The 144,179-nt window shown below is 40.8% G+C and overlaps 1 non-coding gene across 1 annotated transcript; it reads right to left on the bottom strand.

Moving 5' to 3' along the window:
• Positions 1-32,371: 32,371 nt before the first annotated feature.
• Positions 32,372-32,477, bottom strand: LOC118898637. Its single transcript, XR_005020780.1, has one exon. It is a non-coding gene; the product is annotated as a U6 spliceosomal RNA (small nuclear RNA).
• Between the last annotated feature and the right edge of the window lie 111,702 nt (positions 32,478-144,179).

Raw genomic sequence — 144,179 nt, 5'->3', positions numbered from 1 at the left:
ACCTGATCTTTAAATCTGGGAGTGTGATAGTTCTGCTGCCTTTGCCATCAGACAGCGAGGGGGGCAGTGGAGTGTGGGGAGGTTACGGGGGACAGGCAAGAACAGAGCTACAGATGTGAGCCAGAGGTGCTCGGTCACGTTACAGGTTGAGTCCTTCTGAGAGCTCAGCCCCGCGCTCGCCCTCGTTTTGGCAGTAGCTGTCATCCACCAGCGTGAGATCCCACGTGAAGGATATGAAGTTTGGGCAGGAAATAGCCTCTCTTTATTCCTTTTGACCTTATTCACTGGGACGATTGTGACTTGTCACTCCCCTTGATACACGGGGAAAAAGAAGTCAAGAGGCTCGTGGGAGAACTGAAATCAACACATCGTGGTAAGACAGACCGGGCAGCCTGCTCTGTAGCTATCAGCGTTGCCAACTTAAATTGTCGATTTGAGCAAAGCCGCGATCATCATCCCGGGGAGAGTGTCTTCATCTAGTGTCTGCAGTTCCTATTTTGAATGTCTGATTATTGTATGAAGTGTGCTGCCCTAGAAGGTTTCTTCTTGGTGGCTGGGTTGCAATTACAAATCAGAATCACTTGTTCACTGCTACGCCCATTACCATCATGTGAAACAGCTGTGGGTGGCACTCAGGTTGCCATCTGAGAAGTTGTGCAGATTGGAATTGCAGGGGAGTTAATGCCCATGGAGTTGCTCTAAATCAAGGGGGGGATGGGAGCCTGCAGATAAATGCCCTGGTCTCCATCCTTTGATAGATATTTCTCAGAAGTCCCCAGCCAAATAGAGCCCTATTGCCGACAGCAGCAACCTTGATAACACATCTTTATATAGGCTTTTCCTTTCTCCCTCTCCCTGCTCCCTTGCTCTTACTTCTGTGTTTATGTCCCCAATAAACTACCTTCACCCAAGTCCTTATCTTGGGCTATGCTTTTAGGGCAAAACCAATGCAGACAGCACCAACTGAGCAAGCCTATTTTTTTCCGAGCACTTGTACATTAACGAATTCTTCAATGCCTCCTTTCTCAAATCTAAGGTGCAAGCTGCCAAAGCTGGTGATTGTCTTGCCACCTCTGCCATAGTGGGAGGGAGCTGGCATCGGAGATGGCACAGTAGCCAGCCAACATCCAGGGGTGTGCGGGCATCTGCAGGTGCCTTTTTAAGCATCATGGGAGGGGAGCTGGTTTAGGAACGTGTTGTTAACCCTCCCACGTCCAGGCTGCCGTCACAAAATGGGAATGAATTCATTCAATCATGAATTTATCAAGTATTTCTTGAAACTCCACCAGATGCTCCAGCAGTGTGCTAGAGTCTGAAGACAAAATGGTGAGCGAAACAGATGGCTCTCGCCTGGTGGAACTTAGTGTCTGAAGGGAAAGGCACAAATTCATCAAATAATCATCCACATGGATGTATAACTGTAATCTGTGCTAAGTGAGAGGAGCCATCACAGAGGTCAAATCTCTGCTGCTGGGCCTAGGAAGGCTTTCCTGGAGAAGTGATATTTGAGGCATAAAGGAGAGTTGGCGGAAGTATGGGTATTGGGGAGAAAAATACCCAGAGAGAAGAGCGCATGTAAAAATCCTTAAAACTGGGAGGGGTTGGAGGAATGACTTGTTGAAGGAACAGGACGCCACTGTGGACAAAAAGCAGGGTAAGAAAGCCTGAAGATGTCCGTGGAGACTAGGAAGGCAAGCAGGAACCAGGTCAAGGTCGTTTGTCTTTATCCGAAGAGCAACAGCAATCAACTGAAGGTTGGGTTTTTTTAAAAAAATTTTCTTTAATTATATCAGTAATGACGAATATACTTTTATTGTTAAACATCCAAAAATATATGTAATTCAAAAGTTTGTCTTTATTAGCTTCCCCAATCCAATTATTTTCACAAACATTACCCCTTGTGTCAAAAGAAACTGAATTTAGTGATAGAGCAAACGGATGGCCTGATACTAAGTGTCAATGCTATAAATTAAAAAAATCAGAAGACACATAGTCACATTACTTACGCATATCCAGTACTAGCTCTGAGAGTGCTAAAGGGACATTTTTGGCCTCTAGAAAATAAAATTTATTTGAAAATATTGTTTAATTCATCTTTATCTTTTCCTTTAAACATTTCTATCTTTTATTTGTTTAAAAATGTGTATATAATTTAAAAATTATGTATCTATAAGGGATGTTTGCTCAATCTTTTTCCGGCATGGGATCCATGAATATAAAGCTTGGAGACCACCATCACAGTACTTAAGAGCATGATTTCTTATATCGGTTTCCATGAGTTCAAATCTGAGACTCATCATGTACAAGCCAGGTGTTCTTGGCAATTTACTCTGTCTTGCTGTACTCACCTCTTAACTAGGGAGAATAACAGTACTTACTTCAAGGGTTATTATGAGTAGTAGATTAGATAAAACCTGCAAAGCACTTAAAATGGTGCCCAGCACATTACAAGCCCTCAATAAAGGTTAACAATTACTCTTAATGCTGTTAGTATTGTGTTGAGCTTATATTCAATCACCTTACTGAACTTTCTTTTGGGTTCTAACAGTGTATAAAAGGATTCTTTTGGATTTTCTTGGTCAACAGTCATTTCCTGGCAAACCATGACAATTCCAATATTTATTCCTTATTTCTTTGTCTTATCGTACTGCCCTATTACCTTTCACACTGAAATAGTAGCACTGAGGGCAGGCAACTTTATTTCTGTCTTTAATAGAGATGTCACCACTGTCTCACCACGAAGTATGATATTTGCTAAAGATCTAGCACATTTCTTTCATCAAGCTAAGAAAGATTACTTCTATTTTTAGGTTGCTAAAAGGTGTTATTTGGTATTGTGGATGGAAGGTATCAGTATTCAATAACTGAAATAAAAAGCTGAATTCATTACTTAAGTAAGAAAGGGTATACTAGTTAGTCATAATCTCTCTGAGCCAAACAACCTGCTGATCTTAGTTGGGATTTGGGGTCAAGGATTATTTTGCTCTTAGATGGGGTTTGGGGTCAAAGATTATTTTGAGGCAGTAGTTAGCTGACATCAAATTTAAAATTGTGTTTTGGGGAAGAAAAACGTGTTGATTGGCTAGGTTTCAGATCTGTCACTGAAATGACTCCTAATTGATTGACCTTCGAAAGTGTTGGACTGTCACTGACTTGGCACTCAGATGTGGGCTCAGTGAAGTGGGTGGCTATTGATCAGTTAGGTTGTGGTCAGTTGTCATTGACTGATCTAACAGCATGTAGAACATGGTACCTGGGGGAAAAAAGTGGGTGATTGTCCTGGCAAGCAGTTGTCTTTAAAGAGGTACAGATAAACGTTAGCTAGATGGCACATGTGGGGAGACTCCTGGTCCTAGGAAGCGGATCTAGGGTTTGAAGTCCAGTGAAGAGGACAGAACATGCTATCTGGAGAGTATACAAAACCAACAGGTTGACCTGGCAAGCCACTGTCTTTATGCATATACAATCACTAGTCATAAAACACAGCGGCAGGGAAACAAAAAGCAGGTACTATTTAGACATCTAAATACTGAGAAGGAGAGCATACTGAGAAGAAAAGTTTTCAGCAGGAACTCAGGTGTCAGGATCTGGGGCAGCAGGGTTATCAAGATGAAAGTAGGGTTCAAGATCTAGAAGGTCTGGGATAACAGACAGGGTGTCCAGGCCAGGAACCAGGCCTAAGACCAAAAGACACACATCTAGTTAGTAGGATGAGGCCACAGCATGATCTCAGAGGAATGTGGAAACAATTTATTAGGGCAAAGACGCAAGGACAGACCAGACCCATACCAAGAGTGACTTAATGCAGAGTTCTGAGCATCAAAGCCAGAGTTCCTGAAACAGGGTTGGACCTTTCAGCCCAGACAGGTGGTCTACCTGCATCAGGGGGAAACAATTCACACACAGGTTCAAACGAAGAGCCCTTAATGGAGGGACTATTTGCATAGGTGTGGGCAGAATTAAGGGACAATTAAAGGACAATGAGGCACCCACAGACTAGAGATGAGGCACACCTAGGACTTAAGGTGAAATAGTGGTATAAGAACTAAGTATGAACTGGAGCCTCGGAGGAGGGATTTCCTGGTGTGTACGTATTTTTTTTAATTGGAGTATAGTTGATTTACAATGTTGTGTTAGTTTCTACTATACAGCAAAGGGATTCAGTTATGAGTATGTATACATTCTTTTTCATATTCTTTTCCATTATGGTTTAGCACAGGATATTGAATATAGTTCCCTGTGTTCTACAGTAGGACCTTGTTGTTTATCCACTTTATATATAATAGCTTGCATCTGCTAACCCCAGCCTCCCACTCCATCCCTCCTCCACCCCTTGGCAACCACAAGTCTGTTCTCTATGTCTGTGAGTCTGTTTTTGTTTCACAGATAAGTTTATTTGTGTCATGTTTTAGATTCCACATGTAAGTGGTATCATATGGTATTTGTCTTTCTCTTTCTGACTCACTTCACTTAGTTTGATAATCTCTAGGTCCATCCAGGTTGGTGAAATGGCATTATTTTGTTCTTTTTTAATGGCCGAGTAGTATTCCATTGTATTTATACCACATCTTCTTTATCCATTCATCTGTTGATAGACATTTAGGTTGTTTCCTTGTCTTGGCTATTGTGAATAGTCCTGCAAAGAACATTGGGGTACACGGATCTTTTTGAATTATAATTTTCTCTGGTTATATGTCCAGGAGTGGGATTGCTGGCTTATATGGTAACTCTAGCTTTAGTTTTTTGAGGAACCTCCATACTGTTCTCCATAGTGGCTGCACCAACTTCCATTCCCACCAACAGTGTAGGAGGGTTCCCTTTTCTCCACACCCTGGTGTGTATTTTTAGCTCTGGAGGATGCAGATGCTCCAAGAGACTGAACACTGAAGCTGAGAGGGAGTGAAGGAAGAACTACCCTGACCTCACTCTCCCCCCGCCTCTGACCTCCTGCCAGGGTTCCCTTAAGCAGAAGCCAGTGGGTAAGGTGCCTAGGTGATGCCATCCACAAGGGCTCAGTCTGCTGGCGCACAAGGGAGGACAGACAACAGTGGAGGATGCATTGAGGGAGGTAATTTACAGAAAATAACCACCAGACTCCCCAAGTAGCTAAAAGGGGATCCAGCCATGTCGTGTCAGTGGTGTTTCTGAAATGCTTTTTGTGACTGAGGCACATGACAGAGACTCCCAAAGAAGAATGCATCGGCTCCTGGTTCAGCATGGACACTTGTGCTGGGCTGTAAGCAGAGCCTTCCTGAAGCTTCCGTAATAGGGAGCAATGGTGGGGAGTCAAAATCACAATGGAGATGCCATGTTTTTGTCACTGTGTCAAATTATGATACTCAGGGGAGGCAAGAAAGTGAGCCGACTGGGAAGTTTTGTGGTACGGAGTCTGAGGCCAAGAACCCCAGAACTGGAGGTTCTGAAGAATTGAAGAATTGAAGCACCGGCTTCAAGCACCCACAGCCTCCAATGCACGCGTGAATCAGAAGGAGCCTCATGAAGAGACACAGCAAATGCAGGCGTTTCCCCTTTATGCAGAACTGGCTCGAGTCTCTGCCTCAGATGATAGCCAGCATTTTGTGAGTTAATGGCGTGTGACGCAGAAAAGGAGCTGTGAAGGGAGCAAATCTCTCTTTAAAGTGAACATTTTATAGAAATCCCATTTTCTCTGGGGCTCAAAGCCAGACTGACTTAGTGGATTAAGCTCGGAGGTTTCACTCCGGGGATGGATTTCAGGTCAAGGCCAGCCTGCAAATCTACATGGGGGGATGGGGAGAGACCTCAGATGAAACCAACTGGTAACGCCTAAAACGCTACCTTGGGATGTCCAGAGGCTGTGTCGCAGAGCTGTGGGGAATAAACTTGGGAGGAATGGAGAAGGGGAGGTGCTGTGGAGATGGCACTAACGTTCACTGCCATATCTGTGGAATTTTCCACCTGCGGCCATTGCCCTGTGCCAACTTTGACAAAGGCAGCCTTAATTGCTTTGTGCCATCAAATGCATTTTTTTGTCACTTCCAGACAAACTGACATAATTATTTCTGTCACCTCGGGATGATTTTTCCCTCCAAGTCACTTCAGATGAGGCAAGAAGCAGGTGTTTCTTATCCTAGCCACACCGGCTTCAAGCACCCACAGCCTCCAATGCAAGCAGCTGCCACGGTCCAGATGTACACATATTTGCACTTTCTCTGTGAGTGTATATTAGGGATAGTGCCTGGGGGGTCTTGAGATCGGTGAGATTCAAGTTAAGACTGTACAATAGGCCTGGCGTGATTAAAACGGTCTCACACACTTCCCTGCCCCACTCCCTCACCTCTTAGCTAAGATGTTTCTGGGTCTGATGATGGGGAAATGCTATCAGGAACTACAATCCTCTTTTATACATATGTGTATATACATATATATATATATATATATATTTATCATTATTATTTTAAAATTTCTTTAATTTTTTGGCCACGCCACGTGGCACGTGTGATACCAGTTCCCCGACTCGGGATCAAACCTGCACCCCCTGCAGTGGAAGTGTGGCGTCCTAGCCACTGGACCACCAGGGAAGTCCCTACGGTACTCTTACTACTGGTTCAAAGGGGACAGCAAAAGCATTTGCATTGTCTCTAATTGCTCCTATTTTCGGTCTGGGATCTATAACACCCCCAATCTACAGGTATAGACATTAAAGAAAAGTCTCCAGATTCATTTTTTTCTGACATGGTCAGGGTCAGGGTTGGATTGTGGAGGTCTTCTTAAGTTATTACTACTTTTGTGGTGTTTGTGGCTGAGATACTAGACATTTGGGTTTTTTTCTTACACCTCCTTTGGAGCCTAGAATCTCTGTGTATTTGACTAGAGTAGTAGCTCACAGGTAGAAAAATGGAACGCTCTCTGTTCCCCAGGCTAATCTTCAACTGTGCTGTGCCTGAGCTTGAATAAAATGTCTCATATTCTATCACTCAAGCAGCGAAAGCTGGTAAAATCGTTTGATGTTCAGGGCTTGGAAAAAACTAAGTGATCTTCCTACAGGATTTGGATTTCCATCTCTTTAAGATATTATTATTATTCCCACAGTGATATGCTTATTTATTTTATAACAAATATTTCTTGAGTGCTGGGCTAGAGTTGAAGCAGGAAGACCAATTGGGAGGTTATTGCAAAAGTCCAAAGAAAAGATAATGGTGGCTTGGACCAGGATGGTGACAGTGGAAACAGGAAAGAGAGTGTGCATTTAAGATGTATTTTGGAGGTACAGTTGACCTGACGTATGAGCTGCATACCAGACATTGGGCTTGGCCCTGAGGCTACAGTAGTAAATAAAACAAATGAGATTCCCTAGCTCATGGAGGTTATATTGCAATGAAGAATAAAGACAGTAAATAACTAGTACATACATTTAAGATATGCATAGAAATTGTGATAATCTCTAGGAAAGAAATACACAGGGATGTAGCAGAGAATAATCAGGGGGAAGTAGGTGGCTACTTAAATTGGGTTGTCATGGAGCGGCCTCCCAAGAGGATGAGACAAGGAGCCAGACAGGTAAGGAGCTGGGGACGCACAATCCAGGCAGATGGAAGAGCCTGCGTGATGGTGTCGAGGCAGGAGAAGCTTGGCACATTCTAGGAATTGTCAGAAGGCTGATGTGTCTGGAGTTGTCAATGATGGGGAGAGTGAATGATCTTGGTAGCTTTGCCGAGATCACACAGTGCCTGAGTACAGTGTTCAGATTTTACTCTACAGGAAACTAGAAGCCAGTGAAGAATCTGAAATAGGGGGAAAACAAGATACAGGGTTTGCTTAAAAAGATTACTCTGGGCAGTCTGTGAAGTATGGACTGTAGGTAAGCTAGCGTTGAAGTGGGGGGCCAGTTGGAAAGCTTTTACATTAGTCTTAAGTGATGGATAGTGGTGGTTTGGACCAAGGAGGTGACAGTGGGGACAAGGAAGAGAGAATGTATTCAAGATATATTTTGGAGGTAGGTTGACAGAACTTAGTGGTTTATTGGATATTGTTTCTGGGTGGATGGAGGCAAAGGGAAATGTTTCTGGCTTAAATAATTAAGTGGAGAGAGGTCCGTTTAATAGAACAAAGAAGACTGCAGTGGATCAGAAGTTAAAATATTTCCTTCCTTCCACTCTTCTTGCTCCATCTTCCAATGCCACATTACTTATTCAATAGTGAAATACTGAGAAGAGTATTTACTGTGCTGAGAGTTAGGAGATGTGGATTTTTGTCCAGCAGCTGCCCATAAGCAGTGGAATGACTGCAACTCATTCAGCTAATTCATGACGCCTCAGTTTTTCTCATGGCTACTGTGGATTTCAAAAGACCTACTATGCTTTGAACTGGATTGATTTTGTTCTGCATGAACCTGCAATTTCTTCCCACTTCCAACACCACCTCTAGGGCACCAAATCCAGAGGAAGGGGCATGGATCTTTATGGCCTAACATCAATTTCTGTAGTAAAAATGGCACTTGGAGAGGCAAATTCTTTGGCCTCCAAATTAATAATAGTTGTTGCTCACCTGCAGAAGTGCTAGAAAAGTTATTTACAGTATAGAACTAAGGAAGTTGATAGATTTTATTATTTTGTTAAGCACCTAAAACAGACAACTTGTTATAGGCAATTGTTTAGACATTGTCATCACATAATTTTTTTATTAATTCATCTGCATAAAATAAGGCTATAAAGTATTTGCATTTGTAGAATATGTTTATACATGCCCTTCTGTCTCTGGAACTCCTTTAGAATAACATTTTACAAAGACATTTGAAAAGCTTAAACTGCTATGCAAATACAAGGTGTTATTAATATTGACCTATGAACTAATTAGATAGTGGTGTGAAGAGAACTTCTCTTCCCTGGTAGTAGCCATTTAAAATTCCAGGAATCAGTTAGAGTTTGAATCCTTACACTTTGACACAGAGCATTATATTGTGGACATCGTATACTAGACATGTCACTTTTGGTGCTGACCTCATGCCAGCTCCTGCTGAAGGGACAGCTGTACACTGATGATGGGTGCCAGTGTCCCCTGTTACAGACAATTGGACCAGAAGATGCACCTGACCCAAGGGTACTCATTCATGGTTTGACCAACAACACATCATGCCTGCACATAACTGAGATATACTCCCAGAGCTAGTGAATTCTTTCTTTTGGATATTCGAATTGGAAAATTCTGAGGAAATAAGGAAGCAGTTACCAGAAGAAGCTGAAAAGTTACATAGAGAGAAGCCATGAGATCGAATCAAAGCCATTACAAACTCAAGTTTTGACATAACAGAGATAATGAATAAACAGGGGCAATGAGGTAAGGAAAGCCCACCATCCTCTTGAAGCAGCGCTCCTAAAAGCCCCCAGTGGCTACTGATTACCAGTTCCAGTAACGTCTCAGTTCTCATCCTCTTCATCTTCTTTGTAGCTTTGGATATGTTTGTTTTCTTTGGAAACTCTCTTCCCCTAATGCTTTATTTCTTCCCCCTTTCTGCCTCTATCCTTGTTTTTTGTTTTGTTTTGTTTTGCTAGATCTCATCCACTGCCTTGTGAGTCATTGTATGGAGATGATCTGAGCTAAGTTCTCTCTTAGGGTGAACTCAAGACACCATTCTTTCAATTTCATGATTATCAGTATCTGTACCTGCATTGATCTCCTAGCACCTCAAACTTTTCCCATCCAAAGCAAAACTTATCATTTCACAGCTATCCTTGCCTCACTTAGCAGATGACACTCCATTTTCTCACTAGCACAGGCTTTAAACCATGACATTACTTTTGATTTATCTTTCTCCCTCACTCCCTGTAGCCATTTTAATATATATATATATATTTTTTTTTTTCTTTTGCCTCTGCAACAAGTCTTAAATATCTTCTCCTCTTTCCATTCTCACTGATGAGCAGCCTTCTCCACATCTAAATGACCCACTTCTCATGTAAATAACTTCTATCTTAAATAACTTCTTTGTGTTGCATTACAGTTCATTGACAAATCCTTCTGGTTACACGGTCATTTCCTCAGGAAAGGAAATTGCCTTACTTAGCTTTGTATTCCTGTCCCCACCTACCCCTATAACTGAGCTCAACACAATTTTCTTTCACATAGGAGGTTCTAGATAAGTATTAAGTGATTTGTATTAAGGGACTTTACTGAATGCCTTTCTCAAATAATGGCATCTGAATCTAACTCCATTGGCAATTTCAAGTTAGTGAACTCTTTTTCCTCTGCCGAATACCTTTGTACTTGGCTCATTTTGGAGGCCTGCCCTATTGACACCTACTTGCAGTCCTCACTCCTCTAGGAAAACTTTAAATGTATGTGAGTTTATTCAAGCAGGGAGAATCGCCAATTGTAGTGCAGTAAAAGCAGATCTTGCGAGGGTTGTGCTATCTTGGGCATGTCAGATGGCTAAGAAATAAATAGGTTTAAAGAAAAAAAACATACCCTCCCATTAGAAGAAAAATGTTTGGTAAGGAAAAACATCTTGAAGGCGGAGGAGGGGAAGGAAACAAGGATATTCTTCAGAAAGTAGCTTGATGAGATGAGGTTATAGGTATAAAATGAAGCCTGACCTGACACTTACCCTTCCTCCACAGGTCTTAATTGGGCCTGCAAGCATTCTCAAAAACGGTAAGATGTCAACACTAATGCAAATAGAAACATTTATCCTGAAAACTTCTATATCAGATATTTTTCAACGGTGTTCTTGCCAAGGTTCACAGAGAGAAGAAAGAAGTTACATGTTCCTGTCGAAAGGAACAGCTGAACTTGAGTTATTACTGAATATTCCCAGAACTGAGCAAAAAGGACAGAATCGGTCTGGAGGTTATCTGAAGTCTCTCACAATGTTAATTCTTTGGCGATTCCACTATTTAAGTAATAAAGTTAATATACGGAGGCCCAGTCTGAGTCAGACTGTCCATGGACAAGATAAGAAACTTCTCTGGACCAGAAAGCTGCTTCTGTCCTCTACACCCTTAAGCTTATTCCATGCTTATCTACTACAACTGCTCAGAAATTGTTCCTTAGAAGTGCTCAGGGCCTAGCAGAGGAGGGGGCTGTGAGCGGGAGACACCAGGGGCTGGGGAAGCAGACTGGGGGATGCGGGGGTGGAAGGGTGGCAGTATTTTTTCCCTTCCCCCCACCTCGACCCTGGCAGCTCAACTTGTATCTGTTGGATATAAATTTTTGTTTGAGGAGAGAGCTCTGCTGCTTTTTTAAAAAAAAGACAGAAAAAGGTAAAGGGGAAAAATGAACTTTGAAAATCGTATATCTAGCAGCTTGTGAAGTAACCTGTGCTTTTTCACTTTCCCCCAGCCAGCCTTCCGGGATGAGGTGGAACTATTGAGCGTTGCCCTGGAAATATGACCTAGAGGCTTGCCTTCTGAGCAATCTCTGGTCCCACCAATAAATGAGAATTTTCTAATGCTTTTTTTAGAACCTTGTGATACAGGCAGACACTCTGCCACCAGGGTATTGAAGAGCCGGGAGAGGTTGGGAGTATTTCTCAGTGACTATTGTACTCAGTCCTATGGCCATTTCAGGCATCATCCGTGAAAAAAAGTGTTTGCGTTTACTGGAATAGAGATTTTGTTTACAGTTTTATTTATGGGGGATTGGGGAGAGGATAGGAAGGAATGTAGAGTTGTAGCTTAAGGATATATCTGGATGCTCAACATTGCTAGTTACTAGAGAAATGTAAATGAAAACAATATTGAGGTACCACCTTACTCCAGTCAGAATGGCCATCATCAAAAAGTCTACAAATAATAAATGCTGGAGAGGGTGTGGAGAAAAGGGAACCCTCCTACACTGTTGGTGGGAATGTGCAGCCATTATGGAGAACAATATGGAGATTCCTTAAAAAACTAAAAATAGAGTTACCATATGATCCATCAATCCCACTCCTGGGCATATATCTGGAGAAAACTCTAATTTGAAAAGATACACGCACCCCAATGTTCATAGCAACACTATTTACAATAGCCAGGACATGGAAGCAACCTAAATGTCCATCGACAGATGAATGGATAAAGACAATGTGGTACATATATACAATGGAATATTATTGAGCCATAAAAAAGAATGAAATAATGCCATTTGCAGCAACATGGATGGACCTAGAGATTATCATTCACTTATTAAGTGAAGTAAGTCAGAAAGAGAAAGACAAACACTATATGACACCACTTATATGTGGAATCTAAACTGTGGCACAAATGAACTTGTCTATGAAACAGAAACAGACTCACAGATATAGGGAACAGACTTGTGGTTGCCAAAGGAGCAGGGAGGGATGGAGTGGGAGGTTGGGGTTAGCAGATGCAAACTATTATGTAGAGGATGGATAAACAAGATCCTACTGTATAGTACAGGGAACTATATTCAATATCCTGTGATAAACCATAATGGAAAAAATGTGGAAAGGAATGTATATATATGTATAACTGAATCACTTTGCTGTATGGTAGAAATTAACACAACATTGTAAATCAACTACACTTCAATAAAATAAATTAAAGATTAAAGAATATGGGATATAAGAATAAGGTACAGGGAGAAGTGAGGGGAACAAATAAAAATTATACCTCCTTATTTTGTTAAATGCTTTCCAGTTTACAAGATGATTTAACATGTACTATTTCACTACAATAAACAGACATCTCATATTCTGCAGCTGGAAGGAGGAAAGGGCAGATCTTTCATCTCCTTAACCTTCTGTTAAGCCCACCTATAAACACCCTATTCCAGGTTACCCCTTCTGTTTGCTTGCTCTGCTCCTGCTTCCTGGCTGCCAAAAGCTGCTGGAGAATCATGCAGTCTTGACCTATGAAAATTCATGTGTCCAAATCCGACTTGGCCACCGTCTCTTCAATAATCATATTTGTGGGCTTCCCTGGTGGCGCAGTGGTTGAGAATCTGCCTGCTAATGCAGGGGACACGGGTTCGAGCCCTGGTCTGGGGGGATCCCACATGCCGTGAAGCAACTGGGCCCGTGAGCCACAACTGCTGAGCCTGCGCGTCTGGAGCCTGTGCCCCGCAACGGGAGGGGCCGTGATAGTGAGAGGCCCGCGCACCGCGATGAAGAGTGGCCCCCACACCACGATGAAGAGTGGCCCCCACTTGCCGCAACTAGAGAAAGCCCTCGCACGAAACGAAGACCCAACACTAAAATAAAATAAATACATAGAGTAGCTATTAATTTAAAATAATAATAATCATAATCATAATCATATTTGTTCGTCTATTCCATGCCCCAAGGCTGCCTTTCTATATCAGTTAATCCAGACCTTTTCCACTCCCCATATAATGGGTTGAACGGCGGTCCTCAGAAAGATACGTACACCTCTAAGCCCTGAGTCTGTGAATGTTACGTTCCACGGGGAAATGGTGTGATTAAATTAAGGACCCTGAGTTGAGATCATCCTGGAGTATCTGGTGGGCCCTAAATCCAATGACAAGCGAGACAGAGGGAGATCTTGCACATACACACAGAAGGCCTTGTGAAGACAGGGGCAGAGATTGGACTAATGCAACCAGAAGCAAGGAATGCCAACAATACCAGCAGCTAAAAGAGGTGAGGATGGATCCTCCCCTGGAGACTTCAGAGGGGATGCAGATCTGACAACACTTTGATTTCAGACTTCCAGCATCTAGATCCATGAGAGAATAAATTTACGTTGTTTTAAGCTACCTGGCTTGTAGTCATTTGCTGTGGCAGCCCTAGGGAACTAACACACTCATTACACTCCTACACTTTCCATCCTTCTTAGCAGTAGGTGGTCCTGACTTGTTGAAACCATCTCCCCCAAACCCCTTATTCACTCTTTCCTTTAACCTGTTTCTTTATCTCCCGATATCGGTCTCTGTAGAAGTATATCCATTATATCTTCCTTCTGTTTGGTCTAGGAGAAAGATTCCCACTCTCTCTTCTTTGCAAATGCTGATTTCTCCATCTGTGCTCCTGATTCTATCCCTTCCCGGGACTTGAGAGACCCAGCTGTCTTCTGCCCAGCATTCTCAGTGTCCAGCTGGGATGGAGGAAGCTTCCAAGGCACTTGGCATTTCCCAGATGTGCAGAGCCATTATGGAAGGAGAAGTCTGAATTAAGGGCTGGATCGGAAGGGGGAAAGGTAAACAAACTCTGAATTAAAGAGTGAAGCAGGAGGACTAGCCAATGGGATCACTAAACTAGAGGAGTGGGAGATTGGAGAAATCAAGAAAGGACTGAAACTAAGTAGAAAGAGGACTACTCGAAACCCCCTGCATGTAAAGCCTCATTCTGGTTCATTTCTCACTTCGTGGGCATAGGCTTGGTGTTCTCACCTTCCTCCATCTCTCTCTCCTTCATTTTTGTCTCTTCTCCATCTCAACTTCATCTTTTCTTCTGCCTTTAGACATGCTCTTCTTTTGTTCAATCTCAAAGGCATGTACATTTCCTAACTGCTTGCCGTGGACACAACGTTTGGTCTGTCCCAAGCTCTTCTTCTGTATTCTGGGACTCAGTAATCTCCTTTCCTCTGGAGACTGCCTTGTTCTCTTGTACCTTCTTACACGGTCCATCCCATTGGCAATAGTGACTGGCCAGTTATTCCTGCCCTGGGATTTTTCACATTGGAATTAAGGAAACTTCTTTGGTGGCAAAGCTGAGGGTGTAAGAGCTACCAGCCACAATTCCCAGTGCCAAGTATAAGAAGCTAGTCTACAGTAGGTGAAAATGAAGCCAAAACTCAAAGAGAAGCAGAGATGGAGTAAGAAAATACAGTTCCAGCAGCATTCCAGCCCCTGGTTATAGCCATCCCTGAAGCTACCACACCCAGGCGCCATCTGAGGTTTGAACAGGTGAGGCAGTAAATTCACCCCATTGCCTATGTTTGCTCAAGTTCAGTTACTGTCACCAAGAAACTAAAAAGTTCTGACCAAGAGGCCTCTCCTTCAAGCTCGTAGAATTCTTTTGTTCACAATGACCACCTCCTTCTATGGTGTCCCAAGACCATTGCTTCCATTTCAAAGTTGGCCTTCTAGACACACTCAAGAGCCTTCTTTTTGTTCTTGACATTTTCTCCCAACAGCATCTGATTGTCTGCTTTCAAACATGCTCCACTCCTCAGACCTCATATTGTACCATTCTGGTCTCTTGTTTCTTTGCTCCTCTCTGCCTCTTTTCCCAGTGGTTTGTCATCTTCCCATACCCCAAATATTGAGAGTCACTAAAGGTTAGCCCATGATATCTTGTTACTCGCTATTTCTGCTCCCATTCTCAGTAATATACACTTTCTCTTTGTCAGCACTCTGGAGTCGACTTCAGTCTAAATTTGTAGCTCAAATTCTTATTGAATATGTCTAAGACCCAGAGGAACTGAGTGACTTTTCCAAGGCTGGCCAGCTGGTTAGTGGCTGCCCTGCTTTCTGAGGGGACTCTCCTGACAATTTATAATGATATTGTTTTATTCTTAGCAAACTGTACACTGGTCTATTTTATGGTTCTTTGTGATTCACAATTTAGTGGTTTATTATTTATATTGCTCTAAAGCTGTGTATAGGGACAGATTGTAGGAGTTGTTATCCCACCATTTTGACCATAAGAATATATTGATTCCATATTTATGAACACAATCATTTTAATCAGAATTATATCACCATTGCCAAGAAAGACTTTTTTGAATCAAACTACATTAAGCCAATTTCATTATTTGATCAATTTTTCTATATAAACCATTTAAACAGTTTTCATTTTTTCTATTTTCATTTAACTGGAATTATTTTTCTCAAAATCAATTCCTTCTCATGAATTTTGTGATGAGGATTTGATTTATCCATCAGTTTTTTTCCCCAAACATATCAAATGTTACATATTATATCTTCTGCTATTACAGGTTTTCTTTTAAGACCCTTACTTTCACCAAGTATAATTGTCCAGGGTCAGATTTTGCAGATATAAATTTTGTTTAGAAGATTTGTTTCTTCTAACACTTTTTAGTCAAGGGTAAAATTTCCCATATGCCATTGTCTGTTTTATTTGTGTCAATTATTTCAAGCAAGTGTATTTTTTCTCAGATCAATGTTTGAATTTTCAATGTTACCAACAAGATTGATTCTTTAGTCAATTTTTCATTTATAGTAAGTTTTTCTGTGTGCAAGTTTTAGTCATTGTCAATTTTGTTTTGTGTTTTCTTCCATAAGTAATATTAATTATGAATTAGACAAAAGATTGACAGTTTGTATTCTATTAATTCAGTCCCAAGTATCAGAGGGGGTCCCACTACACTGTAGGTGCTGTTCTAGGCACTTGGGATGTAGCTGTGACCGCAGACAATGTAGTAACCTTTCTAATATGGGCTAGAAGAGAACACACAAGCAAACACATAAATGGGAAAAAGAATTTTATATTGAAAAAAAGACCATAGAGAAAATTAAACAGTATAATGTGACCATGACAGGTTAGAGTACTACATTAGATTCGTTTGTCAAGAAAGGTCTTCCTGAAAAGGCACATTTGAGCTGAGACTTGGATGACAAAGTGACAAGCATAGAAAGATAGGGGAATAAGTTTCTTAACTGTTATACTAGGAAAAGTATAAAAATGTGTTCTTAAACTTCCAAACATATTGTGTACCACTTTCTCACACCATGTGAGGAATGAAAAACAAACTGTGGGGTGATAATGTTGGAGCTGATACATACTGTTATTCCATATTGCTTTCGTGCTCATGGCCACATATGGTAAGTAAGAAATATGTAAAGGAAAATGGTTGTGCCGTGGGGGAGGGTAGAAGAATAAATATATTTTTGTTCCCCAGATTATTTGTTTCGGTGTATCTTTTCAATAAAAATATGTAGTACATGTGCCTTGGACACTAATTTTTCACTAGGCTGGGCGATTTCGTATCCCCTCAGTGACATTGAAAGTTCAATCATGCAAACATACTGCATTTTATTCTTCTTTTGTCTCACCTTTGAGGACTAGGCATTCAAACAGTACTTGTGGATTGATGGTTCCTAAATTTTCTAGCTGCAAATATAAATGAAATTCTAAATATAGATTTTCTGATGAAAAGCAGAATTTAAACTTCTAAAATGAAATAGTAAGTTCTTCAAACAGTCATGGCAGGATCCAGCCATTTGAATTACGGTGCAGCGGACATCTGTAGACTTTTCTCTCTCAGGGAAACTAGCTTGAAATTAGTCAAACTCTTCTTACAAAATGCCATTAGGCCAACTTCTCTCCTTTTCAAATAGGAATAACTTTTGGGCAAAGGAACTTGCCAAACAACAGAACAAACTCTCCTTGAAGAGCGAGAGGACGACAGGCAGCTGTTCACACAAAGACTGAGACAACGCTGACCACCTGCGGTTTAAATGGCAGTCACGTTTGCTCTTTCTTCCAAGGACTGGTGCTCAAAAATGTGCTCTTGTTCCCCTCATGGCCTGGATGGAACCATAATGAGGAGCCGGGGAGGTTCAGCTGTACTTTTACTCACGCAGGGATGGGGGTGGTCTTTTCTGCCTCCCCCTCCCCCATCCAATCCCCTTTCCATTCTGCGAGGTGTAAATACACACATTCACACCCACTGACACTGGTAACTTTCAGCAAAGTGTAGGTTTTGCTTAGAGAGCCCCTTTTTAACAAACAGATGATGTGCACATAATATTTTTACTACTCAAAATCTGGACAACTTAGCATTAAGTTGAATCATTGAAAGAGCTCCAAGGAAAACTGTATAATATAATGTGCTCTGCCAATGCTTGAATCTTTTTTATTTTTCCTATAGAATCACAAGAATTATCCCTGAAATAAATAAATAAAAGCCAGTCTCTACCCAGGAATCTAGATTTGCGCAGCATGGTTTCATATGAAGTGATGGCGGCGACAATACTTAAACGTTTTTGGTGTTGTACTCTCTGAAGATATTAATCCCAAAAAACATCACATCCCAGAGTAAGCACAGCATTTGGGCAGCATTTCTATTACTGCGAAGCCTTGGGGAAGTCATTTATCCCCTAAATTCTGACATTATCTTTGTAAAACAAAACTTATTCATCTATCCATTCATTTTACAAATATCTTTTGAGTATTGACTATACGCCAAGGACCTAAGAACTGAGAATATAAAGACAAAAAATATGGTCCTTGCCCTCAAGAAGTTCATTGACTAGCAAGAAGACAATCATTTATACAAATAAATGTTATAATATGGTATGCTATCTCATATATAACAGTCTCTGTGGTGATTTTCAATTGCTGCTGTAACAAATTACCACAAACTTAATGACTTAAAATACACACATTTATTCTCCTACAGTTCTGGAAGTCAGAAGTCTAAAACTAAGGTGTTGACAGAGTAGCTGTGTTCTTTCCGGGGGCATCAAAGGAGAATCTGTTTCTTTCTTTCTTTTTTTTTTTTCTTTTTTTTTTTCTTTATTTTTTGTTTTTATGTTTCTTTCTTTCTTTCATTTTTTGTTTTTACCTTTCCCAGCTCTTATAGAAGCCTACATTCCTTGGCTTGTGGCCCCTTCTACATCTTCAAATTGCATCATTCCAATGTTACATCTCCTTTTTCTAACCTTGACCCTCTTGCCTCCCTCTTATAAAAACCTTTTATGATTACATTGACCTCCCACCCCCACCTAAATCACCCAGAATAATATCCCTATCTCAAGATCCTTAACTTAATCATATCTGCAAAGTCCCTTTTGCCATGGAAAATAACGTATTCACAGGGTCTAGGATTAGAACGTGGATGTTTTTGGAGGGACGTTATTCTGTCTACCATAGTATTTATTATAGTAAAAAAGAGACCTCTTTATAAAGTAAAATGTAAGCTTAGGAGAAGGCATCTTTAGTCTAATGAGAACCAAAGAAGGGGCAATGTTTGAGCTGGGATCTGAAGGCTGAATAGGAGTTTGACTGAAAGAGATGTTGGAAGAAAGCTGTGCAGGGAGAACAATGATATCCTATCTGTTTGAAGAAAGGGAATCATTCTAGAAGAACAGAACATTACAATATAAGAGAGTACCTTAGAGAAACTCTGGCTCCAACCACAATGCTTAACATTCAAGGAAACCAGAAGCCCAAAGATGTGTGATGACTTGACCAAAGGCTGACAACTAGAGAGGGTGAGGCCACGAAGAAACTAGAACCCTGGTCCCTTTCTCCCACCCAATCCCTTATGAAGCCTTCCAATCCTAAGATATATACTTAGGTCCAGATGGCAGGGACCTCTGTCTTCTTTCTAATTTCAATAAAATTAATGAGAGCTGATTGCAAAAATCAACGCATTCTTAACTGGCAAAGTACAGTGTTTGATTCTGACTGAAAAACATTTTTTCCCCAAAAAGCTTCAGAGGTCTTCTGGATTGATAGTTTAGAGCCATCTGAAAGATATAAAGATAATAAGCCATATTCATTTAAAAAAATGACAGCTCTATAAGCTCAGTGATTTCTTCTTAGACAATGCCTTGGCAGGTGCCAGTGGCAAAAACTGTCTGACTACAAAATGGATGTTTGTTGAATAAAACCCATTAATGCTTATAGAATTCACTGTCTCGGGGATGAGTTCATGACAATGTGACGTTCACAGAGATGTTCTAAATGGGCTTTTGTGCATTATCTTAGTCACCGGTGGGAAAAAAGCCCAGAATTGGCTGGTAATCTGCAGTCTGAGCTTTCATAAATACTAATCTCAGTGATAGGCCGTAAGGGGACCTAACTGTATCCTAGCACAATGACAGCCCTTAAGTGTGACTGTGCAGATGCCCTGCACAGACGTCATGATCACCAGTGTCCTTTCATGGGAATTCAGAGAATTAATCCTGGTCTCCTTTCCAGATGTTCCTTTGGGAAAATTCCACATTCATCTACAGGGTTTTGTTTTGCTGTTTTGTTTTTAACTTATGACAAGGAAGCAGTGGATAGTTCTGCCTGATTCTGTATTATTGAAGGCCCACTGACTCCCCTTCAAACTGCTAGGTATACTCCTGCGTTTGGTGTCTCGTTTGGGGGAATCCCACAATGATCAGTTTCTCTTTAATTTCATATTTTCCATTTTGGAGTGTATATTTGGCATAAATGCATGGGGATTTAGAGTAAGAGACACGGAGTCAAAGATTTCATTTCAAATCAGTCAAAGATTTCATTTCAAAGATAAGTTAGACATTTGAGAAGAAATAATCTCCTTCACCAAATGCTTCACGAAATGAAATTTAAGTCCTATTTCACCAGAAACTTAGAAGATGATCACTGATACTTTTTGAGAATGCTAATATTGCAAAGAGATAAGAATGATGTGGCAGTCTTTCATAAGTACAGAAAATGATTAGATCTAGATTGGGGAACCTGTAGTTTAGTCTGAAGGGAGCACTCTGGCTGACAAATTAGTTAGAAATGGGGACCAACAGTTCAGGAAATCTGTCAAGGCAGAGAGAAATTGGCTAGAGAATTTGAGGAGCTGAGAATGAGGGATTGTGGGACCTGAATTGGCCGTGGACCCAATAGCAAAATTGATTAAGCTAAGAAAGACAATATCCCAGACAGGGTGTTGAAGGAAAAGACTGTCACATTCCAATGGTGGCCAGGCAAGGGGTATAAGAATCCAGGGACAGGGAAATTCGGGTGCTGGGGGCACTGGGAGGCATGCATTTTGCTCCTGCAACCCTGATGTGGTTAAAGCCAAGAACCCAGGCCAGACATGGCAGAATCTTGCTTTCTCTATGTTGGAGGATGGATGGGGGAGACTGGTATTTTGAGTGCATCTGGAAAGGATTATCTCTAAGTAATATTTATACTACTATTTAATAGTAATAACAGAATAATTTGGGCTAGATTGTACAGCTGGACAGATAGGGTTCAAAGCTTTTCTAGCCAGGAATGTGTGGCTCTACTTAATCTCTCTGGAATTCAGTTTCATTGTCAATAAAAGGGAAATTATATCATCCTGTGGTTTGTTGGTGATGATGGAATGAAGTAACGAAGGTAAAGTGCTTGATCCCACAGTTGGACTCAGTGAACATTGGTTTCCTTTGAGGTTGTGATCTCTATGATTCTCTGGGTACAACACCAAGGAGGGCTCCCATGTTCATTGTCTCCCTATTCTTGGTTCTTTTATGTCTTCTTAGACATCTCCTACCTCCATTTCTTATGTTATAAAGAAGCCCACATAAAGCTAATTGATGAACATGGGTCTTAGCCACAAACTCAGTGGAAAAAAGAAAAATATAACTTTCTTAATTTTTCCATAGCTAAGCCTAATTTCTATCACAAGGCCCTATATGCCAATAACAAATTATTCCTGAAATCTTAGTGATGTAACACAGCAAAGGTTGGCAGGGGGCTCTTTTCTGCATGATGTAAGTGACCCAGGCAGATAAGGGCTCTGTCATCTTCTAGCCACACGATCTTGTAGACATGGCCTCTAAGTCTCTGCAAAAATGTAAAAGAGAGCTGGACGAGGTGTACTATCTCTTGAATGCCTCAGCTTTTGATCGCTTCTCTTCACAGTCTTTTGGCAGGAACAAGTCACGTGGCCCCAACCTAGGCTACAAAGAAGGCTGGCAAATATAAACGATATATATTGTCTTCTTATAAACTTTAAGTGTATTAGGGCTTTGGGGGGTGGTATGTAATAGAAGAAACCCAACTGAAATTACACTAAGCAAAAAAGGAAGTTTATTAGCTCACAGAACTGAAAAGGGGTGTTGTTACTGGAATGAAGCATGGCTGGATCCAGAGACTCAAATTAGGTAATGAGTTTTGGTTTCTCTCCATCTCTGAGCTCAGCTTGGCTTGGCTTCTGTCTTTAGGATGTTTTTCTCCATGTGGTGCTTAATAAAAATGGCTGCCAGCAGCCCTCAGCCCATATCCCCCCAGCTTAGTAAGACTATTGGAATAATCCAGTCTTCCCTTAAAGTGCTCATGGAAGAGTCCTGAGAAGGACTCTGATTGGCCCAGCTTTGGTTCATGACATCCCTGTGATAAGGATTGGAGGGAGAACAGATTAATCTCCACTCAAACCACATGACGCAAGTTTCCCACTGGAATGCCGAGTTCCACTGGGGCAAAGGGCAAGAGCTGCAGGACAGTCAACAACGCCAGCTGCCCCTCACAGCAAGGAGCACTCTTTAATGCTCCCCCTTCCCACACATCACTTGGGGCCCGTAAGTGGCTTCTATCATGCCCGCCCAAGGGAGTTATATTGGACGTGATAGGTGCCCATGGGCCAACGGCCACCCAATATTCCTATGAAATACTGGTTATTTTTTTGTAAATTTGACACAGAACACAGCTGGGAGATATTTGAAATAGAAAAGCACTATGATCAATGATCTATGCCAAATCATAAAATCGTTCTTTTAAAAGTGAAAAAAATAAGGATGCGTCACACGGGCAGGAGGAATTTCTCATACTGTCTTTATGGAGTGCGTTATGGCCAGCCTGGATTACTGTGTTGCTGTATCTCAATCCTTTCCAGGAAGCCATCACTCCATCTCCCATGCCCATCAGCCCCAATTCAATCCTGTGCCTGCCAGGCCTCCATCTGAGTGGCCATCTAGCAAAATAAACAATGACATTAGTGACTGTGGCCTCCTGACGACTTCCCCAGTTCTGTTTCTAAAGCCCATTTAAAATACATTTCTCATTTTACTACACATTCAAATTTTATTCCTCTGGTTATAGAACTATAAATGTCTGCATTTCATAGAGACTCAAAATGAAGGGTATATAAGCATATATAAATCACACTGCAAAAGTTTTATTTTCTTCATTGTTCTTGATATTTGGCTGGGTGAAAATTATATTATCTGGCAACTGCTCACATTCTTCCACATCTAAATATGCAAAAGAGGCCCACACACAATGCATTTTTTTCACAATTAGGCTACTATAGATCGTATTTTAAGGTGAAATAAAATTTTCTTCCTGAAATCTAACAACGCTCTGGTGGGTATGCATATTTTTATGCCCATATGATTGGAGTTAAGTTTCATCGTATAAAAATTTGGGAAGTTCAATTGTTGGGAATTGAAAATTGATCTACTGTGTAAAATGTGCAAAATGGGAATAATAAGATTGACCCTTCCTCAGGAGGTAACTTAGAAAACAAGGACACAGCCTCTGATGATGTACTGGGAGGCTCTTCAAACTTGGGATTTGATAGCTCTATAGAGGAGGGAAGGCCTCTGGAGCTTTGTGAAAATAGGAAAGGAATGCCTTTCCCTACTGCCTGGGAGTAGAGAGCCTGTTTCTCTGTTCCTTTAAACAAATAAACAAATAATGACCAGGTGTGGAGGCTGCATCGTGAGCTGTGGACGACTCCATCCTCTACAGCTGAGAGTACTGCAAAGCAGAGGTGCCCTAACGATCTGTTTATTCTTCAGCAAAGAAAAAAGTCTCATTCTGAATTTTTTGGAGGAAGTAGACTTAGGATCCCTGAATTTAACCTTCTGCCCACCCAACCACGACATCTATTTGAGAAGTCCTTAAATCACTCCCATATTCATAATTTCCCAAGACCATGTCAATGCACCAAGGTTTTTGCACAAACTAGCAGGATCACCTCGAATAAAGATGTATAAGCACCCCAACACAGTGAGTACCTGAAAAGACAAGACATCATCTTTAAAGTTCTCACTCTTTTCCGGTAACCTTTTCCATGAACTTCAGCTTCTGGAAAAGATAGAACTTCCCAACCCACAGGGGCACAGCTTCTGGCAGAAACCAGAAGGCCAGACCTGGAATCTATAAATCCCCATTTCCTGAATAAGCCACATCTTTAAGGATCCCATTTTTATGTGTTTTATTCAATACAATTAATACAGTTGAGTACTCAAGAAATATGATGAACACACGTGAAGAAAAACAAATTAAGGGATGACTGGAATATCTCTTCAGTTGTCCTGCAGCTGGCAAGATTGTACAAGTTTCTAATTCTTGCTTCCTTTCCTCAAACCCTGAAAGCCAAATAGATTTTCAGCAAATTATAGAGTTTTAATCATTTAAAGAGGGGTTTTATGTTTCCAAGAAAAGAGAGACTCTGAAGTTAAGCACTTCCAAAATCGACATGGCAAAACATTCCATAAACAACGGATAAACATAGATTGTATAGACATAGAATATGCACTTGGCAATTCAACACAACTCTTACTTGAGAATGGGTAAGACTTGGTCATGTGCCCGTTCCCTAGTTTGGAGTTAAAGTTCCCCAATGAGAAATCAAAGGAATTGGTGCTGGGTATGGGAAACCCACAGACACAGCATCACACGTCCATACTAGTCACACAACCTAAAAACGCACCGTGGTGTCATAGAAAGAATAATATCCAGTCATACGAAGACTTGGGTTGGAATTCTGGGTTTGACATTTTTGGAAGTGTGACTTTAGGCAAATTATTTAACTTCTCTAAAACCCGGTTTTCTCTCCTGTAAAGTGGGCATAAACATACCTACCTGCATTGCTCACATACCAACAGTACAAGTAGAAAGCTGCATTCCTATAAGGGAATCTCTAAATTCAATGATAAATCTTTAAAATAAGCAAACTAGTGTACAGCACCGGTGAAGAAATCTCAAGCTAGAATTGTGTTTGGATTAAAATTCATCAAGAGCCTGAGTGAATTACAAAATCATGGTTATTTCCCTTGATTTTAGAGTAATTAGGAGTACTGCAGACTTGAACCACTATCCCTCTTAAACCCCATACCCTACTTTGAAAGACCTCGGCTCCCCCTCCCCCGAGAATTCCCCAATCTTTGTATCATTGGCAGTGCTCTAATCCCATGTAATTGTATTAGTCTCAATAGCAGATTAGCTCTAAATGCCCCCACAGAAAGGGAGCTGTCAGCCCTGCTATTGTTTTCCACTTAATGTGATTCCCGGCAGCAAAGAAGAAAGGCAGCCAGAGCCTTCCGTCTCACATTACAGACCACAGTTTCTAAACCAATTAAGGAAAAGGGATTTACAGTCCTCAGGATTAGCGACTCTGTTTATATTATCCTATATTTCTTCTCATAATACCCTCCATTTCATGTCTCCTAACAGCCTTCTCTCCATCTCTGGAAATCTCCCTTCCACTTACCCATACATTTCCCTATTTACTTCTCTGCCTTTGCTATTTGAGTGCAGTCACCGAGCTAGCTAATTCTTACTGATTGTTTTAATTATGTTTCCAAATCCTCATGCGTTTGCTGTCAGGAGAACTCCGGAACGAAAATGCTGGGGCTCAGCCCGAGCCTGATATTCAAGCAGACCTTGATAAAGCGGTACATTTCTGTGCAAGCAATCATTCCAATTAATTGAATAAAAACATCCTGCAGGATGTTTATCAGAGAAATAAAGCTTGGCTCTCAGGAGGCAGATTGGTCAGTATCCTGATATTGCAGCAAAAGGTGCCAATTGTTTTCCTTTTTTTAGAATTACATCTGATGTGGAAGGTGAAATGAGGTTTCGCTGAAGCAAGGGAACAAATGAGAAGATGATACTTCAGAAAGAGATCCAGACCATTTTTTAAAAATCATGGCCTGATGTGAGTGTTGGTCTGAGTCTCCTCTTTTCTCTTACTTTTCTAAGGAAAGCTCATGCCACAAGAAGTCCAACTGATTTTCTTCTACCCAAACGTATGTATAATTTTGCCCTTGGCTGGTGCCTGAACAATGAACACCTCGCTCGATGAGTTTCTATTAGAACCAAATGGGTTTGGAGAAGCATTTTTACTCTTAATGGAGCTTTTCTATTGAATTCCATTTTTCAGAACTTTATTTTAGTTTCAGTTGAATATTTAAACAGGTTTAAATTTTAAATATCTCTGCTGAACAAGCCCAGATATATATCTTTTAAATTGCTGTAATACTTCACTGGGTTTCCTTTTCAACCTGATACAATATGCATAATCCATTATGTTAGCATTACATAAGTTGAGTATGCTCAGACACCAGGCTAAGGCACCCTTTTTACAGTTAAGTCACACCATTACGATGGACTGTCTTATCAAATTATTTTTATAACAGCTTTGTTACTAACAAAGCATAAAGAGGGTTCTAAAATTCAACCCAGGGCTCATTATTGTAGGAATACTCATTCTGATTAATGAAACTTTTATTTAAGGTTGTCCTTAAACTAAATTATCATATTCTAGGCTTTTAACATCATCAGGAAGAAAAGCAGGGTCTCCTTTGGGGGAATCGTATTTCTAGGTCTACTGGTTTTATAGGTTCTTGTTGTTATCCTGGTTTTTCCTAGGATTGCTTTGGCCCTTTGAAATGAACAAATATTTGAGTGTTCTAGGTGCAAGGGGGAAAACAAAGACACAGAACTAATACCCCGCTCTCAGAGAGCTATGTCCAATCTAAAAGCCCAGATATTAACATGAAAGTTCTGAACAGATTTAGTCTGTCTGATGGGATCTCAGCTCTAGCCCTTACTAGTTCTATGACTTTGGGCAAGTTATTTCACTTCAGCTTTGGTTTCCTCATCTATAAAATGGGGATAATAATTGTGCCTATCTCAGAGAAGTATAAATATTAAACAAGACAGTCCATGTAAAGCACTGACCGTAGCGCCTAGCACGAGAAAGAGCTCAATACTTATTATGGAGATGGAGGATCTCACGGAAGCAGAAAATATTTCCAAATACAGGACATGAGATGTGGCTAAATGTGCCGCCAGAAATATATCGAGTAGAAGGCTAGGTAGTGCATTTGAAGGTGGAGATGGGGTTTCAAGGAGCAGAGAGATAAGGGGAGAGTTTTTGCCCTGGTGTTTGGGGACAAGCTCTGGCCACTTCCCCCACCAGTATGAAGCTGAATCCAGGTGCGAGATTGCAAGGCAGCCTTTGTCCAAGAAGATTGAAACTGACACATGTAAGGAGGGCAGTGAGTGAAACAGCTGTGGCTTTTTACTCCTTCATGATATTTAAACCGAAGACTCAGAGTACATTAACAGAGCTTTATAGAAACAACCCCTGGTCCATCCAGCCAGCACAAAACCCACACTCACAATTCATTCACTAGGCTTATAAGGTTCTCAGGCTATAGCAAATTGGAGAAATTGATGTTTACCCTGAAAGCTTGTACCTTCCACGATTTGCAGCTGCTGTTGCCTCAGTGCACGTCTTCCAGCATGCCTGAACTTAAATCCCTGCGTGATCACCTTTAACTCTTTGCTAGGAGGCAAAATCAATCCAAGGTAGAACTAAGTGGGAGGATGGAGGAGAAGAAAGGTGCTGCAGAAACTCGGGGGACACGCACCCCATCTATCTATAGACTTGAACATATTCTGGGCACAGGTGAGAGAAACCAGTTGTGTTAAATAGCTACACTCTCTGAAGTTCTTCCTGTGCTGACACTTCTAAAGAGTTTCTGGTCAGTGTAAGAGAAAAAGCATTTCTGGGAAATAGGACTGATCACACTTTTCATCCCTTGGGAAGGGATGAAAAAGCTGAAGTAAGTGTTATTTCTGACAAATGCAGAAAGCACTAGTCCTATGTGAACACTGCAGGATACACAACTGTGGTTATAAGAGGCCACCATCGCTGTCATGTTCTCTCTCTTTCCCCCTTAGAAAGGCTCCATTAATTAATGCCTCTGAGAGCTTGCTCGTATTTGCTGCAGGTGCTTCACAGGCTGTAAGGACAGTGTGAGACGTTTTGATGTATGTAAATCATGTTCCTACTTTGAACCTAATCATTATTGTAAAATTTATAGATGATAAAACACAGGCAGCCATAAAAATAGAATATTTACTTTGAGCATGCAAAGTTATAGGTTCCCTCGGTGATTCATCTTTTATGGGTCTTAAAGATCACTGCCAATGTGAAGACTTACAGTTTTCCTAGTTCTACCCAAAGCTCCTCAAACAATAGCAGAGTAAACGAAAGCCACCCAGGATACCAATGATAGGAACAAACATATACCTGCTGAGTGGTTTCAGGCCCAACATTAAGGAAGGAATATAACAAATGTACTTGTCATACAGTCAACAGTGATAAAATTAAAAATTGGAGATGATTTGGCTAGTGGAGAGTAGAGAGGAGAGAGTGGAAAGCATTTCCTATAGTTCTACCACAAGCTCCCTGGGGAACCTTGGGCATATCGTTGACTCTCCTTATACCTGTTTCTTCAACCATAAAATGTGGAGATTGGCTTTAAAAATTGCCAGGGTCCATTCCATTTCCACCATTCTATATAGTATTGTAATATATTTTCCATCATTTTAGATGTGTATATGAAAAAATAAAAAAAGGATCAGAGATGACCGAACCTTGAAGGTAGAGGGAGGTAGGCAACCTGGGTAGAGGGCTGAGCAAGGGCCGTGGCTGTGTTTCCCAAGAAAGCTCTGGAAAGTTAGGGCTCTCTGCTCCAGTAAGCTGGGGAAGCTTGCGTACCTTCTCGTCTTGGACAGTCACAATTTACACTAGCCTCTTAAAGGCTTTGAGCATCCCTGCAGCAAAAAGACAATAACAACAGTCACTTCTATTTACTCCTATTGTCCCCAAATTTATTTGTGCCCCCAATTCTTTCACTAACATTTGTTAACGTACTTCAGCACCAGAGTTTTAGAGAACACAGCTAGGGAGGGATGAGCTAAGAGCTTGCACAGCTTCACTCTGTCTCTTACTTTGGACTCCAGACCAGGGCCATGTAACCCTTCCGCTACTCAGCTTCCTCTTCAGTGAAGCCGTTGTCTTCACAGGACCACTGTGAGGATTAAAGAAGTTCATTTAAAGTTCCCCTTCTTGGGCTTCCCTGGTGGCGCAGGGGTTAAGAATCTGCCTGCCAATGCAGGGGACATGGGTTTGAGCCCTGGTCCGGGAAGATCCCACATGCCACGGAGCAACTAAGCCCGTGAGCCACAGCTACTGAGCCCGTGTGCCACAACTACTGAAGCCCACACGCCTAGAGCCCGTGCTCCGTAACAAGAGAAGCCTGCGCACTGCAACAAAACGGTAGCCCCCGCTCACTGCAACTAGAGAAAGCCCGCACGCAGCAACGAAAATCCAGTGCAGCCAAAAATAAATAAATAAAATAAATAAATTTAAAAAAATAAAATAAAGTTCCCCTTCTTAAGTCGTTGCTGCAGAAGATTTCCCTGGAAACCTGAACAAGTCCCACCCTAAACGCCCACCTCTCCAAACACAAGAGTCATTTACACATACATTCACTTTTCTACCATCTTTTCAAACTTTGGGAAAATCACCTTGCTTAGGCTACCATCTCCCTGTCCCTTCCATTTATCTATACAACAAATATGTATTGAGTCCCTACCATGTGACAATGAGCACAGTGCTGGAGCTATGGTTGTGAACAAGACAGACAGAAGATGGCTGCCCTCATGGAACTTTCTGTCCAGATGGGGAGACAGACAATTAAATATGCCATTATAGTTTGGTATGATACATACTATAATAATATAGTACAGGGCTTCCCTGGTGGCGCAGTGGTTGAGAATCTGCCTGCTAATGCAGGGGACACGGGTTCGAGCCCTGGTCTGGGAAGATCCCACATGCCGCGGAGCAACTGGGCCCGTGAGCCACAGCTACTGAGCCTGCGCGTCTGGAGCCTGTGCTCCGCAACAAGAGAGGCCGCGATAGTGAGAGGCCCGCGCACCGCGATGAAGAGTGGCCCCCGCTTGCCACAACTGGAGAAAGCCCTCGCACAGAAACGAAGACCCAACACAGCCAAAAATAAATATAAAAATAAATAAATAAATAAGACCTGGTGCAACCAAATAAATATTAAAAAAAAAAAATAATATAGTACATATAATAATATAATAATTTATTGAATGCTTGCTAAGTGCTTTGCATATAGTAACTCTTTTCATCCTCACAACCATCATACAAGGTGGACACTGTTATCACATTCAATTTATAGCTGTGGAAACTGAGACGAAGGGCGGTTACAGAAGTATGTGGCACTGGGCCTGAAGTTGGGTAAGTGTCGGCCAGGTAAAGAAGTACAGGATGAGTGTCCCAGACTGGGGGAGATAGAGATGGAGAGAGAGAGAGAGATAGAGAGAGAGAGGGAGAGAGGGAGAGGTGCGTTGCAGGACCTGAGAGAAGCCCCACAGCCAGAGTAGGGTGTTTGAGGTCTGTGTGTGGGTGTGTGGTTGGTGGGGACTTGGAGAGGGCGGTAATGACAGATTATGAGGCAGAGAGATAAATACAATAGCTAGATCAAGAAGGGCATTTCAACCACTTTAAAGGTTTAACTTTGTACTTAAAGCAAACAGAAACCAACAAAGGACTCTGCAAAATAGTGTTTAGATCAGTTGCTCTTGCTGCATTTTAGAGAGATCTCCTGGCTTCAGTGTGGAGAAGGGATTAGAGGCAAACAACGCTGGAGAATTAGCTTGAGGACTGCCAAGGTAATCAAAGTAAGTGAAGATGGCCTCCAGAGATAAAATAGAGGTGGTGGTAATAAAGAGACATAGATGAGTTTGAAAAGCATTTGAAAGGAAAAAGACAATTGAGTCTTGGTGGTGAAAGCAAAACATCAAGGACGATGCCTGGCCTCTGGCTTGGGTGGCTGGGTAGACAGTACTGCCATTCACATACCAGTGGAGAGGGAGCAGGTCTGGGAAGTAGGTCATAGCTTCAGTTTGGGACATGATGGATTTGAGGAATCTACAGGACAGCCAGCTGGACATACTTAGTAGACACTTATGTGAAGCTCAGGGAGCAATCTAAGCTTAATATAGCCTTGCACTTGGTATAGAAGACCATGGACACCTTTTAGAATGCAGAAGAGCATTCTACCCACATGGACACTTCTGGATCCAGATACAGTTGGCGTTCAAAGTGTAGAGACCGTGGGTCAAGAAACAAGAAAAGGAACAGAACATTTATAGTCAAGGAGCCACCAACTTGACTTTCCCAGTATAGTAGATGCTCTCAATACCTTGCCCCCATCTCCTTGGCTCATCTGTAACCTTCGCCCACTGATAACTTCCTACCTTGAGCACCTGCGTTCTGCTTTTCCACCTCAGGGTTTTCTCTAGCTCAAGAGTTAATGCTCCTAGGGTAACCCTTAACCAAGGAGAAAATGCAATTGATAAATATCTCAGCTTCCTTTTCCTCAGTGGACGTTTCTGAGGAAATGAATGTTCCGTTCTACACGGAAAGCTGCCAGGGGGACACGGCTGTTGCCCACAGTGATATCTAGGTCACTAACACACATGCTTTTTACTTTTTTCCCTTTTGTGTCTCAATTTCCCCATCCCCTCACTTTGGCTTCCTGGGATCAATTCCTAAATAATTTACCTGTACTGAAGTCATTGATTCAGGATTTGCTTTTGGAAAAAGGCAAACTAAAATCAAGACAGCAGGTTACAATCACATATTTGCTTCTCTATTTCACGTTTCTTGGTTAATATAAAGATGAAAAAGGGTTGTAGGAAAATTTAATAACCAAACTGATGTTAAACAGGTGAAGCTGGGACATCTTATTGTGTGAGGAAGCAAGGAAACAGGGAAAGAGTAATGAGGTCATATCAAAAGGACAGAGAAGACAGCTTGAAAGAGCTCCTACTGGCAATATCTGTGACAATTTGAGCACAAAAAAGAAAGTAAACTAAAATTGAAATAAAAATGTATGTGTCTATGATGATACCAAAATATCAGGGAAAATAATGGCATTCGCCACCACTGGAAGTGATTTACATCAACTTCTTGATATGAAAATGGTTAACAAAAGACAGAGAATAGAGCATGTGTTTGGGCATTTTTGATAACAAATTAATTAAAGAAAATTCTTTAAACAGAATTTTGAGCCAATAAATGCAGAATCAAAGTTAAAATTTTAAAAATTCCATTTTGCATCCCCTAATGAAATAGGTAAATTCAATCAAATCACCAGTAGAAACTGAACACATTAGGGGAAAAAATGTTCACTAAGCAACTAGACATTCACATGACACCAGCAAATCAGGTCCCAAATTACCTGCTAATTGCAAAGGACTTCAGAGATACAACAGTCAAAGGCAGTGCCTGGTACTTGATTGGATCTTGGTTTAAAGAAAACAGCTATAAAGGATATTTGGGAGAAAATTATAGAAATTTGAATGTGAGCTGGCTACTCAATGATATCAAGGAGACTATGACTAATTTTGTTAAGGTGTGATAATCCTTCAGTAATGTATTTTGGAGAGAATCCTTATTTGGGAAGATGCATATGGTAGTATCTAGCAATGAAGTAGAAACGTTCAAATTATTGAGAAAAAATTATATATATCCTTATAGATAAAGCAAATATGTTAACAACATACCTGTGTTGTGGGTAAATAAAAGTATTCACTGTAGAACTCTTGTTCTCTGTATGCTTGAACATGCTCATGGTAAGGTTTTTTTTTAAAATAAATTCTAGTTTAATTAAGGTCTCTGCTAAAAATATGGAACGCTTCACGAATTTGTGTCATCCTTGCGCAGGGGCCATTCTAATCTTCTTTGCATTGTTCCAATTTTTAGTATATGTGCTGCCGAAGCAAGCACCATAGTAAGGTTTTTAAACTGTGTTGCTTTACCGTTAAGAAATTACTTTTGTGAAATATGAATTTTCATTTTCACTTTCTCTTTCAATTTTGGTTTGCTTAATTTTATTTATTTATTTTGTTTTAGGATATTTTTTTCCTATGGGTGCAGGGTATTAGGCTGACTCTGTGTTTACATGATTGTTTTAATTTTTGCCACCTAGATTTCCAATGCCTCTTCTGTTTTGGACTGCCATGGTCCAGGTGTTTTCTGTAACTTCACTTTCATTTCAGTTGCTGAGGTCTACACAAGTAAATAGGATGCTTATTGATATAACTCTTCTCACTGGCATTGGGTAGGCCAACATGTATTTTTTCCCAACTTGCCCTCCTGTGATATTACCTTTCAAGAGGACAACTTTGTGTGTATGTCGGGGGAAGGGGAGGTGAAGACGCAGGAATGGTGGAGAGTAACGAGGCTTCAGTAATATCTAAAATGACTATTTCTTGCAAAAAACTGAAACTGAAATAAGTCTTATACGGCTAGTGGACATGTAAACTGGTATAACCTTTCTGGAGGGCAATATGGCAATATGTCTTAAAAGCTTTAATATTATACATACACTTTGATATTTCAATTTATACGATTTGCACTAAGGAAATAGTAACGGATAGTGTTCATTGAGGCATGAACATCTTTATGGTAAGAACTAGAAATCAACCTAAATATCTAACAATAACTAAATTAGCATACATCTCCTGTTACAGACTGAGTTGTGTCCCCCCAAAACTCATAGGTGGAAGCTCTCAGCCCCAATGTGACTGTATTTGGAGATGGGGCCTTTAAGGAGATAATTAAGGCTAAATGAGGTCCTAAGAGTGGGGCCCGAATCCAATAGGACTGGTGTCCTTATAAGAAGTAGCAATACCAGGGGTGTGCACACCAGAGAAAAGGCCACGTGAAGACACAAGAAGGCAGCTGTCTGCAAGCCAAGGAGAAAGTCCTCACAAGAAACCATCCTTGCTGGCACCTTGATCCTGGACTTCTACCTTCAGAACTGCAAGAAAATAAATTTCTGTTGTTTAAACCATGCAGTCTGTGGTATTCTGTTACAGCAGACCTAGTATTCTAATACATCCCCAAAAGGAATAATAATGATGATGGCAATACAAATAGATGCCTATATAGTACTTACTATGTATCAGGCAGAGTTCTACCTGCTATGCAAATATTAATTGATTTAATCTACACAGGAACATTATAGGGGGTTCTTTTATTATTTCTATTTTATACATGAGAAAATTGAATTACATAGAGGTTATGCAATTTACCCATAGCCATACAGCTGGTAAGTAGGACTTGAACTTAGGCAGTCCTCCAGAGACCTTGCTCTAAAACACAAATTCTACATCTTTAAGAAAACATTAAAAAATATGGTATAAATGGGTATTTAACTGAATATAAAGATGATATTAGGTATTTTTTAAAGTAGTTTAAAATATACACAGTGATATGTATAACTTCTTATCAGTACATACATGTAACTAATGTTCCACATATATATGTATATCTTCCAAAAATTATCTGTGGCCATCTCTGAGTGATAGAAATAACAACTCTTTTTTTTTCTCTTTTCCTTTTCTGTCTATTATATATTTTATACAATATATCTATGTTTAGTTCCATTTTAAATGTATTATAACACATTTGCTTAGAGTGGGATGTTCAAGTAATTAAGTAAAGAAGCAGGGTAAGGAATGATGTGAAAGAAATTAATCCCCCTAGATGGAAGGGCGTAAATATCAAAAACAACGTTTTGAGGAGTGGGGTAGAATCTGAATGACGGCCAGGAAGGCTTAGTCAGAGACACCATATTTTGGTTTGTTGAGCATCCAAGGTGGGAACTGAAATCAGCAATCTGCGGATCTTGGATTTAAACCGATATGGTCAATTAATTAATTTGTCACCATTTCTATTGACTAGTTTAGGATTTGTGATTTGACTAAATCCCTTCAATAAAATCACAAATGCTGTGTGAATTAATGACAAAGGAGACAAGTAGGAATATCGTAGCTGTTACAATTGTTACTACATGCCCGTACTCCCAGATATGGAAAGTAGCGTGACATTTATATGTGACCTGGATAAGACACCATTTAGAGACGTTTGATCATAGCTCAGGAGCTGGCAAACAAATGGAGGGCACAGGAAGCCTTGGGGCCCAGGGAACCCTTATGGGGTGCAGGGGGAGTTTGGTAGTGGGAGGGAAGGTTGGCTTGCCTGGGGGCATTTAAGAAATAGAAAATGAAAGTAATTTCAACTGGCAAGGATCTGATAATCAGAGAAAACTAGTCCTGCTGTGCAAGTCACATATCCCCTTGGTGCTAAATTATGGCTACCTATAAAAATATTATGGGTCATATCCCTTCATGAGGAACTTGAAGGAAGGTACAAGATCTTTCAGTGGGCTGGAATTTACTGTAATCAACATCGTTTGAAATCTCATTGCCAGTACTTCTAGGTCATTTCCCTAGGGTCAAGGGCTGGACATAAAACAAAGCTGGAGCCAAATTCCCTCAAAGATGAGGAAGTTCATTAAAGTTGCCCAAGCACGCAGACCAAGGCAGAAATGCACTCTTGCAGAAGCCAATCCTCTTTCCCCTTTGACATTTCCCTTTTGGTTTTTCTTACCCTCCGGAGAATTGGGCCGATTACAATCTCTTGTAATTTTTTTTTCTTAGGAGAATCATATTTTACTCCTTATTTGTGCTACACTAGCTAGTGCCACTGTGTTATATTTCTTTTCCAGTTCGCATTATGTCATACAGCCAGGTGTTAGATGTTTTCATTATCACAAGACTGGTAAAAGAACACTGACTGTACTGATGTTATATATATATGGCACACATATATAACATATATGAGAAAATTTCAGTATAACAAGACAAGCAAAGTACTATTACCGTGGGCCATTGGTCAGAGCATAGAGATATTTTCATTGGACTACATTTTGGGTTTCAGTGTTATTCATAATAATAGTATTTGTCTTATAATAATAATGTATAACCCCCCTACAGTATCATAAAAAGCAACATTTTCCAGTGAAGGAACTGAATTGAAAATATAAATGTGAGTCTGAAGCTTCTATAGTACCAAAAGCTGCTTGTGTGTATGTTACTCAACTACAAAAGTTAGTTCTCAATGGTGAATGTTTAACAGAATTCCAGAGAATATCAAGGGAGCTTCACCTATTTATTCATTAAACACATTAGCACTTACTATGTGTAGGGTGTCATTCTAGGGTATCATAAGAATGAATAAAAAAAGAGACAAATTTCTGCGTTTATGAAGATAACATTCTAGTAAATAACTGGTAAATAAATCTGGAAAATAAATAAGATAAATAAGAAACTATATTCTATGTTAGAGAGAGACATATAATAAGGGAAGTAATACTAGAAGGATTTTCTTAGTGAGGGAGGGAGTTGTAATTTTAGAGAGAGTATAGCGCTTCCCTGGTGGCGCAGTGGTTGGGAATCCGCCTGCCAATGCAGGGGACACGGGTTCGTGCCCCGGTCCGGGAAGATCACACATGCCGCGGAGCGGCTAGGCCCGTGAGCCACAACTACTGAGCCTGCACGTCTGGAGCCTGTGCTCCGCAACAAGAGAGGCCGCGACGGTGACAGGCCCGCGCACCGCGATGAAGAGTGGCCCCCGCTTGCCACAGCTAGAGAAAGCTCTCACACAGAAACGAAGACCCAACACAGCCAAAAATAATAAATAAATAAATAAATTTAGAGAGAGTATAAACAGCCTTTGGCAGGAAAGAGCTCTCTACAGCAGCCCCTTTTGTCTTGTCACTAACCTTAAACCGGGCACCCCCATGCTGTACTCAGCTCCAGCCCAAGCACACCTTTTAAATCGTTTGATCACACCTTGCCTAATCTCTTGGTTCTTTCCATAGATCAAAGAAGTAGAAATAAGCTAGAAATAACCCTAGCTTCCCCTTCAGTAATCTTGTGAACAAACTATGCGAACAAGATAACATCTAAAGAAAAATCACGAGTCGACAAGCCTGCACACAGTGGGGGATTACGACGACCCTGACCCCCATGTCATTGACTGAAATTACTTCCCCTTTTCCCTCTAAAAACTTTCATGGCCGAGCAGAATCTTCGGACGTGGTTTTGGGGGGACTCTGAGACCACCATCTCCCCAGATTGCTAGCATTCTGATTAAAAGCAATTTTCCTTTCTACCAACATTTGCTCTCTTGAGATTGATTTTTGAGCGGCGAACAGCTGGACCTGAGTTTAGTAACAAGAGTAGAATTGGAAGGCTGCTCTAAGAATGGCACTTCTGAACAAATACCTGAAAAAAAGAGGGAACTAGTGATGAGACTCTGTAGGGGAAGAGAATTCCAGGCAGAGGGAACAGCTCTGAGGTCTGAGTGTGCCTGGTGTGTTTAAAGAAAAGTCAGGAGACCAGCGTGGCTGGAGTGGAGTGACCAAAGGAGAGAGTTGTAGAAGGGAAGTCAGAGACATAATAGGGGCCAGATCAGGTAGGGTTCTTGTAGGTCATGGTTAGAGCTTGAAGCCTCTAAAGGCTTTGTGCAAAAGAAGCGTGAGGAGTCACACTCACGTCCAAGTAATATCATGGGCAATGTCACATATAAATAGTACAACACTAACCAAGTGTATTTTCTTTTTTTTAAAAATAAATTTACTTATTTTATTTATTTATTTTTGGCTGCATTGGGTCTTTGTTGCTGGGCGTGGGCTTTCTCTAGTTGTGGCGAGCGGGGGCTAATCTTCGTTTTGTTGTGCGGGCTTCTCATTGCAGTGGCTTCTCTTGTTGCAGAGCACGGGCTCTAGGCTCATGGGCTCAGTAGTTGTGGCACGCAGGCTTCAGTAGTTGTGGCTCAGGGGCTCTAGAGCGCAGGCTCAGTAGTTGTGGCTCACGGGCTTAGTTGCTCCGCAGCATGTGGGATCTTCCTGGACGAGGGCTCGAACCCGTGTCCTCTGCATTGGCAGGTGGATTCTTAACCACTGCGCCACCAGGGAAGCCCTACTTTTCTGATAATAGTGTGATGAGGTATATAAAAATTACTTTAAAATAATAAAATAGCAAGCTTTCATTAAAGAATTGAGGAGAATGTGTGTCCTCTTTCTATCTAAGGCTGAGAATATCATCTACTATAAGCTGCAAGTTTCTTTAAATTGTTGTTAAACCCCGATTAGTCAGATAATCCCAGATATTAAATGGAAACCATAGGCTGCATAGTAATAATTTATAGTGTATTTATGGTATGGCTTCTTTCCTTTCAAGAAAGTATCTTATTTTCAAATTATCAGCAAGTGAACTGAGTGATGGTGGAGTCATTTGGTCCAACTAACTCTCAGAGAAAAGAGTTTTAAAATCTGGGAAACAATATTTAAACACAAACACACCCACAAGCATATGAAGGCTCAGAAGAATGAATGATCAACAGCAAGCAGGAACCAGAGGGGAGTCTTCCCTTGAAAGAGGAACTGTGAAGCATGGGATTTGCAAGTTTGTGAGGGTCAGGTGACAGAAAGCCGCAACCTTACAGGTCTGTGGGTGGCAGAATAACCCAACAGGGGCAAGTCATGGAAGGGAGGGAGCCATACACAGAGACCCCAAATTTACATGGAAAACCTAAACCAACCCTAAGCTATAGATTAAAGCTCTTGTTTTTAGGGGAAACCCTTGGGGAGTCCAGAGGATGAGAAAGTGAGCAGAGATTTCAGCTGCTATTCTACACAGAGAAGATAGAATTTGGAGTTTGAGTCTGGCCAAATTAACTGTCTTATGGAACAACTTTTGCCTTTAAGAGGAACAAAATAGAATCCAGGTTCTCTACAACATATCTTTTATAATGTCTGGTATCACTAAACATGTGAAGTCACTAAAAACGTGAAGAAGCAGGAAAATATGACTCTTGGGTTCTTTCAGACACCACTTCTGACACCAAATGAGGGTTCCTCCCACCCTGTCGCAACACGAAACATGTGGTGTCTTTGCCAACACCAACTCTCCAATTCTCAGACACTAACTCTCTGGAGTTAGAGGAGACAACCACAAGTTAAGGGGCTTAGTCTCTCAAGCCTGCCCCAACTTCAGATGCCATTTGGAAGTCCCAGGGGGTACCCATAGTTCTGACTGACCAGCTATAAATCAGTTTGATAATTCACCAGAATGACTCAAGGAACTCAGGGAAGTGCTTTACTTACCAACACCAGTTTATTGTAAAGGATGCAATCAGGAACAGCCAAATGGAAGAGATGCCCAGGGCAAATTACTGGCGGGAAGGAGGAGGGAACAGAGTTTCCATGTTCTCTTTGGGTGTGCCACCCTCTCAGCACTTCGTGTATTCACCAACCTGGGAGTTTTCCAAACCCTGATGTTTAGGGGTTTTTGTGGAGTTTTCATTAGAAAGGTGTGGTTGATTACAAAGGTGGCCATTGGTAATTGAACTCAATCTCCAGCCTCTCTCCCCTCCCCAGAGGTCAGAGGTTGGGGATGAAAGTCCCAACCTTCTAATCATTGGCTTGGTCTTTCTGGTGACAGGTCCTATCCTGAAGCTGTCTAGGAGGGTCCTCAGCCAAAGCCATCTCATTAGCATATCAAACACATCACTCAGGGGATGTCAAGGGCTTTAGGAGCTCTGTGCCAGGAACTGGGGTCAAAGATCAAATATTTTTTATTATATCACAGTGATCCATACCAAGGTTTGTAACACATACAATTAATATAAATAATAATACAAAGAATGAGAGGGTAGTTAAATCTATGCTGTTTCAAGGTAATTATGTTTTATATTAAGCAACATGCCATTAACTCTAAGTAGATTATGAAACTTAACAATGCATATTATAATCCCTAGAGCAATCATCAAAAATATAATGCCAAAATTTTAATTACCAAATTTATATATTTTATATAAATATGAAGTATAGCTAAAAAGTCAATAGAGGAAACAAAATAGAATGCTAAAGTATTCTATTATGCTCTCAAAATACAGAGAAGGAGCAATAAAAACAGATTGAAATTATGTATACGTATAGCTGGTTCACTTTGTTATACAGCAGAAAACTAACACAACATTGTAAAGCAATGATACTCAATAAAGATGTTAAAAAAACAAAACAGAATGAAGTAGAAATAAACAGCAAAATAGCAGACCTAGAGACCAACCACATTAACAATTACATTAATTTAAATGACTAAGCACGTCAATAAACGCCAGAGATTGACAAGATCAATTTAAAAAATTTTCAGAAAGGATGTCCTACCTCTATACTGTCTGCAAAAGATTGCACTTTAATGCAAAAATACAAATCAGTTGAATGTAAAGTGATGAAAAATTTCTTATCAGGCAAATATTACTCATATGACAGCCAGAGTACCTATATTAATATCAGACAAAATAAACTTTGAGACAAGGAGTTTTATTAGAGATAAAACATAATATTTCACAATAATAAAAGGGCCAATTCATCAGAAAGACATAATTTTAAATGTATATGGGCTTAATTTTACTTCAGAATACATGAAGTCAAAACTTACAGAACTGAAGGGAGAAATAGACAAATGCACAGTCATAGTTGGGGATTTAGAACAACAGGACAAAAGATCAGTAAGAATGAAGAAGATTGGATCAATGTTTAACCATCATGACTACGTTACATTTGTAGAACACTGCCCCCAGTGCAGAATATACATTCATTCTCAGGAAACATGAGACATTCACTAGAACAGATCATAGGCTGGGCTTATGAAAGGTTTCAGAATACTTCAAAGGATTGAAATCTTATAGATTATGTTCTCTGATCACAAAGAATTTGAATGAGAAATCAAGAACAATAAGCTATCTAAAGAAGCCATAAATATTTGGAAATAAAACATTAAATTTCTACACAACCCATGGATCAAAGAAGAAATCACAAGAGAAGTACAAATATTCTTATTTGAATGATAATGAAAATACAACAAACACACCAAAAAGTCATGTGATGTAGCTAAAGCACTGCTTTAAGTGATATGTAAGATTTTAAATGCTTATGTTAGAAGAAAGATTTGATTTCATTGATCTTTATGATGCTAGAAAAAGATATGTAAAATAAATCTTAATAAGTAAAACAAAGAAAATAATAAAGACCAGAAATCAATAAAATAGAAAGAAGAGAAATAGAGAAAACATTAAAAACTAAACACCGTTCTTTGAAAATATTAATAAAATCAATACTCCCATGATAAAACTGGTTAAGGGGAAAAAAAGAAAACACAAATTACCAATATCAGGAATAAGTAAGGTCTCATGATACAAGGTCCATATGTAAAAATCAGTTATCTTTCTGTATACTAGAAGCAAAAAAATGGACATTTAAAACTTAATTCCATTTATAATAGCATCAGAAAACACAAAATACTTTGGAATAAACAGAACACAAGGTGAGCAAAATCTCTGCACTGAAAACTGCTAAATCACTGAGAGAAATTAGAGAATACCTAAATAAATGGATAGATATACCAATTTGTAGGTTGGAAAACTCAATATTGTTAAGATACCACTTCTCCTCAAATTAATCTGCAGATCCAATGCAACCAAAATCAAAATATTGCCAGGATTTTTTAAAATAGAAATTGAAAAGCTGATCCCAAAATTTTTATGGAATGCAACTGACTTGGAATAACAAAATAATTTTGAAGAAAAGGAGCCAAGTTCAAGGACTTACTATCTGCCTTCAAAAGTTAATACAAAGCTACAAGAATCAATGCAATGAGGTACTGGCATAAGGATAGACAAATAGATCAATAGATCAGAATGGAGAATCCAGAAATAGACCCACAATTATGCAGTCAATTGATTTTTGACAAAAATGTCGAATCAATTCAGTGTGGGAATGGAAAGTGATTTTTAACCAACGGTGCTAGAATAAATGGACATCCACATGGAAAGGAAAAAAGAATCTCAATCCCTTCCTTATACCATACAAAAAAATTAATTTTAGATGACGTTAGATTCAAGCATGAAAAATTGTAGCTTGTAGAAGAAAAGCTTTTTGAAAAAAAAAAAGAACATAGGACAGCTTCATAACTGGGGATAAGTAAATATTTCTTAAGCAGAGAAAGCAATAACAAAAAAAGAAAAATGATAAATTATACATTATCAAAATCAAAAACTCCTGCTCATGAAAAGATACTGTTAAGACAATGAATTGACAATCCACAGACTAAGGAGAAAATATTCACAAAACATGTATCTGACAAAGGGCTTGTATGCAAAATAAAGAATCCAATTTTTAAAATTGGTCAAAGTGCAGTCACTTCACAAAAGAAGATATACAAATGACCAAAAAGCTCATGAAAAAGTATTCATCATTATTAGTCATAGAGGAAATGTTAATTAAAACCACAATGAGATACTTCCACATACCCATCGCAATGGCTGAAATAAAAAAGTTAGGCAAATACCAAATGTGAACAAGGATGTGGAGTAGTCAGAACTCTCGTACATTGCTGGTGGGAATGTAGAACTGTATAACCACTTTGGAAAACTGCCTGGTAGTTTTTATGAAGTTATATGTACACCTATTCTTCAATTCCCTAGTATTATTATTATTATTATTATTATTATTACAATCCTCATTATTTGTCCAGCTGAAATTAAAACAAATGTCCCCCAAAAGACATGTATAAGAATGTTTATTGCAGCTTTTTTCCCAATAGCTGACAACTGGAAACAGTCCAAGTGCCCATCAAGAAAAGAATGGATAAACCAGCTGTGGTATATTCATACAATGAAATAGTACTCAGCAAAAAAAGTAATGAACTACATATATATGCAAGAATACAGGTATATCCTATAGACATTAGGCAAAGTGAAGAAAAAAGATACACAAAATACACATTGTATGATTCCATTTATATGATGTTTTAAAACAGGCAAAAATCATCGAAGATGACTTAGAAGTGTCACAAGGGAACTTTCAGAAGAGATCAAAATATTAGATAATAGGGGTAAGGGTTGCACAGATATATCCACTTACTAAAACTGTACAGCTAAGATTTGCACATGTCATTGTACATACATTTTAGCGAAATGACAAATAATAATAATAAAGTGAGGGGTAGGGAGTAGGTACAGGTATAGATGGTACAAAAATAGCAGAAAGTTGATTGTTTCAGCAGGGTAATGGGTATACAGAGGTTCAATACTTGATTCTATTTATTTTTAATACATTTGAAATTTTCTGTAGAATTGTTTTTAAAATATTTAAAAGCCAGGAAGTCCAAAGTTAGGGCAGAGACACTAAAACTCCGGGCACTGGCCTCCATTTGAGACACTTTTTCTAGAAACAATTTTTTTAATTTAAGCTTTTTTTTTTTTTTAATGCTTTTAAGGAAAAGTCTCTGAGTTGAAATGTACTTTGTGGTCTTACCATTAGCATTCTGACAACAAATACCTGAGTGCCCACCATGCCCATGTTCTCTGCTGCACAGCTCTTAGGAAAACCCCCAGGGTTGTGGGTGTCCCTGGGAATGGGGAGCTGGGAGAGTTTTCTTGGGAGAGACATTAAAGTGTTGGGAGCAGGTCACATAGGGAACGGGTTACCTGGAGACCTGACTTGCCCCAGCTGTAATCTTCCTTGAAGCTGCCACCACAACCTACTCAGGGTATGTGGTTGTAGGTTGTTTTTGTTGTTGTTGTTGTTCTTCTTCTTCTCCTTCTCCTTCTCCTTCTTCTTCTTCGTCTTCTTCTTTTTCTTCTTGTTGGACCTGCAGAGACTCCTGTGCTCTTTACCAAAATCTTGTAAGGATATAAAGGGATTTTTGTCTTGTCAAAGCAACTTTTTAACATTCTTAGGGCTTCCCCTAAGATATTTTTCTGAAAAGTAAGGGATGGGGCCTCTTCTGTTGATATGACATGAGCAGCGTATGGTCAGCAGATGGTTCTGAGCTCTTGTTTCATTCCTGTCCATCAACCCCAGACCCCAGACCTGCTCCTGCCAGAAATGGGATGCAATCAGCAAGCCCCACCCTTCCAGCTTTCCATCTAGTCTTTGCATGGTGCTAATGTGAATGGAAGTAGATAAGGGGACATAGATGGCTAATGTCCCCAAACTGTGCATCACACAATGTGACAAAATCAGCTCTTGCCAAAGCCCCTTCCCTTAAGGTCCCTGGAGATAGTGAGGGAGAGATGAAGGGAAAGAGAAAGATTGGATTAAAAAAGGAGAGAGACTTAATCCAGCAGTCTGACAGTGAGTCTTAATCACATTCCTTCACAGTACAAAGGATTTATACACACTCAGATGTAGAAGAGCAGTGAAACTCGCCCTCCCTCCCCAGTAGAAAGGATATTTAGCTTTCCAGGAGCCTTTGCCTCTCCCTGAAACCATATGGTAAGAGCAGTCTGAGATGAAGGAGAGGGGAGCCGAAAAGCACTTCTTCCACTGACACGTTCCTAGCAATGCCCAGGAATCCCCCCCAAAACAAGGAAGCCTCATCAGTTACCCAGAGATGTACCTTTCTCTTAACACGCTTCACCTTTTCGCATTGTATCAGCGATCATGTCTAGTATAGTTTCATTTGGTTTGAAACAATTCACTTTTTAAAGCAAGATGTCTTTGCATTTGTCCCTTTTCTATCTCTGCTCCTCCCCTTCCCCCATGACACCCCCAAATACTTTAGTTAAATTAACTTATCTTTTCTAAGAAGGTTGAGGAAATCAGAGGAAACAAGGATCTGGGAGGAGGGTCTAGACAGCAGAGAGCACAGACAATTGTTTAAAACCAGATCGAAAACTGTCTCTCTGGCTTCCCCTTTCTCTGTTCTTCCCTCTGCCAAGTAAACCTTTTCCTGATTACAGTAAACACCTTCTTAACAGATCAAAATGAACGATTTTAAAGGGAGTTGCTTACTCACAAAATTCATTATGGTAATGCCTCGTCTTACTCAGCGGAGCCTGTTCCCTCCCTGCCTCACTTTGATCTGCCACTGTGGCCGTGTCTGTTCCCGCAGCTCATCTACATTTTGTTGGCGTCAGACTTTTTCAGTACATATGCCTCAGGTTGTGAACAGCCCAGTAGCATTAAAGGAGCTAGGCTAGAGACAGACTTTCCTCCCCATACCTTGAAGATATATATTTTTTGAAATGTCAGCGACAACACGTGTTAGATGTTTAACTCTTCCTTCCCACCCCTGCCCCCCTGAATTCATCTCTTTACTACCTTCCATGAAATTCACCCCATGGTAGATCGCTTTTTCACTGGATCTCTCATGTCTGCAATGCAGGTTTCTTGCAGAGCATGATTTATTATTAAAGACGGAACAATTTATAGTGCGCCAGCCTCCTAAACCTCAAAGTACCTTACAGATGCATAATGAAGAGAGTCAGGCCACCTGACTCTGCACCCAACAAAGCTATCTGGATGTGTAAGAAGCCACTTCCAAAATGAGAGTTGTTTTGCCTGTGTGGTCTCCCAGGACTGCTCAGGCTGGCATCAGTATCTGGAGACAGCAGACAAGTAACTGGGTCTCTAATTTGTGATGAAATAACTTGACCTTTGGGAAGGCAGAGTGTTTTGATCTGATTTCTGCAAATGACTTACCTGGGGGGAAACTCTCTGTTGCTCAGTGTCCTGCTCAATAAAACTGATGGAAAATAACCTGTTTTGTTGTAGCATCTGCCTGCATCCCCTGAATCACCAATGGCCCAACTCAGCCTCCTAAATGCCTTTTCTCAATCCTTACTCTCTTTGGTCTCTCTGCAGCATTTAGAACAAATGACCAGGCTCTCCTGAAATTTTTTTTTTTTAATAAATTTACTTATTTTTTATTTATTTATTCTTGGCTGTGTTGGGTCTTCATTGCTGCGCCCAGGCTTTCTCTAGTTGCGGCAAGCGGGGGCTACTCTTCATTGCAGTGCATGGGCTTCTCATTGTGGCGGCTTCTCTTTGTTGTGGAGCATGGGCTCTAGGCGCATGGATTTCAGTAGTTGTGGCACACGGGCTCAGTAGTTGTGGCTCGTGGGCGCTAGAGCACAGGCTCAGTTGCTGTAGCACACGGGCTTAGCTGCTCCGCGGCATGTGGGATCTTCCTGGACCAGGGATTAAACCCGTGTCCCCTGCATTGGCAGGCGGATTCTTAACCACTGTGCCACCTGGGAAGTCCTCTCCTGAAATTTTTAAAAAACTCTTTCCTCTCCTGGCTTTTATCACGCTAGATTCCCAATCTCCTTGCCTCTTGGACATTCATTTATTTTGTCAACACTCTCTGGATAGGCTGTCCATTTTCTTGTCCATCTTTCTTGTTTCCTGCATGATCGTTAATGGAATTTTCTCCCTTGCTAATAACAAGGATGACGACGACCAAGTAAATTCCAACATGCCTGCTATGTTTTGTAATTCCAGTGTTTCCATGCTATTGCCTCATACCTCACAGATACCCTACGAACAAAGGCGGGGCACCTCACCGCATTTTACTATTATCATTTCTTTCACATTCTGCTTGCCTAGATTGTTGCTCTGTGAAAGCAGGGACCATGTCCAGCTTAGGTCCCTTTGGTGACCACCTGGCCCATGGGAAGAGCTACAGGCATAGGTGGGCATTATTAGCCTTCTTTTACAGATAACACTGTATTTTACAGATATCCCTGATGTTTGGAGAGATTTGCCCACAGTCACAAAGTGTAAGAATGTCAAATATCATCTAGGTTTCTGACTCCAAGTGCATTTATCTTTTTACTACTTTAAGTTGCAAAATACACTGAAACCTGTATTTCTCTCTGTCACACTACATAACTGGCAGCCAGTCTTCATAAAATCATGGGAGGGGAACTAAAGCTTATCTACTAGTGTTTCCCAGATTTACCTGATCATCAGAATCTCTTGAGGTACTTGAGTGCAATGCTGGTTTCTGGACCTCACTCTAGTTCTACGGCATACGAATATCCAGAGGAAGGGCCTGGGAAATTGGATAGTTAAACAGCTTCTTCCTCTCTGCCATTGTAAACACATCGCTTCTCTGGGGCTGCTGGACTTGGCTTCAACTCCAAAGGGGGAAATGAAAGCTGTGGACCAAAAGGGACTCGACTTTGCCCGCAGAGATAAAGGAAGAGAGCCGAGCTCCACATTTGTAATTCTTAACAATAGGGAAATCAAGCAAACACATTCAAACCAGTGGCTCTTAAAATGTGACCTCAAGACCATCAGCATCACCTGGGAACTTGTTAGAAATGCGAATTATCAGGCCCATCCCCAGACCTATTGAATCCAAAATTGAATCAGCATTGACTCTGAAGATGAGGGGGGCGTGTTTTAACAAGCCCTCAGGGTGATTCTGATACACACTGAAATGTGCAAAGGAAGGCCACCTTAGGATACCATTCAAAACAGGTGAGGCTATTTCTCATTTGCAGAGGAGATAACACCTGCTCTTCTGTAAGTCTTTCCAGTGTTTATCAGCCATTGTCATAAGGAAACTAAATACCTTCTGTACTTCTTGAAGCTCATTTTTTCTTTTCCTGAACCCAGCACTTCACAGATTTGAGTTTTATGTCTCTTGGTGAATCAGATAGTTGATGTCAATATTTCTTCGAAGGTATTTTTAATACTTGGTTATATTAGGGCTTTAGTGAGTGCCTTCTCCACATTGTAAAATCCAATCAAGCAATTACGCAAATGCTTTAGCTGTTTGGTCACCATTTTACGCAAACATTTCTCAGCACTGAGCTTGGTATAGACAAACAGCTCAATAACTAATTGTTAAATTTTAAAAAAATAATTCTTTGGTTGTGGTCACGGTATTCTGATCAGAGGTCGTCAGTGGAGGAGAACAGAAATCTTCCATCTCTCTCCTTGCTCTGCAGTCAGTGTTACTGACTCGGTTCCCCTCGCTCTCCAGTGAGCCTTCTTCCTACATATTGCCCTACTGTGTACCTTTTGCCTGCCCTTCTCACCTGCTGCCCAGATTTTGAGACACTGCCCTTCCTGTCTTTCATTTCATTTGGGTCCAATCACTTCAACTCATTCAGATTTCTGATTCTGTTTCCCAAAGTGTTGGTGACCCCATTTTCTCCAGTTCACTGTCACCGACAAGTGCAGAGAGTTGGGTGTCTCATCCTTTAACCTCGTTCCAAAGTAGAGTCCTCTGGGTCATCATTTTCCATCTCCCTGATTAGAGCTGAAGTCAGGTTCAGCGGACCCAGAGAACTCATGTGGATAAAATGGCAGAGAAGGAGAAAGGGGGGTACATGCCAAGTTAAATCACATGTATGGGGGGTAGTCTGTTATTAACATGCATTAGGCACTTGGGCATGCTAAGTGCTTAATACATGTCAATAACTATAATAATAAGACACATCTTGAGGAAATGGCATTGTGTTTACACCCTCCCTGCCTAGGTAGCTATTTAACATGGTCAGTGGGACATTTGGACTCAGGCCAGTTGGTACCCAGTGTGATCTTTGCTAAGAGATGACTGCAGCTGCTACAGCTCAGGAAGTTCTTGTAATTCTGCCCAGTGCCCAGCAGGGAGATGCAATTGTCCAGCGAATAGATTGAAGGAAAGGACTAGGAATAGAGTTTCTCAGGCAGCATTTGAAAAGCTAATCCATCCGTTTCTAACAACAACTACAAATGAAAATGAAGAAAAATGCAGTGCACTGTGAGAATCAATTGAGATGGGAAATATTCAATAATTTATAACACTTCTACAATGTGTTTCCTATAAAATTTAACCAAATTGAATTTTCATTTTTATACCAGAGAATCTTCCTACCTCATAACTGCATGGCTGTTAGGTATGTGCTTAGTTAGGAAGACTGTAAGAGAAAACAATTATTGATGGGTTAGAGGTTTCCCATAGAGAGGGGCATTATTGAGGCAATATATGAGATGGAAAAAGTACTGCTCCTGGCATCAGGTCATCTGGGTTTGACCATAGCCTCCCAAAATGACTAGTTTCATAATATTTGATGAGTCTCAAAACCTTTCTAAGCTTCAGTGGCTTCCTATGTAAAATAGGAATAATGATCACTCTCCTACCCATTTATAGAGCTGTTTTGAGAAAAATAAGAGATAATGCAGACACATAGAAATGGATATTCAGGTTTTGCTATCATAATGCTGCATAACAAACAATTCTACAATTTTAGTGGTTTATAACAACACTATTGCTCCTTTGGGGATTTTTAGATCAGCTGTGGCTCAGCTGAACTTGGCTGGGTTTGGGTTCAAGTCGGCTTAGGTGCCTCTCATTCTATGACCCAGGCTGAAAGTGTCATGGCCATTTAGGTTATACTCTTCACATGACCACTGGCTGTGATGCAAGAGAGCAAGTGGAACCTAACTGTGGCTGTTAAAGCCTAAACTTGACAGTGACACTCACTTCGGCCCACATTCCACTGATCAAAGAAAGTCACGATGTCAGGCCCAGAGTCAATGGGACAATGAAGTGTTCTCAGTCCATAGAAAAGCCATGGCCTGGGTGGGAGGGAAGGAAGAATTCTGAACAAATACAACCTATCACAGTGCATGGAATTGTTCTGAAAACCATAAAGTAACATTTCAATGTTAGAATGGTAATGATGATTACTTGGTTGGTTCATAGTCAGAAATTGTCTACAAAAGATGGATTTGGAGCTTTGTAGGGAAAAAAACACTCAAGCACTTACTTCCTCCTGTAAATGTTAACAGTTCTTGATCATAATCTCAAAGGATGCATCTCCAGCTAACTAAGCATGCCTTTAATAGCTAAACAGATACAGGTTGGGAGATACTAAGACAGGGTCTGATCAGGGAGCACAGCTTCTTGATTCTTCTGTCACTCCCAGGAGGGGTGTTGGAGTCGGGAGGCTCTGCCAGCTCCAAAGGAGGAAACGTCAGGACACAGGCAGCTCAGAGGGAGGGCTCACCAAGCCTCTTCTACTGCAAGCAGCGTCACATGAAAAGCCAGCACGGGTTCCTCATATAGTTTCACTAGCCATGTCCCCTGGCTGTTCTATTTCTACAGCAGATAATGTAATAACCAGTCATCCTGCTTATGCAGTACACTCACTGCTACTACATGACCAGACTGAGGGCACGTGTGATCAGACACCTCTTGTGTTACCAGGCCCAGGAGGGATAGAGAACAAAGGGTTGGCCAGGGCTCATACCCCCGTCACAAATGCTCCTTAAACTTGCAAGGGTTTGCAAACTGGAAGAAGTGACGGTATTAAGGACCAAAATTGTATATCTACTTGGCAAATCAGGGGAGTGGCTGGAAATAAAAAGGAGCCATTTTAATAGTGACATAGTTTAGTAAACACACAGGGATGAAAACACAAATGAAAATTTCATAGACAAGGGTGGGCCAACAATGTACAAATGTGATTCGGAAAGATAGGGAGTCCCCATGGCGAAGCAAATGCTTATTGTGAGTTTTCCAAATGACCATGAGCCCAGCCCCCCAGAGCAGCATACACATCCCAGCCCAGACTGACAATAGTAAGCACAGAGAGAATTCACTTTTATTTAGGGGGACAGAGTACAGAAGAAAAAAGAAATTTAAATAGAGCATTCTGCAGTATAGACATCATTTATTCAAAATACCTTTTGTCTAGCATTTATTATGTTTTTGCACTGTGCTGGGTGCTGAAGATACAAGCGTGAAGGACAAGGTCCCTACTCACAGGAATGTATAGTCCAGTCTGTGTGTGTAATCCCTGTGTTCTGCATGTACATGAAACGTCAGAGATGGACGTGAAAACAATAATTGCAAAACACAGTGGTAAGTGCTTGAATCAAGTTTACCAAAGCCATATCTGTTTTCTCTCTGTCATCATTAGCCAAGAGAAAACTGGAAAATTGTGGGAAGAGGGCCAGTTAGAGCCAACCCAGAGATTCAGATATTCTTCAGATTAGATCGAGTGTTAGACCAGACTGGATTACTCTGGTTAGTGGACCTAGAAGTCCAAACAAGATTAAAGTGAGCTAAATGGCTGGAAGAATCCAGGGGAGAATGATTGTCAATACAGGAGTCTCTCTGACTTTGGGGCAGGAGGCACGGTCTGTCCTTGCAGAGGATGTGGAGATGAGTATGACATGCTCCTGTCCTCAAGATGCATATGGTCCAGGAGGGTTTTTGTATGTATCTCATCTCCCTAACAATCTGTAATGAGATTTGAGAGCCTGAGCTGTGTTTCATTCCTTTTTGTACTACTCCCAGCCTCTAGCAGAGTACCTAGCCTGGAAAGAAACAATTAACATGAGAGATCTAGGAATAAAAAGAATTGGGGATGAAAAGAATATAGATGGATCTGAAAAGTCTGAAATTTAGCTACAATCCTGGGCCATGGATGGTTTCCAGAAATATACGGCCCCTGGCTTTTGTTTCTTATCCTTCCCTTTAGTGTCTCTATTACCTGCTGAAACCATGACTTGGCTACCATACTCTCTATAGGGCCAGAAATGGAGAAGAGGCATTGAAATGGTATCATGTTACTATCGACTTAATCCTCTGTTCTCATTGTCCTTTCTGTCTATCACTCTGGGTTTAGGACCAAGGGGGAGGAAAGGAGAGGAAAGAGGAAAAGTATGTCAGGGTAAAGGAGAAATGATCTGGCAGGATTTGACTCTGCTCAAGAGAAAAAGTAAAAAATTGTATCATGGAGAAAAGCATGAAGCTTAGATTTAAACAGAGCTGGACTTGACTCCTGACTCAACATCTTACCCACTGAGCGATCTTTGCCAAGATAAGCTCTCTGAACCTCCATTTTCTTGTCTGTAAAATGAATAGAATATTATCTGTTCTGTAGAATTTTTTTTTTATATAAATTTATTTATTTATTTTTAGCTGTGTTGGGTCTTCGTTTCTGTGCGAGGGCCTTCTCTAGTTGCGGCGAGTGGGGGCCACTCCTCATTGCAGTGCGCGGGCCTCTCACTATCGCGGCCTCTCTTGTTGCGGAGCACAGGCTCCAGACGCGCAGGCTCAGTAGTTGTGGCTCACGGGCCCAGTTGCTCCACAGCATGTGGGATCTTCCCAGACCAGGGCTCGAACCCATGTCCCCTGCATTGGCAGGCAGATTCTCAACCACTGCGCCACCAGGGAAGCCCTGTTCTGTAGAATTTAATGAGATGTGTATGGAAGTATTTAGCTCTGTGTCTGGTGGGTAGTGAAAGATCGACTAATGAGACCCATCTCCTTCCACCATAATAGGGCTGTTCTTCAAGTCTTGAATTAAAAAAAAAAAAGAGAAATAAAACTGATCAAATAGAATGTGTTTCATAAGAAACCTTGCTCTCAGAAAAATTCATTTAGTTACCATGGACTATTTCTGCCCAAACCTACAAAGCCAGAAGGCAAAAATATCAGCAGGAGAGGGATGTGTGTGTGTATCTACAAACCATCAAGAGGATTACATGAGTTAATGCACGGAAATGGTTTGAATACTGCCTAGTACAGAGTAAGAGCTCAATTAACATTGTTGCTGTTGTTGTCGTTATTATTATTATTATCATTTGTAACAGTATCCTCATTATTGGCTAAATTGGCCGCACACATTTCTTCCAAATAGCTGACCAAGCTCATTAGAGATGATGGATCCCAAGCTTTATAATTCAAAGGCTCAGATGGAGTGAGGGTGTCCAGGAGGGAGAAACAGAAAAATGCGTGGTTTGGCTCTGAACACCAGTGTTTCTGGTAGTAGGACACTGATCCTCTTTATGGCTACCGGGAAAACTGAACTAACGTGACAGTCATTTGTGGACCATTTCCAGAGGGCCTGCACTTGCCTTGGACAGAGGCACTCTGGCCAGTTTCCAGGAGGATTGACAGAAAATCCCAGTGAGTGGTTCAGGTCTGGGATTTAACCCTCCAACCTCTCTAGGAAGGAGGTCCCCCCCTTTTTAATATAGGGGCAGGAGAGCTGTAGAAATAAGGCACAGAAGAACATTAGAAAGCAATATAATTATCAGTGTTTTAAAACACCGTAGTTGCTATTTTACTTGTTTGACTATGACTCTTTCACTATCAAATGTGGATCCCCTGTTTCTCCATGTACATGAAATGTGGGAGAAGGTCATTACAAGACTCATTTCCTCACAACTGGAGATGGAAGAGTGTAGATTTCCCATCTCTTTGTTGATGCTAGAATCAGCCTCAGAGCTACGCCTCTCGGTAATACTACATAGGCCCAGCAGCTTTTCTCTCTACCTATTTGACAATAATGGCACATGAACTCAGACATGATTTCAAAGGAATTTTAGCTGTAAGGAAAAAGGAAAGGAAGTAGGCTGACAGATTACGTTTTTTGTGACCAGTTCTCCACAGATGCAGCAAAAATAAACAGGATTCAGATACCGTAGCTCAGATTCCCTCATATCCTGGGAAAGCAGTAAGGAACGAAGATAATGGATCTTGCCCATCTACCCTCCCCGTCTTAGCTCTACTCCTTCTCCAGCAGAGGTGTGTCTGTAGCTAGAACTCTTTACCTGGCCTCCTAAGTCTCCTTAAGGTAAGAACTTGAAATCAGAGCTTCCTCTGCAGGCTTCATGTGGGAGCAAAGGACTCTCAGACAGAGACACAAACCCAAAAGCCTCTCTCAAAATACCTTATCATGTAAGACCTCACAGCAGCTTAATTAAGTGTAGGGAAAACTCAGGTTGGACATCAAAAGAGGTTGATGGTTTGAGTTGATAGAAAGGAGTTCTCAAAGCTCTAAGGTAGCCACCCCATATAGTCCATGGACGGCAGCTGTCCAAGCCCTTAGTAGAGACATGCTTTTTGTTGTGGCATTAACAGTGCCTTGGCCAAGGCCATATGGCCATGCAGGAACCATGTCCTTGGGGAATTGGTGCCTGAAGGGATTGCTGGATGTGATACCATTTCCACTGAAACAAATTTTCCAATCTGCTTCTTCAGCTATTTGTTCTCTGTCCGCCACTTCACAGGTGACCTTGGCTCCTAAAAGCCAGTCATCAAAAGATCATGATCAAAGAGAACCCTTTGCACAGAGTACAGACCACCCGCCTAGAAAATGCCTCCGTCGGCATCCTCCCCCTTCTGTTTTCTAGGTCCAGAGTTTCACATGATTTTCTATTCTTTTCCCTGATGCAAGCTCCAGGTATCAGTCTGTGTTCTTAGATTCAAGTATCCAGGTCAACAGCATACAACGCCCGCCCACCTCACAGCTGGGAGGGCTGTAGTGGACACTCTTCTACACTTGATGTTTCATTTCAGCTCATGCCTTCCTCCCTCCAGTGGTAGCGGCAATAAGGATCATTAGGGTAAGGCAGCTGCAAACATGAAGCAGGGTTTATCATGAAACCAAAGACTAAATCTTCACACTCACCAGACCTGGCACGGACTCGGCTACCTCTGGGCCTCTATGTGTCTGCAAAGTATGATTCCTGCTTTAAAGCAGTCGTTCCCCAGTGGCAAGGGCCAGGGGGTTTGCTAAGATCAGATGTGCCCTGGTGTTAATGCTTTGAATTTACAAAAGGTTGTTTGTGAAATGCCCCGAAGCTTTATTTCTCTCTCCTGGATGCATGAAATCCTGGATGGTCTAAGGATGGGGCTGGTATTAATAGAATGAAACCTCAATTTCAGGGCATGCCTTGCAATATCCTCTTTGATACAGAAACTATGTTAGCAGAAGTAGAAATCATAGACACATGGAGCCATTTAGGATGTCAGAAAGAGGCAGCTTTAAAAATAAATGAGCTAAGCTAGCAACAAATGAGCTGGAAATGTAAAACATGCATCTGAATCTCTTGGGTCAAAGGTAGGGAAGGGAAGGGGGATTGATTCAAGTTGGGAGAGGGGAGAGCTCAGCATGGAAAGAAAAGGAGAGGGGAAGTGGCTGGAGGGTTTGGAAAGCAGAGACCTCGCCAAAGGAGGGGAAACACTTGAGAACACAGAGAAAGGCCGGAACCAAATTGTGCCAGCGGGCATCAAACAGACACATGTGCAAAGCGCCCACATGTGGAAAGAGGCTTCCAGCAGCCACAGCTCACCCAAACACTGGCCCATCTTCCCCAGGGAAGCGGGAAGAGCTGAGAAAATCTATTCTGAGCCCCTTGCAAAAAACCCCTTCAGGGTCAGCTTTGCTAACAGGGGCTCTCTCTTCCTTTGCTGTTCTCATTCCTATTATAGAAAATTTAAATGACAAACACACATGCGCACGCACACACAGACAATACCCATCTCCCCATTCAAAAAAAAATAATTTGGGGCAGGGGAAAGTGCAGTTTACTGGGATGCATAATAGTAGTAGGCTTTTTTTAAGAGATGGCTTTCATGGGTAGTCTTAGTTTTTCTTTTCTATCTTAAAAAAAAGAAGCATGTGATTTAATTTTTAAATTTTTGACTGTAGTAAAACAATTGTACTTTTGGTTTATTATTTCTGTATCTGAAATTATTTACTTTTTGTAGTAAATACATCAGTAGCGATAGATCCCATTATTTAGAAGTTTTCTACCACACTGGGAAATCTGAGGGGAGGGTCTGATTCACCCCAATACCCTCCCTAAGCTTTTCCTCCCCCTCCTGCTTGCTGAGATCTGAGCTTTCTTTCTGGAGCTTTTGTGCCACAATTGTAGAGGAAGACAGGCCTGGTTAAGTGACGCAGTGACTGAAAGTCGTTCACCCTAGTTAGTCTATCAGTCAGCAAGGTTAAGTGATGGAGAGAAAATTCTTTTCAGCTGTGGGAAGCTTGTTTGGAGTGCAAGGGTTTTGAATAGAATTCCTAAAGGAGGGATGGAAGGTGATATCAAGTGAGAAAAAAAAGGCGAAGAAAGATGTATAGAAGATACTAAGATTTTATCATTTATGCTCTTTGTCCAGGAAGCAGACAGATAGAAACTGTGGCGAGTAGCATCTCATTCACATACTCCAATACTGCATTATTCATAAAGCTCTGTGTTTTGTTCTCAGTTGTTTGGTATTACAAGCCAAGTTCATTCATTCAACAAATCCTTGTTGAGTGCCTATGTATGAGCCATGGTAACAAGGTAGGTCTTGTATTATGCACTTCTTGACAAATAAATAATTCTCCTTCTCAGTGATTTTTTTGGTAAGAGCAATACTGTGATTGAAAGTAGATGTTTAGATGAATACATACAGAGGATAATTTTCCAGGCCCATTGTATGTAAACTCATAAAATCCCCAAGTTATCAAGGACATCAACAGTCATTTGTCCTGTTTCCCTGATACGTGATCTCATACTTTTCACCCCCATTAAATATGCTCCCTGAATGCTTTCAGTGGCAAAGAGACCACTCTGTCTCAAGACCACCAAATTCCTCTTTACCGTAGCTCTGATTGTTACAGAATTCCTTCTTATATTGAGCTAGAAGTTCTCTCTCTATGACTCCCTTCACTGATTCCATTTTTGCCCAGCAGGGAATGTTTTTCCCACATGGCAGCTGTTCCTTTACTGGAAGATAATCCTTATGTATTTCCCACCATTGATGCTTTTCTAGACTCAACATGCCACATCCATTCACACGTTCCTTGCATATCATGGTTTTCAACTCCCTTCACCAATCTTGATGATCTATAATTTATCAATGGTCTTCTGAAAGTGTGGCAAAAAATATTCCAAGCATAATTTCTGACCATCCTAGGCTATAGTGAGGCTCAGTCCCCTTTTTTGAAATATTCCTCCTTCATTAATGCAGACTGAGTGTGTATTAGATTTTATGAATGCCTCCTCACATCGTTGGCTTGTACTAAGCTTATAGGAAATGATGGTTCCCAAGTTGATCATGTCCTTACCCACTGCCCTTCCAGTCACATCTCTGCCATTTGTACACATTCGCTTAACTTCTGGACTCAAACACAGGTTCTTTTCACTATTACATTTCATTCTTTTAGAACATACACATGATTACAGCTGGATGAGATTATTTGGGAGTCTTTTTTGTCATCTAGCACAATAAATCTCTCTCCTAGCTTCATCTACTGGTCTGCCACTACCAGCATGTCACCTACATCTTTGGCCAATTTATGATAACTATTGAATAGAACAAGATATCAAGAGAGTCTTCTCTATGAGGAAACCAAACCATCATTGAAAACAACCTAAAGACCACTCTTCACTCTGGACCTTGACCAGTACCAGACTGAGTACTAAACATGTAAATCAGTGTTGACTTGATGACCAAGTAATCTGACAGTCAAAGACCAGTGCAACTATTTTATTTTGGCAACCCAGTTTCTGGTCAATTGTACCTTAATCTAATCCTCATGGTTTGTATCAGATTCTTTTTAAAAAATTGATTCGTGTTCCTTGTTCCTTGAAAAGTATTCGTGAATTTACCCAAGATTTCTAAAAATACGGTTGGTTGCAATGATTTCAAAGTTATTTTTGGGTATGACCTCTTCCCAATTTTAACTTAACATTTCTAACTGACTTCTAGATATCATAGAATTTTCTATTTTGTATTATATTTATTTATGAATATAATACCTCCCTTATGAGAGTATAAGCTCCTTGAAGGCAGGCACTGTATGTGATTCATCTTTGCACTGCATGTGCAATCTAATACAGTACTTTAAACTGAATCACTGAGCTGGTATAAGTAGAGAATAATACTATTGGCTTCAAAGAAGGAATTTAGGACAGTATTTTGAGGTTGAGGTTATGAGACAAAACACAATCGCACAAGTATTATTTTTCTTCCAGATTTAAAGCAAGCGTGTGTCCCTCAGCTTCATGATCTCTGAATAAGAAATATTTGCCTAGCCTGAGGCTTCTCATTCAACACAGCAAACTTGTTTCTTAGTCTAATCTCCCCAGAATCAGTGAGTTTTCCATCTAACCTGCCAGAGAGTCAGTGTCTCCCAATCTGCAGTAATTATCTTGACAAGGTCAATTACATGTTAAAAAATGATGCAGTCACTCCACTGTTGGTTTTCCTTTTACTCCTGTTTCTCAGCAGAATGCTCCCGGCATCAATTGACGTGGAAGCTGCATTGCACCAGAGGGAAAAAATTGTCTTTGTCGATGCCAAAGGGAGGTGTCCTTCAGGCAGAGAGGGAGGGAGGAGTTTACAGGCACTCTGGGAGGACACAACGTGCTGAGACGCCTGGGATTTTCCCCTTTGCACTTTAAGTGCCTGAGGAGGTTGCTCCAGTGCCAAGCTGGAAGTTTAGAGTCAAGAGAAATCAGTGCAAATGGAAAAAGAAACATCCTCTCCTTGGAAGACTTTTAGAAAACCAGCACCAAAAAAATACCTCTCTGGCTGACCGGTGTAGAGGATGGAAATGAGATCAAGCTCAGTCAAACTCTAAACCCTTGTCGAGCTTGGTTTTGTTTTTCTCATGCACAAAATTCCTAAGGGTTTGCCAAGTTTGTGTACAAAAGTCTCCGTGTCTCCCACTGCCTTTTATTGGGGGTAAATTCTACTTTAGACAGTTTTTAAGTACTCTTTTACCTTTTGTGTTATTTTTTTCTCGATAACATCTAGAATAAGTTGTGTGATTTTTAGGACCAGGTTTCAGTTACGGTTAGTGGCACATTTTTATTCCTGTGAGATGGTCAAGGTTGCCCTTCGCATCTACATTTAAGGATAGGAATCAAAGAGAAGAAGGATTCTTCAGGGTTATAAAATTGGCCATTGTAAAGTGGGGGTGGGTTCTTATGAGAGAAAATTAAAGGGATGGCAAAAAAAATCAGATTGGGACTCTTCTCTTTCCTGGAACACTTCTGTTCCATGTGGTATATTCTCATCATGTAGATCTTCTCTTCTTTAAGACAGAGCTGGTCCAGAATGGAGCTTAGGGAAAAGGGATTATCAGAGAATCTCTTCTCTGATATGCGAGTCCCACTATGGATGGCCTATAAGCCAGCTCTGCTCTGAGCGCTGCTGGTGTGCCTGTTTCCTCCTTCCTGTGAAGATCCAGATGGCCAATGGACAGGACAGAAGGACAGTCAGAATCACCTGTCTCTGGTTCAGGCCTCAAGCTTAAGGGCCAATGGGGCTTTCATTCCATAGGCCTTAGCCGAGGTGGAAGTGGCCACGTGAAGCAGCTTTCACAGGATATGGACCTGGGACACCAGCCACATAACATGAATAACACACATCAGAGACCTATCAGGAGAAAGATTAAACTTCTCTTAACTCTGGGAAACAGCACAGGAAAAAAGTAGGTCCTCAAGATAGCTTTCAATACCAATCGAAAGGCTGACCTGACAAAGAACCGCCTAGAATCTTGTTTGCTCTTGCTTCTCTCCAGGGTCCTGGGATAATTTGTAATTTAAACTTGGAAAGAATCCTAAGCTATTTCCTTTAGATTTATTCTTTCCACATGTGAAACGAAATAATTAAAACACCTCATCAGCTTTTAGAGCTTGCATTAAAAAAAAAACAAAAAAAGGCAAGGAATTGCTGATTGAATCCATATTCCTCCCAATCTTCGACTAATTTAATTTAACGTCAAAAAATTATTTACTATAATGAACAATGATTTTACATACAAATGGATATTTGTAAGTGGAGTTTTAAGTTATATTTGTTAGTAAATCATAATAAACCTATCACCCTCATACTTATTACTCAAGATCAATTTCACAGTACTTGAGGGTAAGAAGTCTCACGCATATTTTAGTTCACTTGAGGGATAATATTTCTGTTATTCTGTTAGGAAATAGTTGTGGGGTGTAGTATTCAAATGCTTTCATGTGCACACTTGCAATGGTCATTTGGCTAAATTAACAAACCTTATAATTATGGCTGTTTGGGACAATTCCAGTTAGCTCAAGTTTCTTATATGGCATATGCCACATTTATCAAAGTAAAATGATCCGAACATAAGAAATTCCATGCTAGGATGTATCTAACAGTCAATTCAACCAAGAGTCCTATCTTTGATATATGCAACGGGCAATGTCTTCTGGGAGACCACGGTTGACCTCCATGATACCAAATATAAAAAGTTTATTTTAAGCATACGAAATGTCTCTAACTTCTCTTTAACAACCCAAGAATATCCCCACACTACACTTGTCCAAATTCTCTTGAATTTGTGTATATTTTCAACCTGCTTCACTTCTTGAAATTTTTCTTTCAAAGACGTTTTTGGAAAATCCACCACCTGTAACCCTACCCTCTGGACAGTAAGAAACAGGACAGCAGAGTCTGTATCTGTCTTATCCACCTCTGTTTACCCAGTGCCTCATTCAGTGTCTGCAGGTTCTCTAAAAAATGCTTGTTGCTTTAATAAATTGTAGTTACTGGACGATAATCCCAAGGCAACAAACAATAAAGTGTATGAGTTATTTGTTTTTATCTTCTTGTACAAGATCTCACCAGAAGGATTGTGAGAACTTACTCACAGGCTTCTTTCTGTATATCACCAGGCTCACTCATTGTAGAGATCTTCTTTCCCAGACCTTCCTCCTCTCCCTGCCCACCCGCCCTCATAGCAGCTGGGATTTGTGCAAAACTGTTGGTGGATACTTGTTGCCTCTAGAGAGAGTTATCTCCTCAGTCTGGCACGCAATCGTTTTCACCTGACCCCTCCCTGCACCCTCCCCTCCACCTCTAGCCTCATCTTTCACTGAGCTCTGACCCACTCAGTTCTTCAGCCACTCCCCAAAAGTCACCTTCCCTGTTGCGCGTTGGAGTCTGGTCCATGCTCTTCCACTTTCCCACCATGCCCTTCCCTCAGCTCTGCCTTGGAATGCCTCACACGTTTCATCAATACTTCCAGATCTAACCCAAATGTTACCTCTTCAGAAGCTTCTAGATCGTCTCCCCTGGACATCCGTATACATGCCTCAATTCTAGTGATTGTGAATACTGGCTGTAGTTTAGAATCATTCGTAAAGCTTATAAAAATGACTGGGTCCCCCCAAGATCAATTAAACCAGACATTGTATTTTTAAAAAATTCTCCATATGATTCTAATAGGCAGCCAGAGTCCCTCCTTTTTCATAATCTTTTTATCTCTCCTCATTTCTCACAGGCAAAGACAATGCCTTATTCATCTTATCCAGTCTTCCCAGCAAGTGGAATACTTCCTGGCATATAGTGGATGTTCAAGCATTCTTTGTAAATTCAAGATGAAATACTCATGAAGGCAGAGCTACCTTGACAGAGCTTAGCAAGTCCATAAATTCAATTTATAGTAAGTCCTATAGGTAAAAACATTTCATAGACATATTCTTCAAGGTTCCAATCCAAAGCTCAGGAAGTGCTTGATTTTATTTCTAACCTGGGTCATAATTCTAACTGAAAGCTGAAGTGGTGGTGAGATGAGCAATCATTTCTCTTACATATGTTCTCTAAAGATAATTGTTATTTTTCAAATAAAAATAGTAAAGCTAGTATGTTGACATGACAACGTTAAGACTATGATTAAAGAAAAAAAAAAACTTCAGGGAAAACAGTGGGAAGCAACTCCCACAGACAGATCGAGGAGTCTAAGGGTAGAGCCTTTGTAATGATTGCTCTCCATTCGAGTCACAATACCGGCTCCCCCGTTCCCTTATTCCTGCGCCCACCCCACATTCGGATCTGGCTGGTGATCCCCGCACCTTGCCCCCAATTGGCGAGGGTTACAGGTGGAAGGTGGTTACTGGGCGGTGAGTCACTGCCTCTGTAGTGTGATTCTGTAGACCCATTAGGTGACCTCACTAAACCTCAGCTTGCTCCTTGGTTAAACATCAGCAGCTTCCGTGATGAACTGTTAAAAGGATTTAAACTGTTTTATACATACAAAGGATTTAACTTGTGCCTGAGACGTAATAAATGCTCGGACAGTGGTAACTGCTGTTATTGTTTGGTTGTTCACAGCAAACACTGTTTCATCACATGGCAAACTGGGCCAATGCCGCAAACTGAAGCAGAATGAAACTGCTGGCATGTCGTTTGATCAGAAAACATTTCCTTATATAAAAACACAATTTTGCTTAAGTCCAGACATTATGACCTTTTGAAATGCATTACTGACAACCTACTTAACATACAAATTTAATTTCTGATCTCCAGACATAAGAAAGGAAGCCGTGCTCATTTCCATTGTAAAGATTTTAGGCGTAGTATTCGAATAATTTAATCTGTTAGAAAAATAGAGATGTTTTCTGGGGGAAAAAGTTTTAAAAATTATTTTTGTAAAGCAACAAATGCACTAATATTTAAATAATATTTCCGTTTCTTAAATACCTGTCAAGGCCAAAGCAGGCAATGACTGAGTTAAACATTTTCTTCTGAGGAAGAAGTTCTCTCCATGTGGACCTTTGCCTGCCTTTCTCATCAGGTTCGTCTGTTCCTGGAAAGGACTCGTTTGTCTTCCGTTCCTGGGCCTGAAGCAGAGGTGGGTGCTCCTGCCCGTTCTTGAGTCTCTACATCTTTGCTCTGTGAGGGAAATTCTCCCTGTGGGATGGCATCGGGCTGTGATGGCAGATTATTCAGACACCTCCTTTCTAGTTTAATATGCAGATTCTAATCTCTCTATAAATCCCCCTTCCTTTATTTTGACTACAACATGGGCCGCCTTTATTTTGACTACAACATGGAGTGATGCTTTTGCCTTCTGCGGTGGTTCGCTTGGATCCAATGTGAAGTTTCCCTGGATTGGTTTTGTGATTCTTTATGCACCTCAGTTCCTGTTTAAGAGTTCTCCCCCAAATGGGCACCCCCCACAGACACCGTTATTCGGCCTGTGGGGTTTGCTGCCCCCTGGAGTTTTCTGAGGTCAGCAGGTCCGGAAGGTGTGTGCATGTTTCTGTTAACCCTGAACTTCCTTGGTGCAGGTATTACTTGTCCGTTAGGCAGCTTCTTCATCACCTTAATATCACCAGAATTAATACACAGCAAAAGCCTTATAGTCAGCATACCATTGACATGCCAATTATATGTCTAGGGATTTATTGTAAGAAAATAATGAAGGATGTTGTCCAAGATTTGCTTCAGATGGAAGTTAAAGACAATTACAAAAGTTTTATAGCAACATTGGAAATAACATAAAAAATCTGCCTTTTTATTAGCTAAATACTAATTATGCTAAATTAACATAATTTAACTAATTTAACATAATAACAATTAGTTAAATGAGGGTCCAAACATATAATGGAGACTTTGTAGTGTATACAATATTGTAGAATAGAATTTTCTGGCATAAAAGATGTTTGTTAAATTAAGTGATAAACTAGGCTATAAAATAGTGTGAGTTAAAAAAAGCAAGTCATAGATGATTGGCTACTTCCAATCTGATGTGAGATAAGTAGATAGATAGATAGATAGAATGTCAAGGCAATAATAAACACAAAATTCAACACAGCGCTTTCCTCCTCTGGGAAAAAGACCAGGATCGGGAGAGTGAAGACCATAGAGGTAGACTCAATGGGATTGGTAATGATTCTGTTCTTCAGTTGGTTGGTAGGTCCATTTTTTTCAAATTTTTACCCCATAACCTGAATTTTTATTACATGTATCGTTTTGTATGTATCAAATATCACATAATAAAACACTGAAAACTGTAGGCGTAATATAGCTTCATCTTCAGGGCCACTGCATGCAGGTGTACCAGTTGTCCCCTGGCAGGGGCACAGAGGGACATCCTGGTAAGAGAATGTTTTAGGTCAGAGGAGAAGGTGTCCTTTTTCTAATTTGCATGGATGTACTCTCTACCTGCCAAAACATGCACCTGCAGGGGCTGCATTTGCCCAGTGGGGTCATCTTTTCAAAATTTGATTCCCAAAGAGGAATGTCTTTTTCTATTTCACACACAGGCACTATGTATGCTGATGGGGACATGTGTGTGTGTGTGTGTCTTCTACATTTTTTAAAACTTACTACTTTCAACATGAAAAAAAATTTTAATACATATATACTGGTAAGTTGTTTCCTTTCTCAGAGAGCAGCTACCTCAAAAATGTACATTCAAATATGACACGTCCATCAGACAATTTCACATCTGACCTAAACCTTTGGGTTTTGACTTTGCTATCTCCCTCCCTCCCCCAAATCCTACTTCTGACAGAACTCCTGCATCACTGTGTTGAGACAGCAAATCTTTCCACAGAAGGAGCCCATCTTTTGAAACATGCCATGCATCACCCTTTGCACTGTGGACATTTAAGAAACGCTGCTTTTCTTAAATGTTTGTCAGCATATTGTGGCTCTGGCACTGAAAAATGTCAGGGAAGCCAACACAAATTTTGCACATGGAAAAATGTGGAGAGGAAGGAGAGGACTAGGAGAGAATTTTTTCAAAATGAGTTGCATGGATAATTTAATCTACAGTGTCTGGCTTATTCATATGTGTGTACAAGTATCAAGGGGATACAGAATCTAATAAGTCTTGTTGTTCTTTCCCCAAATAGAAATGGCTTTATTGTTTCTTTTCCTGATTTAAAAGTAATATATGTGTGGTTAAAATTTTTATGAAATATAGCAATAAATTTAAAAGGAAGTAAAAACCACCTATAATAATTAACCCCCATAAGAAATGAATACTGTTAATATTCTGGGACTTATCCTTCCTGAACTCTTATTCATTTATATCATAATTACTATTTATGAAGAACTTTCTACGAGTCAGGCACTCTGCTAAGCACTGTTTGTATGTTATCTCTTAATCTCCTTATAATAACCCTGTGAAGTATTACCACTCACCTAGGGTATTAATAAGAATTATCCCACATAAAAAAACTAAGGCCTCAAGAGTTAAGGTAATGTGCTTGTGGCCATATAGTTAGTCAGAGATGGAACCAGGATCAAAAGTCCATTTGTCTGACTCCAAAGACCAGTATAGCTATAGTAAACTCATATACATACATATATATACAGTATATATATGTATAAATACATATTTTTAATAAAACAAAAATAGAGCCATATGTAATGGCTTGGACTGTGGCTACCAAGCTTTGTCTACCTGGAACTTCAGAATGTGACCTTATGTGGAATAAGAATCTTTGCAGATGTAATTAAAGTAAGGAATATTGAGAAAAGATCATCCTGGAATCGGCTGGGCCCTAAATCCAATGATGAAAGGGGAAAGACACAGAGACACAGGGGAGAAGGCCATGGAAGGATGGAGGTAGAGATTGGAGTGATGCATCTACAAACCAAGGAACGCCAAGGATGGCTGGCGTCCACCAGAAGCTAGGAGAAAGGCACGGAACAGAGTCTCCTGAGGGAACCAACCTTTGATTGCAGACTTCTGGCCTCCAAAACTGTGAGCGAATAAAGTTGTTTTAGGCCACCCAATATGAGGTACTTCATTACAGCAGCCCTGGGAAATCAGTACACCATACTGTCCAGATCATTCGATGATTGCTTTTTTCACTTATCAATATATTACAAGCGTCTTTAATGTACCAGCATATCACAAACATAAATGTAGATCTACATTTCCATTTGAAACGGTGAAGTACAATTCTATAGTAAGGATTTAGCAAAATATATTTAATCAATCCCATACTGATGGACTTTAGGGTATGTTCAACTCTTCACTTTCACAGACAATAGTGTGACTAAATTCTTGCTTGATCCCATCATTGCGTGTTTTTCCCCCAATGTTATTTCCTTAGGATAAATTTGCCAAAGTGAATTCCAGGGTCAAATACATATCCCCAGTTAAGGTTTTGATACATTATTATCAAGCCATCTTCCAGACTATTTATAATCCTACAAGCTGTGTGTACAAAACACAGGGATGATTGAATGTTTGCTGCTTGGAAACCTGGGTTTTCATAAAATACTCCTTGAGAATGTGGTCTGTGTGGGCCTGGTTAGTATCCCCAACTCCCTCCTGGGCCTGTCGCTATCCAACACCAAAGGTGGGGTTCTGAGACATGAAAAACAATAATGTCATAACTTACAAGTTCAAAAACTCTCAGCCGGATGAGTAGAGTCTTAAATTGAAAATCTGGAGGATCCCGCTAGCTGGCTAGTTTATTAGCGTGCCATAGCTTCTCTGTCTCTGTTGCCCTGTCCGCATTATGGAGAATCTCACAGGAATGGTGTGAACTCTGGAATTGTATTACCTGGGTCTGACTCTTATTTTCACTGCTTCTTAGCTACGTGCCGTTAGGAAAGTTACATAGACTCTCTAAGCTTCTATTCCCTTGCATGAAAAGTGGAAATGACGAAAGACATCCTTACTTCATAAGGAATTGAGAGACTCCAAGGAGATAATCCCCTTAAAGGCATTCAGCAAGAGCCTACACATAGTAAGTACTTTACAGATGCAAGTATGTATGTATGTATTATTAACACTCTTGCCATATATGTGGCCATTTAGTACAATTGATTAGAGTTAATTCCCAGGAGGCCAAGGTCATGGATTCAACCCCGGTTTACTTGGCTTAGTTCCATAGCCACAGATTGCATCCTAGCCCTAGCCAGCTGTCTCCCAGGCAGCCTGGAAAACACATAATTAAATCATCAAGCTCTATTGTCATAGCCATCCAGGAGGGGCTTGGAGAATCCTCTCCCATTGAAGACATTGTCTGTGAAGACAGAAGCTGGGAGTAAAAGGCGTATGAATGGAGACCAGGGTCCTCTGAGCCAAGCAGAATTAGGACAGAGCTGAGCCTATTGCGTCGTGGAAATAAGTTAGAAGGGGTCTTATTTCTGAGAGGGGAAAGCAACAATAATAACAATACGGTGGGCCTTTCTGTTTTTTCCCATCATCTTCTCTGGTAGCTCTTTGAACAAGTGTAGGACAGCCAAGTCCCATCAAACTGACTTTCTGGACAGGCCAAGTCCCATCAAACTGACTTCTTCCATGTCAAGGTTAAGAAACAAAATGTAATGTGTTCATTGTTGCAGTTGCAGCCAATAGATAGTTTTGTGGAGGAAAGTTGTCTGCACTCTTTCTGAGAGAACGTGCAGTGGAAACTTGTCTTATAAAATATGTTGTCTTTATCCTTCAGGGTAAGTGGTTAATGGCAGAGCATAGATTTCTTTGGTATTGAGTTTTGTCTTATGTACACACCCCAAGAGGGAGCTAGTCAAGGCTAGCTTTGAAAAATTGGAGCGAAGTTTCCACAGATTTTCCCAAGGGGAGAAACTTCACTGGCCTCCCATGTTCCTACTGCAGTAGGCAGAAATTTCCCTTTTTCCAAAACAGTCTTAAGAGATTGTTTTCTTACATACTCATCTTTGAAAAAGAACACATCAGCACACCCATTGCTGAAAATGTCACAAATGAGCAAGATTATTAAAAGAGGGTTAATTTTTCCTTTTCATATTCAATGAGAGCATTTATTGGTATAAGAAATAATTGTACATCCCTATTTCTGCCCTCTTGGTAGCAGAAATGTTTGAGAAATTTATAAACCACATCACTCAATGTCTTCAACATGAAGGACCTACAAGAGAAAATTCTCTCATATCCGAGTGCCAAAAAAAGTTTTGCTTTCTTTGAGATATAACACGTCTTTTCCTTATGGGCAATATGAATCTTATTTGCCTCTTTTGCCTAGACTGCCTGGGAGCTCAGAGCTCAATTTGCAGATTAATTTCAGTTACTATGTAGAAATCTATGGCTATTTAGTGTTTTAACTTTTCTTCTGCCTTGTTTTCCTAGTCTATTTATTCCCTTGTCTGCATGTTGTTTTTTGTTCTATTGTAAGTATTTTTAAAGAGACTTAAGCCCAAAGTGGAATGAATTAGAATATAAATAAACAGTTTTATAGACAGCATTCTCTAATGATGGTATGATGGTTAATTTAATGCATCAACTTGACTGGGCTCTGGGATGCCCGGATAGTCGGTAAAAAATTATTTCTGGGTGTGTCTGGGTGTCTCTTCCAGAAGAGATTAGCATTTGATTCAGTACACTGAGTAAAGAAGATCCGCTGTCACCAGTGTGGGTGGGCATTAGCCATTCTGTGGACTGGAGAGTTTGAACAGAACAAATAGGCTAAGGAAGGGCTAATTCTCTCTCTTGAGTTAGGATGTCCATCTTCTCCTGCCCTTGGACATCAAAACTCCTGGTTTTCGGGCTTTCAGACTCAGACTGAAATTTACCCCCAGCTTTCCTGGTTTTCCAGATTCCATGGAGAAGATCACGGCTTCCATAACCACGTGAGCCAATTCCTATAATAAATCTCCCCTTAAATACGTCTCTGTATATCCTATTATCTCTGTTTCCCTAAAAATCCCCGGCTAATACACATGGCAAACATTGCATTTGCAATCAAAAAGACCTGTTTTCAAGTTTCTGCTTGAAACTAGTTCTTTTACTTATTTGTGACCTTGGGACATAACATTTAACCAATTTTTCTCAGTTTCGTTCTCCATTGAGTGGGAGTAGGTAATATTAACTACTACTACAATAGTAGTACAGTGGTACAGTAGTTACTGCTGTAGTAGTAGTTAATATTATCACAATATCACTATAAGGATTATATGAGCTAATAGATATTAAACTACTTTGCAAACAATAAAAAAATATGGAAATTAAAGTCTTCTTGGTCTAACATTACATATTGCTGGACAAGGCTCTTTTGAAATTAAGAGACTCCATGGGACTCATTTAAAACCAATGAGAGTAGAGGATGGCTTTTAGCAGTGGCTCCAACGTTACCTGCACTCAGGTTAAATAACCTACAGATCTACTCCATCAGAAGTTGAGATGTTCGAGGACAGGCAGTCTTTCTTCAGGATCGAGACCTCTACCCTTGTTCCAGCATGCTACACTTATCTCCCTAGAGTGCTAAGTAGGACCAGGTGGTCCAAGCAGCAAAGGATTCAGACAAAGAGGACAAAGCAGAGCCATTTTTTTCTACACAATCTTGGCATACCCTCTCCCTGTCCAGCACCTCTAAGATAAGGTCCAAATTCCTTATCAAACCCCTTCAGGACCTTGCTCTTCTCTCTACCTCTCCAGCCTTATCTCCCATCTCCCCTGCTTTAACTACGTAGCCTGAGCTTCTACCACACAGCTTTGTGTACCTCTGGGTCTTTGCACATGCTGTTCTCTCTCCCTAGGATGACCTGTCATTTCCTCACTGAGTTCACTTATATTCATCTTTCACTGGGACCTCCCAGGACTCCCTCAGGCATAATGACATCATCCCTTCTCTATACAACCTGTGCAAGCAAACCTCTGTTACAGCAGATCTCTCACTAGACTGAGCTCTTGAGAGCAGGGTTTGAAGTTTCTTCAGCACCTAGTTTTTGCTCAGCTAAAACCTGTTAAATGAAAATATTGCAAATGTGCTCATGGACCAGGAAAAGAGGTCAGTCATTAGCCAGCCAGGAAGTAAAGACAGGATTGAGGAGCTGGCAGTTGGGTGAGAGGACCTCAGATGGCTGCAAGGCAGGAAGGAAACAGGGTTCACCCTGTGGAAGAATCAGAGGGAGGGGTTCTCAGGCACACGGCACAGCTTACGATGGGCACTCTGGCCCTGGACGTTCCCGGGACTTGTTTCCATGTTAAGAGTCTGGGGGTTTCTGTTGGCTTCTAAGCCTGACAGATCACAGGGCCCTAAGCAGAGTCACTAGGTATAGTTGTGCCCTACATATCTTGATGGAGGGGATGAACAGAAGTTGAAACTCAGCCTGCCCTCTGCTTGCCCAAGCCATTCACCCTGGAGCTTCTGCATCTGCCCCCAGAGGGTACCTTTATCCAGTTCACATGGGGCATAGGCTGGGTAATGCCCAACCTGCCTCATTTGATTTGAAGGACTAGTCTACATTTCTGCTGGAGCCTGTCACCCTCCAGTGTTCGAAGGCCAGGGAACTCATTTTAGGAGGGGTTCAGGGTGCAATGGGAGCCTAAAAAGGACAAGAGATTGAGCCAAAGGCTTAGGGCTTAGCCTTGTGATACGGGTTTGTCTCCAAAATCTACTTCAGGCAGGAATTAGAGGGATCCTGTGTAAATGACAAGCTCCTCTGTGAAGCCCTCCCACCCTCATTTCCTGTTTCAGGAACAGGCTCTGGCCTTGGTTTCTCCATCAGTAGGCAGCCTGAGGGAGGAGTTTCCTCACTTTTAAGCCTTTGGTTTGGGGGCATGATGTACACTTTTGTCCTCTGGTCATTTTGATCTGACGTCTGAAAACCACTCACTGTGTGCTCCCAATAAGCTCAGGAGGCGGTATGTGTATTGACTAGTTTAAAGATAGGCTGTGCACTCAATTTCATCTAAGCCATATATCAGCTATCAAATTTGGACATATATCTTAACCTTGTTTCTTAAAAATAAGAGAGAGAAAGGAAAAAAGAAATACCTCTCATGGCAGACACAAAAATGTGCCTTTCAGATCTCCAGCTGCAGGGACTACAATTGACCTATGGCCCCAGCTGCTGCTCTCTGAAGTCACCACCTTCACATCGAAGCCACACTTCACATGGGCTTCTCCCAGCCAGTGACCGAGCACAGCAAGACATGGCTGATGTAGGTCAAATGCAAGACGTGGAAGGTGTGGGTCTCCTTTGATGGGCAAATTCGGTACAGGGACTCCCCGACAGACTTTCCAAACTCTCCCTAGAGCTGCACTGCAGTCTAAAGTGCTTTGACCCAACCAATCTTTCCTTCCTTCTCTTCTTCACTCAGTGTCAGATGTGCTCTCCCAGCCTCCACTTATGCCCTTCTCATTTTCTCTCACAGATATTTCCCCTAATAAATGTCTTCCATGTTTAATTCTGTCTTGGTATCTTCTTCTTGGAGGCTCTGAACTAACACACAATTTCATAGAGTTGCTGTGACACTTAAATGATCTGATATACACAAAGAAGCCTGCAGTTTCTAGGACACAGTATAACCTTTGGTCCTACTCACGTGCATTGACCAGACACCATCCTTTCTTAGCTGCGAACTTCCTCGTAGTTCCTTACTCATAATGGTAATTGCCCAATTTTTATTTCTGGCTTTATAGCTTCTGGAACAGTAACATCTGTGGCAGAGACTAGAGCTTCAGTACCCATTCTTCCATTCTTCGTTTTGGAAGTAAAACTTGCCACCCCACTGGGTTTTTGCAGAACACATGGCCAATTGAAGACTACATTTTCCAGCCTCCCTTACAGTTAGTGGTGATGAAATAACTAAGTTCACACCAGTGGAATTGTAAACAGAAGTGATATATACATTTTTACCATTAATTCCTTAAAATAAAATTGCTTGCTCTCCTCTTTTTCTCTTTTCCCCACATAGCTGCACTGGAATGTAGTTGCATTGGTGAGATAGCTTCAACCATGTAGGTGAGGAAAATACCATAACAGATGTCAGAGCAATGAGACAGAAGGAATATGGGTCTCTGGTTGATCTTAAGAAATAAGCTGCCTATCTTGGACCACCCACCCACCTCTGATTTTTGCCTCAAAGGGAAATGGATTATCTTTTTTGAGTCATTGTACTTTAGGGATTCTTTGTTACAGAAGCTAAGCCAGTACCTTGCCTGATACACCACCTTTCTGATCTATTCCTACATTTCCTCTGCTTTGGTTGACTCAGGACTGTTTGATAGTGCTGTCTGCTTAATCCATTAAAGCCTACTCCTCAATATGGCATTTAATTACATTTGATGACTTTGAAGGACAGCAAAACTAGTTCCCTTTGGGCAAAGGATTATCTCAAGTCAGAGCTAATAGCCTTAATGGTTTAAAATGGCACTAAATGGTTCTCTACATTTGGGCAAAGCCATCTGGTCATTTGCAGATAAGCATAATAATAAGCACCCGGGCAGATCTCCACATATGGGCTGAACACAGACGTGTTCCACATATGGGCTGAACACAGACATGTTCCAAATTACATATGCTATAAAATTTACTGTCCTTCACTAAAACCCAAGCCGCAAACTATCCCTTACTTGAATTGCAATAATGAGTTGCCACTTATATAATATGACTGAAATGAATCTGACTACAAACAAAGCTGCAAAACCACTGTACCCAGATTCTAGTCAAGGTCAACATGCAGTTTTAGTTCTGGGGAGATCCTTTGAGCGTGCACATCAGTAACAGCCCTGGAACTCTGCCCAAACTTGTCCATGGCCAATGGGTTTGTTTCATTTTGAGCCCTGACAATTGGGTAAAATCATCTGCTTTTGCTCTAGGAACATTTACATCCTCTGAGCGTGATCGATAAGTCATGAAAGTAAATTAAGGAAATAATGAACTAATTTCCTTTGCAATTGCAGTGTTTACTTCCATTTCCTGTCTTTCTTTCTGTCAAGGTTTTTAGCTAAACTTGATATCGACCTTAAGACATCTTTAACACTGAAATTATTGTGATCATTTCCTACCTATATTTCCTTTTATAAGTCAAAGTAGATTAATAATGAAGCTTAAACTAAGGAGTGTCCAAAGTTCTGAATTTTACTGTGAAGACTGTTTGAAATTTATGTATCAATTAATTTAAAAAATTTAGTACCTTAAACCACATACTTCACCTGCTCATTGAGTCATCCAATAATGCCCACTTAGGGCTGTGGTGGCATGGATGACAACTTTCTAGTTCCATATCAAGCCTCTCAAACCCTAAATTATTTAGAAAGAACATGTCCCTGTAATGGACAAAACACCAGACGGAGAGACCAATAACTGACATTCTCGAACGCCCTTGGCAACCATGCCTCAGCTGCTTAATATGTAAAACAGAGATGGACGATATGAGTGGCCAGCCGCTTACCTGAAAGGCCATTACAAAGAGACAATAATGGAGAATAATGAAAGAATACTGGCAACATATCATGAGTTACTATAAATGAAGCTCCTATATGCAAATTACCATGGCTTTATCTCTTTAACTGAAGAGCACTGGCCATGAACTTGAGATAATGGTAGAGGCTTTATAGTTCTAGTAGATGACTTTTGCTTTATCTCAGTAGCTAAAACCAAAGCAGTGAATGGCCTGAATTTTCTTTGTGAACGGCCTGCATACATGGAAGGCTAAGGCAGAACAGTCCTTTATCAGTTTTCTTGATCAGATGAGACAGGCCAGGAACAAATGGGCTTTGGGCTGCCATAGCGTATTTTAAACCCTCACCTCATCTGCCGTCCGGTGTATACCCGGGTCTCCTTTGGCACCAGTGTGGTCCAGATTTCTTTGGCCCAATGAATATCTGCTTTTTGAATTATCTTTCCCCAGATGTAGTTTCCATGCAGCCAAATTTAACCTTGTTTCATTATTTCCTGCCCCTCCTTTCTAACCTCTTTAGGGACATTGTGATCTGCTGGGTGTTGACAATGTTGCCTAATTTAGAAGCATCTGTGATTTGCATCAATAAGAGAATCCCTCTTTCCAATTTATTAATAAAGACACTAAGAAATAATATTTCTATCAGAGACTATGCTTAGAATTTGGAAACACTAGTGTTTCTCACAGCCTGTTGCATTTATTAAATCTCAGCCTATTTCCAAATCACATTCTTCTCTAGTCCAATGTGATTTGGGTGCCGAGCAAAATATTGCAACACTGGTTTTGTGGGAAACGATTTGCTCATCACCAACACATGCAACTTTGCCTTCATTGGCTGGTGGTTGAGAGAGCAACCTGCCTAAAGTGACTCTGAGTCAAGATGGCATGGCCAGGCCTCCACATGTGGCCTGCGACTCCATTTTCCCCTTGAATTTTGCATAGATTTTCCTTTTATATTCTGGAACTATTCTACCAGTAGAATATAAACTTAACATGTCTATTGTTTTCTTGTCTCCTGGAGTTGTCCCACTCACAGAACCCACTGGTAAGAGCAAATGTTCACTTACATTTTTGGTTAACGATTTATTGGGCATCTAAGAAGTGTTGGGCTCTTCCTGGAGCCCATTTAGAAGGTATACATTCTCTAGATAAATTCTCAATGGACACAGTTCCTCCCTGAGACTCACCATGGCTTCCTCCCTCTCCTCCACCCCATCCCCATGGCCCACACCTGAGATCAGGCCACCTGCTCTGATTAGGGCAGTCCTTTCTTAAGTGGTCCCTGCTTCTAGTGTTGTCCTTTTCCAACCCATTCCCTACACTGTCAGCCCTGATCATACCACTAGTCTATTTAAATCCATCTGTGGCTCTGTAATTGCTCTCAGAATTAAGTCCAAATCCTTTAACATTTTCCACAGGGTCCTGATTTGACTCCCGGTCTCATGGCTTGTCACTGTCTTCCTCACACACTAAGCTCTGGTCATGTTTAGTAGTTTATTGCCCTGATGTCTCACCTCCAGGCCTGTGTGATGATGGTCCTTCAGTCTAGAATGATCTTCTGTTTTCCCCACCCACGCTCCTACCTCTCTTCCATCTGCTTTTTTTGTAACAAGGCAAACTCCTATCCATTTTTCCAGTTTCAGTTCATGCATCATTTCTTCCAGGAACCCTAAGAAAGAGTCACCAAGACTCAGACTGGTGACTAGGTTAAATTCCCATCTCATCCTGAGCTGAAAACCTTCCTATAGAATTTTGGTCCTGTATTCTAATGGTCTCTTCCCTTGCAAGCTACAAATTTGTTGAGTGCAAGATCTGTGCCTTGATCACTGTGGAACATCCAGCCCCAAGCAAAAAACTAACATTTAGGTAGGTGCTTAAAATATATTAGATTCTTTATATCTAACTTACATAGAAATACTACATATGTCAGAACTAATTAGTTTTTATTAAAATTTTTTGTAATTGACTTATTTTCTGTTCTTAGTTTCATTTTAGCAGTTTTTACACTTGTGGCCTTTCTTTTGTCCTTCGCCAAATCTGGTTATCTCTCTCAGATGTCTGTAGGTATCCTTTGGAACAGACAAGCAGGAAAGCTAACATTAGTCAGAGACATGAGAGCTACGTCTGGCTGTCTTAAAACTTACACTAGGGGTTTCCCTGGTGGCACAGTGGTTAAGAATCCGTCTGCCAATGCAGGGGACACGGGTTCGAGCCCTGGCCTGGGAAGATCCCACATGCCACAGAGCAACTAAGCCCGTGCGCCACAACTACTGAGCCTGCGTTCTAGAGCTCGTGTGCCACAACTACTGAAGCCTACGCACCTAGAGCCTGAGAAGCCCGCGCACTGCAACGAAGAGTAGCCCCTGCTCGCTGCAACCAGAGAAAACCCTCACGCAGCAACGAAGACCCAACTCAGCCAAAAATAAAAATAAAAAATAAATAAATTTAAAAACAAAAACAAAAGAACAAAAAAAAAACTTACACTGCCACTCTCCCTAAGGCAGAAGGGCCACTGGGTTTTAAACCACTGATGAACTTTTCCACTTATTTGTTTTGGGCTTGGGTACATTGCAAATCAATTTCACAGGAAACGGAATTTGCTGCAGCATCCCAGGTGACTTCCTGCTTCAGATAGAACTTGCTGAAATGAAGAGTGTGTGACTTTGTGGACCAGGGTTTCTTCCAAACATATGAGGCAATAGGAAAGACAATGTGGCATCTTAGGCTGAGGACAGGCATGCTTGCTTTCTCTTGGGCAGAAGAGAAGAGGGAAAAAAAGCTTTTCTGACAATTTTCTGACAAACTATCTTTCCTCATTTTACTGACCAAAACTCCCCTTGGGAATGAGTTCGGTACCCATATTTTTCACATCATCCTCCTCGTTTGCAGGTAGAAGAAGGTTTTCTCTCTAGAGTCTTTGCCTATCCCCTGGGCTTATCTTCACCTACCTTCCCCCCACCGCAGTGCCTCTGAATATTAGATAAATGCCTTCTTATTCTTCTAATTCCTTTGGTTGGCATGCACGTGGTCATCCATTACATCTGCCTGGACTGCTTCAATCAAAGCAGCACATTCTTGTTTGGCTCTATTTCCAGGAGGTTTCTGTCTGGTTACTTTTTTTTTTGCATTTTCTTCTTTCCCTTTACCCATAAACTTTTATTAGACCTTTGTGAAGCCAATCAAGATAGCAGGGAATATACATTATAATTCATTCGAAAAAAAAAAATCAGCTGCATTTTGATGAGCAGGATCATTTCGCAAGGCTTGCGGGAAGCGAGGTTATGGATGCCTTCTCCGTCTGCAGGGTTGGAAAGCCCCTGCTAGCACTTGTCTGTTCTCACCTCGCCTTAGCAGTCCGGTCACATCGGCGGCCTGGCACCGATTGCTATCCATATCTCACCCTCAGTATGGCAGGAGGCGATCAATAAATGGATTAATCACACTTTGGGGAGCTCACACCCCGGGAAGGAGAGAAAATGAGGATTGGAAGAGGAGGCTGCTTGCCAATGTGTTCTGCCTGGAGTTCGCAGACTGGTGCCCACAACACAGGACCACAAAGAAACCCGCTTTGCCCAGAAGGATGACCAAGACCAGTTGCATAATGAGACCTTCTAGAAGCTGACCACTAGCTTGACCTCAGCTGATCAACAACGCTTAAAAAAATGATATGGGCCAAAGTTATAGCCTTAAAAAAGTGTAATGAGACATAAGGGATCTAGTGAATAAGATCATGCTTTTTCATGGGGCCAGTCTACAAATATGCATACTTTTCAATATGAAAGAAACCCTGTGTGTGTATGTGTGTTTTAAATGTATTTCTATAGACCCAGAAACTGGAGAAATTTTTTGTTTGTTTTTATAGTTTACTTATGTGTAACTGGGAGGTTTGCAAGGAAGAACCCTAGCCATCAAAAGTCAGCTCCTGGAAAAGGAAACCCTCTTGCACTGTTGGTGGGAATGTAAATTGACACAGCCACTATGGAGAACAGTATGGAGGTTCCCTAAAAAACTAAAAATAGAACTACCATACGACCCAGCAATCCCAGTACTGGGCATATAACCTGAGAAAATCACAATTCAAAAAGAGTCATGTACCAAAATGTTCATTGCAGCTCTATTTACAATAGCCAGGACATGGAAGCAACCTGAGTGTCCATCAACAGATGAATGGATAAAGAAGATGTGGCACATATATACAATGGAATATTACTCAGCCATAAAAAGAAATGAAATGGAGGTATTTGTAGTGAGATGGATGGACCTAGAGTCTGTCATACAGAGTGAAGTAAGTCAGAAAGAGAAAAACAAATACCGTATGCTAACACATATATGTGGAATCTAAAAAAAGAAAAAAATGGTTCTGAAGAACCTAAGGGCAGGACAGGAATAAAGACATAGACGTAGAGAATGGACTTGAGGACACGGGAAGGAGGAAGGGTAAGCTGGGACGAAGTGAGAGAGTGGCATGGACATATATACACTACCAAATGTAAAACCGATAGCTAGTGGGAAGCAGCCGCATAGCACAGGGAGATCAGCTCCGTGCTTTGTGCCCACATAGAGGGGTGGGATAGGGAGGGTGGGAGGGAGGGAGACGCAAGAGGGAAGAGATATGGGGACATATGTATATGTATAACTGATTCACTTTGTTATAAAGCAGAAACTAACACACCATTGTAAAGCAATTATACTCCAATAAAGATGTTAAAAAAAAAGGGTAGATATCATGTTAAGTGTTCTTACATAAATAAATAAATAAATGAATAAATGAATTAAAAAAAAAAAGTCAGCTCCTGAATTCTTATTTGGGGGACAGTCCGGAGGAACACTGGTTACTGAATAAGGGGCCCAGATGGCTCAGGAATCCAAGAATCCAAGATCTCCTCTAACAGAAGCTATGTGTGCACAAAAAGCACTGCATTTTGGAACAAAAGATTTAGGTTTGCGTCTTCCCTCTGCTACTGCGCCAGCTAAAGGAAAGCAACTGAATCTCTGAGTCTCAGTTTTCTCACCTCTGTAACGGATTAAGCCTGGCTTTGAGGTTGCTGCAAAGAGTGAACAAGACAATGCAGATGGATGGGTTCCATAAACTGAAGTGGGCTTTGAAAATCTAAGCACTATTAGAAAGGATAATGGGGGCGGGGGAGAGGAGGGATGTCTGCATATTTGGACTCTCATTCTTTAACTGGTCCTCTGACATGGTTATTCAAGGTAAAAAGACATAGAAGATATGATTGTTTTGAACTTAAAAACAGTAACGACAGCAACAAAAAAACCCCTGCTACTGATTTGTTCTCTTCCTGAGTAAAGCTATTTGCTTTTACCAACACTTATCCTCAAAATCCATTCTGGTTCAAGAGGACTCAGGGCTCAGCCCCTGACTGATCTACCTCCCACCCTGGATGGAATCATCATCATTTACAAAATGGTTTGATTAACGTTTGATTAAGGAGGTCTGACCTTTGGGGAATTAGCATCATAATTACAGGGCTGTGCATTGTCCCTCCCCCGTTGAGGTCTCTTTCCAGCGGTGAGTGACAGGCATTGAGGAGCAAATCTCCCCTAATACTGTAATCACCAGGTACCATGTAAGTGCAGCTCACATTTTCGCTCCAGAGTAGAGAGCAAAGGAAGTTGCCTCTTAGGGCTCTGAGTCGCTTTCCGTGCGCTCCATTTCTGCTTTTAACTGCTTTGGTAATTCAATCGCCACCTCCATCCAAACAAGAGCCAAAGGGCTTGGGAGGAGGGTAGGAGGCGGTTTGGGGGCTGAGGCCAATCTTCATCACACTCCCCTGAGCAGTTCGTGTGCTGGGAGTGGGGGACCAGCTGGGTGAGTTGGCGGAGCCGCAGGGCCGCGGGAAGGGAAGCAGGTGCTCCCTGTAAAGGCGACACGCTTGCACCAGGCTTCACATGAAACGTGGAGAAGGGCCCCTTCCTCTGCTTTGTAAGCGCGGCTCCTTTTGGCTTCCGGAGTTTTCAAAAGCGTAAGGGAAATGAGTCAGAACGGGAATGTTGGCCTGTGTGGTGAGAATTGTCGTGTTTCGCTGCTCTGTTTTATCCCATTGGTGAGACTTGACGAAGGAGAGAAAACACAGCCACCAGAGCGCAGCTGGGCCCCTCGGCCACTTCTAGGAACCCACTGAAGAATGAAGCTTGGATCCTACTCTCAGAAGCAACCCGAGGAGAATTACTGTTCAATTAGCAGAAGTATAGTCCACCATTTCACCGAGTGTAGGGGGTGAGATAGAGGTCACCTGAGAAAATGGTTTTGGGCATAAATAAGTCTTGGAAATCCTGGATCAAATAAATTGAAACAGGTTGCTTCATGGCAGTACTTGTCAGAGCCTTCAATTCCTGAATTCGCCTAATCAATCTCTAAAAGAAAGATAAAGACAGCAGCATGTCCTAAACTTGGCCAACCCACAAAACTCTTTTACATAAAATACCGCTGGGGAAATGGTCTCGTCCAGTCCGAACTTTTTTTCCTTAAGAATTCAGGTTTTCTTCAACTTCTTGTCTGCACTTCAAACTTTGTTGCTTCCTTGTGCATGTGTTTTTTATTTAAAAAAAATTTTTTAAGCATCTGTATTGGAGTATAATTGCTTTACAATGGCTCAAGTCCATTCTCTACGTCTGCATCTTTATTCCTGTCCTGCCCGTAGGTTCTTCAGAACCTTTTTTTTTTTTTTAGATTCCGTATATATGTGTTAGCATACGGTATTTGTTTTTCTCTTTCTGACTTACTTCACTCTGTATGACAGACTCTAGGTCCATCCACCTCACTACAAATGACTCAGTTTCGTTTCTTTTTATGGCTGAGTAATATTCCATTGTATATGTATGTGTCACAACTTCTTTATCCATTCATCTGTCGATAGACACTTAGGTTGCTTCCATGTCCTGTATGTGTTTTTTAAAATGTACGTACATTTCAAAACATGACAAATAATTGTTAGCGGCAGAACATCCCAGTGACTCGGAATTGTTTAAGCCACTCTAGGAAGCCGAACCCAATGGTGTAGTGAATGCCAACCCCCTCCCCTATTAGCAGCTGGAGTCCTGGAGCTGACCATTCCTCTCTTACTCCTCCAGAGAACTGCTCTTGGAACGTAAACACAGGCAGGAAAGAGACCCTCTGGAACACAAGATGTAGTGGACCTTTCCTTCCTGTAACCACAAGCTCTCTTGCGGGAATAATGTAGTGTAAGGGGTAATGGCTCTGGACCACACAGGTTCAAATCCTGGCTCTGCCTCTTATGGGCTCTGCCTCTTATGGGCTACATGGCTTTGACAAGTCAGCTCATCTCTCTGTGCCTCTACTTCCTCAGCTATAAGGTGGGGTTAATAATATTGCGAGCATTTTGGGTTGGTGTGAGGATGAACTGAGACCATCTCTGACAACACTGGGAAGACCTAGCTCCTCATTAGAAACCAGTTGGGAGAAACCAGGTGCTGTTAGGATACATAACATCCCAACACCCAGCACAGCGCTGGGTGCAATAGGCAACCAATATTTGCTTAACTGAATTGGATACTCAAAATCTGAACCTCAAACTGCATTTCTTTTGAACTCTTTCTTTCTATGCCTAGTCGAGGAATCAGCAGATGGTAGGCGTCCAGTGTTCCTAGACTCAGGGGGAAAAGAGAGAAAATTAAATAAATGTTTCCCAGGGTCATTCAAAATGTTTCTCTTTATAATTTTTTTTTCTTAAGTTTCAAAAGTTTTCATGTGATTTTGTTATTGGGAACATAAAGAAAAAATTTGATTTAAAAAAATTTTTATGAAGGAAGATGTTTACCATAGCATTACTTTTACTGGTGGTGAAACAGAAACAAAGCAATTCTCGGGAATAAAGAAATGACCAAGTAAATTATGTTAGAGCTATAGGGTAGACTATCATGCAGCCATTGAAACAATTTTTATGAAGAGTTTTACAAGGAGAAAATGATTGTGATAGAATATTAATGCAAAACATGAGATACAATATAATATGGAGGACGTGATCACAATTATTTAGAAATAAGGATGGAAAAAAATAGGATGAAAATAACCCAAATGCAAAGAGTAATTTTATTTGGGTAAAGGATTTTTTTAAACTCTAAATTTCCAGAATTTCTATAATAACCGTGAATTACTTTTATATTTTGAAAAGATAAATTCCATGAAAAAACTTAAAACAAACTTGTTTTAATTCTTCCAAATTTATTGGTTCTTCCTGATTCTCAGGCAAGTGAGTATTTAGCCATAAGCAACGATAACTACCCAGACCCAGGTGTCCTCTGTTGGCTGGAGGTGACAGCCAAGGAGGAGCAAGCAGCTGAGGGTCTGGGGTCAGCGACACAGAGAAGTCTAAGGGGGGACTTAACATGTGCCTTATATATCCTTGAAGAGCAGACTTCTTACCCATCACGCAGTAATTTCCATAGGCCTTATATTCCCAAACTTCTGTCTTTGGAAGCCACTTGCTTAATAGGAGTAAGAAGCATTTATTCTTTCCCAAGTATCTTTAATTCTCACTCATTACTAGGAAAAAGTTATTTCCTTAGTTTGGCACTCAGCACTCTCCACAAACTGGCTCCAAACTATCTTTGCAGGATCTTCTCCCAGTACTCCACAAGTCTTTTGCAACAATTAAACTGGTCTATTTACCGGATCCGAGAAGTGCTGTGTAGAATCTTACATTACGAGCAAGGCAGCAATGTAGCTGCGACATCTCTTACATGTGAACTTAGTAAATGGTGGGCACTTGTGGAAGAGGCAAATAAAATAGAGATGATATTTCAGCTGTGAAATATCCACAAAAGAGAACAAATGGAGTCAAAAGGCAGGGTAGCTTGCCCATACTTTCCCTCTATCTAGAATGTTCTTCTTTGTGTCTCCAAACACCTAAACCATCTCACAATGTTAAAATCTTAGGTATTTCCCCAAAAGAAATGAAAGCTTACATTCACACAAAGACTTTTATGTGAATGTTTATATATAATTGCCCAAAGCTGTAAACAACCCTAACATCCTTAACTGGTGAATGGATAAACAAATTGTTGTCCATGCAATGAACTACTACTCAGCAATAAAAAGGAATAACCCACAAAACCCACAACGTGAATGAATTTGAAATGCATTATGCCAGGTGAAAGAAACCAGACTCAAAATGTTATGTACTGTATGATTCCATTTATTTGACAGTATGGAAAAGATACAACTACAGGCATACCTTGTTTTATTGTGCTTCGCTTTACCACGCTTCACAGATACTGAATTTTTTACAAACTGTAGGTTTGTGGCAACCCTGCATCGAGCAAGTCTATCAGTGCCATTTTTTCCAACAAGCATTTACTCATTTTATGTTTTTGTCATATTTTGGTGATTCTCACAATATTTCAACCTTTTTATTATTGTTATATTTATTATGGTGATCTGTGATCAATGATCTTTGACGTCACTACTACAACTCACTGAAGGCTCAGATAATGGCTAGCGTTTTTCAGCAATAAGTATTTTAATTAGGTAAGTACTTTGTTTTTAAAGACATAATGCTATTGCACACTTAGTAGACTACAGTATAGTGTAAGCGTAACTTTTATATGCCCCTGGGAAACCAAAAAAATTCATGTGACTTGCTTTATTGTGGTGGTCTAGAACAAAATCCACAATATCTCCGAGGTCTCCTTGTATACAAACAGAAAACAGTTTGGTGGTTGCCAAGGACTGGAGTCGGGGCATAAAAATGGGCACGAGGGAACTTTTTGAGATGATGGAAATGTTCTAGGACTTGAATATCGTGGTGGACCCATGACTCTACACTGCATTTGTGAAGACTCATAACTGTACACAAAAATGGGTGCATTTTACTCTATGTAAGTTATACCTCATTAAACCTAACTTAAAAGAAAAGGAAGACAACATGAAATACACACACGTATATATAAGCCTGTGGTTCTCAAAGGGTTTGGTTTCAGTATTCCTTTACACTCTCAAAAATTACCAAGGAACCCAAAGAGTTCATTTTTATATGGGTTGTATCTATTAATATTTATCGTATTAGAAGCTAATGGTGAGTTTTTGTCTTCAAGGAATTTGCCCATTTCAAGAAAGTAATCAAACTTTATGCTAAAAAGTTGTTTATTATATTCTCTTAATCCTTCTAATGATGTAGATCTCTAGTGATATTCTTTTTTCATTCCTTATACATAATGTATATATTCCAAAACTCACTCAAGAAGAAGGAGATTACTTGAATTAGCTCTATGTGTATTAAATAAATTAAATTAATTAGTTTAAAAAAAAAGAAGCTAATGGTGAGAAAGCCATCTTTAATTCATATTTACAAATTCAACTAAAATAGTAAATAGTAACCTCATTACACATTAACATAACCAATATACTTTTATGAAAAATAACTATTTTCAAAAACAAAAAAGTTAGTGAAAGTAGTGGCATTGGTTTACACTTTTGCAAATATCTCTGATGTCTGGCTTCATAGAAGACATTGTGATGTTCCTGCCTGCTTCTGCATTCAATCTATTGCTTTATTTGTTTTGGTTGGAGTATATGAAGAAAATCCTACTTCATTGCAAATATGTATTTCGAGAAGGAAAAAGTATTTTGATATTTCTCAGATAATTGTAGCTATTTGTCTTTGATGCTGCACCAAAATTCTTCAAGCAGTAGTTTTTGTTTTTTTTTTAAAGATAGCTGCAATGTGAAATCGAAAATCATACCATGAAGCTTTCCATACTGTTACATTAAAAATTGTTGGTCTATCTTGCACATCGAATGCATTTCAGAGATACTGAGTTATGCAAATCTTTCAAATTTTGGCCCATTTCATCATTTTATTTATATATAATATATATCATATATGATGTATATATATATATTGCATTCATTAATATCATCACCTATCTCATCAGAAAACTCATCAAGTATTGGGAAGCTGTCAAGCTTATGGTGGTGGATATGTTTTGCCAAAATCCTAATTTTTCACTTGAAATCTCAAATTTTATTTTTGCCAACAAATACTGCCAGTTGTTTTCTTTGAAGTGACAGGCTGACTTCCTTCAGTTTCAAGAAAATGTCTGCCAAATATCTAGGCCTGAACAGCCACACTTTGTCTGTTTGTCATTCTTTCAAGAAAAAATGTTGTCCTGTGAAGAAAAAGCAGCTATTTCAAGTTGCAGCTCAATCACAAAGTACTTTTTTTGAAGACAGTCATCCTTCAAAACACAGCAAAAGTGCTTTTTGTATACTTCCCACTTTATCACACAGCCTATTAAAAAGACCTGTACTCTAGAGTTGAGAGTTAATAAAATTATTTTGTTGTTTCATCGAGAATATTCTTAAGTGAAATTGGCAATTTGTTTAAACCATGAGTGTGAACAGTGAAGAATAGCTATATACTACGACCTATACAGTTTGGTGCCACTGAAGTTTTACCAGCATTTTTTTTGCATTATCAATACTACGGTCAACTCAGCAAAGAAGGCAAAGTATATTGTTATAAAAATACTTCTGAGTTTGCAGACTTTTTGAAAGGCTGTCTGGGACCCCCAGGGGTCTTCTGACCATACTTTGAGAACCACTGATTTAAACCTTTCTCATTGTTATGTCCTCTCTTAAATCTCACTATCTCCTTGAAATTTTCCCTTCCTAAACCCCTCGGTAGTTATCATTCTTGCATCTGTATTCTGATAACACTTGGCGGTTCTACCCTTATGTCTTGTATTGTCCACTTTTTATCTGTCCTGTCTTTCTAGTTACTTTGCAAACTTCTTGAGAGTGAGGAATGTTTCTTTGAATCCTTACCCCACCCCAGCCCAGTAACTAGTAGAGTATTCCTATACATAACATACACTGTAAAAGTTTTTGATGATTGGTAAATGTTAAAAATTATGCCCAGGTAGACAGCTCCAGGTACATACAGTAGACACAATGGCAATGTTAGTCTAATTTAGTAAATAAACATTACCTAAGGCATCATCACTTCCCATTACCTGAGACCAGCCCATTTGAACTCAAATCTTTCTTCTCTGGATACTAACATTTTATATTTTCTCCTTGGTCTGCCTTCACTCTCAGCTTAAGCTAAAGAACGGACTGTGATATTATGGACATAGCCCCTGCTTTGGAGGTCAAAAAAAAAAAATGTGAGTTCATATTTTACTTCTACCATTGACCTGACCTTAGCAAGATCCTTCAGATCTCTGAGCCTTCAGCTATCCCATCTGAAATGAAGACAGGAATAGCTGCCTCGGCCACCTCATAAGGTTGTAAGGATTAAAGAAGATAACAACTGAAAAGCACTTAGCTCATAGATTTTCTCAAAAATGCTACTTCCATCGGCCCGAGTTCCATTTGACCTTCTATCCTGGGAAGGAGCAGCTACCTTCTCCTAGCCAAGGTTGAATGCCCAGGCCAACTCCCCTCTTGTTCAATAGCTCTCACAGAACTCTTCCAATCCTTGTTTGCTCATGACTCTTCCCGTATTCCCTCATCATTTTGTCCTTGAGTTAGCTGAGATCTCTTATTCAGTCTAACAATTCTAGCCCTTGCACTTAAGCTTAAGCCATCATCTTATGTATTACCAGTCACTAAACAAGGAGATGGATGGACCCCATAGGGCCAAAGAGAGTTTTCTTAATCTAAGAAAGGGAGGGTTTGTTCGTTAAATATATTTTTCAAGTTTTCCAAGGTTTGCAATTATTGTATGCTTTAGTGGTAAAAATTTTTAAATCTCATTTGAGGCAAGGGCCTGATTTGTTTTGCTTTTACTTACTCATTCAACTAGTATTTTTCAATATTTGAAAAAATATCTAATGTATGCCTAGCGCCATGCTAGAATCATTAGGAATAAAAAGAAATTCTCATTTAGTGTGATACAAGTCTGAGCTGGTTACTAAGGGAATAAATAGCTTCGGCATCTCATCCACAGCAGTGTTCGGTATGATCCTATTGCATTTAAATGCTAATCCACATCCTGTAGAATTCTGATTCACCGGAGGACTAATGTTGCTGATAGCCAAGCGGATAGCCTGGTCAGACATGACATTCTGAGCAACAGCTGAGCAAAACCCTCACAACCTTCAATTCCTCCAAAATGCCCATAAACACAGCTTTCTGACTGAACTAGGAAATATCCACAAAAGAAGAGAAATTCTGTAAGTACATACAAGGATGATGAATTTTAAATAACAAATGCACATTTTATGAACACTGCTAATCTCATTATTTTAAAATTTGGCTAAAAGTTTATCGTTACTTTTTTTTTTTTAAACCTGGGATGCACAAAATTTATTCCACTCTTAGGTTCACAGAATATTGCCATCAGCTGATGAAAGACTCTTTAACAAATTTTATTGTAGTACTTTCACTCCCCCTCCTCTTCCTAAATGTCCATGCTTCTATTTTCCTCCCTCCACCCTACAAGTACCCAATCAAATGTATCTGATATATATCCTTACATATATATTTATTCTTATAAAAGTTTAATGTTATTTTCTATGTGTATATTTTTGAGGTTTTTTGGTTTGGTTTTTGTTTTGTTTTGTTTTTTGTTATATTTAAAATTAATTTTTATTGGAGTATAGTCGATCTACAACGTTGTCTTAGTTTCTGCTGTACAGCAAAGTGAATCAGTTATACATATACATACATCCACTCTTTTTTAGATTTTTTTCCCATATAGGTCATTACAGAGTATTTAGTAGAGTTCCCTGTGCTATACAGTAGGTTTTTATTAGTTATCTATTTTATATATCGTAGTGTGTATATGTCAATCCCAATCCATATATTTTTAATTTATAGAAATGGTATTATGTAATAAATCATATTATGTTCTCAATATTCTTTTGTTTGGCTGTGTCACGCATCACATGGGATCTTAGTTCCCCGACCAAGGATCAAACCCGTGCCCCCTGAGTTGGAAGCACGGAGTCTTAACCACTGGACCACCAGGGATGTCCTGTTCCCAATAGTTCTTACTTAATGCTATGTTTTGGTATCCATACATGCTGCTGTATACACATTGAGTGTATTGCTTCTGCATTTTGCAGAGAGTTGCAGAGCATGTACATTTGCTTTATACATTCTACTGAGAGACCACTAGGTTACCTCCAACTTCTCAGAGTAAACAATGCATCTATGAACATCCCTGCACATGTTTCTTTACAGATCTTTGCAAGAAGTCTCTGAGGTAAAGAGTAGATTGGAGTCACTAGATTGTAGGATATATACATATTTTAATTCACTGGATACTACCTGTTGCTGACAGAGTGGCCATACCACTTTATAGTTCCATAGCAGTTCCCCTGTTTCTACATCTTCACCAACGCTTTATTTTTATTCTTAAAAATAAGAATAATATTTTAACTTTGCCATGATTGTTGTTGTGAAGTGGTATATATTATCTTAAATGAAGTTCTCTGACTACTAAGGTAATTTAAGCATCTCCTTACATACTAGTTATTTGTTGGAGACCTCCCCTTCTATGAATTGCCTATTTATTTTCTTTGTCCCTTTTTCCATTTGGTTTGCTTGCTTGCTTACTTTATAAGAGTTATTTGTAAATTCTAGATATTTTCCCTTGTTGTTTTGAGGTTGCAAATAACTTCTCTCAGCCTGTTATCTGTTACATTTTTAAGTGGTGTCTTCCATTGAACAAAAATATACCATTTGATGTAACCAAACCCATTAAATCTTTACTTTGTACTTGGTGCCTTTCAGGTTTGGTTTAAGAAAACTTTCTCTGCCCCAGAGGTCATGAAGCTATTCTTACAGGTTTTAGCATTAGGTTTTTAGTTTTACCTTTTACATTTATATTTTTAACCCATCTGAAATTCACCTTTGTATATGGTATAAGGTAGAAATCCAACTTTATTTCTCCACATATGCTGAGCAAATTGTTCCAATGCCATTTTCTAAACAATTTTTCCTTTTCCTCTCGCTTTGTGGTGCAAAACTATCAAGTTTACATACACACGCACACACACACACACACACACACAAAAGTACGTGTTTATGATATTTCTGAACCTTCTAGTATATACCACTAGTCTATTTGTTCCTGCGTTCATTACATATTATTTTTATTTTATGGTTTTTACTATGTCAATAACATCTGGTAATTTGTCTCCCTTCTTTGTTTCTTTTTACCTTTAGGTATTCGTGGTCATTTATTCCTTTATCATAAATTTAAACTGAATTTTTCAAGTTCCTCAAAATTCAGACAGGAATTTGATTATAATTGCATTGAATGTATAGATTCATTAGGGAAGAAGTAACAACGATAAATCATCCCATCCTATACATGATATATCTTTTACTCAAATGTTTTTTAATGGAGTTTAACAAACTTCTTCATAAGGTGTTATGCATACTTTTATGTTGATTTCTAAATATCTTATAGGATAGGTTGGCAACCTTTTTCTGTAAAGATAGTAAACATTGTAGGATTTGTGAGCCATACAATCTCTGTTGTAACTATTCAACTCTGCAGTTGAAATGTGAAATCAGTCATAGACAATATGTAAACAGATGGACATGACCATGTTCCAATAAAACTTTACTTACAAAAATAGGTAGTAGGCTAGATTTATCCCATGGACCATGGTTTACCAACTCCTTTTGCTATTATAAATGGTATTTTAGTGTCTATGATATTTTCTAGCTTGTTGTTGCTGATAGAGAGAAACATTATTGGTTTTATTAGATAATTTTGTATCCATCAGGTTTGCTGAGCTCTTAACACTTCTAATAGTTTGTTGATTTGATTCCATTGAATTTTTGAAGGAAACAATCATATCATCAGTAAAACATTAGAGTCTGAGCTCTTCTTTTCCCAAACTTTTTTTTGTGTCTCATATAATAGGCCAGGGCAGCCAGTGCTATATTACCAGTTGTGACTGTAATAGTTTTTTGCCTGATACTAATTGGGATAAATCTAGAGTTTTTCTGTTAATATAATCTTTGCTCCAGGTTTTAGGCATATAGACTTTATCAAATTAAGGATCTTTCCTTTTATTCCTCATTTACTTATAGGTTTTATTATAAATAAGTCTGATTAATATATAATGCATATATATATATATATATATATATCTCATAACAATCCAGCCTGATTTCTCTGGCCTGAATTGATCACTGTAATCTGACTTTATCACTGTATCTAACTGTATAAAATGCTTTTTCTGCCTCTGTTGAGATAGTCAATGATTTTTTCTTCCTTAGTCTATTAATGTAGTGAATTTCTGCTGTTAAATTTTTCTTTCGTTCTTGGAATAAATACTTCTTGATTATAATATATTTTGGGTATTTGACTAGATTTGGTTAATTAATATTTTATTTAAGATTTTTGCATCTATTTTATGAGTGCAGTGATTCTGATTTTTTCTTTTCTTGTTCTGTTCTTTTGTTCTTATCTAATTTTTGAACCATAATTATGTAAGACCCATAAGATTATTAAAATAGCTTTTTTTTTCTTTCTGAAACAACACATATAAGCCAAAGATGATGTGTCCCTTGAAATGTTGATAACTCTCACCTGTAAAACCATCTGGATCAAGGACTTTGGGCATAAACATAGATCATAAATTATCAATTCAGTTTCTTCACTGGGTATTATCTATGTCACAATTTACATGTATATATATACATACACACATAATGCACACTCACACACGTATTTCAGACATGTATCCTCTTTTACCTTACAGCTATGTGAGTAAAAAATCACTCACATTTTTATGTTTTCCCCCATAGGATTCCAGTGGTTGAATACATGAGTATATGTATTAACACTAAAACGAAAGATCCCTAGTTCTTAAACTGATAAATAACAAATTAGTGATTATTTAAATTGTTTTTGCTGTATAATTTACCTGAGGCTCAAAAATAAAATTAAAGCATTCTGGATGAATTCTATTTTGCTTTAGAGCAGTGACCCTCAGAACTTAGTGTATAAAATCATCCATATTCTTGACTAAAATGCAGAATCTGAGGATGCAGATTCTGAGGCCCTAACCTTAGAAATTCTAATGCGGATAATTCTGAGATGGGAATTAGGAATGTTCTGATGCAGTTGATTTATGAATTAAACCTTGAGGGACATGGTTCTAGACTATTCTCTATTAAATGGTCTTTTACCCACAAAGATACTGGAAAGAAGTGGACCAAATCCTTGGCTAGTTTAAATATTAGCTGCAAGATCAGGATCTCAGCAAATCAGGACTGAAGTTTAAACAATGTATTTTTTTATTGTTGTACAGAAGGCAGGGTCTGAGAGAGCAGACTCCCACCATTTCCCACATGTGACCTTGAGCACGTCCCTTGTTTCCTCGGGACCCGCAGTTCTCTTACTTATAATGAGAAGAATGAATTTAAAAATTTAAAATTTTGTTTCAAGTTTTACATTCTGCTGTATGATTCTATGATTCTATGTTGTGATAGATAGCATGACTCTATCAAGGAATTAGATGAAGGCGAGGTTTGAAACTGCACTAAAAAAAAATAAATCTTAATGTTGATTCTTCCTAGGTAACATTTTATCTTTTTTATATAGGCTTTGTCCCTTTTAGGGTGGGCATCCAGCCACAAGTTCCCTGCTCCTTCAGTCTTTTGCTAACAAGAGCTTTCACATCTCACATCAAGGCCTGTTTGAGGTAACTAGCTCTACAGCTTTTCCACTTCTAATAAGATATTCCACCCCAGTGACAGAAGACTGCTTTCTAATTCCTGAACACACTGGGCCCATCCTCAACACCAAATCTTCACTCATTACAAGAGTCACTCATTATAGTCTTCACTAGTCTTCCTTCGATAGAAGCTCTTCATCTCTCTGCTTTTCTTGACTGAAGTCCACTCATTAATCACATCCATGTCTGAGGTCACCCTGTCCTGAATGCTTTTTCTGAGCCTCTTTTCTCTTACCTGGATCAATCACTGTGCTCTGACTTCCTATAGCATGTAATTTATATAATGCACATTTTAACATTCAATCATATCCTTCCTTATTCCACTTAGCTAACAGGTTCCGTGCAGGAATAAGATTATAAGGCCCTTTAGTCCAGGGCTCAAATAGCCCAAGGATCCTGGAAAAGTCCTAAGCACGAAACATACCCAATCAATTCAAATTCAAATTCCTCATTCTCTTTAGCTCTTCTTTCAAATAGGTCCAGGAGAAAACCAGATATGTGTGGACAATAGAGCAACCTAGCATTTAAAGCACGCAAATGTTTCCATGGTTCTGAAATCCATTTCACCTCCAACTCATAGCACTAGACTAGCTTCCATTTCCTCCTGATTCTATTTTCAGGTTTATTTGATCCCATTCTAATAGCTAGATGGAAGCAGATTGCAAATGGATAATATTTTCCACATTCTTTTTAAAATCTAATGTCAAGGTTTCTGTTAGCATTTTGGACTTCTCAAAAATGTCTCATTCCAAATCCCATTGGGTTCCAAGGAAGAATTTCACCCCACTGCCTAACAACCATCTGTTTTGCATTTTTTAACCATGACTTTTATCTATAAGTACAGTTCACCCACCAAATAATTACTACGACCACTCTCTTAAGTACATACATTAGTTTCTGAATCTTTCCTTCTTTGACCTGTTTCTTATGTTTCCAGACTTTTCAGCCTCCAAGGGATGAGTTAAGACTTACTTGGCAAAGGTTACTTCATCAAATAAGAATGGCATCTTGACCAGGGAAAGGGGCTTAAGTTAGCATTCCTGGGTTCCCATTCCATCTCAGTTAACAACCAGCTATGTTCGAAGCACAGAATGTTAAAGGTGAAAGAAAAGTTTGAGAAAAATTAGTCCAACTCCTTTATTTTAAAGCTACTTTTAAAAACCTTGTGTAGTTAACTTCTATGCCACTCATTTGGAAACATCAAGCTCCATTTGGGAGAAGGTTCAAATAAAGTTAAATTAATTAACTTTTGTGAAGAATTCTATTTGGTTTGTCCTTAATATCAGATGAAAGAAAGTTAAAAAAATAAATCCAAAGTGTTAATATCAATTAAAAATAATGAGGAAGAAGGAACAGTTATAGAAATAGTTCCCTAGTATAGTTTAAACTTCTTGATCACATACTTGCAGACCAAAGAAAATGAAAGAGGCATCACAGTGGTTCCTTAAAAACTTTGGAAATCTCAGAATTTTCTGATTGACCTAGTGCAGAGTATACCCTAAAGAGCTATCAAATATAGCATTTGGTGGAGCTGGCCTTAGAGCAAGTCATAAGACATGGCAAAAATTTCATTATTATGGGCAAAGGATCTCAACAGACATTTCTCCAAAGAAGGTAAGTAGTCAATAAACATAGAAAAAGATGCTCAACAACATTAGCCACTAAGGAAATACAACTCAAAACCATAATAAGGTACCACTTCATACCCACTAAGATGGCTATAAAGACAAAAAAACCAAAAACTTACAAGTGTTGGTGGAATGTGAACTAACTGGAACCTTTATACATTGCGGGTAGAAATGTAAAATGATGTAGCTACTGTGAAAAACAGTTTGGCAGTTGCTCAGATGGTTAAACATAGCTGCCATATGGTCCAGCAATTTCACTCCAAGGTATATACACAAGAGAATTAAAGCCATATGAACAAAACTTGTACGTATACAGAAACTTGTGAGTAATACTGCAATGAGCATTTGCGTACAACTGTCAAAAATGGGAACCCAGATTAACTGATGAATGCATGAATAAGATGTGGTATATCCATACGATGAAATATTATTCAACCACAAAAAGGAATGAAATAATGCAATATGGATAAACCTTGAAAACATTCTGCTAAATTAAAGATGCCAGGCACAAAAGGCCACATATTGTATGATTCCATTTATATGAAATGTCCAGAATAGGCAAATCTATAGAGATACATAGTAGATTAGTGGTTGTCAGGGGCTGCAGGGGTAGGTATGAGATTTCTTTTTGGCATGATGAAAATGTTCTGGAATTAGATAATAGTGATTGTTGCACAACCTTGTGAATATACTAAAAACAACTGAATGGTATATTTTAAAATGGCAAGGTGTATGGTATGCTTAAGGGTTAATTCTACATGTCAGCTTGACTGGGCCATGGAGTGCCCAGATTAAACATTTCTGAATGTGTCTGTGTGGATGTTTCCAGATGACATTAGCATTTGAATCAGTGAACTCAGTTTAGTAGACTGCTCTCCCCAATATGGGTGAACATCATCCAATCCTTTAAGGGCTTGAATAGAACAAAAAGTGGTGGAAGGAAAGATTCATTCCTTTCCTACTTGCCTGCCTGAGCTGGGATATCAGTCTTCTCCTACCCTTTGGACAGACAGGGATTTATACCATCACTTTTCTGAGTCTCCAGCTTACAGATGACAGGTGGTAGAACTTCTCAGCCTCTACAACCACGTGAGCCAATCAATCATAATCAATCAATAAATCAATCCTATTGGTTCTGTTTCTTTGTAGAACCCTGACTAATGCAGTATGTGAATTATATGTCAATAAAAAGAAGCAATTATTTATCCTATCCTAGCTTTATAAATTCAGTCCCTTTCCAAACGCAGCAGTGACCCTGCACTGTTCTCTATCCTTGCATCTAAAGAGTCATCCATGTACAATGCTTGGTGTCAGTCTATTTATGTCTTGTAAAAATAAAATACAGTGTGTGTGTGTGTGAATAAAAAAAAAAAAAAAAGTTCAAAAAAAAAAAAAAAAAAAAAAATAAAGAGTCACTGAGCCCACTGTGTTCTTCAGAAGGGTTTCTTCCCTAGGATTCTGATTCCACAGCCATCATCACAGTCCAGATTTTCATCACCCTATACTGGATTTACAGCAATTGCTTTCTAACTGGACTCCATTTCCATCATAAACTATCTCACACATAACCCCCCAAATATTTTTAAGACATATGTAACCTCTCCTTCTACACATACATGTATTCTCCATCAGCCTAAAAGTCTGTAAGGGCTCCCTATTACCAAGCCATCACATTTAAACCTTGTCTACGATTCAAGGACTCTATCAAGAATCAGATCCTCTCTTGCTTTATAACTTTCTTTTCCTTCCCATGCAGATATACCCCCTCTAAATAGCCATGAAAGTCTCCTCCGTATCTCTCACATACATCTTGTCAAGTCTTGCCCCTGTACTTTGACTCTTACATATAATTCTTTCTGGAATGTTCTTTTATTTCCCTTTATCAGTCCATGCCACCAATTTTCTTTAAGACTTTCCTCAAAGCTCCCTTCCTTCAGAAAGCTTACGCCACTCTGAATAACACCTTGTCATAGTAAAAGTAATAACTACATACTAGCTATTAAATGTCTACTGCATACTAGATACTGTGCTAGGAGATTTAAACATTTATTATTGTTTTACCCTTGCAAAGACATATTGAGGTAAGTAGTATTGTTCCTATTTAGAGATGAGGAAACCAAAGCTTAGAGAAGTTACGTCATATACACAAGGTCACACAGCAAGGAAGTGCCAGAGTTGAGATTTGAAATCATTGCTATTCAGCCCTAAATTTCATACTCTTGCTTCCTAGAATATCATATGATACATGTGCAATTTTGTTCAAGAGTTTTCTTTGAGAATGTTGTTTCCTCAAACTACAGAATATTTATTGTGCCTAGTGGTACCAGTTAGCAAACAACCAAAACTATCCCTAGCTATCAAAGAGAAAGCTGTTAGCTGGATCAATATCAGAGTCATCTGAAAGCCTGTAGAACCAGGCTCAGAAAACCAGAAGGACCCAAGGAAGGTTAGACAAAGGAGACATATAGCCCAGGTCCTTGCCCCAGGAATAATCTGCTGAGAAAGCTACTGAGGACATGACTGTTGCTTGATGGCACCACTGCTGAGTGAGTGATCTCTCCCACTGTTCCTCCTCTTTTAAGTCATTCCCTCTGGATTATCTCGTGGCTGAGCCAGGGCAGGAATCAGAGAAGGGAATGGAAAAGGGAATGTCTTACCTCTTTAAGCTTCTGCAGTGGGAGGTGGAGGGGCCTGCATCCACCAAGGCTTACTCTAGGAGGGTTGTGATGGTTTATATTTTTGTTCTACAAATATTCAATTTTCTTTCCTTCCCGTGGGCTTGGCCATGCAACTTGCTTTGGCCAGTGGGATATTACCAGGAGTGATATGAGCAAAGACCTGAAATAATCTACATCATGGGCCTTGCCCTCTATGCTGCTGCCATTGCCATGAGAAGAACATGCCATGAGAAGTGGCCTGGATCCCAGAATGAGCACCTGTGGAGCTGAGCCCCTGCAGTTGACTCTCCATCCCACAGTCAAGACAGAGCTGCCCCAGCTGGGCCACAGAATGATGACAATGATGATAAATGCATATGACTGTATGCCACTGAGTGGTTTGAAGCAATGGACTTCTCCCACATAGGAAGGGTTATAAGATGCTCCAAAATGTCAGATATTCAATGTGCTTCATCTCCTATTTTAGTGTATTCCTTACTTTTCAATTCCTTGCATAGAACCAGTGTAGCATTCAACACAAAGTATTCACTCAATATATTTTTTTAGCTAATGATAGTACAGAGTTTCTGATCGCAATTTATACAGAGAAAGATAAAAAATAGAAAATCTATTTTGAAAGTTTCTTGAGTCAACAGGATTCCTAGGTTCATGAAAGGAGAATGTAAAATAATTAGTAATGCTCAAGTAAGTAATTTACTTCTTAGAGTGGCAAGCAGAATTCCATAGGATCAGCAATGAGACCCAACTAGACAAGTTTGACATGGAGGATTTAATTATATGCCTTTTTTCTAGTGTGAATTAGACGTTATGTGCAGTCTCACACCAACAGGTTGCACCTGTCCATACCAGTCAGGGTCATGGAATCCAAACGTCCCTCCATGAGACTGAAGCATGGGGTTTAAGGAAATTTAAAATTCTTAAACATCATTTGAAAAAAAGTCCTCTTGCCCTTGTTCCAGTTCTATACCAATCAGTCAACAAGTATTCGGTAATCTTCATTTAGGTTCCCAGCACTAGATCCGGCCTTAAATCCTACAGAGCCTGTGTCAAGAGTAGAAATGGAGGTCCATATATGATATGACTCAATATTCAAAAGTTATAAATCAAGATAACAAACTACAAAATAACATAAGCTCTTATCCTCCTCCCTTGACAAATATATTTCCATAAAAGCATATAGAACAAAGACAACAAAATGGAGAGATGCATATAAATCTATGAGTTTTATATGACTGAATTTTAAATGACAGAATTTAAATATTTTGCTCATGCTTATATGTTCTGTTGATGGGTTGGCAATTTTGGGTGAGTAATAAGATCCATATAAAATTCAAAAATAATGATACATTTATTCCATATAATATTGCCCTTTTTTCTGCAAAGTCACTAATTATGGTGATATAATCAAGATTTTCACATAACTTATAGTCTACTAACAGTAATGATCTAAAGGATTAAAAAAGTATACTGGAGTCAAAGCAAACACAAGTTAAATATATTTTCATTAAAAAGCAAATTAAAATAAAAACTATACTTATTCTTCGTATTTCCAAAATGTTATTTTTTACAAGATACTTTACATTATCTATTAAGAACAAAAGATAACTTCAAATTACAATGAATGAATATCAAAAATTTAAGTTAAATTATTTTAATAAAACTAACATTTTTATTTTAAATTTTTGAAAATTTAATTAAATCTTACTGACAATTCTACTCCTAGGTACACACACAAGAGAAATGAAAACATATCCACAAAAGAACTTGTACATGAATGTTTATAGCAGCATTATTCATAATAGCCAAAAAGTGTAAGCATCTTATATGTCTACCAACTGATGAACGGAAAAACAAAATATCTTTGGTATAGCCATACAATGGAATATTACTAGGCAATAAAAACGAATCAAGTACTGATACATGCTACATTATGGATGAACCTTGAAACCATTATACTTAGTGAAAAAAGCTAGTCACAAAAGACCATATGATGTATGATTACATTTATATAAAATGTCAAAAATTGGCAAATCTATAAGAGACAGAAAGTAGGTTTGTAGTTGCCAAGGACTCAGGGGCAGGGATGAAAGGATTGGGGATGACAGTTAAGGGGAATATGGTTTCTTTCGGTGCTGATGAAAATGTTCTAAGATTGTGGTGATAAATGCACAACTCTGTGAATATACTAAAACCACTGAATTATACCCATTAGATGAGTGAATTGTGTGGTATGTGAATTATACCTTCAAAAAGCTGTTAAAATCTTATTAAATACCTACTAATCTTATTAAATATTCTTACTTTTGTTCTAGCAATGATGTCTATGGAGTTACCCAGGTAAAGAATTGCTATCATTCTTTTATGCACACTATGTTTAGACTTACAAATAAGCAAAGTAAGAGGAATATGAACTGTTTAACACTGCAAACTGGTCCTCAGCTACCATACACATTGCTGTTAACACCGCCTAATTTGTGAGGACCTCTGAAACCACAAATTGGAACAGGAGAGGAAGATAGTGCTCAAAACTATTAAAAACAAATACTTTATTACATAAGAATCTATTTCAATGATACTGAGAGGGAAACTTTGACAATTTTTTTACTCTTATTTAAGTGCTTTCATGGATCAAATCCTCCCCAGAGTTTAAAGCAAAGTCCATCTTTGATGTCAGCAGAATAACCCACAAACCTTCACAGCATTTGGATGCAGTTGCCTTTTGATTCAAGGATGCAAGGCAAGAGATTTGGAGAAATATTTCTCTGGGACCTAAGTGATATTAATCACTGGAGCAGATGTTTGGAGGCACAGGTCACATTGGGCCAGAACTGAACACGGGATCCTGAGTAACAGAAAGGTCCTTGTGTTCTTTATTAAATGTGTTTGGGAAAAGTAGAGTAATTCATTTTGCTGCCTGTAGAGGTACAGAAAGTAATTTGTAAGCCCTATGAATCCAAGTTTGGAATGAATGAAGGACAGAGAGGCAAGGGCTATGGAAGCCCCAACACCAAACTGGATTGATCTGAACCTGGTTGCTTCCCATGGACTTTCAGGGTTATATCTGCGATTCTCCCTGCCCATTCCATTCCTTATTAAGCTTGAATCAGCTTGATGCTGATATGGATGGACAAAATCCATTTCCTTTTCTCACTGGGTACAAGCTAACCTTTATATCCCAACTTCTCTTGCAATTAGATGGGCCCATATAACTGAGTTATGGCCAATAGAAACTAAATGAAAGTGATATACATCACTTTCCTGCCTGCCCTAAAGCCACTCACACAAACCTATACTTTGTGTTTTTGTCTTATCTGCCAGCCAGACTCACAGGAGCCAGTGGAGGACCCCAAATCCCTAGAAGATGGTGGAACCACATCTTCTAGGAAAGAGCCTGGATCCCCGAATGACTATGTGGAACAAAGTCTCTGCTCCAATCTGCAGTTGACTGTGATACTAGCAAGAAATAAACTTGTATTAAGTTACAGTAGCTAGTATTACTTGCCCTAATATATTGTCAAAAAATCATTAGGTAGGAAATAATTATGTAGTTATTCTCTAATTATGTGAATTAGACCTTCATCTTTTTCAGTTTTGGTATTTGGGATCTTTTTGTCTTCCCAGTTCTGAAACCACTCTTAGTTATGAATAATGATTCTGGCTAAGGGTGGGGCCAGTGGAAAATATAGGCATCAGGGTTAGATGAAGCTCTCAGACCCAGTTCTGTATAAGAGCTATGCATCTTGTTCTTTGCCTTCTCTTGCCTGTTATCTGATGAACATCTTAGAAAGCAGAGCCACAATAAAAGTTGACAAGCAGAAAAAAAACTGTGGTAATGACACCTAGACTGATTTTTCCTTGGATTAACTAGGAATTGTTGGAACAAGGGAAGCTAAGCTGCTGCTGAGACCAGCAGTTCTGTAACATCCAGAATCTTGCCATCTCCACACCCCTAACACCAAAGCTGGCCAGCCCCAGGCTGCAGATGGGTCATGTTAAGGACAAGACTTTACAGAATTCCCGCCAGTGAAGAATAAGCTGTCATTGAGGAAGGAACATAGATAGTGGCAGGACATTCTCTGCTCTGGAAGAGGAAGAGCCGCACTCCATGTAGCATAAGGACTGTTCCAGGAGGGGCTGAGACATCACAGTGACAGCCAAGAGTTACCAAAAGGGCTGGCAGACATCAGTTTGTAAATGATTCTTGAGCAAGGATTGCAAACTCAAACGCCTCCCTGAGGCTGAGCCTGGGCAGGCAATGCAAATGTGTAAAGCAGGGTAGGTGTTTTCCTTACTACTTGTGGTAGTCTTGGTTTAACTTTTACTTCCCCACTTTCCACAGAAATATGGATGTAAGAAATATTTCACCTTCCCCCTTTTTATAAGGAAAACAAGGCAACACAAGAAAGATGAAAATGGCAATGACTTGCCCATTTCCAGAGGGAGGCATTAAGGAGTGGCAGGGACTGTGGCAAACTGAAGAGCACACATCCTGCTCCTGATGAAGCAGGTGCTGCCTGGGGCCAGCAGCGTTTTTCCATTTGGGATGGTGAGCCTAGAGTTTCTGGATCTTTAGTTTTTTCAATAGATGCTGGACATAAGAATACATACTAAACTATTTTTTATGTCCATGACATTATATTTTTAGAAAACATTGTGTGGGCCAGTATTTTGTAGGTGAAACAGAACATATCTGTGTATTTGATGGAGCTGAAAAGCTGCCTGTTTTCAACCTCTGCTATAAAAGCCAGACCAGCTTCAATTACCTCCATTTCTCTATAAGGGTATAGATAAGATGAAAGAGAATAAAACTGGAAATGCTCCTTCTCTGCAAAGTTTCTATGACTTGCTCAATCATCTGGAACTTGTGTGTCTGGAGCAGCTCGAAAAATAGAGTGTAAGTCACACATATAACTTCAGATCTTCTAGTAGCCACATTAAAAAAGTAAAAAGAAACAGGTAAAATTAACTTTAGTAATATATTTTAAATATTAAGCACAGCATAGTCAAAATATTATTTCAACATATCATCAGTATAAAATTTTTTAATGAGATGTTTTACACTCATCTGTTTTTACTATATATACTGTTTTGAGTACATATGCTCTTTTTTGAAATCCAGTGTATTTTATCCTCAGAGCACGTCTCGGTTTGGACTAACCACATACCTAGGGCTCAGTGGTCATGTGTGTTTGGTGGCTTCCATAGTAGACACTGATGGTCTAATCTGTCCCTACTGCTGCTTTTGGAGGACCTGGGGTTTGAAGTAACAACTCACAGGCATCACTGAATGCAGTGCTTCTCAAAGTGTGGCTGGTCACAATAAAGACTGCTGGAACCTCACCTTCAAAGACTATGATCTGAATCTCAGAGATGAAGGCTGAGGAATCTGCATTTTTAATGGGCAGCCCCGTTGACAGCAAAGCACAGTGAAAGTTGAGAAGCACTGCCTTCCAGCCATGGAATAGATATTCTTCATTTTGTTTTGTTTTTAATAATGTCTTTGTGGCCTGAATAATTTTATCAACTCAGAATAAACCAGAAGTTGATTGTTGCTATGGAATCAGAGCCACGGTTGCTGTCAGCCAGTAATTATTAAAACTCTGCTGCACCTGTGCAGTCTGAAGCTGATCATGGCAGCCCTCCCTTCTGGCATAATCTCTCCATCTGAAACGAGAGCAGTGGTCCTCTGCTCCTCTCGGGGATAAACCGTTCATAAACGGAAGTTTTGAGGCTTCCCTTCCTCTCTTGGATTCATCACTGTGGTTTCTCAGCTCCAAATCTTGGCCATTGTTTCTTTAGGATTGAAGATGGTCAGGGTTGCATTTTAGTTACCGTGCCTAGATTCCTGATGTATTTCTCCAACTGGGTGTTTTTGACTTTGCACAACATGCAGAAAGGACATTGGATGACTCTGTGCGCGCCTGTGTGCCCAAACTGCGGAGGTAGAGTCCCAAAGTCACTCTGCCCCATTCCCCACTCAAGTTCCTGCCAGAAGCTTAGGGCCAAATTTCCAAACCTGCCGACACAGTCCTTCCTCCCAGCGTGGAGGATTCCCATATCTCCTTTATCCTGGGATGTTCAGAAGCTTTACAAACTATATTTGAGGTGGAGTCCTCATAATTTTAGAGCATTATAGCACGGTATCTTAAGCAATTTTTTTTTTTTTAGTCCTATTTCATAACTGCCACGTTTTACATTTGAGTATTTGTTTGTTTTGTTTTTATTTGTTTATTATTTATTTATTTTTTGGCTGCATTGGTCTTCGTTGCTGTGCATGGGCTCTCTCCAGTTGCGACGAGCGGGGGCCACTCTTCATTGCATTGCGGTGACTTGTTGCAGAGCACGGGCTCCAGGCGCGTGGGCTTCAGTAGTTGTGGCGCACAGGCTCAGCCGCTCCGCGGCATGTTGGATCCTCCCGGACCAGGGCTCGAACCCATGTCCCCCGCATTGGCAGGCGGACTCTCAACCACCGCGCCACCAGGGAAGCCCCAGCAATTTTTTAAAGTGCCTTATTTGTGACTAATTCTCCATGAAGAGGTGGCAGGTGATTTAAAATATTTGACCCACAGAGGGAAAAGAATCCTGCCTGAGTCCTGGCTGATCGTGAAGCAGAGGGTGGAAGCAGGGGCGGTTGCTAAGGGACCGTTTCTAGGGGTGCTGTCGGGCGGGAGTGGGAGTCCCCCGGGGATGTTGGCCTGTTCCTTCCACTCTCCTCCTCTTTCCCCTCCTCCTCTTCCTGTTGCTACTCCTACTTCCTGTTATTATGTATCTTCCTGGTTTCCTCATGGCGCCCACTCCCCCTGCCCCAGTCAGGTCATGGGAATTCTAAGCTCCTTAAAGACAATTCTGTGATACTAACTACATGTCTGGAAAATGAAGCCCAGCCTGCAGGGGTTACCCGCTAACAGCTATCACTATTACTGTTATTATTGTTACTGTTAAATTAAAACTGTAGCTTTCCAGGACTGAATTATCTTCCTTTGGCTTTGTTGCCAGGCTTTGTGTGCCTTCATTTTCTTTTTGATAAGACATTTTTCTTATTCCTTTCTGCATCCTTTTTTTCTTTACCCAGAGTTAAATGCAGCCAAAAAGAATGCTCAGATAGATTAAGATGCTAAGAAAATAAAAGGTTGCTTTCAATCCAAGCAATGTTGAGTGACAGAATATTAATGAGAGGTGTGACATTTTAATGATGTTCACACAAATATTTGAGAGCCTATTAGGTGCTAGGTAGTGCTCTAGGCTCTGCAGATACACCAGTGAACAGGACTGAAAAAACTCTCTGTCCTTCTACTGCAGGAGGCAGACAATAAATAAATTATAAGCAAAACATGTGTCTGGGGTGATAAACGCTATGGGAAAATAAAGCAGGGAGGGACAGAGAAAGGGCTGGTGAGTGGCTGCAATTTTAATTAAGATGGTTGGGAAGATCTCACTAAGAAAGTGACTTCTGAGCAAAGACCCCAAGACAGGCAGCCTCACAGACTACCTGGAATATTCTTTCCACAGATGAGCGTAGAGCATGTGCAACAACCCTGGGACAGGAATGTGCCTAGTAGGCTTCCCAGAACTTCATCAATTTGGATTCCTAGTGGCTTATGGCAGAGATGAGGGACGTAGCATTGGCAAGAACACATTTTGTTTGAACTGACACCTTGGGGAATATTGGCCCCTTGGGAATTTTTTTTTAACGCTTTACTTTTGCTTAGTAAAGTTTATAAAGAAATGATAGTAGACAGACCTATAGTCTTAAAACTTCACTGATAAATTAGGTTAAGTTCCCCAAATACAAGCTTTCTAGAGAAGAGAAGGGAATAGAAGGAAATTAACAGCTATTCAGCATTTAGTCTGCACTTGTGTTTAAAAGCTTACTAGGAGCCTCCCAAACCTAGAAGTTTTTTTTTTTTTTGAAGTTCCCATCTATTCTTTTTTTTTTTTTTTAAGCCAAGCCTAGAAGTTTTGGAATACTAATCGGATCCCACTGACCAGACCGCTCTCAGCCCTCTGGCTCCTTGCCCCTACCTGCACATGTAGGATTACCAGCTCACCTCCAAAGTCTCCTCCTCCTGCTAGGTGTTGGGGGGTGGGGTGCAGGGCGGGGGGGAGGGCAGGAGGTGTCACCCATGCACTTAGGCATCAGCCCTGCTGGGCTACCAGCTTCCCTCGGCTGCCTGAGCGCCCGCCCCAAGCCGATGTGGCCCGCACCCTGGCTTCTGCCTTGCCAGTCACTCGTCACCAGCGCTGCTTCCACTGGCTCACGGGCTGCTGGGCACACGGGGGACGTAAGGTAGCCGAAGCAGCATCACTCGGTCCTCAGGAGTCCCCAGTGTCTGCAGTCCAGCATGACCAGAGGTGGAGCACAGCCCCTTCCTCTCTGCCGGAGCCTGACTGGAGGGTCCTCAGCGGAATGACTGCGCTCACATCTCCTGAGTTTCCCGACACCTCTCCTCTTTCTCACCTGTACCCTTTCCTCCTAAGGATGTCCATATTTCTCTAGAGCGACTGGGTCAGAGTCAGAATTCAGATGCAGAAACATCCACAGTGTTGCCGTTCTTGAAATCAGCACGTCCCTCCGACCCTCAGGCCCACTTCAGATTTTAGACATTTTCTTCCCTTAGAATAAATTCGATCTCAGGAGCCCCCAGGGCCCTTCATCCCACACCCCATCCCCAGCTTACAGATTGCTATCCATGAGCCTCCCGTCCCTACCCCATGCCTACCCGTCAATCAGACTCCCTCCCATATGTTAGTATCCTTGTCACAGAAGCCACTCCAGCTACTTCTCCTGAGAGGCTCCAGGTAAGTCAGGAGACCATGCACCGTAGTTCACTAATTAAGATATTTTTTCTTTTTTGAAAATTTTATTTTATTATGCTAAGAACACAAACATTTAAGAGGGTAGATTTTCTCTTAAGTGTAAAGTACAGTATCTTTGACTATAGGTACAATGTTGAACAGCAGGTCTCTAGAACGTATTCATCTTCGCTGAGACTTTGACTACTAACTCTTCGTTCCCTCTCCCCCAAGCCCCTGGCAGCCACCACTCTACTCTTGGATTCTATGACTTTGACTATTTTAGATATCTCATGTAAGTGGCGTCATTTGTTTTTTGTTTTTCTGTATTTGTTTTTCTGTGACTGGTTTATTTTCCTCAGCATAATGCCCTCCACTTCTATGCATGTCACAAATGACAGAATTTCCATCTTTTTAAGGCTGAGTAATATTCCATTGTATGTGTCTACCACAGTTTCTTATTCATTCATCCACTGATGGACATTTAGGTTGTTTCCACATCTTGGCTATTGCGAATAATGCTGCAATGAATGTGTGAGTGCTAACATCTCTTTGAAATCCTGTCTTCAATACTTTTGGATACACACCCAGAAGTGGAATTGCTGGATCACATGGTAGTTCTATTTTCAAATTTTTAAGGAACCGTCATACCGTTTTCCATAGCAGCTGCACTATTTTGCATTCCTGCCAACAGTGTACAAGGGTTCCCTTTTCTCCACATCCTCACGAACACTTGTCCTTTTTTTTTGTAATAGGCATCCTTACAGGTATGAAATGATATCTCATCATGGTTTTGCTTTGCATTTCCCTGATGCTTAGTGACACCAAACATTTTTTTCATATACTGTCAGCCATTTGTATATCTTCCTAGAAGAAATGTTTATTCAAATTCTTAGCGCATTTTAAAATCAGGTTATTAGGTTTTTTAGTTATTGAGTTATAAGCATTTCTTATTTATCTTAGAGATTAACCCCTTATCAGATGTATGATTTGCAAATATTTTCTCCCATTCTGCAGGTTGTCTTTTTCACGGTTGATTGCTTCTGTTGCCGTAATAAATTTAAGATTAATTATCCCATTTTAACATTGCTAATATTGAGATAGATCTTATAATCAATGAAAAGTAAAGTTTCATTGGCAGTGTTTTTTTTCATTCTTGGCAATACACAGTCATTCTACATCTTACAGCTTTACAGGTGTCTTAGATGAGATAAGATATAGTAAATACCTTGTGGGTCCGTATGGTTGAGGGGTAATCTACATGCCAGTCTTGCTAAATCCTAGCTCCAGTGTTTTCCTGGATTTGTATTGCTCATGCTTTATTTGATTTAATGCTCACGATGACTTTAAGGAGTAGGTACTATCATTCCCATTCTATATGTGACAAATTTGATTAAGACAAATACAGTCACAGGCCCAAGGTCACAGAGGAGGTAAGAGGTAGAGCAGGAATTAAGCCTCTCTGTTTCTCTGTCCTCAAAGCTCAGCACTTCTCCTTCTCCATCCTGAGCTTTTCATACAAAAATGGCACAAAGGGCCAGAGATGTGTGTCAAAGCTGGTCAGGGCGCTGTGATCGTCCAGACCTTGGAACACTCCCTTAAAGTTGGGCATTAGCCTTAAGTCACCGTAACACTCAAAATCCCAAGATGTGTGAGATGTTTCCTTTTTTGTTTCTTTAGTCCCCACATGTGGTAAAATTCTGAGTTCTTAAAACCACCCTATAGGGACCATGATCATTTCCTTATTGGTTCCATATGTTTTACTAATGTAGTCTCAGAGGTTAGAAATCAACATTCCTCTGTCCCCAATTTCCCTCCCTGTAGGTCAGAGTCCCCCAGAGATGAGAACTAGCCTCCTGGTTTGTAGGTTCTCCTGGGTCTTTAGAGACCACCAACTTGCTGACTTCATTCGGTGGCTTTATCTTAACTTGCTTGGGTGGTTTTTGTAGTGGTCCAGCGAGCTGAGAGTTCTGGGAGGTGCCAGATGTGTGTATAAAGCTCTTGTCGCTTTATGGATGCCACTTTATGACTCACTTGCCAATCCCAATCAACAGATAAAAAGAATTCTCCTTCCATTTTCAACACACACTTTGACTCAGTCCCCTTCATCTACCATATTCTGTTCCCAAACATATTGGATATGGCACACACCTAAAGGGCTTTAGGACCTATTGATAGCTGCCTATCCCTAGCCAGTCTATTTTTTTCCACTGCCAAGAAAGCAGTCCATTTTCTTCCTCCTGACTAATCTTCCTCCAATATTTGGGGTGGGGGGGTAGATTTGGGGTCTGAAAACACTCTAAGATAAAACCAAATCTATCCAAATTGAACAGCATAAAGGGGAAAGAAGACAATAAATGCCAAGAATAGGACATTGAGCCAGGAGTTAGAGACCTGGGTTCACACTGGTCTCCAGTTACCCCACTACACTCATAGCTGATTGGACCCCATAAAAGGGGCTCTGGCTCTGCTGTTCATGATAAATCTCTGGAGTAACATAAGGTTCTCCTTCCCTTGGACGGAAAGGCCCAGCAAGGAAGCAGCAACAGCTCAGATTCAAGGAAATGGGACTGTAATAAACAATATTTAGTGAGTACCTGTTAAGCGTATGGCGGACAGAGTCCTGTCCACGGAGCCTGAGAAGTTCGCTAATATTCAGCAGGTTACTTAATTTTTTAAATAGGGATAATTCCAACTTGCTTACCAAGACATAGGGCTAGCTCATACAGATCTTAAGTATCTTGTGTGTGTATGTGCGTATATGCGTGTGTGTGTGTGTGTGTGTGTCTACCACTATGCTTAGTGCTGAAAATGTGGACGAGTGAGATGCTCATTTCAGTTGACCATCAAGGTGGGTTCAGAATGATGCAGTAACAAGAAGGAATACCTGTGTCTGAATCCTCCCTCTTATTTCTAGTCTAACCTTGTATAAGTGATTTAACCTCTGACTCAGTTTCCTCATCTGTAAAATGAAACCCATTGCATCTAAGCCAGAGGGTTGTTAAAAGGATTAAAGGAAATTGCATGTCAAACCCTTAGCAGAGAGCCTGAGACAAAGTAAGCACTCCAAAAAAAAATGTTATTTCTTTTTCCTTAGGGAGAAAAAAGTGCACGTATGAAGCAATTAGAGAACAAGACAATAGCTACAAAATGCTAAATCCCGGGTAGAGTCAGTAATTGCGCAAGGAGCCAGAGGAAGGAGAGATCAAAGAGGCTGAGGTCTGCGGGGAACTGCGGAGGATGCCTGATCTGGGAGCCTGGGAGCCGAGCCGGGCTGGGGGCGGGGCGGGGTGCTGGAACGCACGCCTTTTACCTCTGGGTTTGAAATGGACACCGCGACTCTTTGAGGACAGAAGTGCTTCGCCCCCTTTGGACTTCACAAAAAAAAAGTACTACTAAAAGTAGTGGGGGATACTAACCAAACCACCTCAATAAAAACATATTTTAAAACCGACAATAAGGCTATGATGGAATTTGAAGCAGAAAGTGAAACTGTGCGTCCGGCTCTGCTTGCAGGAATCCTGTTTTACATTTTCCTCTTCTCGGATGTGTGGCTTTCGGGAGGGTAGGGTGGCAGGAGGAAATACAAAATTCTCAGCTGCTGATATCAGCGCAAGTGATTAGAAAGGGGGTGGGGCGAGGTCGAAATCATCTTTGAGTTTAAATTATTGTAAATCAGACCCGAAAACTAGGTTATACATTATGCTTTTGTTACTCTGAGAGTTAAATTACAAGGAAATGAACTGTGCATAATAATTCCCCACGTCACCGATTTCTCTGCTTTTCAGCTTAATGTTCTCGCCTTAGAAGCAAGGCTGCCGCTTAGAGCGATCGCTGGGTGGCAGGCGCCCTCTAATGGCGACTTCTGCAAGGACGCTGGAGGGGGGGTCAGAGATTCAAGCGCTGCCCACCCAAACCCAGAGGAGCCTTCTAGCCCTTTCCTGGTTTTGGAGACAGTGGGCCATGAAGGCTAAAGGCAGTGGCTCCAGGGAGTTGCCTATTTTCGGTAGACTCTCCAAGGTGTTAATAAAGGACTGTAAGTTATCTTATGCCTGTGTCAATATCATCTCCATCCAAGCAGGGAAAAAATAGTTAATAACTAGACCATTTAAGGAGTAAATTGAGAGCATTTCATCAGATATTTGGTAAGAGCTGATGAGACGATGTCTGCCCACCCTGCACCCCTACCCACCCAGGCAGCCCCTCGCCCCATGGCCCCGTTCTCAGTTCTCGCTGAGCTCGGTTTTCTAAGAGAGAACGTCCTCATGTTATTAAAGAAGACTGTCTAGCCGAATTCCTGCGGAACAGAGTGAAAGGTTCAGATTGTTCTGGGGCCCTGCAAAGCCTTTGACTGGAATGTATTATTTTTTCCTCAGACCAAAGCAATTAAAAAAAAAAAAATCAGAGTTTCAACTAGAGAGCTCATGAAGAGGCTTCCAACTGACTGGGTTTAAACAACAACTAAAAAAAAGGTCTCTTGGAAGCAGAGTCTCTCCCCTGGTTTTCGTCTCTCTTCAGGTGACTTAAGGAGGCCGGCCAGAAAGAGTTCACCCTCTGGTCCCTGCCCTTTGATTATGAGTAATGACATTGAGAGTTATCGGAACCTTGAACACTCCCTGGCACATACCTCCCCCCTTCTGCTTTTTAAGTGGACAGAGTAAGGAGGTCATGGTACCACACGGCCTGAAATTGCTATAGCCACACTCTTTTCTTCCCCTTTCTCTCCCCACCAGATCATCAAGACCCGGAACAAGTGGTTGTGTCACGTTTGATTCTGTCGCATTCTAAAACATAATGTCTTGCTGGAAACACACACACACACACACACACGCATCCTCTGTGAGAATGGGAGGTCTCCCTTTCTGGGCACGTACAGCATCTGAGGTCCTGGGTTCTTGATTGGTCTGGGGCGTGTGTGCACATGCACCCAGGGCTTGGGATGCAGACACCAGCAGGCAGATGCAGGTGCTGTATTTAAGCATTACACATGGGCTTAGCCACTGACAGGCTCACACAGAATTTACGGAGAGCCTTATTCAGTGTAACAGCAGCAGGCTCCATTTTAATAAATCCCCTTGGTAGTACAGTCATCACTCAGACACGAACAACTGCTCTGTGGGGCTCTGCACCCTCTGGCTGACCTTTGTACCTTCCCGCTGAAAACGAATCCTTACCATCTTTTTTTTTTACCCCCGTTGCACCAAAAATTTCATCTTTAAAATGAATCAGTATGTGCCTGACGAGTGCAGTCGGGGTGCGGGAAACAGAAGAACAGCGTGAGTCCCTCCGCCAGTGAGGAAGGTAAGCTGGCTTACTTGAAGGCATGATTTGCCTCCATAAATACCATGAAGTAGAATTTCATGTTACAAATTAACGTGTGCGTGTGTGATTTTTTTCCAAGCAAATGCTTTGTTTCTGAGAGAGCGCGTAGGCACCACATACTGCGGTTGCTATGGTAATTACTAGCCTCTGCTGAATGGGGACACAAGGGGTTACTTAGAAATGAACCAACTGGCGAAAGTGCACGTTCGAATGAATAAACCCACTTATTTGTAAAAGGTTGCAAGAGGCACTCAAATCAGAAACTAAAGGAGGTGGAAGTAGGGGCACATTTTAACAAAGATGCAACAAAACTACTCCAGGCACCCCTCGGTATCCATGGGGGATTGGTTCCTGGACCCCCCCCACAACAGTATAACAAATCTGCAGATACCCAAGTCCCTTATATAAACTGTGTAGTATTTGCATATAATATAACCTAGGCACACCCTGCCTTATACTTTAAATCGTCTCTGTACTTACAGTAACTAGTACAAAGCAAATGCTATGTAATAGTTGTAAATATAATATAAATGCTATGTAAATACTTGCCGGGTATGCTGGCAAATTCAAGTTTTGATTTTTGGAACTTTCTAGAATTTTTTTCCCAAATATTTTTCAGCCCTGGTTGGTTGAATCTGCCCATGGGGAGCCCATGAATATAAAAGGGTCACCTGTACTATAGCAGTTTTCATCACATTTCTGGAGTTAGAAATGTCAAAAGCCTTTGAGACACTTGCACGTGGGTTTCCATAGACAAAGGACAAAATCATTTCTAAAAGCAGGACAATTCCATGCAGTAGTAGCAGTACAGCAATAATAATAATAATAATAATAAGGATTCCCATTTATTGAGTGCACGTGATGTTCCCAGGGCCTTTCCAATTTTATCTCATTTAATCTACATAACCCTAAAACATATTCATTAGCTTATGTTTTCATTAATTTCATGTTTATTAAGCATCTTCTATGAGGCACAGAGTTGTTGCCCTGAAGATATGAAGATGGGGAAAGGTGGTCTCTTCACTCCTGGAGCTCCTGGCTAGTGAGAGAGATGGAAAGGAAACAGGGTCATGACAGTACCGGGTGCCGAGGAAGCTCACAGAGGGGAAATCTTCTCCTTGGGCTTTGGGGCAGTGCTGGGCTTAGGGGTGGGGAAACGGAGGGGAGTTCTACAGAAGAAAGCGACATTCAGGCAGTGCCTGGGAATAGCGAGATGTCAGCAGAGGCCAGGGAGAAGGGGTGTTCTAAGCAGAGAGAGAAATCTGTGCAAGTCTTGGTGAGGACACGGAGACTCCTAGTCCGGTTCCCAGAATAGGAGCTGGTTCACTGTGGCTGGATTGGGGAGTGAGTTGGGATGAGTGGGAGAGGCAAGAGAGAGTAGGCAGGGCCAGATTGAGAAGGGCCTTGAGATCCATGTGAAGGGGTTTGAACCTTGTCCCGGACAAAGTCCAGTCAAGTAGGTCAAGGATATCTGGTAATAACACAATTCGGTTTGTGTTTTAGCAAGTTCACTTTGAGAACGGAGTGGAGAAGTGTGAGAATAGAGGCAGGGGGGAGCAGAGAGAAGGCTTGTGGACTTGAGAGAGAGACAATGGTGGGCAGAATTAAGGCAGAGGTGGGGAGGAATGGCAGGGGGGAGGGCAAATCTGAGGCTCCTGAGGGGACCCGATCAATAGGACTTGGTGGGATGGCTGAGGGACAGGAGGTAACAAAGTGTCCAGGAAGCGACCTGATCCCTGTTTTACTGGAGACAGAACTGAAGCAAAGAGAAGCTAAGTAACTTGCCCAAGTTCCTGCTACTAAGTGGCGGAGCAGGCTTTGAGCCCACACCCATCTGATTCTAGAGCTTACATTCTCTCCAAGAAGCCATGTTACCTCCACGACTGCCCAAATCAGCCTGAGAGGTGCTGTTTACAAAGGAAGGAAAAAGAGGTACCAGATTCAGCTGAGGAACAGGGTGTCCAAAGGCAAACTGGGGAATTTTACAGTTGGACAACAAGCCTCAGGAAAAGAAATGCAAACTGAATCATCACGTGTAAATGTAGTAGTTGGTCAGAAATACAAACTGAATCATCACGTGTAAAGGTAGTAGTTGGTCAGAAATACAAACTGAATCATCACGTGTAAATGTAGTAGTTGGTCAGAAATACATACTGAATCATCACGTGTAAATGTAGTAGTTGGTTCTTCCTCTTAGCCCAGCTTCCTATGGAAATATTTCCATTCAGTCCCAGTAAAGTGATGCACCATCTGCTTTTTAAAAAAATTGTCTTAAGAAGCATCAATGTGGAAAACATCACCGTATGTCCTGCAAACCAGAGTTAAAGATACATTCTTCCTGGTTGTTCCACAATGTCCCTTCTTTAAGAAGCGGTGTGGGTGGTGGGATGAATTAGGAGATTGGGATTGACATATATACACTAATATGTGTAAAATGGATAAATAATAAGAAAAAAAAGGAGTGTGATTGACCAACTAATAAATCAGCAAGTGCTATATCTAATTCCAAGAATAATTTACGACAATACACATGATTAAATCTCCTTTTGAATTTAATGGCAGCTATCAGTTTAACTTTCCAGGCAAAAGAGTGTTTTTGAAGAAGAGATAGGGGCTTCCCTGGTGGTGCAGTGGTTAAGAATCCGCCTGCCAATGTAAGGGACACGAGTTCGAGCCCTGATTCAGGAAGATCCCACATGCCGCAGAGCAACTAAGCCCGTGCGCCACAACTACTGAGCCTGCACTCTAGAGCCCGTGAGCCACACTACTGAGCCCGCGTGCCACAACTACTGAAGCCCGCGTGCCTAGAGCCTGTGCTCCACAACAAGAGAAGCCGCTGCAATGAGAAGCCCACGCACCGCAACGAAGAGTAGCCCCCGCTCGCTGCAACTAGAGAAAGCCCCTGCACAGCAACGAAGACCCAACACAGCCAGAAATAAATAAAATAAATTAATTTTTAAAAAGAGGGAGATAGAAATAGAGATGGAGAGAGAGAGAGAGAGAGAAAGGCGGTGGGGGGGGAGGAAGGAAGGAGGAGTGGGACATAAGAAAAGAAAACAACAGTAACAACAAATTAGAATCAGAATTATATAACCCATCGGGTTTTCCTTTTGTTTTAAGCTGAGGAATTTTATAATCCTTCTATTTAATTTTAGATCACCATCTGATATATCTTTACTCTAAATTATTTCTAAGCTCTCCTTATTTTTTTAAACTTTTACTTCCTATATCTTTAAATGTAAACCACTTCCATTTGTTTGAGGAATAGGTAAAAAATAAACATAAGCAGCAATGTGTTTTCTCTGGGTGCATCTTTAACAGAATTATCTTAAAAAAAAAAAAAAACTGAGGATATACAGAACAGCTTATCTGGACATAAGTGTACCAGGGATCACCCCACCATCAGTCAGGGTGGCTTTGGAAACCAGTGCATACTGGTTTCAGCCCTAAACACAAAAAACTCTGCCATCAAGGGACCAAAATGTGCCAGACCAAAAGGCACCATGAAAGTATTTAACGGTCTAGTTTAAGTGTTAAAATAGTGGGCTTGAACAGGATTTGAAATTAGTGGAAGGAAACCAGAGTAGATCTTCTTAGCTCTCCTTTTCCCCTCTTCCTCCAACTCTCTCGTCCCACTGTAAGTCTGAACCATCACCTATTACTCACACCCTTGCGCTCCTAGCTTTTGGGGGAGGTGGGCTATGGGGCAGAAATGATAGTACAGGTGCAGCAGAGAAAAGCTGAGGATGGGAGCCCACATGCCACGAGGGATTCAAATCAGAGTTGTCAAGGGAGAAGCCCAGCCTTGGGTGGTGTGGCTTCCAGGCCACTTTGAGGGGCGAGCCAAGGCTGGTTTTATGCTCAGCGATTTGATATTTGTGTCATCCTCAGAAAACTCAGCACTTTACACTTTAATCTGAGAAATTCACAGGACTTCTGAGGTTCTTTTTAATCATCATACAACCCAACTGTGAGACCAGGAGGTGGTATATGACACTATTCTCTTTCGATGGAAGCGCAGACTGGGCCCTGGATCCATGGAGAGCTGCACAAGGACACATAGCAGGGAGTGAGTCATTTGACAAAGCAACCCAGAGCAACAGCTCTCCGATTTAGCATTTATCTACCAGGCTACATAGCTTCAATTTTGTTTAGGAGGCAATGTTTTCAGTAGCATGTGATCGTTCTTTTGTATCCTGTGGGGACTGGATAAAACTTAGAACCCTAATTACATTCCGATAGCATTGGCAATGTTTTCCGGAAAAGTGGGATCCCCTCTCTCCCACTCCTGCCTCCCAAGATGAGCAATGTCTGATCTCAGTCATTAAGTTCTTCCCCTTTCCCAGGGGTCGGTTTAAAGGTAGGCATCTGCCCCTATTCTAGCCATCGAGATGGGGGAAGAGTTGTGGGAAAGAGTTCTTGGAGTCTCACACCCACTTTCTCCTTGCCTGTGGAAATGATCACATGAGGACTTGATGCTTAGAATTGTGATTCGAAGAATTGAAAAGAAGCCAAATGTTTCACAACAGATGCAGCTAGGATATTGTCATAGTTATGCACACTGACTCCAACAAATTGTATGGTTCCAAGTTTATCTTTCAGTGGCTGCATTGGTGATGTAATATTTGTGACACATACCTATCTTTCTTTGCTCTCTTTGAGAGAGAGCAAATTCAGGTTACTAGGAACCAAAGCCTTGGTTGGGTTTTCATACTTATGATTTTTTTTCTTTTAAGTCCAGATGGGACCAAGGATCGTGGCAGAACCAGAAGCCGACGTCAGGTCACCTTCTTGGCTGTGGCACGTGGGCGTTACAGCACCAGCCCTGTCTGCTCTTGACGAGCCCTGGCTAATGATGTCAGCTTGTCTTTCACCCAGGCCAAGGGGGCTTCGTGGGTTCTGTACCCACATCTGTGCCTCCCAATTAGCAAGGCACTGAGCTACTACTGCCATCAGCTCAACCTACTTTGCTGTAATGGCTTTCAAATTCTGTTTTGACCTTATTGAATTCCTTTTTGTTGAACAATTACAGCCTATACAGGCTATAATTACAATTGCAGTCTGTATCATTGAGCCATGAGAAATTAAGAACAAATACAGTATACTATGAAACAGACAGGAAGCCCAAATACCCTCATTTCGTATCTTGAGAAAAATGTTTGATAAATCATTAGGGCAAGGAAAGTGCCTAAGTTATGGTTAAATAGAAAAAGTCTCCATACTGTGAGGCAGAGGGGGGTTCCTCTTGAATTGCTGGGAAAAAAACATTTCAAGAAGGCAAATCTAACTCTGAGCAATCAGCCGTCATTGGTGGTTGGCAGATGCTTGGTAACCATTTCATATGAGACTTGTATATAAGTTGAAATATTGCAGTACAAATGTACCTCTCTTCACTCATTCTTGAATGCAATTTCTGTAAATCAAATCCCATTTTAAATGTCCATTGAGTGATTTCACATTTAAAAGAATCCTTTTTAAAACTGGGTAATCTGTGTATATGAAAATATTGAATTTTTTGGGTAGTTTAGGTTCTGGATTTTAGGCATGATATTTTCTCAGGCTGGGGGAAAGCAGAAGACCTCTCCATTGCCAAGATGCTGCTCATTTATGGCCCCCACGCAGGTTGAGGATATTGGACGTTGTACTTTCTCTCTTCGATGGTAGCATTAGAATATAGAGCACACTATCTTGGCTTGGAGACAATCATTTATAGTAAAAAGTGAATAGAAGTTGAATAGGAATTCACATAGGAAGAGACATTTCTGAATGCATGCAACAAACTTCTAGAAGAAAATTATCCAAGAAGGAAGGGCCTTGGGGCCTGGGAATTGGTGGGATGCGCGTGGATGTGCTCGCATCGTGAGCACAGATTCCTACTGCCCTGATCACTGTCGTGTGTACACCAGCTCCAGCCCAGGACCAGGGTGCCTGCATTTCAGAATTCTGACCCGTAGGCCCCAAGCACAAACACCTCCAGGGGCAGTCGGCTTCTAGAAGCTTGCATGCAGCTCCCAGAACACTATGAGGACTCTGTAAATGTCAGGGAAGAACAACAAACAGATTTTCCCAAAGCAAACTGTTTTCTCCATTTTCTAAATGAGTGTAAATGTGTTTGTATGGGAAACTTTAACAAGTTTATAAGAACTTAGTGGCTGGACCAAAGGAGCATAAAATTGGTTTCTAGACACAAAGAACTCTTTAGAAAGTGGTTAACCTTTAAAGCAGCTCCTAAGAAAGACAAATATTTTGTATATTCAATGAGACCCTTGGAATAACAATTGCTTGTGTTTTCACTGCCCAGGAGTGTAAAGGAGCAAACAAACCAATTTACATTTCCCTTAGCAGTAGCTTGCTTGTTGTTATTTTCTTTAAGAGTATCAGGGTCTGGTTGGTGGCTGCAAATGGAATTTAAATATGTAGAGTAAAGAGGCAGTCAGACTAAAGTAAATGAGATTTTGAATAGCCTCTGTAATATTTATAATCTTGTACACTCTGAATTCCCATCATTTCTTACTCATCCAAACAAACACAAATGGGTTTTTGACCCATGAGCCTTCTTTCCCTAAATACAACCAGTGAGTGGGTACACACACACACACGGCCACAATATGAAAACATTCTGACCTAAGATATTATGATGGTTACAAGAGGATGTATTTGGAAACCATAAGAATCCCTCATGGTAGAAGCCTTGAGCGGCTTTCCAACCAAATGTTTTGAGTCTAAGCCTGCATCTGCGGGAGTCATTCTGTAGTCAAACACCTGGGTCTGGTCAGAAGTCAATGCGAGAAGAGAAAGTAGTGAGTAATTACCTAGAGGGGAAAACAGAGAGAAACAGCCCTGGGGAGCAAGAGGGAATCCTCATGGGCAGGAACACAAATTCCCTGCCCCCAGAATGGGGCTGGGAAATGTCAAGGGCCCCAGAGTGCACGCAGTTAACTCCTGGAATGAATTCAGCACACCTGCCTTCTTCTCACTTGCTCTTTCGAGGATGGTGTGTCTCCTGGCCTGGACCTCCCCCGGCTTCAGCAAGTCAGGGGGTAGATACTGGTCCTGGAGTTTCACCTTTGTCTCATGCTTTTTAGTTGGCAAAGTTCTCTGCATTATCTCACATGACCCTCCCAATAGTCCTGGGCAGCATGCAAAGTAGGTATTATAATCTCTATTGTATAGGCGAAAATCAAAAGGTAGAAAAAAGATGGATGATGTTATCCCAAATCAGATGGCTGGTAGGTGGCAGGGCCAGAAACAAGCCCCAGAATTTCTGACCTGTGGCCCATGGCCTGGTCCTTGCACTTTTCCTGCTGCATTGCCATGCTGCCCGCCATAGACCTCCAGATAGATGAAAGGCTTAAGCACATGTTGTCTGCAGTATTCCTTCTATGCCACGCAAATGTAGAGCTATTCAAAAGCCTAATTCCCTACCCATCTTTGCTTTGATGAGTCAAAGGTAAGTGGACAAAACAGTGAAGCAGGCTATGTTTGATGGTCCCGGATTCCTCCCCTTTCTTTGTTCAACTTTTTCAGTTAGTTTTGACCTCCCAACCCCTGTGAGGGATATGACCACCTCTCTTCTCCCAAACTAATCATTCAAAGCCTTGAAGGAAAACCTGTTTCAACAATTAACTCAACAAGTATGGTGAGCCAAGTACTGTAGCTGGATGCTGGGAATACAGAAATACAAGGTAGGGCTCCTATGCGAAAGAAGGTCCCTTGTGATGGGAGAGACAAAGGTCAGCACAAACAGTGATCAGTACAAAGATGGAGATGGCAGGAGCCTGGGCAGACCTCCTGGGGCCAAGCAAACTGTAGGTCCCACCCTCCTCTTTCCCCACCTTCCTGCGCCCTCTCTAGGTGAAAAGTACAAGATTGTTCTAGACATAGGTTCTAGAGGCCTGATCCCGGGAGATGGAGAATAGGAAGGTCTGGAGTGATGACATTACTACCTCTCCCAGACCCAGCCCGGGATCACACAGCTCCTTGCTTGACACCTACCTTCACCCCCATGTGCCACAGTTGACTCTAGGAATTTGCTGCTTGAGACGTGGAAAGGATTATAACTGGAATAGGATGAAAGGGAAAAGGTCTGGAGGTGGGAGAAGAAGCTTACAGAACCTCAGCAGTCAGTGTGTGCACTCGTGCAGGTGGGGTGGTGGCCAGAGAAGATGTGGGGTGCAGGTCAGATAGGATCACTGGTCAGACAGGATCCCAAGTATTGTAGAGCAGATTCGAGAACTGTGCGTATATACAGACGAGGGAGGAAGAGAGAGAGGACAAGCCTGCATGCAACAGGAAGAAAACCTCCATACTTTCCTGGTGGCGGGAGAAGTCCAGCTGTGTTCAAATGGGAGACTTTAAGGGCGATTGTGGGAGACTAGGCAGGGTGGAGGGAGGAAACAAAGCTGGATGCTGGAAACAGCAAGAACGCATTACGACATCTTCAGGGGTCCTCAGAGTAACAGCCTCTGAGAATCGTCCCTGGATGCTAGGTCCTCAGCTTTCTAAAACCCTTTCTTGATACAGCCCAACTTTGCCGCATGGTTCTCTACCACCTTAGATGTTCAGACTGCCTCCGATGCCTGCATGCTCTCAGCCAGCCATCAGTTTGCACTGTGACCTGCCCAGCACAGGTGCTTCATGGGAATGTCGCCTGGTGACCTGGCCAGTGCTTCCTGATCAGCTGCATGGCCAGGTGGTCCAGAAAGAATGTACATCACATCTTCTAACTCTTTGATTATTTACTTCCACAGCAATCTTCCTGGCTGTGTATATGAAGCACGTAAAAGGTGCCCAATAATGCTTGCGAGAAGGGCTGGGAGGGATTATCTGTCAGATTAGGCAGCCTGTTGATGATGCAGGTGTGCACTGGGGTCCTTGGTTGGGCCATGCCTGAGCCGTATAAAGAAGAGGACAGCTATCTGTGGTCTCAAAACAGCTTCATATTTTTATTACCTGGACTAAACACAGGCAAAGGGTAATCAGGTGGCGATTTTCTTAGCTTTTGCTTCTATAACTGTAAACTGAATGCTGAGGCTATTGTATCTATAACTCTCCATATGCACCAAAGTCAGTGGGTTGCATTTTACCTCTGGAAATGAAAAGTACATTTTAAATGTAGGGAGAGTGAAGTAAATTTGTTTCTAATGACCTCTCTTTTTTCAAGACTCAAAGAGTTATCAGAAAGCTATTTTCAAAGCCTAATTTTGGCTACACTCTTCTTCCCATGATAAATAAAACTCTCTTTCTATTATAAGCGTGATTTTTCAGTCTGCAGGAAGCAGTATTCTGTGACCAAGTTTTTCTTTGACCTGAAATTCCATTTTTCTACTTTGCAGCATCCTCCCAGGTAAGTTGCCAGCTCCTTATTAGTCTAAGAAGTCTCCTTGAGGGAGCTGGGATAAGCCCCACCTCTGGGGACTCCAGTGAAAATTGATTTAATTGTCACAAGTCTCTCAGACTAAGTATCTGAAAACTTTGGGGAATAAAAGGAGGAGAGCCTTTTAAGTAATCATTTGCAGCTCTGTGCTACTAAGAAGCACAAAAAACATTTTTTTAAATTTGAAAGCCTGTCAGTCCTGATGGTTTTCTTTTTAAAGGTCAAGAAACGTCCTGTGGGATTCTTCTTTTCACCCGAGCTTCTTATCTACCTTAAAAATTGTTCTGGATTAATGGCTAGAACACAAATGTGATACGTTGCCCAAACAGAGCTATCAGGAGCTGTCACCCAGGAGAGTCAGCAGGCATCTGTGGTGTGTCCAACTGAGCTTCTTGTTGGAATTTGTGGGGAGTGAAGGCTTCTGGTACTTCTTTTCCTCTGAAGATCTGGAAAAATCTTTCTAAGTTGACCATCCCCTCAAGCCTCCCTTTATGCTTAACCAAAATATCCCAAAACTTTGCTGAAAGAATATTTTTCAATCTGCTTCAACTTCTCTTCCTCAAGTCAATCAGGAAAAAGGACTAAATCTGCAAGATGGACCTAATTTAATGCGTGATGATTATAAAGGATCTAAACCTGTCGTCACAGGCACACTATCCGCACTACTCCAGGACAGAGAGACCATTCAGTGGAAATGTGGAGCGTGAACCATTTCAGGCTTAGACGTGAAAACATTTGCATTGATGTTTCTCAATTGCCAATTACAGCTGCTTGTACAACTCAGTTACCAAAAGCATTGTGGTATGCCTTGATGAATAAACACTTATGACTAATTGGAAAATGTATTTCTAGAGTACCATGTTGCAGTCCTACAGAGCTCCTTTATTATCGCGTCCTGGCATCCTGCCCATCGAGCGGAGCCCACTTCCCTTTGAATAAGGCTGCGATGCCATAGGCTGACGCTTTCCCTCCCCCGCCCACTTCAACAACACAGCTGATTATTCAACCATTTTCTCTACCCTTTGCTGCCTTCTGTGCTTTTTTTGGTTCTTACCATTCAAGAAATTTGGCTCTGAGAAGCTCCCAAATTACTAGTTCTCTGAAAATATGCCTTCCACGCTTACTTTGCATCCAGTTTAGAAAAATGTTTCTCTTAAGCACAGTTAGGAGAAGTAGGGAGAAAATGGCAATGTAACTTCAAGCAGTTTTCTCATTTGTTTATATTAAAGTGATCATTTAAGCAAGTTAACATGAATGCAAAATACATGCATGTGTGTACACACACTCACAACATGTTAGGATATATGTCATAGTTAAGAATGACTGATTCTAGATATTGTGATTTAAAAGATTTTTTTCTGTACTTCCTAATTTTTTATCTTCATCATGTATCACCAATATAATCAGAAAAAAATACACATAAAATGACATTAAATAAAGTTTTCTTTACGTGGATCATTTTTCTAGAGAAAGATTAGCATAGAAACTGGAAGTATTAATATTACCATTTATCTTTGGTGGAGGTGAGTGAAGTAGGGAAGAGAGGTCCATGAGAAAATTAATTCTTACTTATATTTCTGGAAGTGTCTGCCTTCTTGCTTTAGAGACTTAACAGTGGTGGTCTATTTCAACATCACTTTCAGGGGTACAGACTGAGGTGGAGAATGGAGAAGTTGCCTGCCATTTCCCTCTCCATGCCTCCCTGTCTGCTGGCAAACTTGCACTCTCTCTAACAAAAGAGGCAAAAATGACTCCAAGGAAATGGAATTTTTTCCTGTGATGGCTACATCTGAATCCCAAGATGTGACAGTGTTGTGTGTTCTGAGGATTTACTATTTAATTGCTTTAAAATATATATCTTTCTTTATATAGTAACTGCCTGAAAATATAGGAGGTGAGAAGTGCAGGGCAGATTCTGAGTACTGAAAACTTCCCTTCGATGAGGAAGCTAGAAGGTGAAGGACACAAGAAGAACCAGTACAGAATAGTAATACATCGAAGTTTTAATGAAGTTTGCCAAAGCACACACAGTTTTTCAGATAGAACAAGAAAAACAATCTCATCATAGATTGGGGACACCAAAATACCTAATTTTGCAAAACTCTGAAAGTCTATGCTACTCTCGAACAAGACTTGTGAATCAGATCCTTTTTTTGCTTGGGAGCTGTGGGGTTTTAGCAGGAAGAGAGAAGAGAGCTGTATGGGTAAAAGTAGTGTCCAAGTTTAACTTTCCCCAAAAGGAACATGTAACTATGCTGGACAGAAACTTCTTCGAAAAAGAATTAAAATTTTCCTCTTGTCTGAGTAATTTATAAGTTTTCACAGAAGGTTTTGCCTAGTTTCACTACAGCGTTGCCTGCCTAGAGAAAACAGGTTCATTAATTGCTGGAAAAATAACCAAAGTGAAATCTTCTCCCTCAAAGGAGTGATGTTAAGTCTCAACCAATAGGCGCTGTTGTCACTTCAAGCAGTTTCCTCATTGTCCATACCTAGTCGCTTCCTGAGGTTTCTAAAGTGACTCTGTCCAGCCAGATGTGACATGTATGTCTAGGAAATGGGTTGAGATCCAGTCTATACTCTAACCCAGTGGTGAAGTTGGGTCCAATATTTATTGAGCACTAAATATATTGAAAGCATTTTAATGGATACTACAGGGAATAGCAAAATAAGCAAAATGATTCCTTCCCTCAAAATGTTAAAAGTACGTAATAGTATAAACTATAACATGCTTTAATGACAGTTACTACATCAGAAAATAATCCTACGCAAGTGCAGGTTAAAAAAATCATCCACAGAAGAAGAGTCATCATAATAAAAGGTGAGCATTTTTGAAACGTCACTGGGGTCAGGGGTAGAAGATAGCCTTCATTGTGCAGCTATGTAGGAACCTTCATTGTGCAGCTATGTAGGTGCCCCATACCATGGGGCATGTTGCTGTTATATCCAAGGACAGATGAGAAAGCTGAGGCTCGGGAGTGTAATGGAGATTTCAGAAAAAGAAAGGAAGCTGAAAATTTGTGTGAGTCTCCCGTTCCTCCTCTCCTCTCAACCTGAGGGGAAAGGGGCTGCTCCTTTCTTGGGCAATCCAGGGTCTTCTGGGTCACAGAACCTGGGGACTGAGGACTGAGAAGCCAAGTCCCTCCACCAGATAAAGAGCTGAGTCTGAGATGAAAGAAGAGAGGAGATTAGAGAATGTGTGTGGGCTGAGACCCAGAAGAGTTCTGAGGAATTTGCAAGGGCAAAAGAAATCTTGCCATAGAAATATTGAAAGGGAAAGAAGGGAAAAGGTGGACGGTAAACATTAAGATGATATTCACTAAGAATGTATTCTCCCCTCTACCTGTTTAAGAGAGTGCACGGTAAAGATTTAATTGCACTTTGGTGACCTTTAATGCTGAAATGACGTTTCTGGGATGGTAGCGCATCGTTTGCTACACACTTGATAGTAAAGGACAGAATCTGGCTTCAAACCTTTTACCGTAAGAACTCTGTGGAGGCCACCTGTGGGAGGATGCTTGCAATGCAGATGGGAGGTGGAGTGTCTAGAAGTCTCTCTCCAGCACCTAGAACTCTTTCCTTGTCACGGCACAGCAGCTATTCTGTAGACTAGAGCTAATGGAGAGAACACCTCCACAGCACATACTTCTCCAGCACAAAAGATGGGGTTAAAACTGTGGTAAGGCAATTTCGGGAGACAGATAAAAATATTTCAATCATGCAAAATGAAGAGATGTCCCTATTGTGTCAGGATGTGAGAAGTGATGCCACCCTTCCGCTGTAATGGACCTCACATATTTCAAGGATTCATTTAGCAATATTAGGTTGGAAATCCATTTAGTTTTGAGGCAGTAGGACCACACAGATACAATTACAAATATCAGTTTTCATTATTGTATTTGCAGATTTAAGTGGCATATTTACATCCTGTCTGCATGGAAACTTGATAAACAGCTCCAACAAATTGGATAGAAATGCCGAGGAACGGAAGATCTTTACGCGGATTTCTACCTTTGGCTTTGGCACCAGCGCCCAGCAGCCTCATTGGCCCTAAGTGCTTGCTGCCCTCCTTCCGCTGCTCTACTTGACAGCAGAGAATGCTGACAGCCCAGCTGAATTCCCTAAAGTCTTATTTTCTATCAGAATGAAAGATGACAAATGAGGTTTCCACGCCTGTTGATGAGCACATCACGAAAATGACATAATGGTGTAATTTTTTGCCCGAAGACAAGGAAAAAGATGTATTGGAAATCACTGTGTTTCATGTTTTTGTTCCCTTCCCACCTTCATCTGACCACAGTTGTCACTCAGAACTCTTAAAGAGGAGCAGAAACGGATGCCGATGTTGAGTGGTTGCCTTGGTGTGTGTCCGGGACAAGGTCATACTTGTCAGTGCCCAGGACATGCTTTTCTTCCTGAGAGGGGTTATCCCAGGAACATTTTACAGGCTGTTAACTGACATCCTTGAAATTGGATGTGACACCCTAAATGACATCTCTTGGGCAGAAAGCTAGACAGACACCCATCTAGAGAAGTAACGACTCTATTTATGTACCACTTAAACAATACTCGAGCAGTACACGAGTTCTCTTCAACCTTTGTGATATCGCTCTTCACCGGCTTCTCTGACAGTGAACCCAGATGGACCCGTTCAATTATTCAGGTTGAAGTTGTCATCCAGGTTGAACAGTTTGGTGTAGGGTTTTTTATTTTAATCTTGTAAAAAGTCAACCAGTGTCACCCACTGAACCACCGGCTCAGCCTGAATCCGCATTCAGGTTCAGCTTGAAGGCATCACTGGGCAGGAAGGTCCTGGTTTTCTCCTCCGTGGGTGGGGCAGGATTCCCAGAGAGTTGGTGCTTCCAGACTAGCCCAGGGCTCATCAGATGGAAGGTCTGTGATGAGTCTGCAGGGTGTCCCAACTTCAACCAGAAAGTCTGCTGTTTCTACAAAGGGTGATTTATAGAATTTTATTTTAAACAAGATTCTAAAGTCAGTAGCTGAAGCCAAAAGTGGGCATGATTGAAATCACTGTTCAAATAACGTGCAGGTTTTTTTCCCCTTTATTAGTACAGGCCACCATTTCTTTGCTTTAGTAAAAGATGACTCAGTGAGCTTGAATTTTCCTGGCTTCTGTTTTATACTCTGAGGGACACACAGCAGCTAAGAATGTCCCATCTCATACTCAGACCATGCACCCATGAGTAAAGGGGCTTTACTCTGTTGAACAACTGAAGTGTTCACTCATTTTATGCTTTACACGCATATTTGAGTTCTCAACGTTAAATACATGAGTGATGTGACCTCGCAGGTCACATCAAGAAAATTTTTAAAGGCTTACAAGAGTAATTTAGAGAGAAATCAAGGTTTTTAGGCTCATTAGAAGAGTAATTTCCTTCATATTCTTATACTCGCCTGCTTAGAACCTTGCTGGAAATTCTTCTTTTCTGATAAACCAGACTACCATCAGATATTTTTTTGCTTATAAATGACCAACCTAGAGTCTCATCCCTATTTGGCCATTTTGGAACCTAAGACTTATGATTTCCCCATGGTAGACTGAATGTATCAATGGCCCTATTTTTCACACCTCCCTGTATCAATACCCTTTGGAAGTGCCTTCCCACACTGACACTGGGCTAGGCTACGTAACTTGTCTTGGCCAAGAAGATAATAGCAAACTTGACACAAGCAAAGACTTGAAAAAGCTCTTGTGCTTTTCTGCTTCCTCTCTTTACCCCCTGCCATCCCCATGAGATTATGACCAGGCTAGCCCACTGAAGGAATGTGAAAGATACAAGGAGAGCTGAGTTGCTCTGCCAACAGCCAGCGCACCTGCAGCTGAGTTTAGGTGGCTAAGTCCCCAGGTGACTGCCAGCTGAGACCTGAACATCAGCCCGCCCCCCACCTCCACCAGCCTAGATCACTAGCCCGGGGACACATGAATGTGTGAATGAATGCTTACCGTTGTACCAAGTTTTGTGGTTGTTACTCAGCATCTCTGTGGCAAAAATGACCTTCCCCACATCTCAGTGTTTGTTTAGGCACAAGTGATAAAGAAATGTTTTGTGGAGAAGAATCATATAGAAGGATATTGTAGCCAAAAAGAAAAGAGTTTTTGAGCCTGTCTGCTTAATAGTAGTTTCCAAATCATTTCAAAGCAGGAAAAAAAGCAAATCATATCTAAACTCACAATATGGAAAATGGATGAAAAGTGGTTCAAGTGTATGTGTGAAAGGGTCCACAGTGGAGCCACCCAGAGGCACCTGTTCAGGGTCGTGGGGCTTTGTGAGCATAATGTGAAAGCCACTTCTCATTTTACAGGCAAGGAGACCAAGATGCTACAGGATTCAAGCCAGTTGGTCAAGGTCCCATGGGAAATCAGTGGCAGAGCTGGGCCCAGAAACTGTGCTTCTTCAAGGGACATTAGAGTAGTCAGAAGCTCAGGATAACTCCCAAGGTGAACATCTCCTGATGACCTACCTGTGGTAAATTTCTAGTATCACCTCCCAAAGACTATGCACCTGGGACCCTTCCTTTATACCTTTCCAGGCTCCACTGATTGGCCACAAAACACCTGTTCCAGACACTGTTTGGTAACAGACAATAAACAAACAGGAAAAATCACCTGCTATTATGGGAAATGAACTTGAAGTATGTAAACTGTACATAGCTGCACTAATTCCAATGTTAAAGTTCTATTCTCCCTGAGACATTTTCTTTTCCTTCGATCAGCTACTATAGTTCTCTGGCCAGCTTCCCTACATAACCCTTCCACCTCATTTTTTCCCTGGCTCTTATGCTTTCTCCTTGAAGACATGAACAGGTTCTCCTGCTATTTTGTCCACTTTCTCCCAAAACATTCTTATTTCTCCTTATGCTGCCTTTTGGTCTCCCTGCTTCCAGTATTACTACTGTTCTACCTCACCTGTCCTCCTCTTCATGCAAATATTAGCATATCTAAAATCCGCGTTTAAAACCATAATAGTTTTTCCATAGGAAAATATGTTATAATCCCTAATCTATACAGAATATACCCTTTTGATCATTCCTTCCTTTCTTTAAAGATCTATTACGAATCCAAATTGGTTATTAATTTACAAAACCTCTTTTTTTAATGTAGTCATCATATTACACACAACCTCCCAGAGTAAAGTTTTAGAATTAGGTCAGTTTAGTCACATGGTCTACATAAATTATTTTCCCTCATTTTCTAAGATATCAATTTAAGAGTTAAAACAGTGGATCCTGTCAACTTGATGATAATTTGCATGCATGCTGGAATTTCCTAGAGTCATCTTCACGGTGTTCTTCTGTTTACTAAGCATAAAAATCAAAAAGGAAGTGGTTTGCAGTTGATTGCAAATTCCACAGAGGCAAAAGTTAGGAATTCTTTAGAAGAGACCCTCAGAGAAAGGAGTTTTGAACCAACGACTAGAAAGGTTAAGATATTTTTCTCAGTCTCCCTCAAACTACTTCAACACAGTAATTTGAGAGACCTTTCAGAGAAGTCAGTACAGAATATATCTCCTAGAGGTTCTGAAGAGACTTGAATTAACAAGTGGTTTGGGATTCAATAAAAATTAAGATTCTGTAAAAACCTGTTGTACATACTGATATATTTGAGCATTTTCAGTTCTTTCTTGCCTTTAGATAGAAAAAATTGCCATCATAGGTTCTGTTCTTGTGTTTTTTCATTTCTAGTAAGTTTTCAGAAGATACATTAATCAAGAAATAGTCACTTACGACCGTTTGGTCTATGTTTTCCTCAATGTCAATGCAGATCATTTTTGACACCCGATAAATGACTGTTAATAACAATTATATAAGTATGTCCAACTAAAATGAGCAGGATAATTTTTTGAGGAGTACAAAACCAATTTTGTATCATTTCTGACATCCTAATTTGAAAGTCACCTTTCCAACCCCAAAATGTGAGTGTGTGTTTGGGAGTGGGTGTGAGATATGGGGAGACATTGGGGGCCTAAAGGCAGATTTGCTATAAAAATCCAGCTCTTCATCTGCATACAAAAAGGCTAAGAAATTGGCATCACAATCTGAAGACAGGTATTGCTGTTTTGCATTATTATTATTCATCATCACGATGCATCATAATTTTGCTTATTCCTGCCTTTATGGTCTAGAGAGAGACATGAATAGGGTAGGAACACCTCCACTTCTCCCTGAATATAGACGAATGAATGATATTAAGCATTCACCATCACCCGCATGTCACTTTCCTGAACCTCTAAATGCTGGATGTTCTCAGCAATGTACTAGCTAGAAGTTTACTTTTTTAAGGCAAAGAATTAAGGTAATTATGTACCGAATCTTCCAGACGGTTGCCCAACATTTGGTTAAGATACATTAAAAAGAATATAAATATATTTGTTGATATTAAGGTTGGCTATATGGTTGGTTTTAATGATGTCAGGGATGCGAATTAGGATGTCACATAATTTTTCTTAATTACAGTGATGCCCTTGGTGATGCAAAAAGGGAACTTTTACTGGGTTTGAAGATGGACCAAGTATTACTTTGTCCTACTTACTAATGGGAAGGCACATTCACCAAAATCCATATGCCTTTCTCATTTTGCCCTTCACCACCTTGGGGCATTTACTTCCTCAGACACTGCAGGGTGTCAGGGGAGGTTCTCAGAGAAGACAGTTATAAAGTCTCTCCCAGGTGCTCTGAGAAATGGGCTTCCAGAAACCTAAACTCAGCCCACCTTCTCCTTCTGTCTAAGACAAAGGGCACCATGTGAGTATCAAAGATAACACTTTTGACCCTCTCTCCACTCCCTCTCAAATCAGTTTGATCACTCAGGAACAGACAGTAATTTCAGATGCATTCTCATTTCCTAAAATATATCCACATCTGCCTGATGATTCTTGGCTCTCCTGTAATAGGGACAAAGATTTTAATGCCAACTATCTTTCAAGTTGCTGGTTAAAATATGCCCATTGACTGAAACTTACTCTAAATAAATATTTCTGAGCAAATGAATTCCCAGTGAAATATAATCAGGTAATGAATAAGTCAGTGTAAATTCTTGTTAGTGTGGCTAGGATATTGGGGACCTGAAGTTGGGGATGGGGTGTGAAGGCAGGAGGAGATTGCCTCTGGGGTAGGGGGTGGGGTGAAGGGCACCCAACAGGGAGAGGGGGTGGGCAGAGTGACCCTCACCCCGACTTGCCATTTGGAGTGGAATCAATCTCTTTGCTTTGAACAGGACGGGGACAAACAGAAGCTCTTTGAGAAGGCTTTTTTGCCCAGGGTGCACATATAGGGCGCTCTACTGTATATGATTTATAAGGAGTTAATCTCATTTTTAATAAGGGGACTTTATTATAAAAGAGCATTGCTCCCAGGGGGGTTTGTTAATTGAGGTGTCACTGGGTTCCCAGTGGTTGTGAATCTTCATCCTTGGAGGCTTGCTATGACCTTTTGGAAATAGCCATTTAGAACCAAGCAGGGTGGGTTAGGCGGGAGACCAGCTGGGGAATACATTCTGAGGACAAAACAAAGGGAGAACATAAATCAAGAAGAGTAATTCTTCTGCATGGACCGGAAACGGGCACTGAGAGTGGCTGGAGAGGACACTGCATGTTTAGAGCAACATCATTAGAGAAAATTCGTCACCTTCCAAGGTGACTCCTCAGAAAAGGAGATTGTGCCTTCACATGTCAGCATTCGGATACATTTATACGAAGACCAAGCTCACAGTCTCATGTAATTTCACATGCGATTAATACTGTTGATATGTATATTGGACACAATTTTTTTAGATAACAGAGGAATCTTTTAATTACACTCAAAAAGATCTATTTTGTATCCTCTGCTGTATACCAAATACTAGGCTAGGCAGATCCTAAACTTCTAGATAGAATATGAAAACATAGTTAATTTATACGTGCAAATTAATTTTGGCCAAGCATTTTCTTATGGGTGAAGCTGGACAAAGTGACTCATGTGCCTGATAACAAAATTAAATAGTGTTCTAGCTCATTCTGTGGATATTCTAGACCAATTTCCTCTCAGATAGCTCAGGGAGTGTCTAAAAGGTGTCTTATTTGTTTCCCTGATGGGAACAAGAATTTCTGGGGAATAGTATTCTCCAGAATTATATGATTTCTGGATTTAGAAAATAAAAACACAGGACATTCATTTGAACTTGAGTTTCAGATAAATGACAAATCATCTTTCAGTGTAAGTATGTCCCACATACTGCGTGGGACCTACACTGAAAAATTACTTCTTGTTGGCCTGAGCTTCTAATTTACCTGGGTGTCCTGTGTTTTATCTGGCAATGCCACAGAAGGAACGAGAACAATGGGGGAGAGTCAGCAAGGGGAATCTTTGTGCTTCCTTCAGCAAGGAATTGCAGCGTCTCCAGCATTCCTAGACCATCAGACAGGTGCGTCTGGGTGGCCCCAGGGAAAGAAGAAAGAGACTGTGCAGTGTCTCTGGGAGTTAGAGGGATAGAGGATTGAGAGGGAGGGCTTTAGGGAAAGAGAAATTCCAGAGACCCTGTGCGTAGGGTGATGTGTGTGTAAAAGGAAAGGAGAAAAGAGGGGATTTTTCCATGTATTGCTGTAGATTATGAATTGGCCCCCCTTTAGTGTTCCTTGAGCGAACAAGCAAAGATTAAAATTGCTTTTTAAATTACTTTCAGTTAACTGGCTTGTGCTTCTTTCAGTGATGCTGCACCAAGATTAAGTCATAAATCCTTAGGGATTTATTTGGGTTGCAAACAGTGTAATTTTTCCTGTTTTCCTCCTCTTCAGTTCCCTGTGGGAGAACAGGTCGCTGAGCTGCCACCCATGAGGCCACTGTCAGGAAGCGGCCGGGCAGCTGCTGAGACCAGATATATGATCCCACCACCTTCCCCGTGTCCGATTTAGGCTCGTCTCTCCATCTCAGTTCTATCATAGTCCAGACATCATCAGGGGAGCTTGGGCTTTCAATGTCTAACAGATTGTTCATGAAATATTCTTCCCAAGTGTGTGTGTGTGTGTGTTATATGTACGTGCTTATGTAGTGGCTGGTTGCCTGCTCTAACAAGGATGAGAATCAGTTAGCCATGTTCTACAAGACTCAAGCCATTAAAATAAGAGGAAAAAGACAAATAAAAGGGGAGGAAAGTATTGTCTGAGTTTAGAATCGTTAAAATTGAAAAAGATAGCGTGTTGCCCCCCTCGTGTTTAGTTGGCATCCTGGTTAATCAATGGTTTCTCTGGAATTGAGTCACCTAGTAATGATGGTTTGTTTGGTTTTTTTTCCTGAAGATATCCTTTGACTCATATACTGAATTATGCTTTGGCTTCTGTTTTTCTCTATGGATTTCACTGCGGTAACTACTAAATTATCCAGGTGATTCAATCTATGATTTTTATTAGTAGGTCCTTTTCAGAGATATGCATTTTTTCCTGTTTCTACTCCTTAGGGCAGTTTATACTAATTACTTTGAAGTAGCATCTTTCTCAGACTACAAATAAAAGTTCATTTTTAAATGATAATAATAAGCTTAAGAAAAGTTCTTATACACTTCTGAAAATTCGTATGTAATTTCCCAATACTTTTGCTATCTCTTAGTTTTCTTTTCCCAGTGACTTCTTCCCTTTTTCCATCTAAGAAATATGTGTTTGACATTTACTGAAATTCCAGATACTACACCAGAAATGCCAGATGCTCGTCTTGCCATTCAATAAACCTCTCACTCTTGCCTTAAAAGTTAACAGGAAACAATTATTGTGACAGAGGAATTTGCAACCATGATAGGACTTTGTGAATTGGCAAAGAATTTTTATCGACATGGGTAGGTGCTTAGGAAGGAGGCTATTTTTAGTTTCTGAATTCACACCTTCGTAAACTCAATTTTCAGTGAGAGAAGGTGCTTCTTCTAGTTTATCTAGTTTTTTAGAGCATTATTAAACTGCATTTCTTTTTTCCTTCATCAGAGCCGTATTCATGGAGAAGAAATAAGTAGCGACAATCCTGTGTGATTTGAGGGGTATACAAAAAAGGCTGGTCTCTTCTGCAATATCTCTACCACAGTCTTATCTTCCTTTTTTTTTTTTTTTGGCCACACGGCCTGTGGGATCTTAGTTCCCCAACCAGGAATTGAACCCCTGCCCTAGGCAGTGAAAGCACCAAGTCCTAACCACTGGACCTCCAGGGAATTCCCCTATCTTCCTTTAAAGAAGAGAAATCCCCACCAATAAAAATTCTCTAGCATCTTGTTTATCTCTGTGACCCAGCAAGTAACACCACACTGAGGTTTGCCCAAATTAGGCAATCATGTCTGTGAAATGGAATTGAGTTACTTTGCTTGAAGGCAAAGAATAATTGAATTAGTAAGTGAATAAACAAATATGCTTAAATGGTGAAGATTAGGGCTTAGAAGTTTTCTACAGGTTGTCCCAGGCCCTTTCATCCACCATGGATTGTATAATCTCATATTAGTGAATGAAGGCAAAAAAAAAAAAAAAAAAAAAAGGGTTCATCAAATACGGATGACACAAAATGGCGAAGAATATGGAAAATGACTGTATCAGGATTCTAAGTGTTTTTGACAGATGAGAGCAATAATGAGCTGACTAAAATGATCAGATTTAACAGGGATAAATAAAAGGTCTTGCAATTGGGCTGAAAAAAATATAACTGTATATAGGCAAGATAAAAGAGAGACCTGGCTTTGACATTTAGTCAATAGGAAGTTCAATATTTTCTTGGTCTACCCTACAAAACGTGATATTCAAGGATGAACTGGGAATAAAAACCAACAGGAAAACAAAAAGTAATAGTCAGAAGCTGGAAAGGTGACTAGGGTACAGTTTAAAGAACAGGCCAAGGATGTTGGACCCACTTTAGACCCACGAATTACAACTGGGTGCTTGGCACTCTCTTGGCTGGGTTCATCTAGAAGGTGAAGCTAGAGGCAAGGATTAAAGTACAAACCCAGGATGCTAGGGGTGAAAGAAAAAAGGATATAAGATAAAGAAAGATGCAAATCAACACATTTGCATGCTGGCCCTGCTTCACTAGTCTTGAAGAAGTATAGTAAGCATGTCTGTTTGGCCAACAGGACTTTTCCAGAAGAGAGGTAAGAAGGGAAAATGGACGGAATATTTATCTGGTTCCTTCCTTTCTCCTGTTTCCTATTGGGCAAGAGCCAACGGAACTCTCCTCACTTTCAGGTTGTGTGATCCAGTCCCTCAGTTGAAACCAGATCATGAAATCAAATGCATCCATCTCACTTTTCATCTAAGATTGGGAGCAAAGGAGCAACGCACCATGGATGGGGTGCTGACCAAGAAAGAGAGAGATGAATGTGATCAAGGAAAGTTGAAAGACACACAAAGTTGTCCAAAAGAGTACCCTTTTATCTGGTTTCTATCATGTAGAAGGTGAGCAAACAGGGCAGCCAGAAGAAGCCACAGTGTTCTCCAAAAGAAGCTATTGCCATCGTAAGCCGCACATATGGCTGTATTGGCTCTTTACCTCTGTCAAAGAATACAGAAGTCGCAGCATTATTCAGTCACTGAAAACACAGCACTCACAGCCTTGTTTCTTTCAAAGGTCTATAAAAATGCTTTAAGATCTCAAAAGATTTACTGCTTCCAAAATAGAAAATTGATAAACTGAAATTATTAAGTGTTTAATTAAACATCTACAAAATGTAACATGATGTCAACTTCATTATTTGTTATATTTAGTGTTCATAAAAATTTCACTACATCTGAAAGCAATTTGTAGGTTAGATTCTCTCATTTTGTAAGAATTCCTGAGTATGCCTGATGCTGGTCAAGAAATCATTGCCAATCGAAAATTAAATGACTTAGTCTTGGATAAAAAAATCTTATCCCAAAAGCAAATGATTTTTTAAATCCCTTCAGAAATTTTACAAGAGAAAATACATTTCATGTAGGCTAGCAAAGTACTTTACTATGTTTTATATGATGTAGGGAGTGTCCGAGGAAAGGGCAACTGCTACGCTGTTTGCTATCACATGAGGGAAGCGATGGTCTTCTCTTACATGTACAAGGTAAATGCCAGGGCCATCTTCAATTCCAGGTACTGCCCATAAAAGGAACACCCCAGAACTGGAGGCTTTGGAATCAGCCTTTGTCACACATCCTACCTACTACATATTGGCTCATTCCCATATGAGCCAAGGTAAGTTACTTTAGCTCTACGAGCCACAGTTCCTCTTGGCTAATAGAGGATTGACAGCACCTACTTTGCAGGGTAGTTGAGAATACTATAGGAGCTAGCTCAGAACCTAGACATTGTGGATCCTCAATAACTATACTCAGTAATAGTGTTTCCATTGTGAGGTCTGGAGGAGGAGATCCAGATTGTGGAGGCCTCCATGTCTTATGAAAAGTTGAGAGAACTGAGTGATTTCTGGATTGAAGAAGAGAAATAAGCATAAATGTGCTGAAGACTCCTTAAGTGAGAATGTAGGTCTATTCAACTCTGTATGTGACAAAATAGACACTATAAATTCAAACTGAGTGGATTAAGGAGTAAATTCACAAATTAAAGACAGTTGGGTTTTAATACAACTATAAGGTGGGAGAGAGATTAAATTTACTCTTTTTGGCTCCAGAGGGCAGAACTAGGGCCAGTGATTCAAAGTTACATGGGAAGCAGATATCTCCTTATTTTAAGAAACAACTTTATCACAACTAGAACTGACCCAAACTGGAATCGGCTTCCTTGGGAGGGAATGAATTTCCCATGATCAGAGATGTGGCAGAGACCGGAAGGTTAGAACTAAGGCCTTGACTAGGTGATACCTGCAATTCTCTCCCAAATTTTTACCTTTCTGTTACCACTTCAGCTTAGATCAGACAATAACCTGATTGTCAGTAGGTTCTTAATTGTAATTCCCGATCTTAAACATCCCAGCACTGAGCAACCAGATGAGATCAGGCCTCTCGTATGAGCACAAAGAGAGAGAAGCCTGCTAGCCTATCTGAGAACAACTCCCACCCAAACGGATGTGAGACACCGGAGATAAAGAATGGGTGAGGTTGCCTCACCCTGTCCTTTTTTTTTTTTTTTTTTTTTTTTTTTTTTAAAGAATCCTGTTCAGCCTCAAGTATATATATTTTTTTTTTTTTTAATTTTTATTTATTTATTTATTATTTTTGGCTGTGCTGGGTCTTCGGTTCGTGCGAGGGCTTTCTCTAGTTGCGGCAAGTGGGGGCCACTCTTCGTCGCGGTGCGGGGACCGCTCTTCATCGCGGTGCGCGGGCCTTTCACTATCGCGGCCCCTCCCGTTGCGGGGCACAGGCTCCAGACGCGCAGGCTCAGTAGTTGTGGCTCACGGGCCCAGCCGCTCCGTGGCATGTGGGATCTTCCCAGACCAGGGCTCGAACCCGTGTCCCCTGCATTAGCAGGCAGATTCTCAACCACTGCGCCACCAGGGAAGCCCTCACCCTGTCCTTTGAGAAGCTGTTACTACTTGCCTTGGCTGCTTTCTGTTCACCTACGAATATAAGTCTCAAGGAAACCATAAGCACTTAATAAAATACCTTAGGCAGGAATAAAAGAGAAGCTGCCAAAACTCTGCATCATGGTCAGAAATTCTTGGATTAAATAGAATTTAATCTAAGTGCTGGCTGAATTGAGTAGTAATGTGTAAAATTCTTTTTGAACAATGGCTGACTTGCTCAAGTTGTCAAAAGACAACAGAGCGAAAATCAGGTGCCATCTCTGTTATGATGCTTAAAATCTGCTTTATTGGGGAAAATGGTATGTGGTGTCTTGGCTATATTTCCTTGGGAGGTCTAAGTTACTATTTAGTCGCTTGGCTCCACCTTATATCTGTAGCCCCCCCAGCGCCTCTTTTTGACTGCCTATGTTTGATATTGACAACTTCTTAGTTATTTCTAAAAAGGACAAAGTCTATCTGGTTAACTAGGTCATCGTTGCACAAACTAGCATGGCCTGAAATAAAACAATAAAAGACCACAGGGACCATACAGACATGTGAGACTTATGTGATGTGCCTTCCCTTGTTTCTTTTCTCAGCTGAGGACACTCTTGCCTTGCTCCTGTCCTCATCAACGTGTCTCAGATTTTGACTTGTGAAACAGGGCTGGGGCCTTTCAGGTAGGACTAAAGGAGACCTCTCATTGGTGCCTGTTTATATTTTGCCAAAGAAAACTGCAGTTGAATTGTTGACTACATGTTTCTGTTTGATCTTCGGCCCAATCATGGAAAGCAGCTGGCTTTCCAGCTGAGTAGTGACCTGGCACACGGATGCAACTCAAAATGCCTTTATTTTTCTCTTTTTGTCAGCGAAGCAGTAGCTCTGCGCTTGTAAGAAGCTGTGGCATCTAGTGCAATACAAAGTCTAGGACACCTAGGCTTAGGTCTTGAATCCAATATTCTCTCAGTGCCTGATATTGGGTAAAAAAACAAAGTTTTTAAAGATAATTTTACCTCTCTGGGTTTTAGGTGCTGATCTGCAAAACTGGAATAAAAATCCCTTTTGCTACTATTATCCAAAGATGTGAAGAGAACGAACGGATGTGAAAAAATGCTCCAAGGAATCCCCATCTTTCAACCTCAGTAAAACTTTTTACAAAACATCTGCCCTGAAGGTAGTGAGGTGATTCCACTGAGAAATGCCTTGAGTTGTTTTTCCAGCAGCAGAGGGGGAATTTGTGCTGTGTCATCCTCACTCTCTCACCTGGCTTCCCCCGGGACCCAGTTGGCTGAGTTTGGGGTCCAGACCAAAACTAGAAAACAGTCTTTTTTTTTTTTTTTTTCCCCGTTGTGCCAAGCTAATTGGCCCTTATGGAAATTGGACCCATGCCCTTGGACTAATTAACACTGTTGCCTATTAGCTCCAGCTGAACTAACTTCCTCAAACTTACACTCGTTTTATTTAGTAGATAGCAATTTGCATTTTAAAAAGATATCATGCCCATAGCCTCTGGCTACTAAATATGCTTCCAATTCCACGCACACTGGAAGCCATACAGATTTAACATTACCCTCTGGCTCCTGAGGTGCTGGGAGCGATTTAATACTTCTTAATTTGTCAGTGTGGCAGAGGTGGGGTGGAAGTAGGGAACTGTGGGTGTAGCCGGGACTCTGTCACTAACTAACTAAATGGCCTTCCTCAAGCAATTGATGAGTCTCGCAGGACCCGTTTCCTCTTCTTTGAAGTGAAAGAGTTAGACTAAATGACCTCTAATGCCCATTCTAGGTTTAAAATTCTATGATCTTTACCATTCCATGCTTTGGGAACATGCAGCTTCATCAAGAAACAGCAGTATTTACTGCCGGTAGGAGAGAAGGACTCAGTTAATAAGCGTGACTTCTCCTGCTCCATATACATAATTCTTAATGAAAGTTAATGGGAATTAGAAATATCACTAGCCAAACAATCGACACCCAAACCTTTAACCCATGACCTCTTGGTGTGTCATTTTGTCCTAACTAGGGAAGCCTTAACCCTGAGCAGTACGGGCTCAGAGGAAATAACATCAGGATACACTGACCTTTATGGGGAAGACGGATTCTCATCAAGGCCAGGTCCTCATAGCAGAGCAGAAGCTAAGACAGATGGGAAGGAGGAGAGATGTGTGCCTCACACCCCATCCTTAACTGTGTCAGTATCCCGGTCCGGCATGAGAGGCATGGAAGGGAGGGGAATTCTTTTGATGAATTTATAGGGAGGTTTCACCACGTGTTCTTCTCATGAAGCCTTTTCACCGTGCACCGTTGTTACTAGCACACAGTGTGATTAGCCGTCTAGGTTATTAGAGCAATAGGACCTGGTGATGGATTACACATTAAATTGGCATTACTTAACTAATACTACTATTTCAGTTAAATTTCCTGGCTCATTTGAACTAGGAGATTGGCAAACCCACTGTCTAGGATCACACCTCCCCTGAAGCCCTCAACATTTCTCTAGCACCGTCACAGCAAAATCTGCTGTGGTTTTCTTTCCTGCAGGAACCAGAGGCAGCAAACAGGAGAAGCACATGTGAAGGAGTCCTTCCTTCCTAGCCCCGGCTGGACGCTATCTGGGATTTCTCACTGTTCCCTGCATTCTTACCCTTGACCCTTCGGTGCTATCCAGTTCCCCCTGTAGCAGGTCCCTCTGAAAGTTGTGATTTCCTCTCCTGACAGGCGGCAGGAAGGGGAGAAAGCTGCAAGCCAACCTTTGCTCCGGGAGCATTGGAAGGTTGTTAACAAAGGGGCCACAGGACAGGGTGTGCTCAGGAAATATCGATAACGTGAGCGAGAGAATGAGGAGAGAGAGGGACGCCTCCCCACACCACCCCTACCGACACTTAAACACACACGCTCTCTCTCCTGCAGCTTGAGGAATGTGGGCTATTTTAAAGGCTGGCTCTGAGAGACTTCTGTAATGCATCTCACCCAGTTTCAGAATTGCTCCCAGTTAAGAATTCTGTCAGAAAAAGTCATGGGTTCCTTACCTATAAAATGGAGATAACATTAAAACCTACTTCAGGGCTTCCCTGGTGGCGCAGTGGTTGAGAGTCTGCCTGCCAATGCAGGGTACACGGGTTCGAGCCCTGGTCTGGGAAGATCCCACATGCCGCGGAGCAACTGGGCCCGTGAGCCACAATTACTGAGCCTGCGCGTCTGGAGCCTGTGCTCCACAGCAAGAGAGGCCGCGATAGTGAGAGGCCCGCGCACTGCGATGAAGAGTGGCCCCCGCTTGCCGCAACTAGAGAGAGCCCTCGCACAGAAATGAAGACCCAACACAACCATAAATAAATAAATTAAAAAAAAAAATTATCAAGTCCTTTAAAAAAAAAAAAACAAAAAAAAACCTACTTCATAGGGAGTAAATGAACCGATCAATGAAAAGAGCTTAGAATACAGCCTACATAAACTAAGTACTTTATGGGAGTGAATTACTATCAGTATTTTAATACTAATTATAACATGGTTGGGGGAAAGTAACCATACCAACAATAACAGACAATTTCTCACCTTGATTCTGCTCAAATTATGGGCAAGAAGACCCTCAGTGCAGAAGGGCAGCAACAGCCAGGTGTTCCCATAGTTCCTTGCTCTTTGACATTATTCTGTTCTCACTGATTCCAATTCTTCTCTGCAGATCTTGGGCCTTTGATGGACATTAGACTATCCAAAGTTTGCTGCTTGCACTTGTTTTTATTTTAAAAATGTACTGGGAGCACAGGTATAAAGGCAGGAAAGCTGGATCTTCTCTCAACCCCAATATTTACCAGCTAGTTAACCCTGGACAGGTCCCTTAGTACTTCTGAATGATGGTTTACTCAGGTGTACCATAGGACAGCAATGTTTATCCTGACTGCCCTGTGGTGTTATGACAGTCCAGTGAGACTCTCCCATGTGAAAAGACTTTGGAAAGTGTACATTGCTATAGAAACATAAGCAGAATCTAGATCTTTGTGTTTGTTTTTATATTGATACAATGGTTAGCCCAATACTTGTTACATAGTCTTTATTGATAATGACAATTTGTCACCAGGCCTAGGAACAGCTAAACTGTCTCTTGTCATACCTGCCTCACCTTTTGCTCTCAAAAATCCCAAGCCAGACATGGAAAGGAAGCTTGGTTGTTCAATACCCTTCATACCACCCTTCGCTAACTCTGATGCCCGCCTTTAGTTCCCCGACTAAATTCTAGCTCTATAATCATGCTGCAAGCTCTTTCTGTTTCAGTGGAGATTTTTTATCCCTTGCCTTTAATGTAAAATGACAGCCACAACTTCAGAAGGTTTGGTGTTAAGATTATGTCTTTTACATTCCTACAGTCTCTGTTGTTTAGTTCAGCTTGTCAGGCTGTCAGATAAAGGCCTATGGAGCGTTCTACAAGGAATTATTAATGAAGATTTGACTAGGTTTTCTTCTGGAAACGGATCACTTCACTTTTCATCTCACTGGCTTTTTACATAACAAACTAAAAATAGCTCTGAGTATTCCAGGGAAAGAATTATCAATATTTAGCAGTGTATTCCTTGCTTTCTGGTTGTTAGATTTGGTTCTTTCCCTATTTAGGACACAGATAGATGAATAAATCTTAATAGTATAATCCTCAAATCACAATCCCTATATTTTTACTCAGAACATAACTGAATCTGGTCTCAGGACACCTTGCTTTAAGTGTAGGCCTTAGTTGGCTTGTCCTGGAAAAGAGCCATTTAAGCACAAAGTTTGACAATGATGGCTTTGGGAAAGTGGCCCACACTGAACTCATACTGTATCAGCACAATCACTATCCTTCCACAAATGTCCGTTCAGGACAATGTTGGCAGCTGAAGCCCCACCTGCTATGGCTCATAACCCACACGTTCCTGTTTATGTGTGTAAATTCACCAAGTTATGCTGAAGTTCTCTGCTCTCTAGAAGCCACTGCAATCCACCTTCATCCGGGCTCCTCTTTCACAGAGAGCCACGTGTGTCAGAATACTATATGGATGAAGTTTGACATCTTTATTCATCTTCTATTTATGGGATGAACGTACAGTTAAAAGGTGGCTTGAGACCATCAAACCCACGTCTAGCTGTGATCTAAGTGGAATTTAACATAGGTCTCCTGAGGTGAAAGGAGAAATGAAGGAAAGAAATGAAGTGCCTGCTTCAATTTAATACTTTAGGCCTTTTTTTTTTTTTCTTAAAAAAAAAAAAATCAAAAGACTGGGACCTTCCTTGGCCCCCTGAAGTTTTAGGGTTTCAGATGCTCAGAGATTCAATCTGTGCATTTTCTTGGCATCTGTTTTTTTCCAGGCAGTATATTACCACTATAAAGTAGCCTGAACAGTGGGGTCCCCCCGACTGGGGGCCCACTTCAAAGGCAATGTTTGAAGTCCCCTGATGCTGACTGTGGGTGAAAGGGCTGATTGTTATGTTTAGTTTATTAATTACTTTAAACAGAAAAATAAAAGCTAATTTTCTTCTAAATTTCTCAGCCTGTCTTCCTTCTTCGAGTTACCCTCCAATCTGTTTTTTCTGTCATACACGAGTAACTTTAGTTCCAAATATTGGTGTGATGTAATTATTTAATGTCTTTTAAGCTGGAGATATAGGGCTGTCTTGCGACAAAGGTACATTGCTGTTTTATGCTAGATTTGGAAAACAATTTAGAAAGGAAGAGAGACCAATCCTCTCTCCCAGCATTACACCATGAGGCGCGGATGAAGAGAGAAAGAGAACCCAGATTTCTTACTGTTTCATCAGGGAAGGAACATTCTTCCCAGAACACTGGAAACCCTGGAATCCCCCTGAAGTCTGAAGAAAACTGTCCCCGTGATTTCTTACAAACCAAACATCCCACCCAGTTTTACTTGCGGTCAGTTATTTCACTCCGACCACAGCCTTTGTTGCCTAAATATTTTTCTCGAAACTAAAGCAAGTCAACAGAGTTCTGCGGTGTGAAGCAAAACAAAAACACCCCAAAGTTCGTGTGTTGTCACCAGACAAAAATTTGCTAAGAACAAGCAGAAATGAGGAGTTAATGGATTCCATATGTGGCCACTAACCTAGGTTTATGAGATTTTTCCAAGAGATTTCTGAAGAAATTCCTGTAGCACAAAATAAGATCAAACACTCATTTTTCCTGTCAAACAGGACAAGGAATGTTCAATCCATAGTTCCCCCTGCATTCACCTCAGTAAACATGGGAAGAAAATTTGGCTGCAGTATCTGCTTTGCAAGGAGCTGACGGCACTGTGCAGTGCCCCAGAGCAGGAAAGCATCTCAAGATGAGCCTGCTTCCTCACAGCACACGTAGATCAGCCCTCAGAGCATCCTGCCCGCTATTAAATTCATCCCAGAGGGGAGGGCTGATCAACCAAAGGCGGTAACTGTGGAATTTTCTTCATCCAGGAAGATCGCACCCGTACGCAAAAAGAACCATCTTCCTCAAATGTCAGTTGGCTCCTTGAAGGTTTAAACTTCACTCAGAGGTTGGGGAGGTATTTCCTCTGCACATATTTGAGTTCAGCCGCACGCAATTTCTGACACACTGGCTGTGGCTATGTCTATGACAGTGAGCTTAGCATTAACCGCATTAGGCCCAGGGTAGGGAGAAGATTTGCTGTTGTTCTGATTGTTTTTGTTTTTTGTTGTTATTGGAGTGGAGTCAGGGCAGCTGCTGGGGTTAAACACGGTTTCCATTGTTATTGTTTTCTTTCCCCCTTTGTGTGTCCTGAACTCTGACCTGCAGAAACGAGATCTCCACTTTTGCTAGCGGAGTGGCTTCTGTGAGGAAATTCCAACCACTGGAATGTCCCGTGAGTTGCAAAGACGACCGCAGAAATCTTGGAAATTTGTCTGCGGAGTGATGGCTGGGCCCCCTCGCCAAGTCCCTCCTCCCTTCCAAGTGGAAAGAGAAGCCACCAGACACGTGGGACAGGAGTGGATGGGGGCAAATCAGGAGGAGAGGGCACCTGGCTGAGATGTCCAGCCGCGAAAAAATGTAGGCTTTGGGGTAAAATGATGTCCCCGTTAACCAAGAGCACACAACACAGAGCACGCTGGCAGCCGGGGCCCCAAGCATCCCGTGAGGTGTCTTGGAGCTGCTCCCTTACAGTGAGATGAGTCTACCGCAGACAGGTTCACGGATGCCGCAGGAAGCAGCGTGACCGGTAGAGATAATGGAGCATTCAGCTTGACACCCGAACCTGGAGTCTCCAGGAGAAGCGGGATTCTTGCTGCGAGGGGAGACAGTAATTGTTTTTAGCATGATAGATAAGCCGATCTGGCTTCCTCGGATGCCGCACATCCGGGAAACTAGCTCAATATTTATGAAGGCGTGCACAGTCTTCGACTTCTGTCCACCTCCTCCTTTAAGATTACTCGTAAATAAGAATGCCCTGCCTTCGTAATTTCACACTGAGATAGGTAAAAGCATAATTGTAGAGGACTGTTTGGTTTTAATCTGATCGAAACCATAAGTCACCAAGAGGCTTCTAAGAGATTATAGGAAACATTAATTGTGTAGTTGGGCTGGGTTTCATGACTGCAGGGCGACTCGTAAATTAACCCCAGGACTGGAGCTCAAGAGTGTAACAGGAGAGAGAAAACAGAAGCTGGTGGAGAAAGATGCCTGATGTCTCCTTCTAGTTTGCTCCCTCCGAGGCTGTATACGATTTAGTCCCTCCTCAGGTGTTCCCATTTAAAGCTGTGGAGCTGTGGCCAACTGAAGGGCTGGAGATGTTACTATTTCTTTAAAAAAAAAAAAAAATGATAATAAAAGGAAAAAATGCTTTTCTGTAAAGTCCCAAATCACGGGTGTGATGTCCCTCCCTCATTCTCCTCTCTCCCAGGGTTGACAAGTATTTGACCCGCAGAAGCATTCATTTAAGGAGAGGAGACACTATTTTCTCCTCCTCCTAACCCAACTCGTATTCTTCAAAACATCAAACAAAACAATCTGCAGAATACTGTTGCCTCTGAGAGGGATTTTCCCTCTTGTTTCCCTCCCACTTCTGCTCATCAGTCTGTCTTTCCTCCCACACCCCCTCACCCTCCCCTGCAAATGCTGGAAAAACAGTAGTAACTAACATTTGTGCCTTTGGCAATAAAACCACAGGCCTCGCAAACCCCAAATGGCAAAAAGGCATTTCCATTCCAATCCCAGTTTTAAATTAAACTGTAATGAAAAATCAGCAGTGGCAGCTGGGACCAGAGACACTGATTGTCTCTAGGAACAAAAAGGAGGGGAACAGAGGAGGAGAGGAAAAAGAAAAGAGACTGCAAGGAAGCCGCGCTCTGGTAATAAAGCAGCTGGTAAACCTTCAAGTAAAAAGAAATTAGAAAAACAAATCTAGTATCGAGCCAAGCAAAGATGGCTGTTTCCCTCTACAGTCACAGTGAGGCGGTCACAAATCACCCGCCACTTTATGAATGGACAGGGAGGGGGCAGGGAGGGAGGCAGATGCGTGGGCCTCTACTGACCCCTGCAGGACGAGGAGGGAAATTCTCGGGCGGTTGGCCTCCACCCGCAGTGTCCCGGGAAGGAGAGGGCATTTGGGCTGTCGTCCTAGGCAATAGTGAGGCTCCTAGAGGCTTTATGGAGAATTAGCAGGACTTCAGTCAGTGCCTTATTCTCTATAAAGAAGAAAAAAAAAAGGGCATTAAGGAGAGCATTTGACTTCAACAGGAGTTTTGTTTGTACCAAGGAATGTGGCTAGGTTGATGCAACCCTGCAGGTTTCTGATTTCTTTTTTTCCTTAATGTGTGTCACAGAAATCTTAATCAGAAACGGGGATAGAACCCAAGATTCAAGCATTTTAATTGGTAGCTTTCTAAAGCTTGCCAGACTCTGCAGATCTTTCAGCATATAATTTATAAACATTTTTCTGAGTGGTGGTGATCAGGAATCCAGAAAAGACCTGTACTAATCGATAAGAACCAAAGATGCTGCCACGTGGTTAAGGATCGAGACAGTGAGTGGACTTCCGGGTAGCAGACAAGAAACAGAGACTGGGAGGCCAGCTTCCTTAACCATATTTTGTTCCCAGATATCTTTAAGAATCTGATGAAGTTAGTGAATCCACTTCTCAGAAAAAAAAAAAAAAAATACCTAGGTGCACACACAATTGTAGATGCTCACAGAATTCTTCAGGCCAAGACATAGAGCCCAGGTTGAGAACTGCTTCTCTAAAGGAAAAGAAAGCTGAGAAAGACTGCAGTCCGTCCACGATGAAGACTGTTGTGATCCCACAGGAGAAGAAATTCAGATGAAGCTTAAAATATACGGTTGCCTATTTAGATGTCAAGTAAGATTTCTTTACAGAAAGGAAAACTGCTGAAAACAAAAATACTCAAGATTTATGCAGAATAAATAGCCTCTTCAAAATATGTCCTTTTGATTGTGAGTTACTCTGGAAATTTGACAGGCACTGGGGACACTTATGACTTTTGGGGGCTCTCTCTCTGAAGAGGGTCACCATCCACACAAATGGCAATGCCAATAATAATCTACTTATTATTTAAGTAGAAAAATCTACTTAAAATTAAAATGATTTATTTTAACTAATCAGGGGCTGTTTGTCGTGCATCTGGGATGTAGAGCTGGGTGTGAGCCTGGTAAAGCTCTGGGTGACCCTTTGGGGTGACATTCAATTAACTCTGCCCTGGTGCCTTGAAAGAATTAATGCATCTTCCAGTGGGTCCAGCTGACCTTTACCAACTCTCCCCCAATAAGAGCTTCTGTTTTAGTTACTAGTATTTTTTAAAATAATCTTAGATTTGGCTACTATATTCTGATCCTCTTTGCTAAATTCTTTGTTGCAGTGACAGTAGTTGAAAGCAGAAAAACAAAAAGACTTTGGAAGACTGTGTGAATGGAAGTGTTTTCAGTCCCACCCTTTGGTCTAATTAGTTCTTTTGGTCTAGTTAGATTCTACTCTTCCTACTTTCTCTTCTCACTTCTTTTACTGCCTTACTTTTGCTCTCTATATTATCACTAGAGGGTGACGGGGAGCAAAGAGAAGAAATCCTCAACTTCCTTAGAAAGCATTGGATGCTGAAGAAGGTTGAACCAATAGTATGGTTAAAAATCTTTCAATTATTTTTAGGTTTCATTGTACATCCACAGTTGTGGTGGATACTGAAGTCATCTTCTCCTCTGATTTTGTTTAGATGTGCAAAAGTTATCCACGTCACAGAAACTATAAAGCTTAAAGTAAGAAAACTGAATAAAAAGAATATTTTCTTTCATTGGTTTAGCAATGCTGGGGAGTTTTCCCCACCAAATCTAGCCATAAGCCATGATATATATTAAAGCTTGTTTCTATCTCTGCTATTATATGACATTTGGGTATGTTTACATAATATGGTCCCCTCCTAATAGATGGGTACTTTGCAGAATTGAGCACTTTATTTATAGCTTTCTGCTTACTGCTTCCTGAGGTATAACCAAAAATAACTGATACATGTTTTAAGACCTTTGCTCTTCCCCAGTCTCTGATTTTTGTTTACTCAGGGTTTGAACAAACAAAATAATCCCATGAATTAAAAGTTTCTCCTCACTTCTACATTTCCCAAACATTAAATAAATCATAATCATCCAAGCTTCCTGTCAGTTAGAAATTGCTTACACACACAGCATGAGGAACGCTATCCAAGCCCTTTGGTGAGAAGGTGGTTAAAAATTGACAAAAGATCAATCATCTGTTGCTGAAACCACATGGCAGTGAACGGAATGTGGATTTGGGAGTAAAGCAGAATTGTATTCCAGTTTCTAATATGCTGCCTACAGGTCTTGATTTTTTGCCAAGCTCTCTAACTGCATTTGAACTTTGGTTTCCTTATCAATTGGGGAAGAATTACCTTAACAAAGTGTTACATCTAAGATATAAGAATTATCCAAATGCGCTCAGAATTTGACCAATGTCTCTTTTCCTCCCTAGGATGTCAGTTTCCCAGGGCAGGGCCATGTCTGATGAACTCACTGTTGGGCCAGGGTAAGTGAAAATTCCACACATGCCTATTTTGCGGCATTTAACGGCGTACAGTGAATCTTCGTTGTTATAGATTAACCTGATCAGAGCTAACATTTATGGAGCCACTTGCTACATTTTGGACCCCCTACACAGAAATCCTGAGTGATCATCATTGTTTACAG

Source organism: Balaenoptera musculus, chromosome 7 (genome assembly GCF_009873245.2).
Source record: "Balaenoptera musculus isolate JJ_BM4_2016_0621 chromosome 7, mBalMus1.pri.v3, whole genome shotgun sequence".
Classification (NCBI taxonomy): domain Eukaryota; kingdom Metazoa; phylum Chordata; class Mammalia; order Artiodactyla; family Balaenopteridae; genus Balaenoptera; species Balaenoptera musculus.
The sequence above is the reverse complement of the archived record's forward strand: the minus strand, read 5'-3'. Positions and strand labels throughout refer to the sequence as shown.